At 46.6% G+C, this 144179-nt stretch overlaps 1 protein-coding gene and 1 long non-coding RNA gene across 2 annotated transcripts; both read right to left on the bottom strand.

The window, feature by feature from the left end:
• Positions 1–3764: 3764 nt before the first annotated feature.
• LOC119444409 (glutathione S-transferase 1-like) lies at positions 3765–115811 on the bottom strand. Its single transcript, XM_037708813.2, has 5 exons — positions 115485–115811; positions 96177–96235; positions 89804–89945; positions 82381–82545; positions 3765–4499 (listed from the first exon to the last, which is right to left on the bottom strand). The coding sequence occupies exons 1-5, from the start codon at positions 115617–115619 to the stop codon at positions 4356–4358; spliced, it is 645 nt and encodes a 214-aa protein (XP_037564741.2). The 5' UTR covers positions 115620–115811; the 3' UTR covers positions 3765–4355.
• Positions 75447–80666, bottom strand: LOC125943799 (uncharacterized). The gene is made up of 3 exons (XR_007465900.1): positions 80486–80666; positions 76245–76407; positions 75447–75898 (listed from the first exon to the last, which is right to left on the bottom strand). It is a non-coding gene; the product is annotated as an uncharacterized LOC125943799 (long non-coding RNA).
• Positions 115812–144179: the final 28368 nt, after the last annotated feature.

The raw sequence follows: 144179 nt of genomic DNA on the forward strand, positions 1-144179 counted from the left end.
TCTCTCTATCGTAAAAATGAGTTCTTTGCGTCTGTATATCCCAAGAAACATGTTTTACTCTGCATACGTCGATGATGTACAGTTAGGTTTCGGCTCGTGCAATCTTGCAGTCTGTGAGCGGCAGATTCAGCTTGGTCTGAACAATGTGTCTAAGTGGGCAGACGAGAATGGATTTAGCCTTAACCCACAAAATACCACCTGCGTCCTGTTCTCCAGGAAGAGGGGTCTGCACTCCGATCCTGACATTGAGTTGCAGGGACAACGTGTGGCCGTAAAAACAGAACATAAATTTTTAAGTGTGATTCTAGATACGAAACAAATGTAAGAAGCAAGTGCATGAAAACAATGAATATTCTAAAAGTGTTGTCACGCACCGTTTGGGGTAGTGACACAAAGTGCCTTTTAAATCTGTATAAGAGCCTCATACTCACACGACTAGATTACGGCGCCATAGTGTACCATTCCGCTACGCCAAGCGCCCTAAGGATGCTGGATCCTGTACACCATCTAGGCATCCGCCTAGCCACTGGTGCCTTCAGGACAAGTCCTGTGTCAAGCTTGTATGTAGAAGCGGACGTGTGGTCGCTTGACATGCAACGTTCATACTTAAGCCTTAGCTATTTCCTGAAAGTAAATTCGAAGTCAGAACATCCGTCCTTCTCAATCATAAATGATATGACCAGTGCCACACTCTTTAATAACCGGCCGACAGCAAGAGAACCCTTCTCACTACGTTTAAGAAAAATTAGTGCAGAAATGGATATCGCACTACTTGAAAATAATTTGATCGCCCCAGCAAATCCAGTGCCACCGTGGCAGTGGCAACTCATAGAGTGTGAAACTTCGTTTGTAGATGTCACAAAAGACGCTCCAGAGGCACATATCCAGATGCATTTTCTAGAAATCCAGTTCAAGTACTCGTCCTGCACTCAGTTTTACACTGACGCTTCCAAGTCACATGCAGGGGTTTCTTATGCAGTAGTCGGCCCATCGTTGTCCGAGTCCGATGTACTGCACCCGGAAACAAGCATTTTTACGGCTGAAGCCTATGCACTTTTATCAGCCGTGAATAGTATAACCAAGTCAAAACTGAAACGTTCAATAATATTTACAGACTCCCTAAGCGTTGTAAAAGCTATCATGACTCTACATAGACACAAAAACCCTGTACTCATTGAACTGTATTCTGCTCTGTGCAAAGCATACATGTCTAACCAGCATATTATTTTGTGCTGGGTGCCTGGCCATCGAGGCATCGAGGTCAATGTTCTGGCTGATCAAATGGCCTCATCAACTACATCGCGAGCCCTTAACCCTACCGCTTCTATCCCTGCCGCAGATCTCAAGCCCAGCTTAAGAAATAATCTTCGAAGCCACTGGCAGCGCTTGTGGGAAGCCGAAACGAACAATAAGCTCCACTTAGTTAAGCCACAGATAGGTCCCTGGCATCCCGTTACAAAAATACGAAGAACTAATGTCCTATTCTTTCGTTTGAGAATAGGACATACATACGGCACCCACAATTTTCTCTTAACTGGAAATGACCCACCAACCTGTGGTAGATGTGGAAAGAGGCTTACCGTGCTCCACGCCCTTGTGGAGTGCAGGGAAGCCGAAATAGAGAGAAAAAGGCACTTTCCTCTAGCGTACCGGTACTGTCTCCCTCTCCATCCCGCAATGTTTCTGGGCGACAAACCCCTCTTTAACACCAAAGCTGTCCTGGGTTTTCTTAGCGATGTTATATTGCATGTTATTTGCCCAATAGTTTCATAGCGCATCCTCTCTCCAGAGGATGCCGCTGCGATAGTAGTTTTGTATAGCGCGCGTCTCCAGGCCCTTGCGTTTCAAAGGGCCAGTCAAGGCAGTAATGCTTTTTGAAAAAATTTGTCCCTGATAAATTTTCATTTATCATCATTATCTTGCAATTCGTTCTTTCGTGTTCATAGTGTACCTCATTAGCCATTGCCATAATTTTATTACATATATATTTTACGCATTTTACAGCGATTGTTTTTAGGCCCTTTTACAGCCACGACACATCTACCTTTCGCAATTCATTGCTCCATTGTCAACTTATTAACACTGGCCTGGCGCTCTTTGGCCATACCTGGCCCTTGCGCTATTAAACACCATACATCATCATCACAGCGCCCTCTCGCCTAATGGCACTTACCGATGCAACTAACCATTAAGTTAGTGTCGTCTGTATCATAGCACAGCCAGTCTCCAGGGAATCTATCGCTTGACTTTGGCAATCATCCTCCTGTAGCTTCTGTACAATTTTCGTAAATTGGGCTGCACTATTTTAGGACTATTGGGTATGGGCGAGTGGGCAGGTGCCATCTCTTGGGCAGTCCTGAAGAATGTATATGTGGCGCTGATGTACAAGGGGTATAGAAACATTAAATCTTTTTAGTTATGTGTGGTACTTATCTGTGCATGCAACTCTTAGCACTATTCCTTCCCTCGACAATCATCATACATCGCCTTGTTCCACGTGACATCTCTGCGTCGTCCTCTCACACTGGGCATCCGCCTGCTTTTGGTGTTTCCATTCCAGCATAGCTTCTGAATGGTGTAGTGAATAAACAAAAACGTTGCATGACGTGAAATTTGCAGCAGTGTGGTGGATAAGCACTGCCTGAGATTACACGCTTCATCGGACCAGAACAAATGCACATGTTCAATGATTATTTAAGTACCTGCTTAACTCAAGCTTAGCTTGAAGTACATTTTCACAAGTACATAAATGTTTTTAAGCGACGCGGAAAACATAGCTTCATGGCTACCGGCACGCTCAGCCTCGCGTGACAGATACGCATCACTTACAATACGATCTCTGCGAAATGTCGATATGTCCCTGTAGTTTTCGCTTGCAGCCAAGTGCAATGCTTCGTTCTCACATTAGGAATCCAAACAAGACTATTTGATAGTAAAATATAACTCATGTTCTCGAATGGAGCAAATGGCGGGGGCTGCACTCGAAGTGTTTGACAGCTCATTAAAGGCAGGCGCCGTTTTTAAAAAGCGCGAAGCCATGTTTCGTTCTTCAGAATCGACGTTACGTATGAACTGGCGTTTTTCTTTAACGAAGATTTGCAACTAGAAGCGGAAAGCTGTGGAGAACAAAAATTATCTTGAAATTTGATTTTCCGACCAAAGTGATGCCGAATCGTACTACACACCACCTTCAACGTACTTGGGTTTTGGACGTATTCCAGGGCGAGTCCACATTTAGCAAGCGACAGATATAACCAGCTCTTGTCGCAAAAGTATAGATTTCGCTATAAACGATTTCGACTACATACCTTAAATAAACAATTCGCATCAGCGGAATGCGCTTAGGCTGTTTTTAGCACACGCCGTGAATTGTAATCATTGTATTTTATTTAAGAAAAATAGGGTAATTAATCCCCTCTCAATGCTTCTCTCGATATGTCTCTCGACCTTGCGTCTTGAGCTATCGAGCATTTTGTGCAGACGACTACGCGCGTGGGAGATTTGCTTTTCTACCAGTAATGCCGTATTTTGCTCCGGCGCTGTGTGCTTACGTTGTCGGAAAAAATAGCTAGAAACAGACAGTTTTCTTAGGGTGCCTCGATGCCCTAAGTTTTCTCCGCTTCTGACACCACCTGGCGCCGCACATTTGGCTCGAAGGTACACAGCTCCGTGCATGCAGCTTTATAACCGAAAACTTCTTGAAGCGCATGATTCAAGCTGCCCGAAAGGTATACAACCATTTTGTAACGTATAAGTAGATTAAATGTAACATTGAGCCAGAACACGGAGTCTGTGTTGGTAGCAGCCTCCACGGAATTTGCAATGGTGTTAACTGTGTTAGCTCTGCTAGAACAGAGCAGCTTTTTACACAAGTGGCTGGTTGCGCGCATGTAGGAGACACAAAGCCCATTGCAAGTCACTCTCATTGGCAAGCAGAACACGACTCAAAAACGCCATGGGAAGCATGATATTATTTGTGCTGGCATTGCATTCGAGCCATTTTAATGAGTAAATCTTGTAGATAGAGCAAGGGACGGTAACATATGCTAGAAAATGTCGCTGTCACTGCAGTTAAAAGATTTATCTACAGCGCTTGTATAGGCATTGCGAAGCACGTGACACTCTAATATCCGTCGAGATGAAGCCTCTTTTACGGGCACCGTCGAAAATACCTGAAAACATTGCCTACTGCAGTTGGTAATAAATTTCAATATGTGCTACAGCCGGCATTTTTAGAGAGAAGGACCAAACAATGAGTGTGTGTCCGGAATAAGAGCAAGTCTTGTCCTCGATCTACGAGCGAAACTGCAGAACTGAGAAACGCTTTCAATGAAGCGTCCGCCGTTGTCCTGTCTCTACTTGGAATTGTTTTGGCTGCGGATGCCTCGCATTTGCTGAATCCCAAGGTCGTTGATTTCGTTGTAGTAAGGCAATGAAGATTTCAGTCGCTCGTAGTAGTCCAGGACGACGGGAAAGCGGCTCAGTTCATAATCGGCGCACTGCATAAAATACATATAAATGGCAATTAATTGGCTTGCAATCATTCGTGACACAATACATGTTTGTTACATTTCATATGTTGTGCGTCTAATCGATAGAAATACTTGGTTTAGGACGTTTAGCGCTTATGGTTATGACACGTGAATAAGATATGCACATAATTGTTTTGGTTTTCCATACTGCAGTAATGTGTAATGGTTATAAGATAAGCACGAATTAGTGGAACTATCGGGAAAGTTGAAACGCGGTGACAGCTGTACGTCGAGTTTTTTTTTTTTAGAACATTGGCCGATAAAGTAAACTACCCAAAGCAGAGCTATCACGTCCTTCGAAAATGCGCATGCAGCAATCCTTAAGAAACTTGAAATATGAGTCATAAGATCCAGTTCATTTTTTATATATGGACATATCAAGCCTGATATAGTCTCAGATATCAGGGTGTTAGTATGCATAGAACTCATATGATGATTATTGTGGTTTATTGGCGCAAGGGCCAGATGTGGCCAAAGAGCGCCAAGACGATGGTAATGGCTTGTTAATGGTATATGAATAGTCAATTATATGAACATTAGATGTGACATGGCTGTAAAGGGGCCTAAAACAGTCGCTGTAAAGTGCGTAAAATCTATACGTAATAAGATTATGGCAATGACTAATGATGTGTACTGTAGACATGAACAATGCTTTGCGAGAGAATGATATGACACAAAATATCACAGATGCAAGAATTGGCCAGAAGCACAAGTGCCTAAACAGAGCCCTTGAGACACAAGGGCCTGGAGGCATGTGCTATTAGAAACTATCACAGCAACATCCTCTGGAAAGAGGATGCGCTACGAACTTATTGGGCTAATAACATGTAGCACAACATCGTTCAAGAATGCGAGGACTGCTTTGCTGTTAAAAAGTGGTTCTTTACCAAGAAACATAGCGGGATGTAGGGGGACACAATAGTGATATGCGAAAGGAAAGTGTTTCTTTCTTTCTCTTTCGGCTTCCCGACACTCCAGGAGGACGTGGAGCATAGAACTCATATGAAGAGTTCTTTACTTATGCCGCGTCCTATATAGAACAGATTATTTTACCCTGGCACGCAGGCTTCGGGCGCGCCTATAAACCCTCTAAGAACGACCTACAGGGGCGCTGCGAGCGCCGCTCGCGTGACGTCAGGGCAAGGATTCGCACCTGTCATCTGCTACAGTTCGGGAGTGTCTCGGGGCATCCGAGCGCCTTCTGCATTGTTTTCTTTTGTTCACTCTCGTTCTTTATACTAGTACACTTATGGCGGTCGTCTCAATATATTTGCACGACGTCCTCGTAAAAATTTATTCAGAGGTTATTAACAATATATTATTACTCAAAGGCAACGTTACAGTGCCTGCTGACTGAGCTCAGTCCACCGCGGTGGGGTTCTATACTCTGCAGCTGTAGCTCGCATGGATAATAAAAGCGTAAACGCAAAAACATAGGATAGCACAATCCAGTTAAGCGACCATACTTGCTGGGGTGCAACAATTGTGTAACAAACGCTGGCTATAAATATGACTTCTACAACATTTACCTTGATTTTTAACCCGCGAAAACTTGTTTCCTCACGCCGAGTACTTTATGGCAAAATTTATTTCGCATTTCTTCACAGCAATGTTCGGCAGCATGAACGATGACTGAAATAACGCTGCAGTCTAGAGTCTGCCGGTCATTTTTTAACTGCTTCTCAAGATTAAGCAGTTCTTTGCCGGTTTATTTTAATCGGCGGTAACTTGTACTACATCTAATTGAGGCTTTCAGCTGTCTGCACCGCACGAGAAGGCGTGGACCAATAATTATTCCTTTTACAGGGATACAGGTTTAACTGTATTCAACAATTTACGGGTGCTTGTCGATTGGGGAACACCAGTGATGACTGATCTGTTTGGCGAAACTGACACAGCTGCTCGGCACAATTTTTGGGCGAAATGTGCCTGCTATACCGTATGGATGCAGCTAGCAAGAAGCCGAGGCCTCACTCGTTAGAGTAGTATGGGACACATTGAAGACAGTATCATGGACCGGAGGTGGCCTAAAATGAAGTGAATTCATACGAGGCGTTTGATGTCTTTTTTATAAGGCGGCTGTACGAGGCGGTCTTTTATGAACTGATCAAGCGAAGGTTTCTCAGTTAGTATATTTAAACAACTGAGGTTGTGACATCGTGATCTAGAAGGTACATGGATTTCCCTCTTGAAAGCAGCCTAAGCTGTGCTCTAGTGCCTCGAGTATACTTTAGGCATTGCATTGGCGCTGTGAAGAATTGCTTCGTGAATTTAATTCGGAGTTGTAGTGAACAGCTGGGTTTCGCGAACAATGCGTGACTCGCCCAGACACCATAACAACAGTCGCTTGCCCCCGTTGCGGGAGGGGTGAACCACATTGTCGATAAAGACTGCTGCAGCTGGGGCACTCTGAAATATTTCATCGCTTGTAATGGCTTGACTCTAGATCTTAACTGCGAGGCTTTTCATTCAGGTGATTGTTATGGTGTTCGTTAGGTTTATACTATACGTGACGCGCTGTCATGTTAACAGCCATGAACAATGCTTTCCTGTGCGCCTAAGAACGGTGAAATTGGTAGAAAACATTTTCATATAGAATGCGCACCTACCTCTTCCATTTACGCATTATTACAGTGCCCACATTTGAATAGAACTCGCCAGAGCAATAAGCACCTTGGAAGCTTCGCAGGCAGTATCGTCGGTATCGTTGTAATATCATACCGAGATCGCTGTTCCGTGAAATGCAATGTCTGCCATAGCTAAGTACTAAGAGACGGTTATGCTTTGAGCTAAGCGACATACAAAATTTTTCGTGGTGAATTTCAGGACAATCTCCTTGCGCAAAATTTATGGACACACACGGCACACCTCTGCATTGCAAAAGCTGTAGACCCCTTCAACTCTAAATAACTTGCGATATCCAAGCTGCAAGTTTTCATGATTGACGCATTTTCGAAAAAATGTCACAGTTTCGCCCTAAGGGCGAACCAATGAATGCGATAGCAACACAGCAATGTCATACAAAGTGAGGTGAGCGGCTTTGGTAGCAATATGAATTGTAAACATGAGCCGATTAAGTAAGCAGGTGTGCTGCGGCGTAATTAGACCGTCATGAAGAGAGACTCGATGACCACGAGAAGGCGCGTGTGAAACGGTGGTGTTGCTGAGAAGCGCTTCCCGTGGGCAGCTCGTGCGAAGGGACACACCTGTAGCGCTGCACTGCCGATCCGGGCAGCATTGCATGTGTAGCGTGCGTTGGAAAATGTGGCCCGACTATTACTAACTGAATGAACAAGCGTGGTGTGAGCGCGCACAAACATGAATAGATCACACTGAATGACTGCAAACAACGACTGTCAAAACGCTGGCAGCAAGCGCATACGCCGCAGCGGGCGAAGGTACATGCGGTCTATCGCTTCAACGGAAACTAAGCGGCGAATGCACAGCGCATACAAAGGTCAGAGCCGTGTGGAGATAAGAGACGGTGCGGGCGAGCGACGAGCGCGGTTGTTGGCAGAGTAGAAGTGCGCCCCCCCCCCCCCCCCCCGCTCCCTCCGGCGCTGGCTTCCCGCTTCCTTGCTTGCGCGTGGGAGATTGAGTGCGTTCGCTCTCCGTGATAGCGCGCGTCCCCGCACGCTTCCGCTCGCGCATACGGCGCGCGGCGAAGATTTTATCTATACGGAACCTCACGGCGACGGCAGAAATCCGGTTGAAGTGTCCATATAATTGCTATCGCAGTAAAAGAAATTGCAGTTTAGGCGTGGCAGCAGCAAGCAGCCGAAACATACTAGGAAGTACGGCCAGCACAACGTGCACGAAGCCAACGAGCGCGCGCAGCAGCCGAGCGAGCTCAAGAGCATGCGGGAGCGAGCGGCGTCCTGGCCGTGACGTCATTCGCGAGAGGGCGCCACTCCAACTTCTCGCCGATAATACTCTCGACACCAGGCGCCACCTCTCGGCGTGGACTGCGAGAATGGGCGGACCAGCGTGTTTATTTGTGCGTGGCGCCTGTTTGTGTCGTTGCTACTCACGGTGTGACTGAGTAGCAACGGTGTACAAAAGCTACTCGTCACGACGGCATTGTGCCGTCGTCGGCATTCTTGATAGGAATGTGGCGAGCGCCAATTTTTTTTAAATTTCGCTCGGTGTTACTCTTTGTACGACTTGAAGGCGAATTTCGGTGCAATTTTCGTCATGCATTAGGTTATACATTAGGTTATACACATTAGGTTATACATTACCAAATGACAGGCTTTCGCTACATGTAAAACCCCGTGTGGCACATACCCGCATACCCTGAACTTGGGTATGGGGGTATGCGCCGCACGTGATCGGGTATATGTATTTCCATAGGGCCACGTGACGTTTTTTGCCGTCCGCGGCGACGCCGAATTTTCGACAAGGCCATTGCCAACTCTTTAAAGGACACCTCCACATGAGACACATAGAAGTTTCGTCGTAATAACTGCTGGGGTTTTACGTGCCAAAATCACGATGTGATTATGATGCACGCCGTAGTGGACGGTTCCGGAAATGTCGACCACCTGTGGCTCCTTAACGTGCACTGACATCGCACAGTACACGAACTTCTATCATTTCGCCAGTATGGAACTTCTATCATATCAAAACAGTGCTTCGCGGCAATATTGTTAGTTTAATCGCTTTCTTCACTGAGTAACTTTAGACGAGGTGTAAACGCATTTCGAAAACTGCTACGCTGTTTGGATAAGTCTGTCAAGGTACGAAAAAAATCTAGTTTTATACCTTCTTTTACTTTAGCCAAGAACTAAAGCTTCGCCACAACACACTGTCATGTCACTGCGAAGGCTCTGTGACAACGCACAGCGACGTTTCATGCAGCGGTAGCATGCTTATTGGCAATAATTATCTTGCACCATGGCTGGCACTTGCCAGAACACTTAATCAAACAGAATATCTCGCTTTACGACGCGCATAAACCAATGCATACGTTTTCCGCAAACGAAAATGCGTTGCCTTCATTGCAACCATGATACCACGAAACGTTTGAAAAGTCACGCGTGCCCTCGATCCGGCGCGTGTTCTACTGCGTTCGTCATGCGTACATATTGCAGGAGTGAAATGAGGATGCACTTGGCAATTTTAAGCGTCAACGGTCCGCTTGAAGAACAATTCATTGCCACCGCTACTGCTTCCGCCAGTGCAGCGATTCGCGGTGCCCGCAATCCACAGCCAATGCTCGCACCGCGGCGCGACCGTCGCGAGAAAATGGCGACTGCGGAGAAACCTCTGAGTTCTAGTCTATAGCCCCGATAGCAAGAGAGATAGAGGTAAACGTTTATTCAATGATCAAAATAGATTATTCTCATTGGGGAGCGGTAGAGGGGCACCGGTATCGACGAGAGCTTGCACAGGAACGCCTTCGAGAGTTGCAGACAGCATATTGGCCGGGCGACAAGGAGATATTTCCAATGTTCCACAGGATGCAGTTTTCCCTCCAAAAACTGCAACCCTTAGTTTTCCGAGTGTTGATCAGCAAGGTGGGAGATGGGGCGTAGCGGGGATGCGGAGCGGCTGTAGGTTGAAGGAGAACGCCGTATGGCCGAACGGGAGCCCTGAGTTAGATGTGGAGACTCTGGAGGAGATAGAGAACGACACTGCGTGAAAGCGGACGGACCTGGGTAGTATAGATCGGGTCCTCGGATCATCGTCGCGCTCGAAATCGGCATAGCCTCGGCTTTCATCCAGCTGGCGGCGACTGCAGTAACGTGATATGTGGCCACGTATACCGCAGTAAAGCAGACCGGACGAGGCGGACGCCACTGAGGATACGAAGGTGCATCAGGCGCTCTGGCGCCCATAGAGGCCAAATGGCCGCAGGTAAGGTCATGAGGCCCAGATGGGACAGCAGCAGATGGTATTGTTTTTTGTTACTGCTACGCGGGGGCAGTATTCGGATAAATGCTGATTTTGCGGGTGCACATTGCAGACCGCTGTGCCGCGCAAAGGTAGACACTGCGTCAGCGGCCTGATGTAGTGTCCATTCTTTGTTTCCGAGCGATCCTTTAGAAGTCCATAGCGGAATAGCGTCTGCGGATACAGTGTAGCCTAGGCCTGGTATTTCATCTAGTCGTCTACGGAGATCGAACATTGCTAAGCTGAAACGCAATGGGGATAGGATTGCCCCCTGCGGGGTTCCTCTGTTGGGCATCTCGAAATTTTCTGACTGAATGTTTCTAGGCCAATCGTTGCAGTTTTTCCCGCGAGGAAAAGTGTATGTAGGTGAAGACACCTTCACCGAAATTTATATCCTCAAGTTCTCGCAGAATGGCCTCGTGGGACACATCGTGAAATATGCTTTTCAGATCCAGCGCTAGCATTAGTTTCTCGTTTCTGGATGTACGTTGTTAAGGGGCCCCTAAACCACCCAGAGGGCGAAAATTAGTTGTGGTGTTGCAGTTGTGCACGAGTCTACAGTTGACACGTAGCCGCGAGAATTTTTCGATATGGTGCCGTAACAACGGAGTTATACGCGTTTGATGATCGAAACACGGCCCTCGCACGTTTCCCTCTTTCCTTCGCTACTACACTGTCACGATATCCACTGTCAAACGCGTTTGCCGGCTTTGAATACGGGTATTTTGTCTATTTCCTTCTAGCTCGCTTGGTCCGCGCATACGCGGCTGTTTGAGTAACGCAATCCGCGCGCTTACTTCATTTAGTTATGCGTGGAATGAGCAACGTGAACGTACGTGTGCTGCAGAAGAAAATAAGCTGGAGACCGCGATAATAACCCAGAGAACGTAGCAGATATGGCTAGCTCATGCTAACGCTTTTACACCCTATCGTTTCCTTTCTTTTATTTCATGCATTCGATTTGCTTTACAAGACTGCATCCAGCGCTCTGTCGTTTCTTTATTAAGGCGAAATCCTTAACTGGGCTGTTGGGAAGCGGAATGTGTCTGTTGGCCGATGCCGCGGTACCAAAAATAAACACAAACCGCGTAACTCTCGCGGCTCGTTCACACGGTATAGTGTGGAAATGCACAAATGTGTGACTAAGATGACTGATGGGTCATGGCATTAGTAACTTGACATACTTGCACTCACGTCACGATGAACGATAACAATATGACGTGTGGTCATAAGACGACGGCCAGAAATCCCTCTGATACGGTGGGTGTGACGATAAAAACGTGTTGAATGCCAGTCTCGATCTCAACGTGTCGAACTTACCAATATATCATGAAGAACTGAGAGCACAGGTAAACGGTAATAATAGTAATGATAATTTCTGGGGTTTTACACCCAAAAATGAGAATATGGCTATGAGAGACGCCGCATTGGAGGGATCCGTTAATTTTGACCACCTGGGGTTCTTTAAAAAGGAAAAGTGGATGTAGGTGAAGACGCCTTCACCGAAATTTATATCCTCAAGTTCCCGCAGAATGGCCTCGTGGGACACATCGTGAAATGTGCTTTTCAGATCCAGCGCTAGCATTAGTTTCTCGTTTCTGGATGTACGTTGTTAAAGGGCCCCTAAACCACCCAGAGGGCGAAAATTAGTTGTGGTGTTGCAGTTGTGCAAGAGTCTACAGTTGACACGTAGCCGCGAGAATTTTTCGATATGGTGCCGTTACAACGGAGTTATACGCGTTTGATGATCGAAACACGGCCCTCGCACGTTTCGCTCTTTCCTTCGCTACTGTCCGTTTATCGGTTGGTCTCACCTCGCCGAATACCCCTCCAAATGTCAGCGCGCTTTTCAAAACACTGTCACTTCCGGTTACGACACACCCATTTTTGCGACAAATATACCGACGGCGAACCGGCCTCCAGTGCCGTAAAACGTCTGCCGTGCGAGAGGTATCCAAAGTAGACGGCAGTTCGGCCGGCGCACCGCCCGCCACACGACTGACGGGCCAATCGACGACCGCGAAGCTCCACTGCAAACATCGGCTGCAGCTTCTACTCCAAGCAATTTCCGCTCGATAAAGTGATGCATAAATTGCACATTTTATTAAAAACGATATCCACTGTCAAACGTTAAACATGAACGAGAGCTCCGATACTTGTCGAGCTCAGCTGCAGTGCACGGCTACCGACGGCAGACGACCGGCTTGGCTGGGCTCGCATCGCAGCCGACGGCGCCGCTAATATCAGCGTATTTTCTTTGTGTACAATTATTGCGAAGAGCGACAACAACGGTAAGGAAATATTGCGGCTTGTTAGCGTCGGCGATTCATTCGGTAGCGTCGTCCGCTTTATCTTTGAAGTGAACCGGATAAGGCCTTGCGACGATATCGGCGACGTCGAGCGATCAGCGGCAGTGAGGCTTCCGCACAAATGGGTGCCGGTATCATCCTCTCTAAGCAAGGAAATCTCGCCATTGGTGAATAAAACCACCGTCGAACTACGGCCCGCGAATGAGCAAACGGCGTGCGGCGAGTTACTGTGCCGGTAACGGACGGGTCTTCGCCGCGACTCAGCGCTTCTCGGCTACTCTCTGTGTGCCGCTATGGACCGAGTGTTGCGAGCAACATGACGAGGAAGAGCAGGGAGCGCGCATACCTGCTAGCAGACTAAAGCCCGTTTCACATGGTGCGATTTTGTCTGCGATTTCTTGCGAATTTGCAGCTGCGGGAAATAGGGCGCCACACCCTTCGTGTGTGCGATTTTTCGATGTTCGGCGTGCTGAACTGCTCTCCGAAAACGCAGATGCGGTGAGAACGGAGGACCAATAGGAGGCGGTTTGCTCATACGTGATCGCGCGGCGCCCATTTCAAACATTCGACGCCATGTTTACGAGCGGCCTCCTGGGCACGTTTTTTTTTTTTTTTTCTATCCAATCGAAACTACCTCGGGACGTATACTGCCGCAGCAAGAGGAAGTAACGCGGAGCGACGACTAAGATACACAACTCCAGGCCGTCCAGCAGGTCATCGAGGCGCTGGCTAGGCAGGAGCCCGGCGAGCTAGGGATGGTCGATTAAATTTTTTAATCGATTAACGATTAATCGTTCGTCGGTTTATCGTATAATCGATTAATCGCTTTCGATGCGGGGTTTTTCATCGATTAATCGATTATTCGACTTTTCTTGGGCGCTTTAAAAAGGCTGAAACACGGTTATCTACTCACGTAAGTGCCTATTTTAACGTTTGAAAGGTGGAACCAGAATAATAAATACAAGTGTATGAACTTTGATAAAGAATAGTGTTTAATTTGTTAGAGGTCAACTATAATTGCCACTATAATTGCCACTGCGTCGGCATCTGAAGGAATAAGCAATATGCAGGGTATTCATATTGACACGTGTACTTGTTTATCTTTCATTGGTGACCGCTTTTCACCGGCTAACAAATGTTAAACGTTATCGCTAGGCGCAGGAAGCGCCTGCATGTATTGGAAGTTTCTCGATCGTTATCGATGCTTCTATCCGTCGTCTATTGTCATGGACGCTTATGTAATCTGATTGTATGAGCGACGCGAATTGTCTAGTACTTTCTGGAAGACACGCGGGCACCAGGGATTAATCTGGAACCTTCGATGACTCACGTATAAAAGCCGACGCGTTTCGCCGCTGATCAGATTTCGACGATCGCCGACTGTGTTTGGCCACTATCGTTGTGCTTCGAGTGCAACTTGCTTTCGTGGGCACAGGTTCGCCCAATGAAAAATCCGTTTCGTCATTCGGAGTTTCGCGACTGTTTTCTTCACCGTCACTACTACGTGACAATATTTAAGTTTTACAGAATTTTAAAAATTCGCCTGTGGCAGGTAGCATAATTGTTATCGTTGAGCTGGGTTATTCGAAGAGGCGGACATTAGTAGCACGAGAAATCGAAAGACATATTCAACCAATTAACAAAAATTGACTAATGAACTTCTTAGTTAGTTACTTTACGACACATATTGCAATTTACGAATTGTAGCCGGTGAGTTTGCAAGACGCATCTACTGGAAATAAATTTCCAGGATGACACCAGTTTCGAGATATTACTTCTGAAAGTGTGGGACGAAATACATGGGCGTTCCAGCTACTTTTGTGCTTCAATGCATTTGGTAAAAAAAGTAGGTGGAACAACAGTGCATTTTTACGGCGAGTTTGATGGCGCATATCTCCAAACTGCTTTGATTCTGGAAGTTCATTCCGAGTGGATAGGCCTGAAAAGCTCACCGGCTAAAATTCGTAAATTGCTAGTTGTGTCGTAAAGTAATTAACTAAGAAATTAATTAATGATTTTTTTGTTATTAGTTGAATATGTGTTTCGATTTCTTGTGCTAATGTCCGCCTTATCGAATAACGCAGCTCAATGATAAGAATTATGCTACCTGCCAAGGGCGATTTCTAAAAATTCTGTAAAACTTAAAAATGAACACCCTGTATGTTAAAAATGGCACTTACTGAGGAGGGTGGGCATGGAGGAAGGAGAAATTAGAAGAGAGCGTCGCAGCACGACTGACATCGAGATGTAATGGCTCAACACGTGTTCGCCACATCAGAGCGCGCGGTATGTTTAATGCTGCCGGGTGCAGGGCAGCAGCGCAGCTGAACGGGTGCGCACCGATTTTAAACTACTACGAAGCAAACATTGTCGGTCAATACGTTATTTCCCAGGGTCATGTGCTGACCCTATACTGCGAGGTAAAAAGCAAAGGAAATGGCTTGACGGTGAGTTCGCTTGCCAAGACTTGCTGCCTCACGTAATGCTCTCTCCTAATTTATTTCTTCCTCCACGGGGGAGGCCTCTCCCCGGCCCCAGGCAGCCTGTGTGACGTGTGCGTAAAGCGGGGAAGCACTTGGCCAGCTCGACATGACTCGGGAAAACAGTCGACAGTCGCTCTCGGTCTTCGCAGCCACGCTGTCGTTGCTCGTACTCCGCTTTCTAATGTACGATTTCAAAATTTTCACGCCACTTTAGTCACTGTCTAGAAAACGATTAATCGAACTGCTCTAATCGATTAAACCGATCAAATTAAAGGTAGACATCGATGACGATTAATCATTTTGCGGCGTACATTTAGTCGATTAAACGATTAATCGTTCATCATTATTACCATCCCTACGGCGAGCCGGCAACGGCGAGCGGGGGGATCCTCGCGGAGCACCCGCCAAGATGACGACGGACGCCACGTCCGAAGCGCGCGTGCACGCTTTTATACTGCAGGCTCAATAAATGTTTTCCCAATCCAATCTAATAAACCGCGAAGGACATGACGACGCGATCCACCCCAGGCCAAGCCCAGACGTTCGCCCCCACACAGATGGTTTTCCTTCTCGCATCAGCACTGCAGCCTTTTCTGAGCTGTACTGATTTCTCCAGTCGCTTGCAAATATTTTGTGCCGCGCGCGCGAGAATGGCACGGGCAGCATTTACTGAGATGCTTATTGCCGAAGTCGAAAAGAGGCCACTTCTGTGGAATACGCGGTTAGAGAAATACCGTGACTCCGACCTTCGTGATCGTCTGTGGGTTGAAGTCGCAGAACTCCTGAAACAAGTGAAACCAAATGGTAAGTGTTCTTGTACACCTGTACGGTGTTGATCTTTTTGCCCCAAAAAAGTGAAGCACGTCTATATATGCACGCGCATGCCTTTTACTACCGCATTTTTTCGTCTATCCATTTTCAGTGAGGCCTGACGAAGCGCAGACCCGCTGGCGCAGCCTCCGCGACATGTTTCGATAAAAGAAAAAAAAAAGAAAATGAAGATGCCTCACGGAGCGGGAGCGGTTCGCAAGACGGAACTCAAAAAGAGTGGCCCTCTTCTTTAGACGGCCCTCTTTTAGACGGAAAAGAGAGACGGAACTAAAAAAGAGAGTTATGTGGTTTCTACATGACACCATGGAAGAGGCTGTGTACGTATGCACTCGAGACTTTGGGTAACAGCGCAAACAGACGACCACAAAAAGGGGAGACACGGACACACAGGCGCCGACTAACAACTGGTTTTATTGTGAAGGATAGGACACCTTATATATGCCAGAGTGAAGCAAGGGAAAGGGGAAAACATAACAAGGGTAACATCAAGCCAACAACGCAAGCGCAAAAACGCCAACCAAGCGCAACAAGACGCAAACAATTATTTTTCTTTCTAATCTGAACCCCCGATAGCCGCATCCAGAAGATAAAATTCAGCGTCAAAGAGAGCAAGGGAAGGGGTGCTGAAGCACTTGCTACCGAACTTCCTGATGTGGTAGGCTTCCAAACTGATGCGCGCTGTCTTGTCACTACTCTTTCCTAGAATCGTCGTCTCCTTTAACCGGGCCACACAATCAGTGCACTTGCTAACGTGCGCAACTATATGTGCGTATTTGTCATCTCGTTTTTTCAGTTTTAGAGCGTGTTCCCCTAAACGGTCATTGACACAGCGACCAGTTTCGCCGACGTAAAACATCCCACAAGACATGGGAATGCAATACACCACTCCAGTGGAACATTTGACGAACGGCGGTTGGTGGTTCTTCTGGCATCCACGTTTACTGGTGTTGCAGATACGTGGGCACAACTTTCCCAGCTTGTTAGGGGCAGAAAAACATATTGGCACGCCGTGCCTACTTGCCACCTTCTTCAGATTGTGGGAGAGTTTATGGATGTAGGGGACCACCTCAGGTCTATGTGCCTTCCGGTGATCCTCCGCCGTTGTACTTCCCGTACAACGGCGGAGGATCCCGAGGAATAGCGGTGATGTGTATGGAATCGGCTCTCCAGAAATCGTGCCCACATCAGATGACGCTCAGTTTTAACAATCAGGTAAGCCGTCTTTTGGCTGCAGGGTTTCCCGTCTCGGTCTTGACTGCTGTTTCTGAAACCCTCCTTCAAAAATTCAAGCGTGGAACGGGAAGTACAACGGCGGAGGATCACCGGAAGGCACATAGACCTGAGGTGGTCCCCTACATCCATAAACTCTCCCACAATCTGAAGAAGGTGGCAAGTAGGCACGGCGTGCCAATATGTTTTTCTGCCCCTAACAAGCTGGGAAAGTTGTGCCCACGTATCTGCAACACCAGTAAACGTGGATGCCAGAAGAACCACCAACCGCCGTTCGTCAAATGTTCCACTGGAGTGGTGTATTGCATTCCCATGTCTTGTGGGATGTTTTACGTCGGCGAAACTGGTCGCTGTGTCAATGACCGTTTAGGGGAACACGCTCTAAAACTGAAAAAACGAGATGACAAATACGCACATATAGTTGCGCACGTTAGCAAGTGCACTGATTGTGTGGCCCGGTTAAAGGAGACGACGATTCTAGGAAAGAGTAGTGACAAGACAGCGCGCATCAGTTTGGAAGCCTACCACATCAGGAAGTTCGGTAGCAAGTGCTTCAGCACCCCTTCCCTTGCTCTCTTTGACGCTGAATTTTATCTTCTGGATGCGGCTATCGGGGGTTCAGATTAGAAAGAAAAATAATTGTTTGCGTCTTGTTGCGCTTGGTTGGCGTTTTTGCGCTTGCGTTGTTGGCTTGATGTTACCCTTGTTATGTTTTCCCCTTTCCCTTGCTTCACTCTGGCATATATAAGGTGTCCTATCCTTCACAATAAAACCAGTTGTTAGTCAGCGCCTGTGTGTCCGTGTCTCCCCTTTTTGTGGTCGTCTGTTTGCGCTGTTACCCAAAGTCTCAAGATGTACCAACTCGCCCAAAAAGAAGTATTGATGTATGCACTCAATTCCTGGGACACACCGCTGCAGTAAGCTTCGTAAAATGTGTTCAATGTTGATTACATTGTTCAATGTAAGCTGACAGCTATACTTTGCACCAGCGAAGCGGTGCGCGGGTGGCCCCGCTCTTGACCGTTGTTGCCCCACGGCACGGGACAGAGAGGCTGCAATGGCGGCCGCGTCCGGGTAAAATGAAAAGGGAATGCTACTTTTACTTGTTTGTATTTATGCATCCCGTTCTTGCTGTTTTCTTTCTTTTCTTTTTCTTGTGGCTTTGTATTCTTTGAAGCAAAGCCACAGACTAAGCACTGCCCAAATAAAAGGATAACTGAATGGAGGGCACCCATAGGTGTAGCAGAAAGAAAACTTTTTTGCAGAGTTCTAACTGATCGTTCACTTTTAAAGCAGTACACTTGTAAAGCGCCTTGTGAATGGTAGTCGCTCAGCCCTATGGCGCTGAGTGCGATTTTTTGCGAATCAGATTGCTTAAAATGTGGTATTATTTTTGTGAAAGAGCAGTTAAAGCTTCTGGAGCTCTGTCGCTTTAGAGTGTTTTTGGCATGCATATTCGGAATAAACCTGTACATACAGAGGAGTTGTTGCGAGCCCCTTTGGCAATGTTTCTTTTTGTTTTATTTTCATGCAGAACTGTAAGCAACGTGAGTGACAGCAAAGAAGTAGCCTTGGTTGAGACAGCTCTCCTCACAGAAGAACAAACTGAAGAGCCTACAGAGATTGTGAAGGAACTTTATGAGAATATTTCAGAGATGACGCCAGGTCCAAGCACGGCGAGCAGTGCCAGCTCAAGTCGCAAAAGGAGTGCGGAACGAAGGGCTGTGTCATGTATAAAAGACTTATGTGCGCGTGTCTGGTGCGGCGGACGATCAGTAACCATAAAAGAAGAAAAAGAACGGCGGGATTCGGCGCGTGCTCGCCTGACGCGGCACCTCGGCCAACAGCGAATCACGAAGACACACGATTGCTGGAGGAGGGAGCAGAAGAAGAAGAGAAGGAAGGCAGGGTTCGAAAAAGAAGGCCGGTGTGCGGAATGGTCGAGGCAAGGTTGTCGGGCTCTGGGTCCGAACCTCAAGAGCACCCGTCGGAGAAGTGAGGCTGTCTGACTGTGGGTCCGAGTCTCAAAGACTTCAGGAGGGCCGGGCGGAGAAGCGAAGCTGTCGGGCTGCGGGCCCGAGTTTCATAACTTCAGCGACGATCCGGCCTCTGTTCTACCTCCAAGCCTTTGGTGTCCGTGGGTCCTGCAGTGACATGGTGCTGAAGGCAAGCCCTATCTACTTTCCTCCTGTGACTTCTTGGCCGAGCTGCGGACGATCGTCAAGACACAAGTAGTGTCTTATCGTCCTATACTCACGCGACCGACGCACTGCATCTGACGCCGTCGCAACGCCGCCCCGTACAGCGCTGCACCGACGCTACCAAGTAATGGTGACCGGTCACGAACTTTAATTATGTTATATATAATTCTTTATTGTGAGAGAACATTTAAAAGTGCATGAACTTTAATGTTAGTCTTAGTACCTTGGTTAATTAGTTTGTGTGTTACAGTTTGTGTTAATTATATGTTCATGTCTTGTTAACAATCGGCTTCGTTGTTTCTTTTCCCCACTGCGAATTAGTCTCAGTGGTGGCCACAATAATTCGAACCGTGCAAATACAAATACATTCCCGGGTAAACAACCCCTCGTTGACTTAGGAAGACCAAATCATCACAAATTGGCGTCCACGCGACAGGACGAAGCCGGTTGTTCACAGTTGCTTTAGCGACAGGTGAATATGAGTTTGGCAGAATTTATTACGTTGGGTGAGCGCTTGGGGCTGCAGGGCGCGGAGCTGAGAAATTGGGCGGACGAGCAAGTCACCAAAGCTCGGGAGGAAGATGCGAAGGCGCGTGAGGAACGGGCAGCGGAAAGAGAGGCGACCAAACAGCGCCTTGAGCTAGAAGAAAAGAATTTGCAGTTGCGTCTGAGGCTCGCTGAGGTGGGAGAAAGCAGTGGGAGTGGGAATGGTGCAAGTCACATGAACCAAGCGGAAGTCTTGGCCCCCATCAACCCACATAATCTGATCCCCATGTTCAATGATTCTCGAGATGACCTCGACGCATATTTAAAGCGCTTTGAACATGTAGCCACGGGACAAGGCTGGCCAAAAGAAAAGTGGGCCACCGCTCTCAGCTTGTGCCTCGATGGGGAAGCACTGAAAGTGTTTGGTCGTTTATCGCCCGAAGACTCCCTGGATTACAACAAAGCAAAACTAGCATTGTTAAAACGATTTCGGTTTACTGCTGAGGGATACCGAGAGAGATTCCGGCAAAGTAAACCACAGGATGGAGAAACCGGCAAGCAGTATGCTACTCGGCTTTTCAGCTACTTCGACCGTTGGGTGGAGATGGCAAACCAGGGGAAGACGTTCAATGCGGTTCGAGACTTGATAGTCGCAGAACAATTCTTGAATAACTGCCATAGTCGCTTGGCGCTTTTTCTTCGTGAGAGAAACTGCAAGACCGTGGATGAGGCCTCGGAAGCGGCCGATCACTATTTGGAGGCACAGAGGCAGCATAATTTGCTGGTGTTCAAGGAGAGGTTAGAACAAAATCCTGGCAAAGAAACGAATGAGAAACCAGGTGTGAAGTCTCAAGTCCGTTGCTTCATATGTGATAAGATAGGACACAAGACATCAGATTGCCGTGTGAAGACAAAACAGCCATATTGTGAATATTGCCGCAGATATGGACACGATGTGCAATCATGCAGACGAAATGAACCAGGTGCCAAAGGCTCATCAGCATGCTGCATACTACCTCCCGACCAGCAAAAAGATGCACGGGAATGCTTTGAACGTAGTACCAAGCAGCAAGATGAGACATTTTCTAATGCTTTGGGAGTCTGGTCTAGCAAGTCTTTTGACATGCCGGTGTTGAAAGGAGAGCTTTTTGGACAGACCGTTTGGGTTCTGCGAGATACAGGAAGCAATAGTATAGTCGTACGACGAGATCTTGTACCGGACGCAGCAATGATAGGCACTGAGTCTATCATACTACTGGCTGATGGTAGCTCTATTAACGTTCCGGAAGCGGAAGTCAACATTTCATCACCGTACTTCTCCGGTGTTACGGTCGCAAAGTGCATGGAGAGACCATTGTATGATGTGATCATTGGTAACGTTCCTGGAGCACGCCAACCCATGGAGCCAGATCCCAATTGGAAAGCATCCTCGTTTACTTCTGTAGCAAGTAAATCACGCGAGATGAGCACTACGAAAGAAGACAGTGGTTTTCTGCAGGTTATAGTGGGTGCCAAGATCTCGAAACCATGGTCCCCGGTGAGCGTTGGAGCCTTACAATTGTCAAGAGAAATGTTTCGGACAAAGCAGCAGGAAGACACAACACTTCAAGTTTGTAGAAGCAAAATCGGGAAAAATATTCCGGGAAAAGGTACAACCGCCCATTCGTTCTGCCTGGATGAAGGCGTGTTGTACAGATGCTATCAAATATGCCCAGGAAAAATAATCGATCAAGCAGTGGTACCGAAATGCCTACGCCTCGAAGTCCTTAATATGGCACATGACAACTCCTTGTCTGGCATCAAGGCATACGGAAAACCACGGAACGGGTCCTTGGATCATTTTATTGGCCCGGCGTCCAAGAGGACGTTAAAAGATTTGTGAGATCGTGCGATGTATGTCAAAGAACCTTCCCAAAAGGTAGAGTGGGCAAGGCTCCACTGGGACGAATGCCGCTTATAGATACCCCATTCGAACGGGTAGCGGTAGATATCATCGGTCCCTTGACTCCAACATCGAGTAAGGGCAACCGATATATACTCACTCTTGTGGACTTTGCAACTCGCTTCCCGGACGCCATCCCTTTACCTTCTATTGACTCAGCAACTGTAGTCGAAGGGTTGGTTGAGATGTTCTCAAGGATCGGTTTTCCACACGAGATCCTTTGTGACCAGGCATCTTGTTTTACATCAGAGTTGGTGAAAGAAATCAATGATTTACTCGCCATCAAGCATCTCAGTTCAACGCCTTATCATCCAATGTGTAATGGAATGGTGGAGCGCTTCAACGGAACCCTTAAGATGATGCTGCGGAAACTATGCCAAGAGAAACCAAAAGCTTGGGATCGATATCTTGCTCCTCTTCTTTTTGCGTACCGTGAGGTGCCACAAACCAGCCTCGGTTTTTCGTCATTTGAATTGATATACGGACGACAAGTACGAGGACCCTTGGCCATACTCAAGGATCTCTGGACAAGAGACAGGCTCAAGGAAGATGTTAAGACGACATATCCATATGTCCTCGACCTCAAAAACCGACTAGAAGAGACTTTGAAGTTAGCTCACCAGAACTTGTGCAAAGCTCAGAAGACTCAAAGGGGTACTACGACCGAAACAGTTGTCGACAGCTGAAGATAGGAGATCGTGCACTCATACTCCTCCCAACCAGTGATAACAAACTCATGATGCAATGGAAGGGACCATTTGTAGTCACTGGAAAGAAAAACAACTTTGACTACTGGTTGGACGTAGGCCATACCACTAAATTATTCCACATCAACATGCTGAAGCGGTATGAAGAGCGCCAACCACTAGCTAGGTTCCAAACTTCCTCGTTTATAGTGATTGACGAACCAGAAAATGAAGCCCCTTACCACGCTTTAAAAGCTGAAGCAGGTGGGGGTATCAAAGGCATTCCTCAGAAAAGGTTGGAGCTGATTATTTAAGTAGGTCAGGATCAGCTATTGAATCTTGCACTTTGGGAGTTCATGCTTCTGTATGCTTTCTTGTTTCTTTTATTGTTTTTTGTGGTTGAAGTCTGCATGTCGCTCAATCTGTTAGTACATGCACTGTATAAAGTCTCACGAGACCACGCGCATCGCCACAGTTTTTTTTATTATTTTCGCTTCATCAAAAAAAAAAACTTTTCGAAAAGGGGGACTTTTTGTCATGTATAAAAGACTTATGTGCGCGTGTCTGGTGCGGCGGACGATCAGTAACCATAAAAGAAGAAAAAGAACGGCGGGATTCGGCGCGTGCTCGCCTGACGCGGCACCTCGGCCAACAGCGAATCACGAAGACACACGATTGCTGGAGGAGGGAGCAGAAGAAGAAGAGAAGGAAGGCAGGGTTCGAAAAAGAAGGCCGGTGTGCGGAGTGGTCGAGGCAAGGTTGTCGGGCTCTGGGTCCGAACCTCAAGAGCACCCGTCGGAGAAGTGAGGCTGTCTGACTGTGGGTCCGAGTCTCAAAGACTTCAGGAGGGCCGGGCGGAGAAGCGAAGCTGTCGGGCTGCGGGCCCGAGTTTCATAACTTCAGCGACGATCCGGCCTCTGTTCTACCTCCAAGCCTTTGGTGTCCGTGGGTCCTGCAGTGACATGGTGCTGAAGGCAAGCCCTATCTACTTTCCTCCTGTGACTTCTTGGCCGAGCTGCGGACGATCGTCAAGACACAAGTAGTGCCTTATCGTCCTATACTCACGCGACCGACGCACTGCATCTGACGCCGTCGCAACGCCGCCCCGTACAGCGCTGCACCGACGCTACCAAGTAATGGTGACCGGTCACGAACTTTAATTATGTTATATATAATTCTTTATTGTGAGAGAACATTTAAAAGTGCATGAACTTTAATATTAGTCTTAGTACCTTGGTTAATTAGTTTGTGTGTTACAGTTTGTGTTAATTATATGTTCATGTCTTGTTAACAATCGGCTTCGTTGTTTCTTTTCCCCACTGCGAATTAGTCTCAGTGGTGGCCACAATAATTCGAACCGTGCAAATACAAATACATTCCCGGGTAAACAACCCCTCGTTGACTTAGGAAGACCAAATCATCACAAATTGGCGTCCACGCGACAGGACGAAGCCGGTTGTTCACAGTTGCTTTAGCGACAGGTGAATATGAGTTTGGCAGAATTTATTACGTTGGGTGAGCGCTTGGGGCTGCAGGGCGCGGAGCTGAGAAATTGGGCGGACGAGCAAGTCACCAAAGCTCGGGAGGAAGATGCGAAGGCGCGTGAGGAACGGGCAGCGGAAAGAGAGGCGACCAAACAGCGCCTTGAGCTAGAAGAAAAGAATTTGCAGTTGCGTCTGAGGCTCGCTGAGGTGGGAGAAAGCAGTGGGAGTGGGAATGGTGCAAGTCACATGAACCAAGCGGAAGTCTTGGCCCCCATCAACCCACATAATCTGATCCCCATGTTCAATGATTCTCGAGATGACCTCGACGCATATTTAAAGCGCTTTGAACATGTAGCCACGGGACAAGGCTGGCCAAAAGAAAAGTGGGCCACCGCTCTCAGCTTGTGCCTCGATGGGAAGCACTGAAAGTGTTTGGTCGTTTATCGCCCGAAGACTCCCTGGATTACAACAAAGCAAAACTAGCATTGTTAAAACGATTTCGGTTTACTGCTGAGGGATACCGAGAGAGATTCCGGCAAAGTAAACCACAGGATGGAGAAACCGGCAAGCAGTATGCTACTCGGCTTTTCAGCTACTTCGACCGTTGGGTGGAGATGGCAAACCAGGGGAAGACGTTCAATGCGGTTCGAGACTTGATAGTCGCAGAACAATTCTTGAATAACTGCCATAGTCGCTTGGCGCTTTTTCTTCGTGAGAGAAACTGCAAGACCGTGGATGAGGCCTCGGAAGCGGCCGATCACTATTTGGAGGCACAGAGGCAGCATAATTTGCTGGTGTTCAAGGAGAGGTTAGAACAAAATCCTGGCAAAGAAACGAATGAGAAACCAGGTGTGAAGTCTCAAGTCCGTTGCTTCATATGTGATAAGATAGGACACAAGACATCAGATTGCCGTGTGAAGACAAAACAGCCATATTGTGAATATTGCCGCAGATATGGACACGATGTGCAATCATGCAGACGAAATGAACCAGGTGCCAAAGGCTCATCAGCATGCTGCATACTACCTCCCGACCAGCAAAAAGATGCACGGGAATGCTTTGAACGTAGTACCAAGCAGCAAGATGAGACATTTTCTAATGCTTTGGGAGTCTGGTCTAGCAAGTCTTTTGACATGCCGGTGTTGAAAGGAGAGCTTTTGGACAGACCGTTTGGGTTCTGCGAGATACAGGAAGCAATAGTATAGTCGTACGACGAGATCTTGTACCGGACGCAGCAATGATAGGCACTGAGTCTATCATACTACTGGCTGATGGTAGCTCTATTAACGTTCCGGAAGCGGAAGTCAACATTTCATCACCGTACTTCTCCGGTGTTACGGTCGCAAAGTGCATGGAGAGACCATTGTATGATGTGATCATTGGTAACGTTCCTGGAGCACGCCAACCCATGGAGCCAGATCCCAATTGGAAAGCATCCTCGTTTACTTCTGTAGCAAGTAAATCACGCGAGATGAGCACTACGAAAGAAGACAGTGGTTTTCTGCAGGTTATAGTGGGTGCCAAGATCTCGAAACCATGGTCCCCGGTGAGCGTTGGAGCCTTACAATTGTCAAGAGAAATGTTTCGGACAAAGCAGCAGGAAGACACAACACTTCAAGTTTGTAGAAGCAAAATCGGGAAAAATATTCCGGGAAAAGGTACAACCGCCCATTCGTTCTGCCTGGATGAAGGCGTGTTGTACAGATGCTATCAAATATGCCCAGGAAAAATAATCGATCAAGCAGTGGTACCGAAATGCCTACGCCTCGAAGTCCTTAATATGGCACATGACAACTCCTTGTCTGGGCATCAAGGCATACGGAAAACCACGGAACGGGTCCTTGGATCATTTTATTGGCCCGGCGTCCAAGAGGACGTTAAAAGATTTGTGAGATCGTGCGATGTATGTCAAAGAACCTTCCCAAAGGTAGAGTGGGCAAGGCTCCACTGGGACGAATGCCGCTTATAGATACCCCATTCGAACGGGTAGCGGTAGATATCATCGGTCCCTTGACTCCAACATCGAGTAAGGGCAACCGATATATACTCACTCTTGTGGACTTTGCAACTCGCTTCCCGGACGCCATCCCTTTACCTTCTATTGACTCAGCAACTGTAGTCGAAGGGTTGGTTGAGATGTTCTCAAGGATCGGTTTTCCACACGAGATCCTTTGTGACCAGGCATCTTGTTTTACATCAGAGTTGGTGAAAGAAATCAATGATTTACTCGCCATCAAGCATCTCAGTTCAACGCCTTATCATCCAATGTGTAATGGAATGGTGGAGCGCTTCAACGGAACCCTTAAGATGATGCTGCGGAAACTATGCCAAGAGAAACCAAAAGCTTGGGATCGATATCTTGCTCCTCTTCTTTTTGCGTACCGTGAGGTGCCACAAACCAGCCTCGGTTTTTCGCCATTTGAATTGATATACGGACGACAAGTACGAGGACCCTTGGCCATACTCAAGGATCTCTGGACAAGAGACAGGCTCAAGGAAGATGTTAAGACGACATATCCATATGTCCTCGACCTCAAAAACCGACTAGAAGAGACTTTGAAGTTAGCTCACCAGAACTTGTGCAAAGCTCAGAAGACTCAAAGGGGTACTACGACCGAAACAGTTGTCGACAGCTGAAGATAGGAGATCGTGCACTCATACTCCTCCCAACCAGTGATAACAAACTCATGATGCAATGGAAGGGACCATTTGTAGTCACTGGAAAGAAAAACAACTTTGACTACTGGTTGGACGTAGGCCATACCACTAAATTATTCCACATCAACATGCTGAAGCGGTATGAAGAGCGCCAACCACTAGCTAGGTTCCAAACTTCCTCGTTTATAGTGATTGACGAACCAGAAAATGAAGCCCCTTACCACGCTTTAAAGCTGAAGCAGGTGGGGGTATCAAAGGTATTCCTCAGAAAAGGTTGGAGCTGATTATTTAAGTAGGTCAGGATCAGCTATTGAATCTTGCACTTTGGGAGTTCATGCTTCTGTATGCTTTCTTGTTTCTTTTATTGTTTTTGTGGTTGAAGTCTGCATGTCGCTCAATCTGTTAGTACATGCACTGTATAAAGTCTCACGAAGACCACGCGCATCGCCACAGTTTTTTTTATTATTTTCGCTTCATCAAAAAAAAAACTTTTCGAAAAGGGGGACTTTTGTCATGTATAAAAGACTTATGTGCGCGTGTCTGGTGCGGCGGACGATCAGTAACCATAAAAGAAGAAAAAGAACGGCGGGATTCGGCGCGTGCTCGCCTGACGCGGCACCTCGGCCAACAGCGAATCACGAAGACACACGATTGCTGGAGGAGGGAGCAGAAGAAGAAGAGAAGGAAGGCAGGGTTCGAAAAAGAAGGCCGGTGTGCGGAGTGGTCGAGGCAAGGTTGTCGGGCTCTGGGTCCGAACCTCAAGACCTCAAGAGCACCCGTCGGAGAAGTGAGGCTGTCTGACTGTGGGTCCGAGTCTCAAAGACTTCAGGAGGGCCGGGCGGAGAAGCGAAGCTGTCGGGCTGCGGGCCCGAGTTTCATAACTTCAGCGACGATCCGGCCTCTGTTCTACCTCCAAGCCTTTGGTGTCCGTGGGTCCTGCAGTGACATGGTGCTGAAGGCAAGCCCTATCTACTTTCCTCCTGTGACTTCTTGGCCGAGCTGCGGACGATCGTCAAGACACAAGTAGTGTCTTATCGTCCTATACTCACGCGACCGACGCACTGCATCTGACGCCGTCGCAACGCCGCCCGTACAGCGCTGCACCGACGCTACCAAGTAATGGTGACCGGTCACGAACTTTAATTATGTTATATATAATTCTTTATTGTGAGAGAACATTTAAAAGTGCATGAACTTTAATATTAGTCTTAGTACCTTGGTTAATTAGTTTGTGTGTTACAGTTTGTGTTAATTATATGTTCATGTCTTGTTAACAATCGGCTTTCGTTGTTTCTTTTCCCCACTGCGAATTAGTCTCAGTGGTGGCCACAATAATTCGAACCGTGCAAATACAAATACATTCCCGGGTAAACAACCCCTCGTTGACTTAGGAAGACCAAATCATCACAAATTGGCGTCCACGCGACAGGACGAAGCCGGTTGTTCACAGTTGCTTTAGCGACAGGTGAATATGAGTTTGGCAGAATTTATTACGTTGGGTGAGCGCTTGGGGCTGCAGGGCGCGGAGCTGAGAAATTGGGCGGACGAGCAAGTCACCAAAGCTCGGGAGGAAGATGCGAAGGCGCGTGAGGAACGGGCAGCGGAAAGAGAGGCGACCAAACAGCGCCTTGAGCTAGAAGAAAAGAATTTGCAGTTGCGTCTGAGGCTCGCTGAGGTGGGAGAAAGCAGTGGGAGTGGGAATGGTGCAAGTCACATGAACCAAGCGGAAGTCTTGGCCCCCATCAACCCACATAATCTGATCCCCATGTTCAATGATTCTCGAGATGACCTCGACGCATATTTAAAGCGCTTTGAACATGTAGCCACGGGACAAGGCTGGCCAAAAGAAAGTGGGCCACCGCTCTCAGCTTGTGCCTCGATGGGGAAGCACTGAAAGTGTTTGGTCGTTTATCGCCCGAAGACTCCCTGGATTACAACAAAGCAAAACTAGCATTGTTAAAACGATTTCGGTTTACTGCTGAGGGATACCGAGAGAGATTCCGGCAAAGTAAACCACAGGATGGAGAAACCGGCAAGCAGTATGCTACTCGGCTTTTCAGCTACTTCGACCGTTGGGTGGAGATGGCAAACCAGGGGAAGACGTTCAATGCGGTTCGAGACTTGATAGTCGCAGAACAATTCTTGAATAACTGCCATAGTCGCTTGGCGCTTTTTCTTCGTGAGAGAAACTGCAAGACCGTGGATGAGGCCTCGGAAGCGGCCGATCACTATTTGGAGGCACAGAGGCAGCATAATTTGCTGGTGTTCAAGGAGAGGTTAGAACAAAATCCTGGCAAAGAAACGAATGAGAAACCAGGTGTGAAGTCTCAAGTCCGTTGCTTCATATGTGATAAGATAGGACACAAGACATCAGATTGCCGTGTGAAGACAAAACAGCCATATTGTGAATATTGCCGCAGATATGGACACGATGTGCAATCATGCAGACGAAATGAACCAGGTGCCAAAGGCTCATCAGCATGCTGCATACTACCTCCCGACCAGCAAAAAGATGCACGGGAATGCTTTGAACGTAGTACCAAGCAGCAAGATGAGACATTTTCTAATGCTTTGGGAGTCTGGTCTAGCAAGTCTTTTGACATGCCGGTGTTGAAAGGAGAGCTTTTTGGACAGACCGTTTGGGTTCTGCGAGATACAGGAAGCAATAGTATAGTCGTACGACGAGATCTTGTACCGGACGCAGCAATGATAGGCACTGAGTCTATCATACTACTGGCTGATGGTAGCTCTATTAACGTTCCGGAAGCGGAAGTCAACATTTCATCACCGTACTTCTCCGGTGTTACGGTCGCAAAGTGCATGGAGAGACCATTGTATGATGTGATCATTGGTAACGTTCCTGGAGCACGCCAACCCATGGAGCCAGATCCCAATTGGAAAGCATCCTCGTTTACTTCTGTAGCAAGTAAATCACGCGAGATGAGCACTACGAAAGAAGACAGTGGTTTCTGCAGGTTATAGTGGGTGCCAAGATCTCGAAACCATGGTCCCCGGTGAGCGTTGGAGCCTTACAATTGTCAAGAGAAATGTTTCGGACAAAGCAGCAGGAAGACACAACACTTCAAGTTTGTAGAAGCAAAATCGGGAAAAATATTCCGGGAAAAGGTACAACCGCCCATTCGTTCTACCTGGATGAAGGCGTGTTGTACAGATGCTATCAAATATGCCCAGGAAAAATAATCGATCAAGCAGTGGTACCGAAATGCCTACGCCTCGAAGTCCTTAATATGGCACATGACAACTCCTTGTCTGGGCATCAAGGCATACGGAAAACCACGGAACGGGTCCTTGGATCATTTTATTGGCCCGGCGTCCAAGAGGACGTTAAAAGATTTGTGAGATCGTGCGATGTATGTCAAAGAACCTTCCCAAAAGGTAGAGTGGGCAAGGCTCCACTGGGACGAATGCCGCTTATAGATACCCCATTCGAACGGGTAGCGGTAGATATCATCGGTCCCTTGACTCCAACATCGAGTAAGGGCAACCGATATATACTCACTCTTGTGGACTTTGCAACTCGCTTCCCGGACGCCATCCCTTTACCTTCTATTGACTCAGCAACTGTAGTCGAAGGGTTGGTTGAGATGTTCTCAAGGATCGGTTTCCCACACGAGATCCTTTGTGACCAGGCATCTTGTTTTACATCAGAGTTGGTGAAAGAAATCAATGATTTACTCGCCATCAAGCATCTCAGTTCAACGCCTTATCATCCAATGTGTAATGGAATGGTGGAGCGCTTCAACGGAACCCTTAAGATGATGCTGCGGAAACTATGCCAAGAGAAACCAAAAGCTTGGGATCGATATCTTGCTCCTCTTCTTTTTGCGTACCGTGAGGTGCCACAAACCAGCCTCGGTTTTTCGCCATTTGAATTGATATACGGACGACAAGTACGAGGACCCTTGGCCATACTCAAGGATCTCTGGACAAGAGACAGGCTCAAGGAAGATGTTAAGACGACATATCCATATGTCCTCGACCTCAAAAACCGACTAGAAGAGACTTTGAAGTTAGCTCACCAGAACTTGTGCAAAGCTCAGAAGACTCAAAAGGGGTACTACGACCGAAACAGTTGTCGACAGCTGAAGATAGGAGATCGTGCACTCATACTCCTCCCAACCAGTGATAACAAACTCATGATGCAATGGAAGGGACCATTTGTAGTCACTGGAAAGAAAAACAACTTTGACTACTGGTTGGACGTAGGCCATACCACTAAATTATTCCACATCAACATGCTGAAGCGGTATGAAGAGCGCCAACCACTAGCTAGGTTCCAAACTTCCTCGTTTATAGTGATTGACGAACCAGAAAATGAAGCCCCTTACCACGCTTTAAAGCTGAAGCAGGTGGGGGTATCAAAGGCATTCCTCAGAAAAGGTTGGAGCTGATTATTTAAGTAGGTCAGGATCAGCTATTGAATCTTGCACTTTGGGAGTTCATGCTTCTGTATGCTTTCTTGTTTCTTTTATTGTTTTTTGTGGTTGAAGTCTGCATGTCGCTCAATCTGTTAGTACATGCACTGTATAAAGTCTCACGAGACCACGCGCATCGCCACAGTTTTTTTTATTATTTTCGCTTCATCAAAAAAAAAAACTTTTCGAAAAGGGGGACTTTTTGTCATGTATAAAAGACTTATGTGCGCGTGTCTGGTGCGGCGGACGATCAGTAACCATAAAAGAAGAAAAAGAACGGCGGGATTCGGCGCGTGCTCGCCTGACGCGGCACCTCGGCCAACAGCGAATCACGAAGACACACGATTGCTGGAGGAGGGAGCAGAAGAAGAAGAGAAGGAAGGCAGGGTTCGAAAAAGAAGGCCGGTGTGCGGAGTGGTCGAGGCAAGGTTGTCGGGCTCTGGGTCCGAACCTCAAGACCTCAAGAGCACCCGTCGGAGAAGTGAGGCTGTCTGACTGTGGGTCCGAGTCTCAAAGACTTCAGGAGGGCCGGGCGGAGAAGCGAAGCTGTCGGGCTGCGGGCCCGAGTTTCATAACTTCAGCGACGATCCGGCCTCTGTTCTACCTCCAGCCTTTGGTGTCCGTGGGTCCTGCAGTGACATGGTGCTGAAGGCAAGCCCTATCTACTTTCCTCCTGTGACTTCTTGGCCGAGCTGCGGACGATCGTCAAGACACAAGTAGTGTCTTATCGTCCTATACTCACGCGACCGACGCACTGCATCTGACGCCGTCGCAACGCCGCCCCGTACAGCGCTGCACCGACGCTACCAAGTAATGGTGACCGGTCACGAACTTTAATTATGTTATATATAATTCTTTATTGTGAGAGAACATTTAAAAGTGCATGAACTTTAATATTAGTCTTAGTACCTTGGTTAATTAGTTTGTGTGTTACAGTTTGTGTTAATTATATGTTCATGTCTTGTTAACAATCGGCTTCGTTGTTTCTTTTCCCCACTGCGAATTAGTCTCAGTGGTGGCCACAATAATTCGAACCGTGCAAATACAAATACATTCCCGGGTAAACAACCCCTCGTTGACTTAGGAAGACCAAATCATCACAAATTGGCGTCCACGCGACAGGACGAAGCCGGTTGTTCACAGTTGCTTTAGCGACAGGTGAATATGAGTTTGGCAGAATTTATTACGTTGGGTGAGCGCTTGGGGCTGCAGGGCGCGGAGCTGAGAAATTGGGCGGACGAGCAAGTCACCAAAGCTCGGGAGGAAGATGCGAAGGCGCGTGAGGAACGGGCAGCGGAAAGAGAGGCGACCAAACAGCGCCTTGAGCTAGAAGAAAAGAATTTGCAGTTGCGTCTGAGGCTCGCTGAGGTGGGAGAAAGCAGTGGGAGTGGGAATGGTGCAAGTCACATGAACCAAGCGGAAGTCTTGGCCCCCATCAACCCACATAATCTGATCCCCATGTTCAATGATTCTCGAGATGACCTCGACGCATATTTAAAGCGCTTTGAACATGTAGCCACGGGACAAGGCTGGCCAAAAGAAAAGTGGGCCACCGCTCTCAGCTTGTGCCTCGATGGGGAAGCACTGAAAGTGTTTGGTCGTTTATCGCCCGAAGACTCCCTGGATTACAACAAAGCAAAACTAGCATTGTTAAAACGATTTCGGTTTACTGCTGAGGGATACCGAGAGAGATTCCGGCAAAGTAAACCACAGGATGGAGAAACCGGCAAGCAGTATGCTACTCGGCTTTTCAGCTACTTCGACCGTTGGGTGGAGATGGCAAACCAGGGGAAGACGTTCAATGCGGTTCGAGACTTGATAGTCGCAGAACAATTCTTGAATAACTGCCATAGTCGCTTGGCGCTTTTTCTTCGTGAGAGAAACTGCAAGACCGTGGATGAGGCCTCGGAAGCGGCCGATCACTATTTGGAGGCACAGAGGCAGCATAATTTGCTGGTGTTCAAGGAGAGGTTAGAACAAAATCCTGGCAAAGAAACGAATGAGAAACCAGGTGTGAAGTCTCAAGTCCGTTGCTTCATATGTGATAAGATAGGACACAAGACATCAGATTGCCGTGTGAAGACAAAACAGCCATATTGTGAATATTGCCGCAGATATGGACACGATGTGCAATCATGCAGACGAAATGAACCAGGTGCCAAAGGCTCATCAGCATGCTGCATACTACCTCCCGACCAGCAAAAAGATGCACGGGAATGCTTTGAACGTAGTACCAAGCAGCAAGATGAGACATTTTCTAATGCTTTGGGAGTCTGGTCTAGCAAGTCTTTTGACATGCCGGTGTTGAAAGGAGAGCTTTTTGGACAGACCGTTTGGGTTCTGCGAGATACAGGAAGCAATAGTATAGTCGTACGACGAGATCTTGTACCGGACGCAGCAATGATAGGCACTGAGTCTATCATACTACTGGCTGATGGTAGCTCTATTAACGTTCCGGAAGCGGAAGTCAACATTTCATCACCGTACTTCTCCGGTGTTACGGTCGCAAAGTGCATGGAGAGACCATTGTATGATGTGATCATTGGTAACGTTCCTGGAGCACGCCAACCCATGGAGCCAGATCCCAATTGGAAAGCATCCTCGTTTACTTCTGTAGCAAGTAAATCACGCGAGATGAGCACTACGAAAGAAGACAGTGGTTTTCTGCAGGTTATAGTGGGTGCCAAGATCTCGAAACCATGGTCCCCGGTGAGCGTTGGAGCCTTACAATTGTCAAGAGAAATGTTTCGGACAAAGCAGCAGGAAGACACAACACTTCAAGTTTGTAGAAGCAAAATCGGGAAAAATATTCCGGGAAAAGGTACAACCGCCCATTCGTTCTACCTGGATGAAGGCGTGTTGTACAGATGCTATCAAATATGCCCAGGAAAAATAATCGATCAAGCAGTGGTACCGAAATGCCTACGCCTCGAAGTCCTTAATATGGCACATGACAACTCCTTGTCTGGGCATCAAGGCATACGGAAAACCACGGAACGGGTCCTTGGATCATTTTATTGGCCCGGCGTCCAAGAGGACGTTAAAAGATTTGTGAGATCGTGCGATGTATGTCAAAGAACCTTCCCAAAAGGTAGAGTGGGCAAGGCTCCACTGGGACGAATGCCGCTTATAGATACCCCATTCGAACGGGTAGCGGTAGATATCATCGGTCCCTTGACTCCATCATCGAGTAAGGGCAACCGATATATACTCACTCTTGTGGACTTTGCAACTCGCTTCCCGGACGCCATCCCTTTACCTTCTATTGACTCAGCAACTGTAGTCGAAGGGTTGGTTGAGATGTTCTCAAGGATCGGTTTCCCACACGAGATCCTTTGTGACCAGGCATCTTGTTTTACATCAGAGTTGGTGAAAGAAATCAATGATTTACTCGCCATCAAGCATCTCAGTTCAACGCCTTATCATCCAATGTGTAATGGAATGGTGGAGCGCTTCAACGGAACCCTTAAGATGATGCTGCGGAAACTATGCCAAGAGAAACCAAAAGCTTGGGATCGATATCTTGCTCCTCTTCTTTTTGCGTACCGTGAGGTGCCACAAACCAGCCTCGGTTTTTCGCCATTTGAATTGATATACGGACGACAAGTACGAGGACCCTTGGCCATACTCAAGGATCTCTGGACAAGAGACAGGCTCAAGGAAGATGTTAAGACGACATATCCATATGTCCTCGACCTCAAAACCGACTAGAAGAGACTTTGAAGTTAGCTCACCAGAACTTGTGCAAAGCTCAGAAGACTCAAAAGGGGTACTACGACCGAAACAGTTGTCGACAGCTGAAGATAGGAGATCGTGCACTCATACTCCTCCCAACCAGTGATAACAAACTCATGATGCAATGGAAGGGACCATTTGTAGTCACTGGAAAGAAAAACAACTTTGACTACTGGTTGGACGTAGGCCATACCACTAAATTATTCCACATCAAATGCTGAAGCGGTATGAAGAGCGCCAACCACTAGCTAGGTTCCAAACTTCCTCGTTTATAGTGATTGACGACCAGAAAATGAAGCCCCTTACCACGCTTTAAAGCTGAAGCAGGTGGGGTATCAAAGGCATTCCTCAGAAAAGGTTGGAGCTGATTATTTAAGTAGGTCAGGATCAGCTATTGAATCTTGCACTTTGGGAGTTCATGCTTCTGTATGCTTTCTTGTTTCTTTTATTGTTTTTTGTGGTTGAAGTCTGCATGTCGCTCAATCTGTTAGTACATGCACTGTATAAAGTCTCACGAGACCACGCGCATCGCCACAGTTTTTTTTTATTATTTTCGCTTCATCAAAAAAAAAAAAACTTTTCGAAAAGGGGGACTTTTTGTCATGTATAAAAGACTTATGTGCGCGTGTCTGGTGCGGCGGACGATCAGTAACCATAAAAGAAGAAAAAGAACGGCGGGATTCGGCGCGTGCTCGCCTGACGCGGCACCTCGGCCAACAGCGAATCACGAAGACACACGATTGCTGGAGGAGGGAGCAGAAGAAGAAGAGAAGGAAGGCAGGGTTCGAAAAAGAAGGCCGGTGTGCGGAGTGGTCGAGGCAAGGTTGTCGGGCTCTGGGTCCGAACCTCAAGAGCACCCGTCGGAGAAGTGAGGCTGTCTGACTGTGGGTCCGAGTCTCAAAGACTTCAGGAGGGCCGGGCGGAGAAGCGAAGCTGTCGGGCTGCGGGCCCGAGTTTCATAACTTCAGCGACGATCCGGCCTCTGTTCTACCTCCAAGCCTTTGGTGTCCGTGGGTCCTGCAGTGACATGGTGCTGAAGGCAAGCCCTATCTACTTTCCTCCTGTGACTTCTTGGCCGAGCTGCGGACGATCGTCAAGACACAAGTAGTGTCTTATCGTCCTATACTCACGCGACCGACGCACTGCATCTGACGCCGTCGCAACGCCGCCCCGTACAGCGCTGCACCGACGCTACCAAGTAATGGTGACCGGTCACGAACTTTAATTATGTTATATATAATTCTTTATTGTGAGAGAACATTTAAAAGTGCATGAACTTTAATATTAGTCTTAGTACCTTGGTTAATTAGTTTGTGTGTTACAGTTTGTGTTAATTATATGTTCATGTCTTGTTAACAATCGGCTTCGTTGTTTCTTTTCCCCACTGCGAATTAGTCTCAGTGGTGGCCACAATAATTCGAACCGTGCAAATACAAATACATTCCCGGGTAAACAACCCCTCGTTGACTTAGGAAGACCAAATCATCACAAATTGGCGTCCACGCGACAGGACGAAGCCGGTTGTTCACAGTTGCTTTAGCGACAGGTGAATATGAGTTTGGCAGAATTTATTACGTTGGGTGAGCGCTTGGGGCTGCAGGGCGCGGAGCTGAGAAATTGGGCGGACGAGCAAGTCACCAAAGCTCGGGAGGAAGATGCGAAGGCGCGTGAGGAACGGGCAGCGGAAAGAGAGGCGACCAAACAGCGCCTTGAGCTAGAAGAAAAGAATTTGCAGTTGCGTCTGAGGCTCGCTGAGGTGGGAGAAAGCAGTGGGAGTGGGAATGGTGCAAGTCACATGAACCAAGCGGAAGTCTTGGCCCCCATCAACCCACATAATCTGATCCCCATGTTCAATGATTCTCGAGATGACCTCGACGCATATTTAAAGCGCTTTGAACATGTAGCCACGGGACAAGGCTGGCCAAAAGAAAAGTGGGCCACCGCTCTCAGCTTGTGCCTCGATGGGGAAGCACTGAAAGTGTTTGGTCGTTTATCGCCCGAAGACTCCCTGGATTACAACAAAGCAAAACTAGCATTGTTAAAACGATTTCGGTTTACTGCTGAGGGATACCGAGAGAGATTCCGGCAAAGTAAACCACAGGATGGAGAAACCGGCAAGCAGTATGCTACTCGGCTTTTCAGCTACTTCGACCGTTGGGTGGAGATGGCAAACCAGGGGAAGACGTTCAATGCGGTTCGAGACTTGATAGTCGCAGAACAATTCTTGAATAACTGCCATAGTCGCTTGGCGCTTTTTCTTCGTGAGAGAAACTGCAAGACCGTGGATGAGGCCTCGGAAGCGGCCGATCACTATTTGGAGGCACAGAGGCAGCATAATTTGCTGGTGTTCAAGGAGAGGTTAGAACAAAATCCTGGCAAAGAAACGAATGAGAAACCAGGTGTGAAGTCTCAAGTCCGTTGCTTCATATGTGATAAGATAGGACACAAGACATCAGATTGCCGTGTGAAGACAAAACAGCCATATTGTGAATATTGCCGCAGATATGGACACGATGTGCAATCATGCAGACGAAATGAACCAGGTGCCAAAGGCTCATCAGCATGCTGCATACTACCTCCCGACCAGCAAAAAGATGCACGGGAATGCTTTGAACGTAGTACCAAGCAGCAAGATGAGACATTTTCTAATGCTTTGGGAGTCTGGTCTAGCAAGTCTTTTGACATGCCGGTGTTGAAAGGAGAGCTTTTTGGACAGACCGTTTGGGTTCTGCGAGATACAGGAAGCAATAGTATAGTCGTACGACGAGATCTTGTACCGGACGCAGCAATGATAGGCACTGAGTCTATCATACTACTGGCTGATGGTAGCTCTATTAACGTTCCGGAAGCGGAAGTCAACATTTCATCACCGTACTTCTCCGGTGTTACGGTCGCAAAGTGCATGGAGAGACCATTGTATGATGTGATCATTGGTAACGTTCCTGGAGCACGCCAACCCATGGAGCCAGATCCCAATTGGAAAGCATCCTCGTTTACTTCTGTAGCAAGTAAATCACGCGAGATGAGCACTACGAAAGAAGACAGTGGTTTTCTGCAGGTTATAGTGGGTGCCAAGATCTCGAAACCATGGTCCCCGGTGAGCGTTGGAGCCTTACAATTGTCAAGAGAAATGTTTCGGACAAAGCAGCAGGAAGACACAACACTTCAAGTTTGTAGAAGCAAAATCGGGAAAAATATTCCGGGAAAAGGTACAACCGCCCATTCGTTCTACCTGGATGAAGGCGTGTTGTACAGATGCTATCAAATATGCCCAGGAAAAATAATCGATCAAGCAGTGGTACCGAATGCCTACGCCTCGAAGTCCTTAATATGGCACATGACAACTCCTTGTCTGGGCATCAAGGCATACGGAAAACCACGGAACGGGTCCTTGGATCATTTTATTGGCCCGGCGTCCAAGAGGACGTTAAAAGATTTGTGAGATCGTGCGATGTATGTCAAGAACCTTCCCAAAAGGTAGAGTGGGCAAGGCTCCACTGGGACGAATGCCGCTTATAGATACCCCATTCGAACGGGTAGCGGTAGATATCATCGGTCCCTTGACTCAACATCGAGTAAGGGCAACCGATATATACTCACTCTTGTGGACTTGCAACTCGCTTCCCGGACGCCATCCCTTTACCTTCTAGTGACTCAGCAAACTGTAGTCGAAGGGTTGGTTGAGATGTTCTCAAGGATCGGTTTCCCACACGAGATCCTTTGTGACCAGGCATCTTGTTTTACATCAGAGTTGGTGAAAGAAATCAATGATTTACTCGCCATCAAGCATCTCAGTTCACGCCTTATCATCCAAGGTGTAATGGAATGGTGGAGCGCTTCAACGGAACCCTTAAGATGATGCTGCGGAAACTATGCCAAGAGAAACCAAAAGCTGGGATCGATATCTTGCTCCTCTTCTTTTTGCGTACCGTGAGGTGCCACAAACCAGCCTCGGTTTTTCGCCATTTGAATTGATATACGGACGACAAGTACGAGGACCCTTGGCCATACTCAAGGATCTCTGGACAAGAGACAGGCTCAAGGAAGATGTTAAGACGACATATCCATATGTCCTCGACCCTCAAAAACCGACTAGAAGAGACTTTGAAGTTAGCTCACCAGAACTTGTGCAAAGCTCAGAAGACTCAAAAGGGGTACTACGACCGAAACAGTTGTCGACAGCTGAAGATAGGAGATCGTGCACTCATACTCCTCCCAACCAGTGATAACAAACTCATGATGCAATGGAAGGGACCATTTGTAGTCACTGGAAAGAAAAACAACTTTGACTACTGGTTGGACGTAGGCCATACCACTAAATTATTCCACATCAAGATGCTGAAGCGGTATGAAGAGCGCCAACCACTAGCTAGGTTCCAAACTTCCTCGTTTATAGTGATTGACGAACCAGAAAATGAAGCCCCTTACCACGCTTTAAAGCTGAAGCAGGTGGGGGTATCAAAGGCATTCCTCAGAAAAGGTTGGAGCTGATTATTTAAGTAGGTCAGGATCAGCTATTGAATCTTGCACTTTGGGAGTTCATGCTTCTGTATGCTTTCTTGTTCTTTATTGTTTTTTGTGGTTGAAGTCTGCATGTCGCTCAATCTGTAGTACATGCACTGTATAAAGTCTCACGAGACCACGCGCATCGCCACAGTTTTTTTATTATTTCGCTTCATCAAAAAAAAAAAACTTTTCGAAAAGGGGACTTTTTGTCATGTATAAAAGACTTATGTGCGCGTGTCTGGTGCGGCGGACGATCAGTGACCATAAAAGAAGAAAAAGAACGGCGGGATTCGGCGCGTGCTCGCCTGACGCGGCACCTCGGCCAACAGCGAATCACGAAGACACACGATTGCTGGAGGAGGTAGCAGAAGAAGAAGAGAAGGAAGGCAGGGTTCGAAAAGAAGGCCGGTGTGCGGAGTGGTCGAGGCAAGGTTGTCGGGCTCTGGGTCCGAACCTCAAGACCTCAGAGCACCCGTCGGAGAAGTGAGGCTGTCTGACTGTGGGTCCGAGTCTCAAAGACTTCAGGCGGGCCGGGCGGAGAAGCGAAGCTGTCGGGCTGCGGGCCCGAGTTTCATAACTTCAGCGACGATCCGGCCTCTGTTCTACCTCCAAGCCTTTGGTGTCCGTGGGTCCTGCAGTGACATGGTGCTGAAGGCAAGCCCTATCTACTTTCCTCCTGTGACTTCTTGGCCGAGCTGCGGACGATCGTCAAGACACAAGTAGTGTCTTATCGTCCTATACTCACGCGACCGACGCACTGCATCTGACGCCGTCGCAACGCCGCCCCGTACAGCGCTGCACCGACGCTACCAAGTAATGGTGACCGGTCACGAACTTTAATTATGTTATATATAATTCTTTATTGTGAGAGAACATTTAAAAGTGCATGAACTTTAATATTAGTCTTAGTACCTTGGTTAATTAGTTTGTGTGTTACAGTTTGTGTTAATTATATGTTCATGTCTTGTTAACAATCGGCTTCGTTGTTTCTTTTCCCCACTGCGAATTAGTCTCAGTGGTGGCCACAATAATTCGAACCGTGCAAATACAAATACATTCCGGTAAACAACCCCTCGTTGACTTAGGAAGACCAAATCATCACAAATTGGCGTCCACGCGACAGGACGAAGCCGGTTGTTCACAGTTGCTTTAGCGACAGGTGAATATGAGTTTGGCAGAATTTATTACGTTGGGTGAGCGCTTGGGGCTGCAGGGCGCGGAGCTGAGAAATTGGGCGGACGAGCAAGTCACCAAAGCTCGGGAGGAAGATGCGAAGGCGCGTGAGGAACGGGCAGCGGAAAGAGAGGCGACCAAACAGCGCCTTGAGCTAGAAGAAAAGAATTTGCAGTTGCGTCTGAGGCTCGCTGAGGTGGGAGAAAGCAGTGGGAGTGGGAATGGTGCAAGTCACATGAACCAAGCGGAAGTCTTGGCCCCCATCAACCCACATTAATCTGATCCCCATGTTCAATGATTCTCGAGATGACCTCGACGCATATTTAAAGCGCTTTGAACATGTAGCCACGGGACAAGGCTGGCCAAAAGAAAAGTGGGCCACCGCTCTCAGCTTGTGCCTCGATGGGGAAGCACTGAAAGTGTTTGGTCGTTTATCGCCCGAAGACTCCCTGGATTACAACAAAGCAAAACTAGCATTGTTAAAACGATTTCGGTTTACTGCTGAGGATACCGAGAGAGATTCCGGCAAAGTAAACCACAGGATGGAGAAACCGGCAAGCAGTATGCTACTCGGCTTTTCAGCTACTTCGACCGTTGGGTGGAGATGGCAAACCAGGGGAAGACGTTCAATGCGGTTCGAGACTTGATAGTCGCAGAACAATTCTTGAATAACTGCCATAGTCGCTTGGCGCTTTTTCTTCGTGAGAGAAACTGCAAGACCGTGGATGATGATGATGATTTGGTTTTAATGGCGCAAGGGCCAGTTCTGGCCAAAGAGCGCCATACACATGATGCAATGAGTTAACAATGGTTAATGAAGTCTAAAGTGCACTATGGCTGTAGAGGGGCCTAAAATCATTTAATGTGTGAGTGCGTCAAATATATATGTGCTATAAGTGTAAAAAGTGGGGTATGCTATGACCATAAAATATATACGAGGCGAAGCGAATAAAAGATAAAAATGTAAAAGTATGGAAGTAGCACTGTTGCCTTACCCGGGTCCTTGAGCGCAAGAACCTGAAGGCACGTGCTCCTATGACTATTTCCACAGCAGCAGCCTCTGATAAGAGGCCGTGCTACGGATCACTTGGGTGTATAACATCCAGTACACCTGCATCCTTTAAAAAAAGCTAAGGTTGATTTACCTCAAAGAGCGGTTCATTGCCTAGGAACATTGCTGGTGTGTAATGGAACTTCTTCACGGCGTAGCAAATAAAAGTGTTTTTTCCTCTGCGTCTCTAGTTCACGACATTCTATTAACACGTGAAGGACGTTAACGTAGCGCCACATTTACCACAGACAGGTGGCTCATCACCATCAACAAGTATGAGTGTGTACCGAAAGTGTGGCCGATTCTGAGACGACAAAAAAATAACCTCAGTTTGTCGTATTTTTGTTATAGGCTGCCAATTTCCTAGTTTGGGCTTAATTATGTGGAGTTTATTGAGTGTTTCGCTGTCCCACATGCTTTGCCAATATCTCCTCAGTTCCTCCGGAGGTAAGGTTTGAGATCTGTGGCGGGAATAGCTAAGGAAGAGGTGCCGCCTTTCGTTGTTATAGACGTGGCAATATTGTCGCAAGAACATTACCCTCGATGCCTCTATGCCCAGGCACCCAGCATATTATGAGTTGTTGTTCGGATGCATAAACAGAGCAGATCAGTGAATAGAGGTTGGCAATTATAGTGTTATTGCGTTTCTGCGGCAAACATCAAAGCTTTAACGACGCTTAAAGAGTCGGTAAATATTATTGCCTTTTGTAGTTCATTCTCTCGATGTGTTTCACCGCGGATAGTACTGCATAAGCTTCTGCAGTAAAGATGCTTGTTTGGGAGTGGAGTACATCGGATTCCGAGAAGGACGGACCGACTGCTGCATAAGACACGCCAGCATGCGACTTTGACGCGTCCGTATAAAATTCAGGGCAGGAATACTTCGACTTTAATTCTAAAAGTGCATTTGAATGTGTGCATGTGGCGCGTGTTTTGTGACTTCGATAACGATGTGTCACATTCTACCATCTGCCACTGCCACGGCGGTGGCAGTTTCCCTGGAGTCATTAGGTTATGTTCGAGTAATGAAACACCCATTCTTCACCGATGTTTCTCACACGTAGTGAGAAGGGCGGCTTCGCTCTAGGTCGATTATGAAATAGTGTGCACATGTGTATCGTTTATGGTAGAATAGGTAGGATGTGAACGGTTTGAGTTTGTTTTCAGAAATATGTAAAACTGGCATAGGACCTCTGAAGGTGTAGCGACCACATGTTTGCTTCTACATATAGGCTTTCTACGGGGCTTGTCCTGAGGCCCCGGTCGCGAGTCGGATTCCCAAATTGGTGAACGGGATCTAACAACTTTAAAGCACTGGGTGCAGCAGACTGCTACACTATCGCACCATAGTCAAGTCGTGAGGCGACAAGCATCTATACAAGTTCAAAATACATTTCCTGTCACTGCCCCATGTTGTACGCGATAGAAGCTTCAACAAGTTCATAGTTTTCAGGCATTTCGCCCTCAAGTATTTGATATGCGGCCATGAATGTCAGTTTTGAGTCCAACACAATTCCCAGGAACGTGTGCTCAGTGGTTACAGGTAATATACTACCAAAGAGCTGAATAGCCGGATATGTACTATTCCTCTCTTATTTGTGAAAAGGACCATCTACTTTCTGTGGGCTCAACTTAAAGCCGTTTTCGTTAAGCCATGCTGGACATGTCGTTCGCAGATAGCAAGGTTGCACGATTTAAAACCAAGCTGGACATCATCTACATATACAGAGTAGAACATCGTTCGTGGGATAGCCGTCCGTAGAGAGTTCATTTTAACAATAAACAATGTGCAGCTAAGCACACCGCCTTGCGGGACACCAGTTTCTTGGGTGAAGACCTCGACAAGTCCCGGCCCACCCTTACCGAAAGGTCCGGTTAGAAAGGTAGCTTTCGATAGCACTCAACATATTGCCGCGGACACCCATAGTGGATAGGTCTCGGATAATACCGAAGCGCCATGTGGTGTCATACGCTTTCTCTAAGTCAAGAAATACAGAGAGAAAAACTGTTTGTGTATGAAGGCATCCCTTATAATCCCCTCAATACGGACAAGGTGGTCTGTAGTGGACCTACCTTCTCGGAAGCCACACTGGTACGGATCTAGTATTCCGTTGCTTTCTAGGAGATAGACAAGGCGCCGGTTAATCATCTTTTCAAAGAGTTTACACAGACAGCTTGTCAAAGCAATGGGTCTGTAACTACTTGGTAAGGATGGGTCCTTGCCTTGTTTAAGTATGGGTATTATTATGGCTTCTTTCCAAGAAGATGGAATGTACCCAGCAGCCCACATGACATTAAAAAGAGAGAGGAGTGTATTTGTGTTTCAGGGTGTAGGTGCTTGATCATTTCATACATGATACGGTCAGCACCTGGTGCTGAGCTGTTGCAACAAGCGAGAGCAGTTTTAAATTCAGCTAGACTAAACGGGCGGTTGTAATCTTCATTTCGAGCACATTTCCGATTAAGGGGCTGTCGCTCTGCGCGTTCTTTGACCTCATGAATGTTTGTGTGTAATGAGAGGCACTGGAGACATATTGAAAGTGTTCACCCAGGCAATCTGCCTGATCTTCCAGGCTATCTCCTTGGGTACTTACTAAGGGTAGAGGGTTCGACTCCCGGCCTTTCAATTTATTCACCCTATGCCATACTTTCGCCTCATCTGTGTAAGAATTTATGCCGGAGAGGTACCTCTCCCAACTCTCTCTTTTGCACGTCGACGGGTTCTTCTGCCTTGTGACTTAACCTGCTTGAAATTAATGAGGTTTTCGGTGGTTGGAGAATCGCGAAGCAATCTCCAAGCTTTGTTTGATTTTTGCGTGCTTTCCTACATTCATCGTTCCACCATGGGATGCGACGCTTCTTAGTAAGTCCGTTAGTTGCGTAATAGATCTCGTAGCAGCGTCAATAATAAAAATGTTAGATAGGCCACAGCGTCGTCTACATTAAAATCAGCAATGTCATCGCCACCTAAACATGTAAGCTCTCGGAACAGTTGCCAGTTGGCCGAGTCCACGTTCCATCGAGGAAAACTTGGCAAGCATCCATCTTGTTTCGTTAAGTTTAACATAATAGGGAAATGGTCGCTCCCTAAGGGGTTCTTGAGAACAGACCTCCAGGTATGGAATTAGTGTACTCGATACTATACTTAAGTCAATGGATGAGTATGTGTATGTGTAACGCTGAAATACGTTGGCTTCTTTTTGGTTAAGTATAATTGCGCCTGAAGAGAACAGAAAGTTTTCAATTAGCCGCCCTCTCGCATCGCAAACGAGAGTCTCCCACAAAGTGTTATGTGCATTTAAATCTCCGACAACTATGTATGGCGGCAGAAGTTCATTTATGTAATTTTGAAACTGTGTCTTGGAAAGTTGATACCAAGGGGGGATATAAATTGAACTAATCGTGACTAGTTACCGAACAGTACTGCTCGGACAGCAACTGCTTCAAGGGAAGTTGGAGGTTTAATTGCTGACAGGCAACACCTTTATCGACAATTATAGCGACACCGCCCGACGAGGCGGTAGCGTCGTCACGGTCCTTGCGAAAAACGGCGTATTGCCTTAGAAAGTTTGTGTTGTTGATTTAGATGCGTCTCCTGGACACACAGCACCCTTGGACTATATTTATGAAGGAGCTCTTTAACGTCATCGAGGTTATGGAGAAGTCCCCCTAACGTTCCATTGCAATATTTGCGTGTCCATATTGAAAAGAGGTTTGTGCTGTGTGTGAAGGGACTGCAAAATTAGCTTACAGAACCCTTGTCGGGCCCTGTGATGCGGGCTTTTTCTTTTTTGGAGCGATCGCGCGATTCTCGCCGCTCCTGAGGCGCTTGCGGCGCCGTCTGGCTGGTTGTGGTGTCCATCGCCTCTTGCGAGGCGCTGGGCACGCGCTCTTGCGAGCGGTTGGTGTGACGGGAAGGCCTCGTATCGAGGGACGAGGCCCTGGAGGCCACCAGCCCGGAGGTCGATGGCCCCTTCTTGTGAGTTGGCGGAGCAGCGCTAGCTGCAGCCGCTGAGGGGGCAGATGGCGTCACTGCCGGCTCACTGTGTGTGGGCCGGACAGCCGCCGGAAGCCGTTGCGACGCTGCCCCCTGACGCGCCACTTCGGCAAAGCTGCGCTTCGGCAGGTATGACACCCGCCTGCGTGCCTCCTTGACGAGATATTTTCTTTAACTTTGATAGTCACAATTTCTTTTTCTTTTTTCCAGGATGGGCACGACCGCGAGTATGCGGCGTGCTCCCCATCACAGTTAACACAATGTAGAGAGCTTTCACAAGACTCGGATGAGTGTTCATGAGCACTGCATTTCGCACAAGTTTGGCGGCCTCGGCAGTTCTGTGAACTGTGGCCGAACCGCTGGCATTGAAGCATCGGAGAGGATTTGGCACGTATGGCCTAACGCGAAGCTTGATGTATCCAGCCTCGATGGATTCGGGCAGAACACTTGAGTTAAATGTAAGTATCAGGTGCTTGGTCTGGATTTCCTTGCCGTCGCGCCTCATCTTGATCCGTTTAACTTGATTACATTCTGCTCACTGAAGCCCTTAGGAGTCAGCTTCAGTCAGCTCCAAAAATCGTCGTCTGATACAACGCCTCGGGTGGTGTTCATGGTGCGGTGCGGGGTTACAGTTACTTGGATGTCCCCAAAGGACTAGATTAGGCAGCTTTTCATATTGTTTCTGACATGGAGTTCCAAGAGGAGATCACCAGGCCATCCTCGATGCCTTATAACCTGCCCAAGAGCCTCAGTTAGGGATTTAGAGACTAGAAAAGGAGAGATTGTCCGTACTTGTTTTCCTGCTTTTTCGGAGTGAATACATGGAATCGTGGGAAGTTTTGTTTTGTTGTCCAAAGAACTGGAACACGTCTTCGGTGCGCCCTCGTTTCAGACGGCGATCGGGGAGTGATGGGAAGGAACTAGCCATAAGGATATATAGATTTTCGGCAGCAACGCCAGCCACCCACCATGGAGCCCAACAAGGGGACGCTACAGGGCCTGTAAACACAGGTCCTGCAGACGCCAGCCGTACGTCACCACTATAACCGAATATGAAATAACCTAGGTTGGCTACTCACACAGGGTTAACCCTCGCTGCCAAGAAAATAGGAAGTAATATAGAGAGAGTAGAAGACAGGAAAGATGAAAAGTCGAAAGAGAAAGACGAAGATTGTAGAGAGAGACAGGAAGAGGCAACTACCGATTTCCCCCGGGTGGGTCAGTCCGGGGGTGCCGTCTACGTGAAGCCGAGGCCAAAGGGGTGTGTTGCCTCCGCCGAGGGGCCGTAAAGGTCCAAAACACCGGCATTGGCTCAACCCCCAGGATCCCCTTTTCCCCGGACACGGCTAAGCCGCGCACGGCTACACGCGGGAGGGTCCAAGCCTCATGTGCTCGGGTACGTGGTGGCGCAGCTCACCAAACGCCTGCTGACGCAGACGCCCCTGCGGGGAAGACCGTGGATGAGGCCTCGGAAGCGGCCGATCACTATTTGGAGGCACAGAGGCAGCATAATTTGCTGGTGTTCAAGGAGAGGTTAGAACAAAATCCTGACAAAGAAACGAATGAGAAACCAGGTGTGAAGTCTCAAGTCCGTTGCTTCATATGTGATAAGATAGGACACAAGACATCAGATTGCCGTGTGAAGACAAAACAGCCATATTGTGAATATTGCCGCAGATATGGACACGATGTGCAATCATGCAGACGAAATGAACCAGGTGCCAAAGGCTCATCAGCATGCTGCATATACCTCCCGACCAAAAAGATGCACGGGAATGCTTTGAACGTAGTACCAAGCAGCAAGATGAGACATTTTCATGCTTGGGAGTCTGGTCTAGCAAGTCTTTTGACATGCCGGTGTTGAAAGGAGAGCTTTTTGGACAGACCGTTTGGGTTCTGCGAGATACAGGAAGCAATAGTATAGTCGTACGACGAGATCTTGTACCGGACGCAGCAATGATAGGCACTGAGTCTATCATACTACTGGCTGATGGTAGCTCTATTAACGTTCCGGAAGCGGAAGTCAACATTTCATCACCGTACTTCTCCGGTGTTACGGTCGCAAAGTGCATGGAGAGACATTGTATGATGTGATCATTGGTAACGTTCCTGGAGCACGCCAACCCATGGAGCCAGATCCCAATTGGAAAGCATCCTCGTTTATTCTGTAGCAAGTAAATCACGCGAGATGAGCACTACGAAAGAAGACAGTGGTTTTCTGCACGGTTATAGTGGGTGCCAAGATCTCGAAACCATGGTCCCCGGTGAGCGTTGGAGCCTTACAATTGTCAAGAGAATGTTTCGGACAAAAGCAGCAGGAAGACACAACACTTCAAGTTTGTAGAAGCAAAATCGGGAAAAATATTCCGGGAAAAGGTACAACCGCCCATTCGTTCTACCTGGATGAAGGCGTGTTGTACAGATGCTATCAAATATGCCCAGGAAAAATAATCGATCAAGCAGTGGTACCGAAATGCCTACGCCTCGAAGTCCTTATATGGCACATGACAACTCCTTGTCTGGGCATCAGGCATACGGAAAACCACGGAACGGGTCCTTGATCATTTTATTGGCCCGGCGTCCAAGAGCGTTAAAAGATTTGTGAGATCGTGCGATGTATGTCAAAGAACCTTCCCAAAGGTAGAGTGGGCAAGGCTCCACTGGACGAATGCCGCTTATAGATACCCCATTCGAACGGGTAGCGGTAGATATCATCGGTCCCTTGACTCCAACATCGAGTAAGGGCAACCGATAATACTCACTCTTGTGGACTTTGCAACTCGCTTCCGGGACGCCATCCCTTTACCTTCTATTGACTCAGCAACTGTAGTCGAAGGGTTGGTTGAGATGTTCTCAAGGATCGGTTTCCCACACGAGATCCTTTTGACCAGGCATCTTGTTTTACATCAGAGTTGGTGAAAGAAATCAATGATTTACTCGCCATCAAGCATCTCAGTTCAACGCCTTATCATCCAATGTGTATGGAATGGTGGAGCGCTTCAACGGAACCCTTAAGATGATGCTGCGGAAACTATGCCAAGAAAACCAAAAGCTTGGGATCGATATCTTGCCTCCTCTTCTTTTTGCGTACCGTGAGGTGCCACAAACCAGCCTCGGTTTTTCGCCATTTGAATGATATACGGACGACAAGTACGAGGACCCTTGGCATACTCAAGGATCTCTGGACAAGACAGGCTCAAGGAAGATGTTAAGACGACATATCCATATGTCCTCGACCTCAAAAACCGACTAGAAGAGACTTTGAAGTTAGCTCACCAGAACTTGTGCAAAGCTCAGAAGACTCAAAGGGGTACTACGACCGAAACAGTTGTCGACAGCTGAAGATAGGAGATCGTGCACTCATACTCCTCCCAACCAGTGATAACAAACTCATGATGCAATGGAAGGGACCATTTGTAGTCACTGGAAAGAAAAACAACTTTGACTACTGGTTGGACGTAGGCCATACCACTAAATTATTCCACATCAACATGCTGAAGCGGTATGAAGAGCGCCAACCACTAGCTAGGTTCCAAACTTCCTCGTTTATAGTGATTGACGAACCAGAAAATGAAGCCCCTTACCACGCTTTAAAGCTGAAGCAGGTGGGGTATCAAAGGCATTCCTCAGAAAGGTTGGAGCTGATTATTTAAGTAGGTCAGGATCAGCTATTGAATCTTGCACTTTGGGAGTTCATGCTTCTGTATGCTTTCTTGTTTTCTTTATTGTTTTTGTGGTTGAAGTCTGCATGTCGCTCAATCTGTTAGTACAGCACTGTATAAAGTCTCACGAACCGCGCGCCTCGCCACAGTTTTTTTATTATTTTCGCTCATCAAAAAAAAAAAAAACTTTTCGAAAAGGGGGACTTTTGTCATGTATAAAGACTTATGTGCGCGTGTCTGGTGCGGCGGACGATCAGTAACCATAAAAGAAAAAAGAACGGCGGGATTCGGCGCGTGCTCGCCTGACGCGGCACCTCGGCCAACAGCGAATCACGAAGACACACGATTGCTGGAGGAGGGAGCAGAAGAAGAAGAGAAGGAAGGGAGGGTTCGAAAAAGAAGGCCGGTGTGCGGAGTGGTCGAGGCAAGGTTGTCGGGCTCTGGGTCCGAACCTCAAGAGCACCCGTCGGAGAAGTGAGGCTGTCTGACTGTGGGTCCGAGTCTCAAAGACTTCAGGACGGGCCGGGCGGAGAAGCGAAGCTGTCGGGCTGCGGGCCCGAGTTTCATAACTTCAGCGACGATCCGGCCTCTGTTCTACCTCCAGCCTTTGGTGTCCGTGGGTCCTGCAGTGACATGGTGCTGAAGGCAAGCCCTATCTACTTTCCTCCTGTGACTTCTTGGCCGAGCTGCGGACGATCGTCAAGACACAAGTGTCTTATCGTCATACTCACGCGACCGACGCACTGCATCTGACGCCGTCGCAACGCCGCCCGTACAACGCTGCACCGACGCTACCAAGTAATGGTGACCGGTCACGAACTTTAATTATGTTATATATAATTCTTTATTGTGAGAGAACATTTAAAAGTGCATGAACTTTAATATTAGTCTTAGTACCTTGGTTAATTAGTTGTGTGTTACAGTTTGTGTTAATTATATGTTCATGTCTTGTTAACAATCGGCTTCGTTGTTTCTTTTCCCCACTGCGAATTAGTCTCAGTGGTGGCCACAATAATTCGAACCGTGCAAATACAATACATTCCGGGTAAACAACCCCTCGTGACTTAGGAAGACCAAATCATCACAAATTGCGCCCGCGACAGGACGAAGCCGGTTGTTCACAGTTGCTTTAGCGACAGGTGAATATGAGTTTGGCAGAATTTATTACGTTGGGTGAGCGCTTGGGGCTGCAGGGCGCGGAGCTGAGAAATTGGGCGGACGAGCAAGTCACCAAAGCTCGGGAGGAAGATGCGAAGGCGCGTGAGGAACGGGCAGCGGAAAGAGAGGCGACCAAACAGCGCCTTGAGCTAGAAGAAAAGAATTTGCAGTTGCGTCTGAGGCTCGCTGAGGTGGGAGAAAGCAGTGGGAGTGGGAATGGGTGCAAGTCACACTGAAACCAAGTGGAAGTCTTGGCCCCCATCACCCACATAATCTGATTCCCATGTTCAATGATTCTCGAGATGACCTCGACGCATATTTAAAGCGCTTTGAACATGTAGCCACGGGACAAGGGCTGGCCAAAAGAAAAGTGGGCCACCGCTCTCAGCTTGTGCCTCGATGGGGAAGCACTGAAAGTGTTTGGTCGTTTATCGCCCGAAGACTCCCTGGATTACAACAAAGCAAAACTAGCATTGTTAAAACGATTTCGGTTTACTGCTGAGGGATACCGAGAGAGATTCCGGCAAAGTAAACCCCAGGATGGAGAAACCGGCAAGCAGTATGCTACTCGGCTTTTCAGCTACTTCGACCGTTGGGTGGAGATGGCAAACCAGGGGAAGACGTTCAATGCGGTTCTAGACTTGATAGTCGCAGAACAATTCTTGAATAACTGCCATAGTCGCTTGGCGCTTTTCTTCGTGAGAGAAACTGCAAGACCGTGGATGAGGCCTCGGAAGCGGCCGATCACTATTGGAGGCACAGAGGCAGCATAATTTGCTGGTGTTCAAGGAGAGGCTAGAAACAAAATCCTGGCAAAGAAACGAATGAGAAACCAGGTGTGAAGTCTCAAGTCCGTTGCTTCATATGTGATAAGATAGGACACAAGACATCAGATTGCCGTGTGAAGACAAAACAGCCATATTGTGAATATTGCCGCAGATATGGACACGATGTGCAATCATGCAGACGAAATGAACCAGGTGCCAAAGGCTCATCAGCATGCTGCATACTACCTCCCGACCAGCAAAAAGATGCACGGGAATGCTTTGAACGTAGTACCAAGCAGCAAGATGAGACATTTTCTAATGCTTTGGGAGTCTGGTCTAGCAAGTCTTTTGACATGCCGGTGTTGAAAGGAGAGCTTTTTGGACAGGACCGTTTGGGTTCTGCGAGATACAGGAAGCAATAGTATAGTCTACGACGAGATCTTGTACCGGACGCAGCAATGATAGGCACTGAGTCTATCATACTACTGGCTGATGGTAGCTCTATTAACGTTCCGGAAGCGAAGTCAACATTTCATCACCGTACTTCTCCGTGTTACGTCGCAAAGTGCATGGAGAGACCATTGTATGATGTGATCATTGGTAACGTTCCTGGAGCACGCCAACCCATGGAGCCAGATCCCAATTGGAAAGCATCCCGTTTACTTCTGTAGCAAGTAAATCACGCGAGATGAGCACTACGAAAGAAGACAGTGGTTTCTCGCAGGTTATAGTGGGTGCCAAGATCTCGAAACCATGGTCCCCGGTGAGCGTTGGAGCCTTACAATTGTCAAGAGAAATGTTTCGGACAAAGCAGCAGGAAGACACAACACTTCAAGTTTGTAGAAGCAAAATCGGGAAAAATATTCCGGGAAAAGGTACAACCGCCCATTCGTTCTACCTGGATGAAGGCGTGTTGTAACAGATGCTATCAAATATGCCCAGGAAAAATAATCGATCAAGCAGTGGTACCGAAATGCCTACGCCTCGAAGTCCTTAATATGGCACATGACAACTCCTTGTCTGGGCATCAAGGCATACGGAAAACCACGGAAACGGGTCCCTTGGATCATTTTATTGGCCCGGCGTCCAAGAGGACGTTAAAAGATTTGTGAGATCGTGCGATGTATGTCAAAGAACCTTCCCAAAGGTAGAGTGGGCAAGGCTCCACTGGGACGAATGCCGCTTATAGATACCCCATTCGAACGGGTAGCGGTAGATATCATCGGTCCCTTGACTCCATCATCGAGTAAGGGCAACCGATATATACTCACTCTTGTGGACTTTGCAACTCGCTTCCCGGACGCCATCCCTTTACCTTCTATTGACTCAGCAACTGTAGTCGAAGGGTTGGTTGAGATGTTCTCAAGGATCGGTTTCCCACACGAGATCCTTTGTGACCAGGCATCTTGTTTTACATCAGAGTTGGTGAAAGAAATCAATGATTTACTCGCCATCAAGCATCTCAGTTCAACGCCTTATCATCCAATGTGTAATGGAATGGTGGAGCGCTTCAACGGAACCCTTAAGATGATGCTGCGGAAACTATGCCAAGAGAAACCAAAAGCTTGGGATCGATATCTTGCTCCTCTTCTTTTTGCGTACCGTGAGGTGCCACAAACCAGCCTCGGTTTTCGCCATTTGAATTGATATACGGACGACAAGTACGAGGACCCTGGCCATACTCAAGGATCTCTGGACAAGAGACAGGCTCAAGGAAGATGTTAAGACGACATATCCATATGTCCTCGACCTCAAAAACCGACTAGAAGAGACTTTGAAGTTAGCTCACCAGAACTTGTGCAAAGCTCAGAAGACTCAAAAGGGGTACTACGACCGAAACAGTTGTCGACAGCTGACGATAGGAGATCGTGCACTCATACTCCTCCCAACCAGTGATAACAAACTCATGATGCAATGGAAGGGACCATTTGTAGTCACTGGAAAGAAAAACAACTTTGCTACTGGTTGGACGTAGGCCATACCACTAAATTATTCCACATCAAGATGCTGAAGCGGTATGAAGAGCGCCAACCACTAGCTAGGTTCCAAACTTCCTCGTTTATAGTGATTGACGAACCAGAAAATGAAGCCCCTTACCACGCTTTAAAGCTGAAGCAGGTGGGGGTATCAAAGGCATTCCTCAGAAAAGGTTGGAGCTGATTATTTAAGTAGGTCAGGATCAGCTATTGAATCTTGGCACTTTGGGAGTTCATGCTTCTGTATGCTTTCTTGTTTCTTTTATTGTTTTTTGTGGTTGAAGTCTGCATGTCGCTCAATCTGTTAGTACATGCACTGTATAAAGTCTCACGAGACCACGCGCATCGCCACAGTTTTTTTTTTATTATTTTCGCTTCATCAAAAAAAAAAACTTTTCGAAAAGGGGGACTTTTTGTCATGTATAAAAGACTTATGTGCGCGTGTCTGGTGCGGCGGACGATCAGTAACCATAAAAGAAGAAAAAGAACGGCGGGATTCGGCGCGTGCTCGCCTGACGCGGCACCTCGGCCAACAGCGAATCACGAAGACACACGATTGCTGGAGGAGGGAGCAGAAGAGAAGAGAAGGAAGGCAGGGTTCGAAAAAGAAGGCCGGTGTGCGGAGTGGTCGAGGCAAGGTTGTCGGGCTCTGGGTCCGAACCTCAAGAGCACCCGTCGGAGAAGTGAGGCTGTCTGACTGTGGGTCCGAGTCTCAAAGACTTCAGGAGGGCGGGCGGAGAAGCGAAGCTGTCGGGCTGCGGGCCCGAGTTTCATAACTTCAGCGACGATCCGGCCTCTGTTCTACCTCCAAGCCTTTGGTGTCCGTGGGTCCTGCAGTGACATGGTGCTGAAGGCAAGCCCTATCTACTTTCCTCCTGTGACTTCTTGGCCGAGCTGCGGACGATCGTCAAGACACAAGTAGTGTCTTATCGTCCTATACTCACGCGACCGACGCACTGCATCTGACGCCGTCGCAACGCGCCCCGTACAGCGCTGCACCGACGCTACCAAGTAATGGTGGACCGGTCACGAACTTTAATTATGTTATAATTCTTTATTGTGAGAGAACATTTAAAAGTGCATGAACTTTAATATTAGTCTTAGTACCTGGTTAATTAGTTTGTGTGTTACAGTTTGTGTTAATTATATGTTCATGTCTTGTTAACAATCGGCTTCGTTGTTTCTTTTCCCCACTGCGAATTAGTCTCAGTGGTGGCCACAATAATTCGAACCGTGCAAATACAAATACATTCCCGGGGTAAACAACCCCTCGTTGACTTAGGAAGACCAAATCATCACAAATTGGCGTCCACGCGACAGGACGAAGCCGGTTGTTCACAGTTGCTTTAGCGACAGGTGAATATGAGTTTGGCAGAATTATTACGTTGGGTGAGCGCTTGGGGCTGCAGGGCGCGAGCTGAGAAATTGGGCGGACGAGCAAGTCACCAAAGCTCGGGAGGAAGATGCGAAGGCGCGTGAGGAACGGGCAGCGGAAAGAGAGGCGACCAAACAGCGCCTTGAGCTAGAAGAAAAGAATTTGCAGTTGCGTCTGAGGCTCGCTGAGGTGGGAGAAAGCAGTGGGAGTGGGAATGGTGCAAGTCACATGAACCAAGCGGAAGTCTTGGCCCCCATCAACCCACATAATCTGATCCCCATGTTCAATGATTCTCGAGATGACCTCGACGCATATTTAAAGCGCTTTGAACATGTAGCCACGGGACAAGGCTGGCCAAAAGAAAAGTGGGCCACCGCTCTCAGCTTGTGCCTCGATGGGGAAGCACTGAAAGTGTTTGGTCGTTTATCGCCCGAAGACTCCCTGGATTACAACAAAGCAAAACTAGCATTGTTAAAACGATTTCGGTTTACTGCTGAGGGATACCGAGAGAGATTCGGCAAAGTAAACCACAGGATGGAGAAACCGGCAAGCAGTATGCTACTCGGCTTTTCAGCTACTTCGACCGTTGGGTGGAGATGGCAAACCAGGGGAAGACGTTCAATGCGGTTCGAGACTTGATAGTCGCAGAACAATTCTTGAATAACTGCCATAGTCGCTTGGCGCTTTTTCTTCGTGAGAGAAACTGCAAGACCGTGGATGAGGCCTCGGAAGCGGCCGATCACTATTTGGAGGCACAGAGGCAGCATAATTTGCTGGTGTTCAAGGAGAGGTTAGAACAAAATCCTGGCAAAGAAACGAATGAGAAACCAGGTGTGAAGTCTCAAGTCCGTTGCTTCATATGTGATAAGATAGGACACAAGACATCAGATTGCCGTGTGAAGACAAAACAGCCATATTGTGAATATTGCCGCAGATATGGACACGATGTGCAATCATGCAGACGAAATGAACCAGGTGCCAAAGGCTCATCAGCATGCTGCATACTACCTCCCGACCAGCAAAAAGATGCACGGGAATGCTTTGAACGTAGTACCAAGCAGCAAGATGAGACATTTTCTAATGCTTTGGGAGTCTGGTCTAGCAAGTCTTTTGACATGCCGGTGTTGAAAGGAGAGCTTTTTGGACAGACCGTTTGGGTTCTGCGAGATACAGGAAGCAATAGTATAGTCGTACGACGAGATCTTGTACCGGACGCAGCAATGATAGGCACTGAGTCTATCATACTACTGGCTGATGGTAGCTCTATTAACGTTCCGGAAGCGGAAGTCAACATTTCATCACCGTACTTCTCCGGTGTTACGGTCGCAAAGTGCATGGAGAGACCATTGTATGATGTGATCATTGGTAACGTTCCTGGAGCACGCCAACCCATGGAGCCAGATCCCAATTGGAAAGCATCCTCGTTTACTTCTGTAGCAAGTAAATCACGCGAGATGAGCACTACGAAAGAAGACAGTGGTTTTCTGCAGGTTATAGTGGGTGCCAAGATCTCGAAACCATGGTCCCCGGTGAGCGTTGGAGCCTTACAATTGTCAAGAGAAATGTTTCGGACAAAGCAGCAGGAAGACACAACACTTCAAGTTTGTAGAAGCAAAATCGGGAAAAATATTCCGGGAAAAGGTACAACCGCCCATTCGTTCTACCTGGATGAAGGCGTGTTGTACAGATGCTATCAAATATGCCCAGGAAAAATAATCGATCAAGCAGTGGTACCGAAATGCCTACGCCTCGAAGTCCTTAATATGGCACATGACAACTCCTTGTCTGGGCATCAAGGCATACGGAAAACCACGGAACGGGTCCTTGGATCATTTTATTGGCCCGGCGTCCAAGAGGACGTTAAAAGATTTGTGAGATCGTGCGATGTATGTCAAAGAACCTTCCCAAAAGGTAGAGTGGGCAAGGCTCCACTGGGACGAATGCCGCTTATAGATACCCCATTCGAACGGGTAGCGGTAGATATCATCGGTCCCTTGACTCCATCATCGAGTAAGGGCAACCGATATATACTCACTCTTGTGGACTTTGCAACTCGCTTCCCGGACGCCATCCCTTTACCTTCTATTGACTCAGCAACTGTAGTCGAAGGGTTGGTTGAGATGTTCTCAAGGATCGGTTCCCACACGAGATCCTTTGTGACCAGGCATCTTGTTTTACATCAGAGTTGGTGAAAGAAATCAATGATTTACTCGCCATCAAGCATCTCAGTTCAACGCCTTATCATCCAATGTGTAATGGAATGGTGGAGCGCTTCAACGGAACCTTAAGATGATGCTGCGGAAACTATGCCAAGAGAAACCAAAAGCTTGGGATCGATATCTTGCTCCTCTTCTTTTTGCGTACCGTGAGGTGCCACAAACCAGCCTCGGTTTTTCGCCATTTGAATTGATATACGGACGACAAGTACGAGGACCCTTGGCCATACTCAAGGATCTCTGGACAAGAGACAGGCTCAAGGAAGATGTTAAGACGACATATCCATATGTCCTCGACCTCAAAAACCGACTAGAAGAGACTTTGAAGTTAGCTCACCAGAACTTGTGCAAAGCTCAGAAGACTCAAAAGGGGTACTACGACCGAAACAGTGTCGACAGCTGAAGATAGGAGATCGTGCACTCATACTCCTCCCAACCAGTGATAACAAACTCATGATGCAATGGAAGGGACCATTTGTAGTCACTGGAAAGAAAAACAACTTTGACTACTGGTTGGACGTAGGCCATACCACTAAATTATTCCACATCAAGATGCTGAAGCGGTATGAAGAGCGCCAACCACTAGCTAGGTTCCAAACTTCCTCGTTTATAGTGATTGACGAACCAGAAAATGAAGCCCCTTACCACGCTTTAAAGCTGAAGCAGGTGGGGGTATCAAAGGCATTCCTCAGAAAAGGTTGGAGCTGATTATTTAAGTAGGTCAGGATCAGCTATTGAATCTTGCACTTTGGGAGTTCATGCTTCTGTATGCTTTCTTGTTTCTTTTATTGTTTTTTGTGGTTGAAGTCTGCATGTCGCTCAATCTGTTAGTACATGCACTGTATAAAGTCTCACGAGACCACGCGCATCGCCACAGTTTTTTTTATTATTTTCGCTTCATCAAAAAAAAAAAAACTTTTCGAAAAGGGGACTTTTTGTCATGTATAAAGACTTATGTGCGCGTGTCTGGTGCGGCGGACGATCAGTAACCATAAAAGAAGAAAAAGAACGGCGGGATTCGGCGCGTGCTCGCCTGACGCGGCACTCGGCCAACAGCGAATCACGAAGACACACGATTGCTGGAGGAGGGAGCAGAAGAAGAAGAGAAGGAAGGCAGGGTTCGAAAAAGAAGGCCGGTGTGCGGAGTGGTCGAGGCAAGGTTGTCGGGCTCTGGGTCCGAACCTCAAGACCTCAAGAGCACCCGTCGGAGAAGTGAGGCTGTCTGACTGTGGGTCCGAGTCTCAAAGACTTCAGGAGGGCCGGGCGGAGAAGCGAAGCTGTCGGGCTGCGGGCCCGAGTTTCATAACTTCAGCGACGATCCGGCCTCTGTTCTACCTCCAAGCCTTTGGTGTCCGTGGGTCCTGCAAGTGACATGGTGCTGAAGGCAAGCCCTATCTACTTTCTCCCTGTGACTTCTTGGCCGAGCTGCGGACGATCGTCAAGACACAAGTAGTGTCTTATCGTCCTATACTCACGCGACCGACGCCACTGCATCTGACGCCGTCGCAACGCCCGCCCCGTACAGCGCTGCACCGACGCTACCAAGTAATGGTGACCGGTCACGAACTTTAATTATGTTATATATATTCTTTATTGTGAGAGAACATTAAAAGTGCATGAACTTTAATATTAGTCTTAGTACCTTGGTTAATTAGTTTGTGTGTTACAGTTTGTGTTAATTATATGTTCATGTCTTGTTAACAATCGGCTTCGTTGTTTCTTTTCCCCACTGCGAATTAGTCTCAGTGGTGGCCACAATAATTCGAACCGTGCAAATACAAATACATTCCGGGTAAACAACCCCTCGTTGACTTAGGAAGACCAAATCATCACAAATTGGCGTCCACGCGACAGGACGAAGCCGGTTGTTCACAGTTGCTTTAGCGACAGGTGAATATGAGTTTGGCAGAATTTATTACGTTGGGTGAGCGCTGGGGCTGCAGGGCGCGGAGCTGAGAAATGGGCGGACGAGCAAGTCACCAAAGCTCGGGAGGAAGATGCGAAGGCGCGTGAGGAACGGGCAGCGGAAAGAGAGGCGACCCAAACAGCGCCTTGAGCTAGAAGAAAGAATTTGCAGTTGCGTCTGAGGCTCGCTGAGGTGGGAGAAAGCAGTGGGAGTGGGAATGGTGCAAGTCACATGAACCAAGCGGAAGTCTTGGCCCCCATCAACCCACATAATCTGATCCCCATGTTCAATGATTCTCGAGATGACCTCGACGCATATTTAAAGCGCTTTGAACATGTAGCCACGGGACAAGGCTGGCCAAAAGAAAAGTGGGCCACCGCTCTCAGCTTGTGCCTCGATGGGGAAGCACTGAAAGTGTTTGGTCGTTTATCGCCCGAAGACTCCCTGGATTACAACAAAGCAAAACTAGCATTGTTAAACGATTTCGGTTTACTGCTGAGGGATACCGAGAGAGATTCCGGCAAAGTAAACCACAGGATGGAGAAACCGGCAAGCAGTATGCTACTCGGCTTTTCAGCTACTTCGACCGTTGGGTGGAGATGGCAACCAGGGGAAGACGTTCAATGCGGTTCGAGACTTGATAGTCGCAGAACAATTCTTGAATAACTGCCATAGTCGCTTGGCGCTTTTTCTTCGTGAGAGAAACTGCAAGACCGTGGATGATGATGATGATTTGGTTTTAATGGCGCAAGGGCCAGTTCTGGCCAAAGAGCGCCATACACATGATGCAATGAGTTAACAATGGTTAATGAAGTCTAAAGTGCACTATGGCTGTAGAGGGGCCTAAAATCATTTAATGTGTGAGTGCGTCAAATATATATGTGCTATAAGTGTAAAAGTGGGGTATGCTATGACCATAAAATATATACGAGGCGAAGCGAATAAAAGATAAAAATGTAAAAGTATGGAAGTAGCACTGTTGCCTTACCCGGGTCCTTGAGCGCAAGAACCTGAAGGCACGTGCTCCTATGACTATTTCCACAGCAGCAGCCTCTGATAAGAGGCCGTGCTACGGATCACTTGGGTGTATAACATCCAGTACACCTGCATCCTTTAAAAAAGCTAAGGTTGATTTAACCTCAAAGAGCGGTTCATTGCCTAGGAACATTGCTGGGTGTAATGGAACTTCTTCACGGCGTAGCAAATAAAAGTGTTTTTTCCTCTGCGTCTCTAGTTCACGACATTCTATTAACACGTGAAGGACCGTTAACGTAGCGCCACATTTACCACAGACAGGTGGCTCATCACCAATCAACAAGTATGAGTGTGTACCGAAAGTGTGGCCGATTCTGAGACGACAAAAATAACCTCAGTTTGTCGTATTTTTGTTATAGGCTGCCAATTTCCTAGTTTGGGCTTAATTATGTGGAGTTTATTGAGTGTTTCGCTGTCCCACATGCTTTGCCAATATCTCTCAGTTCCTTCCGGAGGTAAGGTTTGAGATCTGTGGCGGGAATAGCTAAGGAAGAGGTGCCGCCTTTCGTTGTTATAGACGTGGCAATATTGTCGGCAAGAACATTACCCTCGATGCCTCTATGCCCAGGCACCCAGCATATTATGAGTTGTTGTTCGGATGCATAAACAGAGCAGATCAGTGAATAGAGGTTGGCAATTATAGTGTTATTGCGTTTCTGCGGCAACATCAAAGCTTTAACGACGCTTAAAGAGTCGGTAAATATTATTGCCTTTTGTAGTTTCATTCTCTCGATGTGTTTCACCGCGGATAGTACTGCATAAGCTTCTGCAGTAAAGATGCTTGTTTGGGAGTGGAGTACATCGGATTCCGAGAAGGACGGACCGACTGCTGCATAAGACACGCCAGCATGCGACTTTGACGCGTCCGTATAAAATTCAGGGCAGGAATACTTCGACTTTAATTCTAAAAAGTGCATTTGAATGTGTGCATGTGGCGCGTGTTTTGTGACTTCGATAAACGATGTGTCACATTCTACCATCTGCCACTGCCACGGCGGTGGCAGTTTCCCTGGAGTCATTAGGTTATGTTCGAGTAATGAAACACCCATTTCTTCACCGATGTTTCTCACACGTAGTGAGAAGGGCGGCTTCGCTCTAGGTCGATTATGAAATAGTGTGGCACATGTGGTATCGTTTATGGTAGAATAGGTAGGATGTGAACGGTTTGAGTTTGTTTTCAGGAAATATGTAAAACTGGCATAGGACCTCTGAAGGTGTAGCGACCACATGTTTGCTTCTACATATAGGCTTTCTACGGGGCTTGTCCTGAAGGCCCCGGTCGCGAGTCGGATTCCCAAATGGTGAACGGGATCTAACAACTTTAAAGCACTGGGTGCAGCAGACTGATACACTATCGCACCATAGTCAAGTCGTGAGGCGACAAGGCATCTATACAAGTTCAAAATACATTTCCTGTCACTGCCCCATGTTGTACGCGATAGAAGCTTCAACAAGTTCATAGTTTTCAGGCATTTCGCCCTCAAGTATTTGATATGCGGCATGAATGTCAGTTTTGAGTCCAACACAATTCCCAGGAACTTGTGCTCAGTGGTTACAGGTAATATACTACCAAAGAGCTGAATAGCCGGATATGGTACTATTCCTCTCTTATTTGTGAAAAGGACACATCTACTTTTCTGTGGGCTCAACTTAAAGCCGTTTTCGTTAAGCCATGCTGGACATGTCGTTCGCAGATAGCAAGGTTGCACGATTTAAAACCAAGCTGGACATCATCTACATATACAGAGTAGAACATCGTTCGTGGGATAGCCGTCCGTAGAGAGTTCATTTTAACAATAAACAATGTGCAGCTAAGCACACCGCCTTGCGGGACACCAGTTTCTTGGGTGAAAGACCTCGACAAGGCCCGGCCCACCCTTACACGAAAGGTCCGGTTAGAAAGGTAGCTTTCGATAGCACTCAACATATTGCCGCGGACACCCATAGTGGATAGGTCTCGGATAATACCGAAGCGCCATGTGGTGTCATACGCTTTCTCTAAGTCAAGAAATACAGAGAGAAAAAACTGTTGTGTATGAAGGCATCCCTTATAATCCCCTCAATACGGACAAGGTGGTCTGTAGTGGACCTACCTTCTCGGAAGCCACACTGGTACGGATCTAGTATTCCGTTGCTTTCTAGGAGATAGACAAGGCGCCGGTTAATCATCTTTTCAAAGAGTTTACACAGACAGCTTGTCAAAGCAATGGGTCTGTAACTACTTGGTAAGGATGGGTCCTTGCCTTGTTTAAGTATGGGTATTATTATGGCTTCTTTCCAAGAAGATGGAATGTACCCAGCAGCCCACATGACATTAAAAGAGAGAGGAGTGTATTTTGTGTTTCAGGGTGTAGGTGCTTGATCATTTCATACATGATACGGTCAGCACCTGGTGCTGAGCTGTTGCAACAAGCGAGAGCAGTTTTAAATTCAGCTAGACTAAACGGGCGGTTGTAATCTTCATTTCGAGCACATTTCCGATTAAGGGGCTGTCGCTCTGCGCGTTCTTTGAACCTCATGAATGTTTGTGTGTAATGAGAGGCACTGGAGACATATTGAAAGTGTTCACCCAGGCAATCTGCCTGATCTTCCAGGCTATCTCCTTGGGTACTTACTAAGGGTAGAGGGTTCGACTCCCGGCCTTTCAATTTATTCACCCTATGCCATACTTTCGCCTCATCTGTGTAAGAATTTATGCCAGAGAGGTACCTCTCCCAACTCTCTCTTTTTGCACGTCGACGGGTTCTTCTGCCTTGTGACTTAACCTGCTTGAAATTAATGAGGTTTTCGGTGGTTGGAGAATCGCGAAGCAATCTCCAAGCTTTGTTTGATTTTTGCGTGCTTTCCTACATTCATCGTTCCACCATGGGATGCGACGCTTCTTAGTAAGTCCGTTAGTTTGCGTAATAGATCTCGTAGCAGCGTCAATAATAAAACATGTTAGATAGGCCACAGCGTCGTCTACATTAAAATCAGCAATGTCATCGCCACCTAAACATGTAAGCTCTCGGAACAGTTGCCAGTTGGCCGAGTCCACGTTCCATCGAGGAAAACTTGGCAAGCATCCATCTTGTTTCGTTAAGTTTAACATAATAGGGAAATGGTCGCTCCCTAAGGGGTTCTTGAGAACAGACCACTCCAGGTATGGAATTAGTGTACTCGATACTATACTTAAGTCAATGGATGAGTATGTGTTATGTGTAACGCTGAAATACGTTGGCTCTTTTTGGTTAAGTATAATTGCGCCTGAAGAGAACAGAAAGTTTTCAATTAGCCGCCCTCTCGCATCGCAACGAGAGTCTCCCCACAAAGTGTTATGTGCATTTAAATCTCCGACAACTATGTATGGCGGCAGAAGTTCATTTATGTAATTTTGAAACTGTGTCTTGGAAAGTTGATACCAAGGGGGGATATAAATTGAACTAATCGTGACTAGTTTACCGAACAGTACTGCTCGGACAGCAACTGCTTCAAGGGAAGTTTGGAGGTTTAATTGCTGACAGGCAACACCTTTATCGACAATTATAGCGACACCGCCCGACGAGGCGGTAGCGTCGTCACGGTCCTTGCGAAAAACGGCGTATTGCCTTAGAAAGTTTGTGTTTGTTGATTTTAGATGCGTCTCCTGGACACACAGCACCCTTGGACTATATTTATGAAGGAGCTCTTTAACGTCATCGAGGTTATGGAGAAGTCCCCTAACGTTCCATTGCAATATTTGCGTGTCCATATTGAAAAAGAGGTTTGTGCTGTGTGTGAAGGGACTGCAAAATTAGCTTACAGAACCCTTGTCGGGCCCTGTGATGCGGGCTTTTTCTTTTTTGGAGCGATCGCGCGATTCTCGCCGCTCCTGAGGCGCTTGCGGCGCCGTCTGGCTGGTTGTGGTGTCCATCGCCTCTTGCGAGGCGCTGGGCACGCGCTCTTGCGAGCGGTTGGTGTGACGGGAAGGCCTCGTATCGAGGGACGAGGCCCTGGAGGCCACCAGCCCGGAGGTCGATGGCCCCTTCTTGTGAGTTGGCGGAGCAGCGCTAGCTGCAGCCGCTGAGGGGGCAGATGGCGTCACTGCCGGCTCACTGTGTGTGGGCCGGACAGCCGCCGGAAGCCGTTGCGACGCTGCCCCCTGACGCGCCACTTCGGCAAAGCTGCGCTTCGGCAGGTATGACACCCGCCTGCGTGCCTCCTTGAACGAGATATTTTCTTTAACTTTGATAGTCACAATTTCTTTTTCTTTTTTCCAGGATGGGCACGACCGCGAGTATGCGGCGTGCTCCCCATCACAGTTAACACAATGTAGAGAGCTTTCACAAGACTCGGATGAGTGTTCATGAGCACTGCATTTCGCACAAGTTTGGCGGCCTCGGCAGTTCTGTGAACTGTGGCCGAACCGCTGGCATTTGAAGCATCGGAGAGGATTTGGCACGTATGGCCTAACGCGAAGCTTGATGTATCCAGCCTCGATGGATTCGGGCAGAACACTTGAGTTAAATGTAAGTATCAGGTGCTTGGTCTGGATTTCCTTGCCGTCGCGCCTCATCTTGATCCGTTTAACATTGATTACATTCTGCTCACTGAAGCCCTCTAGGAGTTCAGCTTCAGTCAGCTCCAACAAATCGTCGTCTGATACAACGCCTCGGGTGGTGTTCATGGTGCGGTGCGGGGTTACAGTTACTTGGATGTCCCCAAAGGACACTAGATTAGGCAGCTTTTCATATTGTTTCTGATCATGGAGTTCCAAGAGGAGATCACCACTGGCCATCCTCGATGCCTTATAACCTGGCCCAAGAGCCTCAGTTAGGGATTTAGAGACTAGAAAAGGAGAGATTGTCCGTACTTGTTTTCCTGCTTTTTCGGAGTGAATTACATGGAATCGTGGGAAGTTTTGTTTTTGTTGTCCAAAGAACTGGAACACGTCTTCGGTGCGCCCTCGTTTCAGACGGCGATCGGGGAGTGATGGGAAGGAACTAGCCATAAGGATATATAGATTTTCGGCAGCAACGCCAGCCACCCACCATGGAGCCCAACAAGGGGACGCTACAGGGCCTGTAAACACAGGTCCTGCAGACGCCAGCCGTACGTCACCACTATAACCGAATATGAAATAACCTAGGTTGGCTACTCACACAGGGTTAACCCTCGCTGCCAAGAAAATAGGAAGTAATATAGAAGAGAGTAGAAGACAGGAAAGATGAAAAGTCGAAAGAGAAAGACGAAGATTGTAGAGAGAGACAGGAAGAGGCAACTACCGATTTCCCCCGGGTGGGTCAGTCCGGGGGTGCCGTCTACGTGAAGCCGAGGCCAAAGGGGTGTGTTGCCTCCGCCGAGGGGCCGTAAAGGTCCAAACACCCGGCATTGGCTCAACCCCCAGGATCCCCTTTTCCCCGGACACGGCTAAGCCGCGCACGGCTACACGCGGGAGGGTCCAAGCCTCATGTGCTCGGGTACGTGGTGGCGCAGCTCACCAAACGCCTGCTGACGCAGACGCCCCTGCGGGGAAGACCGTGGATGAGGCCTCGGAAGCGGCCGATCACTATTTGGAGGCACAGAGGCAGCATAATTTGCTGGTGTTCAAGGAGAGGTTAGAACAAAATCCTGACAAAGAAACGAATGAGAAACCAGGTGTGAAGTCTCAAGTCCGTTGCTTCATATGTGATAAGATAGGACACAAGACATCAGATTGCCGTGTGAAGACAAAACAGCCATATTGTGAATATTGCCGCAGATATGGACACGATGTGCAATCATGCAGACGAAATGAACCAGGTGCCAAAGGCTCATCAGCATGCTGCATACTACCTCCCGACCAGCAAAAAGATGCACGGGAATGCTTTGAACGTAGTACCAAGCAGCAAGATGAGACATTTTCTAATGCTTTGGGAGTCTGGTCTAGCAAGTCTTTTGACATGCCGGTGTTGAAAGGAGAGCTTTTTGGACAGACCGTTTGGGTTCTGCGAGATACAGGAAGCAATAGTATAGTCGTACGACGAGATCTTGTACCGGACGCAGCAATGATAGGCACTGAGTCTATCATACTACTGGCTGATGGTAGCTCTATTAACGTTCCGGAAGCGGAAGTCAACATTTCATCACCGTACTTCTCCGGTGTTACGGTCGCAAAGTGCATGGAGAGACCATTGTATGATGTGATCATTGGTAACGTTCCTGGAGCACGCCAACCCATGGAGCCAGATCCCAATTGGAAAGCATCCTCGTTTACTTCTGTAGCAAGTAAATCACGCGAGATGAGCACTACGAAAGAAGACAGTGGTTTTCTGCAGGTTATAGTGGGTGCCAAGATCTCGAAACCATGGTCCCCGGTGAGCGTTGGAGCCTTACAATTGTCAAGAGAAATGTTTCGGACAAAGCAGCAGGAAGACACAACACTTCAAGTTTGTAGAAGCAAAATCGGGAAAAATATTCCGGGAAAAGGTACAACCGCCCATTCGTTCTACCTGGATGAAGGCGTGTTGTACAGATGCTATCAAATATGCCCAGGAAAAATAATCGATCAAGCAGTGGTACCGAAATGCCTACGCCTCGAAGTCCTTAATATGGCACATGACAACTCCTTGTCTGGGCATCAAGGCATACGGAAAACCACGGAACGGGTCCTTGGATCATTTTATTGGCCCGGCGTCCAAGAGGACGTTAAAGATTTGTGAGATCGTGCGATGTATGTCAAAGAACCTTCCCAAAAGGTAGAGTGGGCAAGGCTCCACTGGGACGAATGCCGCTTATAGATACCCCATTCGAACGGGTAGCGGTAGATATCATCGGTCCCTTGACTCCAACATCGAGTAAGGGCAACCGATATATACTCACTCTTGTGGACTTTGCAACTCGCTTCCCGGACGCCATCCCTTTACCTTCTATTGACTCAGCAACTGTAGTCGAAGGGTTGGTTGAGATGTTCTCAAGGATCGGTTTCCCACACGAGATCCTTTGTGACCAGGCATCTTGTTTTACATCAGAGTTGGTGAAAGAAATCAATGATTTACTCGCCATCAAGCATCTCAGTTCAACGCCTTATCATCCAATGTGTAATGGAATGGTGGAGCGCTTCAACGGAACCCTTAAGATGATGCTGCGGAAACTATGCCAAGAGAAACCAAAAGCTTGGGATCGATATCTTGCTCCTCTGCTTTTTGCGTACCGTGAGGTGCCACAAACCAGCCTCGGTTTTTCGCCATTTGAATTGATATACGGACGACAAGTACGAGGACCCTTGGCCATACTCAAGGATCTCTGGACAAGAGACAGGCTCAAGGAAGATGTTAAGACGACATATCCATATGTCCTCGACCTCAAAAACCGACTAGAAGAGACTTTGAAGTTAGCTCACCAGAACTTGTGCAAAGCTCAGAAGACTCAAAAGGGGTACTACGACCGAAACAGTTGTCGACAGCTGAAGATAGGAGATCGTGCACTCATACTCCTCCCAACCAGTGATAACAAACTCATGATGCAATGGAAGGGACCATTTGTAGTCACTGGAAAGAAAAACAACTTTGACTACTGGTTGGACGTAGGCCATACCACTAAATTATTCCACATCAACATGCTGAAGCGGTATGAAGAGCGCCAACCACTAGCTAGGTTCCAAACTTCCTCGTTTATAGTGATTGACGAACCAGAAAATGAAGCCCCTTACCACGCTTTAAAGCTGAAGCAGGTGGGGGTATCAAAGGCATTCCTCAGAAAAGGTTGGAGCTGATTATTTAAGTAGGTCAGGATCAGCTATTGAATCTTGCACTTTGGGAGTTCATGCTTCTGTATGCTTTCTTGTTTCTTTTATTGTTTTTTGTGGTTGAAGTCTGCATGTCGCTCAATCTGTTAGTACATGCACTGTATAAAGTCTCACGAGACCACGCGCATCGCCACAGTTTTTTTTATTATTTTCGCTTCATCAAAAAAAAACTTTTCGAAAAGGGGGACTTTTTGTCATGTATAAAAGACTTATGTGCGCGTGTCTGGTGCGGCGGACGATCAGTAACCATAAAGAAGAAAAAGAACGGCGGGATTCGGCGCGTGCTCGCCTGACGCGGCACCTCGGCCAACAGCGAATCACGAAGACACACGATTGCTGGAGGAGGGAGCAGAAGAAGAAGAGAAGGAAGACAGGGTTCGAAAAAGAAGGCCGGTGTGCGGAGTGGTCGAAGCAAGGTTGTCGGGCTCTGGGTCCGAACCTCAAGACCTCAAGAGCACCCGTCGGAGAAGTGAGGCTGTCTGACTGTGGGTCCGAGTCTCAAAGACTTCAGGAGGGCCGGGCGGAGAAGCGAAGCTGTCGGGCTGCGGGCCCGAGTTTCATAACTTCAGCGACGATCCGGCCTCTGTTCTACCTCCAAGCCTTTGGTGTCCGTGGGTCCTGCAGTGACATGGTGCTGAAGGCAAGCCCTATCTACTTTCCTCCTGTGACTTCTTGGCCGAGCTGCGGACGATCGTCAAGACACAAGTAGTGTCTTATCGTCCTATACTCACGCGACCGACGCACTGCATCTGACGCCGTCGCAACGCCGCCCCGTACAGCGCTGCACCGACGCTACCAAGTAATGGTGACCGGTCACGAACTTTAATTATGTTATATATAATTCTTTATTGTGAGAGAACATTTAAAAGTGCATGAACTTTAATATTAGTCTTAGTACCTTGGTTAATTAGTTTGTGTGTTACAGTTTGTGTTAATTATATGTTCATGTCTTGTTAACAATCGGCTTCGTTGTTTCTTTTCCCCACTGCGAATTAGTCTCAGTGGTGGCCACAATAATTCGAACCGTGCAAATACAAATACATTCCCGGGTAAACAACCCCTCGTTGACTTAGGAAGACCAAATCATCACAAATTGGCGTCCACGCGACAGGACGAAGCCGGTTGTTCACAGTTGCTTTAGCGACAGGTGAATATGAGTTTGGCAGAATTTATTACGTTGGGTGAGCGCTTGGGGCTGCAGGGCGCGGAGCTGAGAAATTGGGCGGACGAGCAAGTCACCAAAGCTCGGGAGGAAGATGCGAAGGCGCGTGAGGAACGGGCAGCGGAAAGAGAGGCGACCAAACAGCGCCTTGAGCTAGAAGAAAAGAATTTGCAGTTGCGTCTGAGGCTCGCTGAGGTGGGAGAAAGCAGTGGGAGTGGGAATGGTGCAAGTCACATGAACCAAGCGGAAGTCTTGGCCCCCATCAACCCACATAATCTGATCCCCATGTTCAATGATTCTCGAGATGACCTCGACGCATATTTAAAGCGCTTTGAACATGTAGCCACGGGACAAGGCTGGCCAAAAGAAAAGTGGGCCACCGCTCTCAGCTTGTGCCTCGATGGGGAAGCACTGAAAGTGTTTGGTCGTTTATCGCCCGAAGACTCCCTGGATTACAACAAAGCAAAACTAGCATTGTTAAAACGATTTCGGTTTACTGCTGAGGGATACCGAGAGAGATTCCGGCAAAGTAAACCACAGGATGGAGAAACCGGCAAGCAGTATGCTACTCGGCTTTTCAGCTACTTCGACCGTTGGGTGGAGATGGCAAACCAGGGGAAGACGTTCAATGCGGTTCGAGACTTGATAGTCGCAGAACAATTCTTGAATAACTGCCATAGTCGCTTGGCGCTTTTTCTTCGTGAGAGAAACTGCAAGACCGTGGATGAGGCCTCGGAAGCGGCCGATCACTATTTGGAGGCACAGAGGCAGCATAATTTGCTGGTGTTCAAGGAGAGGTTAGAACAAAATCCTGGCAAAGAAACGAATGAGAAACCAGGTGTGAAGTCTCAAGTCCGTTGCTTCATATGTGATAAGATAGGACACAAGACATCAGATTGCCGTGTGAAGACAAAACAGCCATATTGTGAATATTGCCGCAGATATGGACACGATGTGCAATCATGCAGACGAAATGAACCAGGTGCCAAAGGCTCATCAGCATGCTGCATACTACCTCCCGACCAGCAAAAAGATGCACGGGAATGCTTTGAACGTAGTACCAAGCAGCAAGATGAGACATTTTCTAATGCTTTGGGAGTCTGGTCTAGCAAGTCTTTTGACATGCCGGTGTTGAAAGGAGAGCTTTTTGGACAGACCGTTTGGGTTCTGCGAGATACAGGAAGCAATAGTATAGTCGTACGACGAGATCTTGTACCGGACGCAGCAATGATAGGCACTGAGTCTATCATACTACTGGCTGATGGTAGCTCTATTAACGTTCCGGAAGCGGAAGTCAACATTTCATCACCGTACTTCTCCGGTGTTACGGTCGCAAAGTGCATGGAGAGACCATTGTATGATGTGATCATTGGTAACGTTCCTGGAGCACGCCAACCCATGGAGCCAGATCCCAATTGGAAAGCATCCTCGTTTACTTCTGTAGCAAGTAAATCACGCGAGATGAGCACTACGAAAGAAGACAGTGGTTTTCTGCAGGTTATAGTGGGTGCCAAGATCTCGAAACCATGGTCCCCGGTGAGCGTTGGAGCCTTACAATTGTCAAGAGAAATGTTTCGGACAAAGCAGCAGGAAGACACAACACTTCAAGTTTGTAGAAGCAAAATCGGGAAAAATATTCCGGGAAAAGGTACAACCGCCCATTCGTTCTACCTGGATGAAGGCGTGTTGTACAGATGCTATCAAATATGCCCAGGAAAAATAATCGATCAAGCAGTGGTACCGAAATGCCTACGCCTCGAAGTCCTTAATATGGCACATGACAACTCCTTGTCTGGGCATCAAGGCATACGGAAAACCACGGAACGGGTCCTTGGATCATTTTATTGGCCCGGCGTCCAAGAGGGCGTTAAAAGATTTGTGAGATCGTGCGATGTATGTCAAAGAACCTTCCCAAAAGGTAGAGTGGGCAAGGCTCCACTGGGACGAATGCCGCTTATAGATACCCCATTCGAACGGTTAGCGGTAGATATCATCGGTCCCTTGACTCCAACATCGAGTAAGGGCAACCGATATATACTCACTCTTGTGGACTTTGCAACTCGCTTCCCGGACGCCATCCCTTTACCTTCTATTGACTCAGCAACTGTAGTCGAAGGGTTGGTTGAGATGTTCTCAAGGATCGGTTTCCCACACGAGATCCTTTGTGACCAGGCATCTTGTTTTACATCAGAGTTGGTGAAAGAAATCAATGATTTACTCGCCATCAAGCATCTCAGTTCAACGCCTTATCATCCAATGTGTAATGGAATGGTGGAGCGCTTCAACGGAACCCTTAAGATGATGCTGCGGAAACTATGCCAAGAGAAACCAAAAGCTTGGGATCGATATCTTGCTCCTCTTCTTTTTGCGTACCGTGAGGTGCCACAAACCAGCCTCGGTTTTTCGCCATTTGAATTGATATACGGACGACAAGTACGAGGACCCTTGGCCATACTCAAGGATCTCTGGACAAGAGACAGGCTCAAGGAAGATGTTAAGACGACATATCCATATGTCCTCGACCTCAAAAACCGACTAGAAGAGACTTTGAAGTTAGCTCACCAGAACTTGTGCAAAGCTCAGAAGACTCAAAAGGGGTACTACGACCGAAACAGTTGTCGACAGCTGAAGATAGGAGATCGTGCACTCATACTCCTCCCAACCAGTGATAACAAACTCATGATGCAATGGAAGGGACCATTTGTAGTCACTGGAAAGAAAAACAACTTTGACTACTGGTTGGACGTAGGCCATACCACTAAATTATTCCACATCAACATGCTGAAGCGGTATGAAGAGCGCCAACCACTAGCTAGGTTCCAAACTTCCTCGTTTATAGTGATTGACGAACCAGAAAATGAAGCCCCTTACCACGCTTTAAAGCTGAAGCAGGTGGGGGTATCAAAGGCATTCCTCAGAAAAGGTTGGAGCTGATTATTTAAGTAGGTCAGGATCAGCTATTGAATCTTGCACTTTGGGAGTTCATGCTTCTGTATGCTTTCTTGTTTCTTTTATTGTTTTTTGTGGTTGAAGTCTGCATGTCGCTCAATCTGTTAGTACATGCACTGTATAAAGTCTCACGAGACCACGCGCATCGCCAGTTTTTTTTATTATTTTCGCTTCATCAAAAAAAAAACTTTTCGAAAAGGGGGACTTTTTGTCATGTATAAAAGACTTATGTGCGCGTGTCTGGTGCGGCGGACGATCAGTAACCATAAAAGAAGAAAAAGAACGGCGGGATTCGGCGCGTGCTCGCCTGACGCGGCACCTCGGCCAACAGCGAATCACGAAGACACACGATTGCTGGAGGAGGGAGCAGAAGAAGAAGAGAAGGAAGGCAGGGTTCGAAAAAGAAGGCCGGTGTGCGGAGTGGTCGAGGCAAGGTTGTCGGGCTCTGGGTCCGAACCTCAAGACCTCAAGAGCACCCGTCGGAGAAGTGAGGCTGTCTGACTGTGGGTCCGAGTCTCAAAGACTTCAGGAGGGCCGGGCGGAGAAGCGAAGCTGTCGGGCTGCGGGCCCGAGTTTCATAACTTCAGCGACGATCCGGCCTCTGTTCTACCTCCAAGCCTTTGGTGTCCGTGGGTCCTGCAGTGACATGGTGCTGAAGGCAAGCCCTATCTACTTTCCTCCTGTGACTTCTTGGCCGAGCTGCGGACGATCGTCAAGACACAAGTAGTGTCTTATCTTATCGTCCTATACTCACGCGACCGACGCACTGCATCTGACGCCGTCGCAACGCCGCCCCGTACAGCGCTGCACCGACGCTACCAAGTAATGGTGACCGGTCACGAACTTTAATTATGTTATATATAATTCTTTATTGTGAGAGAACATTTAAAAGTGCATGAACTTTAATATTAGTCTTCGTACCTTGGTTAATTAGTTTGTGTGTTACAGTTTGTGTTAATTATATGTTCATGTCTTGTTAACAATCGGCTTCGTTGTTTCTTTTCCCCACTGCGAATTAGTCTCAGTGGTGGCCACAATAATTCGAACCGTGCAAATACAAATACATTCCCGGGTAAACAACCCCTCGTTGACTTAGGAAGACCAAATCATCACAGGCTGGTGGCCGAAAAAGATCACTGCAAGAAATTGATAAACAGCTCGACACAGTGAGCAAACACGCAGCGTACAGCGAATTGAGCCCTAGTGCACACGTTGGGTTGGCGATAGAGCCATTTGTTGCTGCGACACCTCAGCACATGAAAGGGCACTTATACATGGAGCTTGTACATGTTGCCTTTCATAACGCCCAAGGCATTTACGTATCAGCACTTCTATATCAAGGCATTGCAGAAGGTGAATAAATCTCCATCCGAAAGAGCTATCATCTAACTCAAGAACAACAGAAATATGGTATGTTCCGTATTGTCGCACTGGTATGGTCGGCAAATGCTTCACAACAAACTTCGTGTTTACTAAATCACTGTAATGAATCACAAATCGATATTCGCGAAGTACAATTATCTGACTTGTACGCGTTCTTTCTAGCCTAAAATTGACCTCTAGAGCTGTCTTTGATTTGTAGTTCATTATATTCTTAAATGCCACTATTGCAATGCGAACGTTGTAATTCAGTGTTGTACTGGTGTATGATGCTGTTGTGAAGTGATGTATGCTAATGCATACATCACTAGTGGTATGTTTAGTTTGATGGTTTCATCAAAGTGTATCACAATGGTTTGTTTGTTATGATGGTTTGTCAAAGTGTATGACAACATAAACAAAACGCTCGTGCCTCTGCTCATTTCTTAGCCAGTACGGGAGCGAAGGACTCCCTAAAGCCATTCTTGAATGGCTTTTCTCTTCACTTCCTATCAAATGTATTGTGATAAAGCAATAAAAAATAAATCAATCAAATTCATTCAGATTGTACATACAAGTACTCGGTATTCATTTCTACACTTATTTACAGGTACATGAACATTGCATAACAAAGAATTGTGACATACATATGGCAACAATGGGGTAACTTGAAATGGCTACACAAATTTACTAATACAGCTGAACTTATTTCTTATTAGTGTCCCTTGAACAAAAGCATGACACCAAGGCCCTAAAATTTTTTTGAAGAGTAACAATGCACATTATTAGCTCTTGTAAACTATTTAGGCAAACCAAGGTGTTCTATAACATGTAAAAATGTTATAATTAATCATAAGAATTTTTAACAAATCTGGGTGGCTGTCACGGCAGCACTTGCAACTTCAATTTTGCTTGCCATAACAAAACACTTTTTGGCAGTCACATAGACATTGATCTGTGGAATGAACTGAAACGACATCTGTTCTTCTTCTTTCTGGGATTTTACGTGCCAAAACCAGTTCTGATTATGAGGCACGCCGTAGTGGAGGGCTCCGGAATAATTTCGACCACCTGGGGTTCTTTAACGTGCACTACAACGCAAGCACACGGGCGTTTTTGCATTTCGCCTCCATCGAAATGCGGCCGCCGCGGCCGGGATTCGATCCCGCGATCTCGAGCTCAGCAGCGCAACGCCTTAGCTGACTGAGCTACCCCGGCGGGTAAAAACGACATCTGAGGAATCATGAAAATATAATATCTTTTTAAGAAGGCATGCGGAAACAATGTTTGCTGGAAAATGGCCTCCAATGTGTCAGACATTTAAATAAACAAAATATAGAGTTCTGTGAAAAAAAATAGTTTTCAACTAGCTGTCATACCATACAGGGTCCGTCACCAGTTTTGGGAAGTTCAAACACACCGCGTTGATAATGCACCGGCGATTGCGTCTGCAAAGTATCAAATGGCTGCTTGGCGCGAAAATGGTTCAAATGTCAAGCAGAGGGCCACTCACCTTGACTCCTCGAGAAGGGTGACCCTTCTTGAGTGAGTCAAGGTCCGATGTGAAAAACTGATGTAAACAATTAAACGCCTTTATGACGGCACCATAAAACTTCTAGTGTATAACAAAAATTTTCAATGGGTCTTAGTGAGGAGCCCTTCAAGACGTTAAACTTAATTGAAAACCTATGGTGGAAGGCCACAGCGCTCGCGTTGCCACGGCACCGCTCCTTCATTCACAAAACATCTGCGAAATACATCCCGCGTTTCTGCTGCAGAGTTTGTGTAGTGGGCGCCATGATGCTGAAGGTCAAGGAAAGCATTCTTTTGGCGCCACTGCCCTTCCACAAGGTTGCCGAAGTTGTCCATCTCGTCCACATACCTCTCTGGGATGTAGGACACGTCATCTGGAAGAAAATTGTACAGAGCAAATGCAGCGACTGTCACTGCTCTTGCATTTTCTGGAAGAAGGCTCATTGTTCTGCGGAAAATTCTGAACCTTGATGCCAGCGCCAAAAATGCATTCTCGACACATGTTCTGCAATTATGAAGACAAACATTTATGCAGAAGTTCTTACGCATCAATTTAGGTTACGCATTACCTTTCTCTGCTAGGGCGGTAGTTAATCAGCAGCAGGTCCTCTTCGAAGTACTTGCCAGGATACGGCTGCAGGAAATCTGGCCTCAGCTGGAACGCCTCGTCGCCGACAAAGAGAGTGGGAGGAGCTCAGGAGGCGGTAAGTTTAAGGCACCTTGATTGAGAAATTTCCCAATCTTTGATGCCTTGAACACACCATCACTCTGCGATCCGTACGCACTCACATCAACGCAGAGAAATTGTTGCTCGCTGTCCACTGCAGCCATTAAAACAATGGAGTAGGTGCTCTGTGATGACAGAGAATTGCATCTCATGCAGTAGTGATGCCCACAATCTTTGTAGTTGTGAGAATAATGCATAACTAGCGTTTTCTCACCTTATAATTAAAATATAGAGATCCCGAATGTGGATGACCTTCTATTTGGACCTGTTTCCCATGAACACCTAGGCAGTATGGGAAATCCCACTTGCGCTCAAAGCCCTTGGCAATATCCTGCCACTGCTCAACATTTGCTAGGAACTGAAAATGCAGTAAGTAATCACAGACTTTACTGTCTTGCCTCGTAGAAAATGATGCAATGATTACACATGGCAAATAGCTGTTCTGGTTAAAGCTGCAATAACTTAAGTTTCACAAGTCGCATGACATCTTATGCATGTAGGTCACCATGGATGTCCGATGACTTGCTTAAAAAAGCTTACATATTAAGAAATTTGTAGCATAACTTACCGTCATACACTTGGGTCGAAGAACTTCCCACAGAAGTGCACAAACTTCCTGCACAATGTTGCTTGCAGTGGATATGCCTACCTACCTTAAAGGCCATGGCAGCATCTTGAATGTACATCCCCGATGCTAGGTATCTAAAGAAAACGTACAAAACGCATTGGCTTCGGCAAACTTCTGGAGCTAAGTTCCCAAACATTGTGGAACATATGCTTCCTGCAGCGAATTATAAATAAATGTATTTCTCTGCTAATTAGCAGCAAAATTGACATGTAGCTAGTAGTTCCCTGGCAGTGGCAGAGATACTCTGTTTATTTTTGCCCGAGCTGCGAAAATCCCCAGTTGTAAAAATGAGTTCACAGACTGGACATGCTGCAAGATGCAGAGTCTTTAAGTATTTGCACATCTGAAGCACACGTCACGGAGTGTTTTGGCTGCAATACCATGGACGCACATTTCATAGCTGTTAACTTACCTCAATGTGATGGCAGGCGGCATCGTGAAGGCACGGGCTCCCGTAAAACCCACTGTTTTGAAAGCATTGTTTTCAACAAGGAATGGAGCTTTTCAACTGTTTCTGGTGTCATCCGGTAATATTTTCGGAAAAACTCGGGATCGTGGGTCATCAGAAAGAGGGTCTGCGCAGAAAAATAACATTTCAGAAGTACTGCACCAGCGCAGTTGTACGAAAAATACTAAAGGCCAATATATAGTCCAGCGTTTTCAGCGCGCCAGGCCGCGGCAGGCGAAGTCGGATACGCTACGCCAGCCACGCGAGCCTGTGGAAGAAATTTTCCTCCGCCGCGCGAGGCTAGCGCCGTCTCTGTGTGTGGGAGCGCAACTTCACGGCCGCGCGAACAGATATTTCCACGGCGCATGCGCATTCTCGCTTTCTGACAGCATGTGCCCGCGCCGTCCGAGTTGTGCGCGCTGTTGTTTGTTTGACAAGACAAGACACTTTATTTCAGACAACCAACATACATAGATTGCCGAGGGGATCGGCGAAAGGCACATACAGCCTGACAGAGCGCCGATCACCTGCTTACAGACATATAACCAGTCATGCATAAAATATGAACATAAGTTCGAAAAGAAGGCACATCGTCTTTTTTTAACATACGCAAACACACACACAAAAAATACCTTATACACAACTCTCGTTCAGAGAGAAAAAGGTAAAGGAAAGACAGGGAGGTTAACCAGAGGTTATCTCCGGTTGGCTACCCTGTACCGGGGGAGGGGTAAAGGGATGCGAAAAGAGCACCCTGAACTCTCGTTCAGGGTGCTGTTTGAGATCGCACACCTAGTGCGTCGGCTACGCCAAAGGCGAAGCGGACCATGTACATACATCCTCACTTGCGCTGTCATCGTCCACGGGCGTTGAGAAAGCCACAGCCGCGCTTTCACTAAAACATGGGAGAGAGTCCAAAGCGCCGCGCCAATGCATGGGAGGAGCGAGGACCTTTTTGTGTGAACTCCCGCGCCACGGCGCTGCTGTACCGGACCCGTGGGCTTTCTCCGCAGCGGAAGCCGCGCCAAGGCGGCGGGCGTCTGCTACGCCAACATCGCGATAATTTGGGATATATTAAGTACCACGTCACCGCAAGGTAATAAATACCGCAGTGACTCACCGCACAGAGAACGCGTTTGTCGGCTTTGAGTACGGCTATTTTGTCTATTTCCTTCTAGCTCGCTTGGTCCGCGCATACGCGGCTGTTTGAGTAACGCAATCCGCGCGCTTACTTCATTTAGTTATGCGTGGAATGAGCAACGTGAACGTACGTGTGCTGCAGAAGAAAATAAGCTGGAGACCGCGATAATAACCCAGAGAACGTAGCAGATATGGCTAGCTCATCCTAACGCTTTTACACCCTATCGTTTCCTTTCTTTTATTTCATGCATTCGATTTGCTTTACAAGACTGCATCCCGCGCTCTGTCGTTTCTTTATTAAGGCGAAATCCTTAACTGGGCTGTTGGGAAGCGGAATGTGTCTGTTGGCCGATGCCGCGGTACCAAAAATAAACACAAACCGCGTAACTCTCGCGGCTCGTTCACACGGTATAGTGTGGAAATGCACAAATGTGTGACTAAGATGACTGATGGGTCATGACATTAGTAACTTGACATACTTGCACTCACGTCACGATGAACGATAACAATATGACGTGTGGTCATAAGACGACGGCCGGAAATCCCTCTGATACGGTGGGTGTGACGATAAAAACGTGTTGAATGCCAATCTCGATCTCAACGTGTCGAACTTACCAATATATCATGAAGAACTGAGAGCACAGGTAAATGGTAATAATAGTAATGATAATTTCTGGGGTTTTACACCCAAAAATCAGAATATGGCTATGAGAGACGCCGCATTGGAGGGCTCCGTTAATTTCGACCACCTGGGATTCTTTAACCTTCACCTAAATCTATGTACACGGGTGTTTTATCCATTTCGCCTCCATCTAAATGTAAGCCGCCGTGGCCGGGAATCGAACCCGCGTCCTCGAGCTTAGCAGTACAACCTACCAAAGCCACCAAGCTACCACGGCGTGTAGGTAAAGGGTACGCGAGAAACATACGCGGCAAAAAACAAGACAAGCCAAAATAAATTGAACGCTAACTGTGCAACATTGTATACGTATGCCTCATTTCATAATTACGAGCAAACGTCAGAAAACGAACATGATGGATTGCGTATGTGAAACTCGTCTTTCGCCTTCTTGTGTTGCAAGAGCGCAAACACTAAGCGAACTTTAACATGAAAGTAACTTTATCAATATTTATTGCGTATGCTCGCTGGTTCGTACACAGCAAATATACTTACTGATCAATAACTACGTACTTGTAGTTACGTAATCAAAGAGGCAACAAATCACCAGAACGTAAACTTTTTCATTTTTTGCTGTTATTAAAGGTAACTATTTTAGGGATATGTAGAATCAATAGCGATATTTGTAGTGCATCAAAGACAGTAATTTTCCAGCCGATTTTCCACTCAATATAATGCAAGCACAAACATCGTCACGCGCCATGAACGCTTGTTAGTTTACGTAAAAAATTACACGTTATGCAATAACTATGATATAATGAGAAGTTACTTGTTAATTGGTCAGAGAGGATTGACGGATTTTTAAAACAAGGCTATTGCAGTAACAACTTTTACATAACAAATTAGTAAATGGCTAGACCAGTAGTAGCTATCTATTCATTGCAATGTAGAAAAAAATATATTTGTTTAGCTATTGGCTGGATCGAATGGCTTTTCTTTCGAATGTCTGAATTTTAGAAACGTTTCGCTCACGGTGAACCTTAAGGTACATCATGCGCGAAGTTTGTATTGAACAGATAGCCTACAGCAAGAATTGTTCGTGTAGAAATTTCTGAAGCGAAATAAGCCAACAATATTGCGGCGTTAGGGCCGTCTTTTCTCTTTTTCTTGCTTCCATTACACCTCACTCTGCTCTGTTCATAATAAAATATTGTCGTGGCTAAAAATATTCGAATAAATACATATGCATATAGCTGTAAAGCACTACTGAGCGTGAGCGAAAAGCGCGTGAATTTGAAAAAAAAAATGTCTGAATTGAAATGTCTGAATTGGAAAAAAGCTTCGCTCACGGTGAACCTTAAGGTACATCATGCGCGAAGTTTGTATTGAACAGATAGCCTACAGCAAGAATTGTTCGTGTACGCAATCTCTGACGCGAAATAAGCCAACAATATTGCGGCGTTAGGGCCGTCTTCGCTCTTTTTCTTGCTTCCCTTACGCCTCACACTGCTCTGTTCATAACAAAATATTGTCGTGGCTAAAAATATTCGAATAAATACATATGCATATAGCTGTAAAGCACTACTGACCGTGAGCGAAAAGCGTGTAATGGTGAGCAAAGCGGTCACTGCACGCACGTGAGTATTTCACTTCACTACGTGAGTAATTTACTTTTTTCGTTACTGTTATTCTTGCAGGCATGGTGCTATTGCCCGCGGACCCATGCGAATAACGCTTCTTTTTTACGTTCTTTCCTTGCGCGGGCTCGTTTAGCGTGTTTCTACGCACGCACAGTTACCGTAATACCGTTCCCGATCTCTAGCACCGGAGCTAGGCCGCGCTGATGAGTTTGATACGTTGGTTTTTGCATTATCTTGCTGCCCAAGCACAAAGAAACGCTCAAAGATGGGTAAGCTCCATGCAGCACCACAATGTTAAGTTACATAGAGTTTAAGTGCTTTGCGTGGAAAATGAAGGCAAATACCTACAGCGCGTAGCAGACGACCCTCGCTTCCCGCGCGCTTCGCGAGCGCGAAAAGCCCACGGGTCCGGAGCAGCAGCGGCGCGGCGCGGCAGTTCACAGAAAAAGACCCTCGCCGGAGCCGGCGCTTTGGACACTGTCCCATATTCTATGTCACTCTACTTCACTCTCATATTCTATGTCACTCTACTTTCACTAGAGTGTACTAGCAACACTCTACTTTCACTACGAGCGCCGCAAGCCGCTATTTTGCCTTCTGCGCGCTGACCCTGTTGAAATAGAACATGTTCTATCTCCGCGCCGGCGGCGCTGAGCGCGCCCGACGCAGCTGGGCACGCCGGCTACGCCGTGACGCCAGACTGTAGATTGCGCACTTTCACCGGCGTTGCTTAACCGCGCCGCGCGTGGCCGCGCGCACGCGTTACGCCGGACTATATATTGCCCGTTAATACGAATGCGGCTCACCGTTGTGTAGAACTCGGACTCTCTTTCTGTTCTGCCAGCTCGGTCTTACCCACCATCGACGGGGGTTTGGTTGTAGCAGGAGCGCCTTTTTCTTCAGTAAGTAAAGTTCCTTTTTATGAAAAAGCAGGAGCTTTTTATCGACGATCGCCATTTCGACACGATCTTGCAGGCGCGAAGAGCAGAGCAGACGACCGTCGAGATGACAAGCTCGCGCAAAATGCGCACTAGCCAGTGTTGCCCGTACCTTCGTGCCTTAGTCAGAATGCACCTAAAAGCAGCTCGATCGCTTTATTTTTTGTTTCATTAACTACGGTAATGAAACCTTCAGGAGTTAAAAAAATTAAATTATGGGGTTTTACGTGCCAAAACCAGTTCTGATTATGAGGCACGCCGTAGTGGGGGACTCCGGAAATTTGGACCACCTGGGGTTCTTTAACGTGCACCTAAATCTAAGTACACGGGTGTTTTCGCATTTCGCCCCCATCGAAATGCGGCCGCCGTGGCCGGGATTCGATCCCGCGACCTCGTGCTCAGCAGCCCAACACCATAGCCACTGAGCAACCACGGCGGGTAAACCTTCAGGAGTTTAAATATAGTTTAGAAACATTGCAGGGTCGTGAATTTAGCCATAAAAGTTGGTAAAACATGCACCGAACAATATACGAGTTTGCAAACCCTGTGCTACGAGTGTGACGAAAAACGCAGCTGCCGTGGATCCATGTGAAACGGGATTACGAATTTCGCATTTGCGGAAATCGTAGCTGCAAAAAACGCACTGCAGTATCGCACCATGTAAAACGGGCTTAACCGGCAAACGTAGGTTGCCTAGAGAGGAAGTCAACGCCATAGGGCGTAGCCTATTCAACGATGCGGTTTTACCGGGTTTGTGGATTAGGATGATGCGTGCATCTTTCCATTCTTTAGGCATTTCTCCAGATTCTCAGTAGTGAGGCTTGAAAATTTGGTTCTGACGATCAAGAGTCGGACCATCTAGGTTTGTAAGTTAAACTATTGGTTATCTTGTCTGGGCTTGGGGTCGTGTTTCTGCGCGCGGATTGTGCTGCCTCGAAAATTTCTGACTCTGTGATTGGGGCGTCTAGTTCCTGGTTTGGTTGGCCCCGATAATCCCTTGGAGTAGTTACGTGATGGCGGAGATCAGGCGTCGCGTTGGCGTATTTGTCTTTGTGTGCCTGAATGAGCTCTTGATCCGACCATTGAAATGAGTCCATTATCTTCTTGAAGTAGTGCTCATTTTCTGTTTTAGCTTGCTGTGTATTTAGAATACTTCGTAGCACCGCCCAGGTTTTGGAGGCACTTAAGGCGTTTTGCAAGGAGCTGCAAAACTGAACCCAGTTATCATGTTCTAGCTTATTTGCGTATTCGTTGAACTCCTGCGCTACGGCAGGAGTCCTGTCTTTGCCATACTGTTGTAAGCTATTCGATGCTTCAATGAGAAGCATGTTTCTTTTTCCTAGAAATAATACTTTTGTTGTTTTTCTTGTTTATTTACAGTGTTCCGCCATTCACAAATGTGCAAACATGAGCTAACAATGGGAAGCAACGATAGAGTAACTCAAACAAAGCGCTCACTTACTCCTGATGCTTATTAAAAGGAAGAAGAAAAGAGCTTTTAAATTGATAACAAGAAAACGTTCAATAACCTTCTCAGGGAATCGTCATATGGAAGCTAGTTCTCTGTCTGTGTGTTTATACTACTGTCGCGTCAATAGCGCCTTTTGAGAATTTTTAAGTTACGAAGTCGACAATATTCACGGCAAACTCCGGCTTCTTACACATTAGCACGTCTTTCTGCAGAGCATCGGTGCCCTATTTTCATAGCGCTCCTTTCAACCTGCTACGAATAATGGCACGCACAAGTATATTCACGAACTCGCCTCAGTGACGGTGAGTGTAGCGAGGATAGAAATGTCCGCCAGGGTGATCTCGTCGCCCGACAGAAACTTGTTCTCGCCGAGAAACCCGCCGAGAAGATCCAATGCTTGCACCAGCGGCTGCTCCTGCTCGGAGTCTGGCAGTGGCCCACCGAATATCACCGGGTACTGTTAAACAAGCGAGGAAATGAAGACATTACCAGCGATGACGCAGCCTAAATTGCGACATGTCTCAAGTGCAGAATCTGAAGCGGGGAAGCTACACTTGGCTTAGTGAGGTTTTAGGTGACTATAGCTACAGGGATTTCGTGCCACCTTACATTACATTCTATTGTTACTGTCAACTCATACTTTGTCATGTTTATGTAGTAGAAATACGTATTGCTATCAGTACACATTGGCAAGATTGGTGCCACAATTTACAGAACTACGCCTAATTTCATCTTAAGTGCAGACCTCTGAATATATTGAAACGTCGATACATACTACCGCGTTACACAATATCATATAATTGACTATAAAGACTCTGCGCAACAACATAAAAGAAATGAAAACAGGCCCGACGATACAACTCATGTGAACGTCGCATCAGCATGCTTAACGAGTTCTTAGCAGAATAAAAGCGTCGCAGCAACATTGCCGGTAAGCGAAATGTGTAGTTTTACTGTAATAATATTCCTTTGTTTCGCGTGTCACCTTGTTTGCATTAAAGAAAAAAAAAACGTTTGGACAGAAAAAGCTACAATAGTAACTTGACGAGGTTTCTGCCCATGTCCTGGCATGGAGGATAATGAGCAAAATATACAACTATAATTCATATAATGAACATGCGTTGGACAATAGTGAAATACCCGCCCGGTTTTGTGGCTTAGCGACTATGGTGTTCTGTTGCTGCGCATGAGGTCGGTCGCGGATTACATTGCTTGGCACGACAGTAGGATATATTTCCTTGTAAATGTATGTACTAATCTGAAGCGATACTGTTGCTCTCGGCTATTCACGCTGCGTCGGTAGGGAATGGGAAGTGGGATGTGAGGGTGGGGCACCTAGGTTGCAGATGACGGTCATGTAGGTGTCCAGTTTACTTCCACGGTGGGCGGAACCCAGAAACATGCATCTGTCGTTTGACAACATCTCAGTACCATGTTCTTGTAGGAAATTGTACATAGTAGTTTTAATACTTGGTCATATATCACACGAGCGAATTACAGGACAAAGCACACGTATGTCTATGGCGAACGGGCATAGATACCCGCCTTCCTTTATACATATTACACTACAGTGTTTCTCAGTGCGGCGTGCATAGTATTGTCACGCGGTTGGACGACAAGGTGAACAAGGTGACAAGGCGGTTTAGTCCTGGCTCAAAACCGTTCAGACGGATCCTCTACTTTCTTGTCTTCTCCGTGTGCTTTCTGTCCGAAACGCTGGGTGGTATTAGTCCCCCCCTTCTGAAAGCACTGAGTCGATGCTTAAGCCGTACGACATGCACAATTTCGGGCCGAAGCTGTCGACGCGAAGACAAGGCGCCGTCCGGAAATACCTCGTAAGTAACGTCACTGACACGTTTCAGAAACTTGTCCGGTCCGAAATAGCGGCTTAAAAGTTTTTCAGACAAGCCGGGACGTCGAATAGAGGTCCACACCCAGACTCGGTCGCCGGGGCAGTAGGCAACGTCTCGACGGCGGAGGTTGTAACGTCGTGCATCGGCACCTTGTTGGTAACTGATGTTTACGCGTACCAGTTGGCGGTCTTCGGCGTACTGAGTGTTGTGCTCGGCGTCTGGAGCAATTTCATCGGTTGTGTCGCACGGAAGCATAGCATCGAGCATGGTTTGCACTTTCGTCCGTAAACAGAACGGAAAGGTGAAAATCGCGTTGTTTCCTGTATTGCCGTATTGTAGGCAAACGTGATGTACGGAAGAATCTCGTCCCAAGTTTTATGCTGCACGTCCACAAACATTGACAGCATGTCTGCAATGGTTTTGTTTAACCTCTCCGTCAGTCCATTCGTTTGTGGATGGTATGCTGTTGTTCCTCGATGACTCGTGCAGCTCCGTCTGAAAATGTCCTCCATCATGTGTGCCGTAAAGGATGTGCCCCTGTCCCTAATCACACATGACGGCGCGCCATGCCGCAGGACGATGTGGTGTACGAAAAACTTTGCAACATTCGGAAGCCGCGCCGCTGGACAGTGCTTTTTTCTCGGCGTAACGAGTGAAGTAATCCGTTGCAACGATAATCCATTTGTTTCCAACGGAGGACAAAGGAAAAGGTCCTAGAATGTCCATTCCCACGAGGTCGAACGGGGTCCTAGGTGGTGAAATTGGTTGGAGTAGGCCCGCAGGTTTCATAGGTGGTGTCTTGCGGCGCTGACACTCGCGGCAGCCTTTCACACAGCAGTGTACGCTAGACGACAGCCGTGGCCAGTAGTACTGCTGGCGCACGCGCGCGAGAGTCCGCAAATAGCCCAAGTGTCCTGACGTGGGTTCGTCGTGGCATGCAAAGAGGATGTCGTCACGCATGTCAGCAGGCACAACAAGGAGAAAGGCTTTGTCACTGCCACGGACATTTTTCTTGTACAGGATGTCCCTTCTGAGAGAAAAGGTGGATAACTCGCGAGCAATATGCCCCGGAAGTTGAGATCCTCCGCCTTTCAGGTAGTCGATAACAGGCTGTAATTCTTTGTCTGCTCACTGCCTGGACATGAAGTCAGAATCAGAAATGGTCCCCAGGAAACCATCGTCATCCTCAGAGCTCAGAGCAGGGTGCCCCACAGGTGCGCGGGAAAGCGCATCGGCGTCTTCTTGTTTGCGCCCGGACCTGTACACAATAGTGGTGTCAAACTCCTGCAAGCGCAAACTCCACCGAGCAAGACGGCCAGACGGATCTCTGAGATTTGCCAGCCAGCACAGCGAGTGATGATCAGTCACCACTTTGAAGGGACGGCCGTAGAGGTAAGGCCGGAATTTTGTCGTCGCCCACACGACTGCCAGGTATTCTTTCTCTGAAGTAGAGTAGTTGGCCTCGGCTCGAGAGAGAGTACGACTGGCGTAAGCTATGACGTGCTCAACACGGTCATGTTGTTGTACAAGGACAGCCCCTAGTCCGACGTTGCTAGCATCTGTGTGGACCTCTGTATCCGCCTCCTCATCAAAATGGGCAAGTGCAGGTGCTGTCTGCATGCGCTGTCGTAGCTCTGCGAAAGCTGTCTCTTGCTCTGTGGTCCGGGAAAAAGGTACATCGTCTCGGGTGAGTCGCGTGAGTGGTTCGGCTACCCTGGCGAAGTTGGCAATAAATCGACGATAGTAAGCGCACAAACCAAGGAAACGTCGCACTGCTCTTTTGTCTGATGGAACAGGAAAACCAGCGACGGCTGCAGTTTTGTCCGGGTCGGGGCGACCTCCATCTGCACTCACGACATGTCCAAGGAATTTCAGCTCTTCATAGCCGAAATGACATTTTTGAGGTATCAGCGTGAGTGCAGCTGAGCGAGTCGCTTCCAGTACCATTCTTAGGCGCTTCAGGTGTTCTTCGAAGGTGTCAGCGAATATGACATCATCGAGGTAAACAAGGCAGCTTTGCCACTTAAAGCCCGCGAGAACGGTATCCATCAACCTCTGGAAAGTGGCCGGGGCGGAACAGAGGCCGAAAGAAGAACTCGGAATTCATAAAGGCTGTCTGGGGTGATATAATCTCGACCGGGTGAGGTGGAGGTGGGTCGTCACCGCAGGAATCAGGAGACGACGATGAAGGCGGGCATCGTGATGATGAAAAATAGAAAAGATTGTATTCACTTCATTGGTACATGGTTTTGAGTCTATCCGAGTCTCGAGCGGTTCTGCTTAACACGGGGGCCAGGACGGCCTTAAATCCCCTCGTGGTGGCCGATGTTTCTTTCCTTCGGGGAAGTCCTCTCTCCGGTGGTCAAGTTGACGACCTCCTCTCACTCGGGTCCTCCTTCTTGGTAGCTCGCCGTTTTCGTCTGCTCCGTAGAGGTGAGAAGCTTTCTCGGGGATGAAGGGGATTATCTCGTCACGGGAAAAGAGCGCTGGGGCTTGCTTCCCACATTGGAGAGATAGATTCCAGGAAGATCATAACCTGCCGATGACTCCTTCGGGGAACTTGTGGAAGTGTCAGACCTCTGTCGGGCGGTCAAGTTGACGACCTCCTCTCCCTCGGGTCCTCCTTCTTGGTAGCTCGCCGTTTTCCTCTGCTCCGTAGAGGTGAGACGCTTCCTCGAGGATGTAAGAGGTTTATCTCGTCACGGGAAATGCGCTCGGGCTTCTTTCCCACATTTGACAGGTGCAGTCCCAAGCCGATCATAATAGGGGTTACAAACGCCGTCTTTTCTCGGTCTCGCTCATCAACCTCAATTTTACAATAGCCACTTTTTAAATCAATGGATGAAAAGTACTTCGCGTGCCGCAACCTGTCGAGAGAGTCATCGACCCGAGGGAGCGGGTATGAATGAATGAATGAACTTTTATTTCCCTTTTTAAGAAAGGGGAGGGGCCGGGGGGGAGAGAGGGAGGCCTGTGTGCTCCAGTCTTAGCACCTTGTGCTGCCACACGTCCGCCTACCAGTCGTGGTAGGCCTCCGCTACCTCCTCAGCCCACCTCAGGACTCGGTCCTGCAGGGTGGGGTCGGAGCTGCGCAGGGCAGCGGGTAAACATCTTTTTTTGTGATGCTCTTTAGCTTCCTGAAATCAACGCAGAAGCGAAGTGTTCCATCTTTCTTCTTCACTAGAACCACTGGCGATGACCACGGGCTGCTGGATGGTTGAATGACTCCGTCGTCGAGCATCTCCTTTACTTGCGTCTGAATCGCCTCGCGTTCTTTAGCAGAGACACGGTAGGGATGTTGTCGGATAGGGCGAGCATCATCCTCAGTAATTATTCGGTGCTTGATGAGGGGTGTTTGGCGGACTTTAGACAAAGAGTGCAGCTTTCCTCTCGTCCGAGAGCTTCGAATTGACGTCGATGCGGTCCAGAAAATTGTCATCATCACTTCCTCGGATGCGAAGCACTCGGCGACGTCGGTGACAGGATCTGCATAGGCGACGGTAGTGCCGCGGAAAAGATGTCGATGTTCGTACTTGAAATTTGTGAGGAGTATTTGCGACCCCGTCACGAACACGAACCAGGCTTCGGGCAGCGCATACATCTTGAAGCAGCAAAAGAGAGACGTTGCTTTCGGCGACCGCGTCCCCGTCTCGGAGGCTCTCGCACGTGACTTCTACTGGAACAGTCGCTCGTGGGGGCAATGTCACGCTGTCCTCAGCAACACGCAGCGTAAGTTTACGGCAGCTATCGGCGTCTTGCTCTGTGGCACGTAGTGTCGAGAAGGTCACGCTGTGCTCACGAAGATTTATAATTGCGCCGTACTCGCGAAGAAAGTCCTTACCGAGGATGAGTTGACGCGAACACTCTTGGAGGATGAGGCAGGTGACTACAAACATCGACGCACGAATATTAACTCTTGCAGTACAGCGGCCCAGCGGAATAACAACGTGACCTCCAGCTGTGCGAATGCTCGTTCCATTCCAAGGGATCATAACTTTCTTAAGAATCATGGCCGATTTCCTGCTAATAACTGAATAATCTGCACCTGTGTCCACCGATGCGCTGACCTGTAGACCGTCTATCAGCACAGGTATGTCAAGCGAGACACGGTCACCAAGTTCAGATGGGGTAACCGGCGATTCTTTGCCACTGCACTCATACGGGGATGTGATCGATGTGTTGTCTTCCTCAAGCGTCGATGAGAGGTCTTCCGCACTTTGAGTTCCAGCGACCTCGCCCCCGAAGGCCGCTGACTTCAGTTTTCCCGACGGGGGCTTGGCGAGCGTCCCTGTGCCGTCGCCCCGAAACGTGGACGAATGGCTGAGGGTCGCCTCGGAGATAGTGACCGCGATTGACGTCGTGTGAAAGTTACCCGTTGCTGGGCCAGATACTCATCAATTTCCCTTGGCCTCTGGCCAACCTGAGGACGAGGCGAGTTGATGGAGAAACCGCGCAGCCCAAGTTGTCGATACGGACACTCGCGGTAGACGTGACCGGCCTCACCGCAATAGTAGCAGAGGGGTCGTCTGTCCTACGTACGCCAGAGATCAGACTTCCGCGGGGGTGCACGGTGACCGTCGACGTCCAAGCCAGCGTGCGCAGCTTGAATTGCGCCTGGCGGCGGCGTCTGAATTGAGACTGCGGGGCGAGAAACAGGCATGGAGTTTCGCAAGTAGTCTGCATACGTACGGGGCTGAATATCTGCGAACATGGGAGCCGGTCCCGCATCAGAGGAAAGCACGTTGGGCATCTGTGGGTATCGGTGGCTGTGCAGTGATTGCTGAACCTCATCGCGGATAACACTGACGATGGGGCTAACCATTGGCAGCTTCTCCATTTCTTCACGGACGACAGAGCGAAAATTTCGCGAACCCATTCGGTGCTACTGCTCCCGAAGGTGGCCAACAATTCGGTAGCTGACGTGGCATTCACCTGCCGGTCGAAGAGGGCAGACCGCTGATGAAGAACTTTCTCCATCGTCACCGCTTCAGTGAGGAACTCGGCCAGACTTTTTGGAGGGCTTCGCACCAGACCAGCTTCACACCACGCATCAGGTGGCGTAACTTTTTGTATTCTGGCATAGCAGGATCTGCTCGTTTGAAAAGTCGAGTCATATCCTCGACGTACATGTTGACGGACTCATTCGGCATCTGAACGCGAGATTGTAATTCATGCTCTGCGCGTTCGCGGCGGTCGGTGTTCCTGTAGCACTCCAAAAGGTGATGTCGGAATTCACGCCAGGATGTTAACACGTCTTGACTCTTTTGGAACCACGTGCGGGCGGCGTCCTTTAAGCTGAAGTACACGCGCCAGAGTTTTGTGGCATCATCCCAGCAGTTGGTCGCAGCGACGCGTTCAAACTCACTCAGCCAGTCATCCACGTCCTCATATAAATCTCCGTGAAAGGCAGGGGGCGGCAGCGGGTTCTGAAGGGTACACTATGTTGGAGAAAGAGGCGTCGGAACTTCCGTGGTGATTTGAGACGAAGTCATAGCAGGCTGTCCTGGTGTCTCTGGTGGTAAGCCTCGTTGTCGACGATTTGCTCTGTGAACTGGGGTGTTCACGGGCGTAGGACTCGGGTTTCTGCTGCCGGACGGGGTCTTGTGCATGGAATGCGTCGTCGTCGTCGTACCCAGCACCTCCACCAGTTTTGTCATGCGGCTGGACGACAAGGTGAACAAGATGACAAGGTGGATTAGTCCTGGCTCAAAACCGTTCAGACGGATCCTCTACTTTCTCGTGTTCTCCGTGTGCTTTCTCTCCAAAACGCTGTGTGGCAGTATAAACATTAGTCCCGGTCAAGAAACACGTTATTGATGAATGTGTTTAAATGAAAATATCCATGCTGAGTCAATTCCTCACCAGTATTTTATGGCATGCGTCGAAGAGGGTACCCATGTCGAAGTAAAGAAGACGCTCCACTGAAGCTCTAGAGCGCGGATCGGTTGGGTACAAGGGGCTGTGAGGTACGTACCGGTTCACCAGGTACGTCAGTACTGCACGGCTGCAAAACAAAACCACATCGTAAGCAAAAAAAAAAGAGAAGGCAAAGGGAAACGATTGCAACGACACGAAACAGACATAAGTACGACTGAGTTATATTGGCTCCACAAACGATGCTCCCTAATTTATGCGGGTCTGTGCGAACTACCACTGGTAATGTAATATTGAAGAGTGAGTGTTAGGGCTGAAAGACCTTTGTATTTGAACTTTAGTTTGATAGTGAGCAGATTTTGCCCGGCGAATCAGAAGCTTTGCATTTAGTAGGCGTGTTAATCAATTGAAAACCAGTACGATTGCGAGAGAGAATTTGCCTTTGACTGGGGCCCACGATAATTATTTGCAGATTATGTTGTTTCTGAAATAAATCAATATCAATAAAAACTCAGCTGAACGAAATTGCGCTAAGTGATCATTAACGAAATCTTTCATTTCATTAGTCATGAGATGTGCGCATGCTCTATTGTCGCCAATTATGTAACTTTCGTAATTCATATGCATCTCGTAATAGGAATAGCAAAATCATCGCTTATACACGGAATAAAAATGGTTACTGAAGGATGGTCAGATACAGCAGTAAGAAATATCCAGGGCTAATAAGGATGCATTTTTCAGTTTCAATTATGAATGAGTTCTGCTTTATTGAGCTCAGAACGCAAGTGTATAAATTGAGTTCGCTCGAATAACGCTGGCTGGGATGTGTAGAATGACGCAACTAGGCGACTAACAGAATAGTGAATATTATTGAAAAATTCAGTTGAACCACAAGACAATCATACTGCAGAAACAAACTAATAAGAAATTTTTCACGTTATCATTTGTCTAAAAAGCAGCAAGTAGCCTGCAAGATTATGAATCCGGTATTTTAACTGTCGATCTGAACGAGTCCCAAGTTAGCGTTTATACCCCGCTACTACCTGTTTTAGTTTTGCTTGATATTCACACGTATACATGTTTATCTTTCACCGGTGGCCGCTTTCCACCGGCTAACAAATGTTAAACGTTATCGCTCGGCGCAGGACGCGCCTGTATCGGAAGTTTTTAGAACGTTATCGATGCTTCTTTCCATTGCCTGTTTTCACCGACGCTTCTGTTATCTGATTGCATGACTGACGCGAATTGTCTAGAACTTTCTGGAAGACACGCGGGCATCAGGGATTAATCTAGAACCTTCGATGACTCAGGTATAAAAGCCGACGCGTTTCGCCGCTGATCTGATTTTCGACGATCGCCGACTGTGTTCGCCGCTATCGTTGTGCTTTGAGTGTACCTTGCTTTTGTGGGCACAGGTTCGCCCAATAAACAACCCGTTTCGTCGTACACTGTTTTACGACTGTTTTCTTCAGCGTCACTACTACGTGACAATACAATACGCAGGAACGGCCGCCTAAGAGCTGCGCTCTCAAATTAGTTTGATCGTGTCATCTGCAAGTAAAATGACTACGACTTTCTCCACAGCATAAGCTTTGCGAATAAAACAAAAAAAAAACATTGCGCCTGGTATTTCTAAATCAATAAACAACTTTCAGGAGGTGATCACGCTTATTCTGTTCGAGAAACTTATTTTTGTAACGTTTATGTGGCATTGTGCCGAAAGTGCATTTATTTTATCATGTACAGCACAATATGTGGTAATCGTTGAGAACGCAATTTACTACTTCCTGGATTTTCACGGCTGCTCTCGAAGAATAAAAACCTCGAGCGAGTTGTTACGCCACTCACGAGGAGCTGTCACACTGTACAGAAAGTAGCGAGAATTGGATCGCGACAAGCCTCTCAAGATCGATGCTGCGGGCCAGCTCCGCCTGTGATGACACAAAAACGGGAAGGGTGTGCTAATTACCAGAACGCAATGGTCCTCTGTTCCATTCCCTCTTACCAGAGAAGTGTTTTGTTTAGCGGGTACAAACATGAAGAAAGGTGCTGTTGTTTTCTAACGCTCTAAATATAATCGCACTAGGGAGATTGTACCGAGCGGATGTCCTCAAACCTGATGAAGTCTGTGACTCAGGCCCATTGGCAGGGGGGGGGGGGGGGATCACCCTCCCCCCTGAAATTTTTATCTTTTCGTGCGTTACCGAAAATAATTAGCGAAAGATAGGTGCTTTTCTCAAATAGTCAAGGCCTTCGGCAAATGGGCACCCCCCGAAAAAAATTACTGGCTACGGGCCTGCTGTGAGCTATGCGATATCTTCGTAGAGGCTGCAATTTGAACTTTCCGGTTCGTGGTGAGAGTGATTTTTCATGGAATGGAAAAATCCGCTCCCCTATATGGCCATTGTGTTTGACTGCTTAAGTTTCCGAATGCAAAAACAGCGTGGATGTACAAAGTTTTCCACAGAGTCTAAATTATTTCTTTCCATTCGGCTTGACCATACAGAGAAGCAGCAGAGCATTCAAACAGTAGAGCGTCTACCGTCACATTGGCGCATAAGCATTGTGAAAATGGCGCTAGCACCTAGCGACATTATGATTCTCAAGGAGCCTACCGGACGTCGGTGTGCTCGCTCGCGATCGTCGTCTTCTTTCACAGCTGGCTCCGTTGCCGCTCATTATTCCAGCGTTGAATTTCACTTCTTTTCTGTCGTTGTAATGGGGAGGCCGCGTTTACGCGGTTTGAGCCATTGCTTAAGGGGGTGAGTCATTCATTGTTCGTATCCTAAAGCGCGTTACGCCGGCGCGGTAGGACACGTCGTCAGTTGTTCCTCTGAGTGTGGTAGGAGAAGGACGTACGTTAACCTAAGGTCTAGGGGCTGGCGCCATTAGAGACACTTTAAGGGAACAGTCAGGTCGCCTACAGTTTCTTTATTTTTCGGGGGGGGGGGGGGGGGTACGTTAAGCTCTTTGGTTAGAACTAACGTGTTCTGAGCTATTTTGTTCCCGTTTCCCGCAACATCTATTTTATTTTCTCAATACTCAGTTGCGGCTTGACTAAATGACCACATTCATTCATCCCTTTTAGTCTATGATATTTCTTTAAAAGTCAGCGTAGCGCTTTTAGTGACGGTATACATTTATGGACACCATCACTTAAGGTGGCGGTCCCACTCCGGCGGCACGAGCCCCCCGTTTTCAGTACTTTTGGAGCAACCGTGGCGGCTCTTCTACTTAGGATATGAAGTTGTCGTATAAACCATAAAAAGCTTAATTCTTGTAGATTCCAACTATATATAATATAAAGAAATTCATTGGTGTGATTTATAAATAAGTGTTCAAGAACAAGCATGAGATACATGGTTTTTGCGAACTGTGTCTCAGTTGTGACCATATTTAGAAGAAACTACCGCACTTACTGCATTGCGGCTTGCTCTGTAGCTTTAGGACATATTTATCTAGTTCCTAGACGTAGCAAATTAATTTTAATTTTTAATTTTTGGATAATTTGCTTTTGAAAATTGCCAAATATCGCAATCTTCTGTTGTAAACAGTCCAGCAACTACATGCTCAAGGAAGCTACATTTTGGATAAAGTAGAGTTCAAAGAATTTACATTTAGGACGCCAAATTTCATTTATGTAACTTTATTAGTTTTCCTAATAATGCGGCCGAAATTAAGCAATATTTAGAATTCTGGTTTTATTTTTGCCCATTTTTGTGGGAAGGTAATAAAGCTACGAAGCTGCGCTTTAAAACTAATAAAGGTACATCAATGAAATTTGCGTCCTAAATGGAAATTCCTTGAACTCTACTTTATCCAAAATTTGGCTTCATTGAGCATGTAGTTTCTGGGCTGTTTACAACAGAAGATTCCGATATTTGGCAATTTTCAAAAGCAAATTACCCAAAAAGTAAACATTCAAAATTAATTTGCTAAGTCTAGGAACTAGATAAATATGTCCTAAAGCTACAGAGCAAGCCGCAATGCAGTAAGTGCGGTAGTTTCTTCTAAATATGGTCACAACTGAGACACAGTTCGCGAAAACCATGTATCTCATGCTTCTTCTTGAACATTTATTTATAAATCACACCAATCAATTTCTTTATATTATATATAGTTGGAATCTACAAGAATTAAGCTTTTTATGGTTTATAAGACAACTTCATATCCTAAGTAGAAGAGCCGCCACGGTTGCTCCAAAAGTACTGAAAACGGGGGGCTCGTGCCGCCGTAGTGGGACCACTACCTTAAGTGGCTACTCAGACACATACAAGCTGCTATATGCACTACATCCTAAATGGGCTATTTGCTAAATACAAAAAAAACCTATATGTGTTAATTTTTATCTAGTACACAGCAACACCGTACCTCACTTTAAGTGCAGAAAAGCATAGCCGCGCATGAGCTCTAATATGAGACGGTCATTTGTTTAAGAAAACGTTATAATCTCATAACTGGCACACCTAACTATAAAGAATATTGGTTTCGTAAAAGAGTGAACCACCTCTAACCGAGTTTGTTGTTCACAGTTATGGCCAGTAACTCGATGGGCCTTAGATATTCGTGCTACGGCCTAACGTTTCTTATTTCTCGTCTGCACTGTGTTTAGGAAAAATAAAATAGATGTACATGAAGAATATAACGATATTCAGGCATAATTCATGAGTGGACAGGGTGGACGATGGCGAAATTATGCCCCGTCTGCTGAACCAGCGGACGGTAATTGCACGAGACATATTAGTGTGCAGTTTCGTAATGTTTCAGCATTAAACTAATTATCAGTTAATTCTTATCAGTTGATGCCTGCAGTTCTAGCAGCATGCTCAACCTAAAATCCCGACAAGGTGTTTTCCTTTTTTCCCTAACAAGAAGATACATAGGAAAACTATCGTCTAAAGCATTGAAACATACAACCCTGTTCTACTGTCAAAGGGACTAATAAAACTAACGTTACGTTAGTGGAGGTCCCGTCACAAGGGCGCGCGCAAATATAAGTATTACATTCCAGTGGTACTTATAGGTGCCTGATAATGGCTTTCTGTCGAGTTCATATGGTTAAAAAAACGTCCGCTCGCCGTGTCCATCGCAGTAAATGGCGCTGAAACGAGATACATATAGTATGTAGGCAATTGAGTTGTATAGAATGGAAGCATATGTCTACGATAACACTGGCGCGTTTCTTCACGAGCAAAGGCGTCTCTCGAGCTAAGGTAGAGATGAATATATTGATAGGCAAGCTGACCCTGCAGGCATTTCCTCCTCCGCTAACAGCCGCCTCAGTTTCATAAATAACCAAACAGGGTATAAGTGAGATACTACTTGCCAATATAGGGTCCACGGTTGCGTTCATGACATTAACAACTGTACACGTGCATGAGCACCACCCCGGCACGAGATAAACATGAGATGTTATGACCTTGATGCTGGACCAGGTAAACTAGAAATTATCGTTCAGTGTCTCAGAAAGCCCACTACCCCGAAAGCTAATTTCACGTACACGAAGATCACGTTATTACCATTATATGAAATGTCCAATCCATTATCTGCCGGCTAGAAGTGGAGCTTGAAGTTTGCGCTAACACAATGAATTGTTCTCGTCGAGTTATTATTAACTTTTCTCCGGCCCATAGCAGGAAATAATGTACGTTGGATGTGCGTAGTCTAGAGTAGATGCCATGGACGGCAATTGTCTTTTCGTCGGCGGTAAGCAGCACCCGAAGCTCCACGTGCTCTCATAGTGGCGATTCCTTGAAGACAGGCTAGGAGTGGGGAGGTAACTGCCGACTGCAACGTGCAGTTCACCAGGCAAGCAGCCTATGAACTGCGTATAGCATCGGAGACCTTCCAAGCGATCCCGTAAATTGCAGCTATCGGACCTAATTCTTGAGGCAATACAACCCGCGCAGTCAGCTACGAGCGAGCATACCAAAACTGCGTGGTTTGATTATAGTAAGTCAAACGAAATACAGCCTTGCACGGCTTGTTTGTTGGTAAAGACAGGAAGGGTTCTTTCACCTCACAGTAAAGCGGATTTTTGTACGTGCTCACGGAATTCTTGTGAAATTAGGCTGGTACACATCACCAAATGTGATTGTCATGATCAACAATTTCATTTAGGGACGCACCAACACGAAAGAAGGGCTCTTATGAGCAGTGAAATTTCATGGAAGTGTTAATGGTTGCAGTGCGTTTTGGCACCACTGCCGATGTCGCTTTACATCGATCAAAATTGCCTGTTGAGCAGCAAAATGAACGAACAGTTGACCGCAGCATGGTAGCTTTCGACAAACCAATAATAAAGAACAATGATGCATTGTTAAGCGAAATGGCGTTCTACATAAAATCAGGAGTCACTTGCCTTTCCCAAAGGACAAAGCCATCGTCGACCAGCGTCGGCAAGACGGCCTGAGGATTGATCTGGACAATGAGAGAAAAACTACTAGCTTATCAATTCATTTAAACGCATTAAACATATGTGCAGAACGTACCCACCGTGGTGACTCGGTGCTTATAGCGCCGGCAATCTCAGCATGCAGCTTGAACCCAAAGGAATTTGAACCAGTAAGCGCCCGTGCCTTTTGATTTGGGTACACTTCAAAACAACTGCACGTATTCAAAATAAATGTGGAGCTTCATGGCTTCAGTATGGTACCTTACTAGTAACAAATTAAATGAGGAGTCATTTCATCCATCAACAACACATAGTGAAGATCAATGTTACCAGTTTTGTCTTATTCATGTCGACTAACGTTTTGAAGCAATTGTTAAAAACAAATAAGTAAGTTTTCCATAAACTAACTGGTACGTATTCTCAAACTTAAAATGTCATGTGATCTGCAGCTGGTGCTTTCATTTAGCAAGCGCTGTAGTGTAGGGGTCATTTTAGAGCAAGAAATATGTGAAACGCAATCTCATGCAGCATGATTACAAGAAGTTATTAGCATATAGAAGTCGCAGCTCCAGTGCGTCTTACACTATACGCACTCTTTATTGTGGCATAATACAAAATTTCATGGCACAGAGACTCTTTTCCTCTTTCTTTCTTTCTTTTTTATTTGTTGAGAGGTTGGGAGGGGGGCCTTATGTCGTGTTCGTGCGGAGCGTGTGCATCTTTTCATTTGCGTTCTCATTTTCGGCGTGCCATTTTGCAAAATTTCAAACACGAATTCATAACTAAAGTGCGTATTTGTAATTCCGAGCCTTGGAGTCTCACTGCCAGGGCACAAGGAATGTTGAAATCGTATACAGGGCCGGAGCTTCTGTAGCCTGTGTCGCTCCTCTGTTTATATGTTGTGTGCGTTGAAGTTTTCGCACGTGATTCGGACGTCATACACAAATTGCTCTCTGCCTTATTCGAAATGTGCCGGTACCTGCAAGGCGGTTGAAGAAATTACCATCAAATTATTTTTTAATGTCGTCATACGTAGGAAAAATAAACAGAATTCATTCAGACTCGCTCTCAAGTTATATTTTTTGCTTAAAGTTCATTCGGAGCCACATTTACAAAAAATCTACGCAGCCGGGCTCACTCTGACTCACTCACCAGAATCAGACTCATGTAGGTTTACTTGCACTGCGGACGCTTACAAACTAAGGCTTTGTCGTGAACTGAGCACATCAATGATTAAAAGTTCCATACGAGACTAATATATATTGCACATGTAGAGGAACTACGGACACTAAACATTTTTAAAAAGTATGCACACAATGGTGCTGGTGATGTAGCAACAGGCGGGGTTAGCCTGGCATGAATATCCGGCAATTGCTTTGCCTGAGCATCTCATACGTTTAAACTTACAAGCAAGTTACCTATTTCGTATGCATCACAATGTACTGTAACTTTTTTTACATGCCAAACCACGATCTGATTGAGGCAAGCTGTAGTGGGGTACTCCGGATTACTTTCGACCACCCGTGGTTCTTAAACGTGCAACTGAATGCGTGGTACACGGGCGCTTCTGCATTTCGCCCCCGTCGAAACTAGGCCGTCGCTGCCGGGATTTGAGCCTGCGACCACGTGCTTAGCAAAGCAAAATGACGTGTAGGAACAAATATGTGTGACACACGATGTTGGCAGTGCTAGAAGTATTTCTCCTAAGGATAAAATGTGCTAAAGGGATGTTTAAAAATTTGATAATTCGTATATCCTTTGGTGATTGTAAAACGGTGTTTCAAAGAAGTATGCTTAATCCCTCTTTCATAGGAATCGGTAGAACACGAAAGTGAAACGTGTCTTCACAGAAGCTGTTGTATTTTTGTTTCGTGAGCTCACGATCCGCTGAAGCCAAAGGCGCACAATTTCCGGGTCGGCGACCATGTTGCAGGTTTGCTTAGCGCGCGGCGTCTTCTTGGCGAGCGCCGTCCTACTGACGAGTGGCTTCGGCGAAGGTGCGAGCATTCTGCAACGGCTCCGTAGTGGCTACGACAGCCAGTCGAGCTGCGACGCGCACAGCTGCAGGAATGCCAGTGGCAGACTTCGCACCGTGCGCCGCGAACGCGCGAAGGCATTCTGCTTCACGCTAGCGTGTCTCTCGCCGGAGCAAAGCGAGATTCGCCCGGTGATGTCGTTGCCTTTCTGCGCCTTTTAGCGCAGCAGATTGGGCTATTAATCGCCAAATTGTCTACATTTTATGCGGGTTGGCGTCGAAAATTCTGAGTTGGCTACATGGCAATGTTTGGGCTATTTTTATCTTAAGGACTTCTGAGTACCGAGGACCCCGTCAACGCTGACACAATTCGGGAATGCCGGTTTGTGAAAACCCAAAGCTCATTGGTGCTACAAATATATGTAGGTAATCTCGAACGCTGTGTTTTTAGGCAATCTCGTCTTGTCGGTGTGATCAGATGGCTGAGCATCGCATCAGCTCTGAGGTGCATTCTGAACCAGTGGACCGCTTTGAGCGCCCACTTTGAAACCGCGAAAGGGCGTGAACGTTGTTCCGCAGCGAAAGTTCTGAGCGAAATGTACGCGGACGAGCAAAACATGCTGTTGATTACTTTCCTAAGCCCGATCATTGACGAATTCGAAAGAGCAAGCAAATTATTTCAATTAGAATCTCCGAGTCCACTTAAACTGCACGAAAACTTGACCACATTAATCAAGTCTCTGAAGGGAAGGGTTGTCATGCCCGGTTACGCAAAAATAAGCTGTGAGGATTACATCCTCCATGTTAGGGTATGCGGCTTCGAAGCGGCGTTTCTCGACTCTCTCGAAAACTCTGCTCTGAGGGAGTTGGACAAGATAGCGCGGTTGGAAAGATGCCGTAACTTTATTCCTGCATGCATCAAAGCGTGATGAAGCTGCTCCCATCAAATTTGAAGCTTCTCGAGCCTAATAATATCAAGCCGCATTCTTTTGATCCCTTCCGTCGCTCCTTCTCAATCTTTATGGAAGGGGGCCTTTTTCTTCATTAGAGTCCGAGTAAAGGCCGTTTCACATGGTGCGATTTTGCACTGCGATTATCGCACCGGAAGTGCGATTTCCGTCGCATGCGACGAAAATCGCAGTCGCAGGGCCGATTCTGCGATTTTCGGCTGCGACCAACCGGTTGGTCGCAGCGTCGCAACGTCGCAGCAATCGCTGCGATTTTTCCGTCGAAATTGCGCCGAGAGGTATTTCGCGGTCTGTTTTGGAAAATGGCGGCGGTCGCTCAACGCAACGTTTACAGATACTTTTTTCTCTATAAATAAATAATGGATCAACAAGCCTCGAACAGTGCAACTAATTGAGTGGAGCCTTGGATTGCGCAATCGGTACGTAACATCAGCACCGACACGCGAACAGTGCAGATAAAAACTTGTAGGTCAGATTCGGTTCTGTGATTTCTAGGAGTTTGTTGATATGCTACGTTGCTAATCTGGCGACGCTGTTTTTAGGTTGGCTTCGGGTGCTGATAGTACGTACTTTTGCGTGATTTTCCGTTATTCACACGCGCTGCGAGTTAGTAAACACTACAGGTGTCCCTCACGGGAAGGCATGGCCTTCGGATGTCGTCCCAATTTTCTGGTTCTGGAGACAACTCGCGATATACGAAAACGCCACAGTTTTATCGCGGTATGCTTTTACGGACGGAACAATTTAAAGAATATGCAACTACGGACACATACTGTGGTCAATAGGTCACGCATACGCGCGACCATTTAGTTGCAGTCGGTTGGTTAGGGCTTTCATGCGCATTTTCCCCAATGAATTATCTCATTTCAAGGTTCTGTTACTTCCGCTGCGAGACGCAAAGCGACGTGCAAACTGGATATCGTAATGAATGTTCTACAATAGCATATTTCACGCTTTGACTGGGAATAAGCAGTATTGCCAATTTATTTTTGAAGCAATATTTAAACAGTTTTTTTTCTAATTTTTCTGATGCATCATTTTTCTCCTGAATAAAAAAAAAACAATAAACCTTCAGTGTGTTGCAGACTTTGTATCCTTACTGCATCTGTATTAACCCTCACATTAAAAGGTAATTGCACATTTCGCTTACTTCAGTGCATCAAATTACTTTTGCTTATGCTGGTTGTAACATATCGCAGTACTCTAAGAAACTACTTAGCCATAAACATCATTGCCTTTTCTTGCTTCTCTGTCTCTGCTTCCTGTAAAACACATGCAATAATGCGAAAAGCAGGCAGACATCTGGTTTTTATAAGTAGTAGATAACACATTAAAAAAAGCAGATCAAAATTGTGCAGTGAAGTTAGCCGGTTGCATTCCTTCGTGTGAATGATAGTATCTTTTCAAGTGTGGGTGGGTCTTGCATGTCCACAGCTCATAAAGTGTGCAGACTCATCACGAGGCGTAGGTATTGCCCATCAAGATGGAGGCAATGTTGCTAATGAGTCTGCATTTACTTGTATTACTGCATAAACTCGTATAACCATATCCCATCATTACTCAATCGAGCTTGCTCAGTCATATTCACCAAAATTCTACTTATCCAAGCTTGCTCTGACTCATATTCACCAAAATTGTACTTGGCCGAGCTTGATCTAATATTCACAAAGATTCTACTCAGGCAAGCTTGCACCGAGTCATATTCACCAAAAATCTACTTGCCGAGCTTGCTTTGACTCATATTCACTAAAATTATACTTGGATCAGCTTTCCCTGACTACCACATGACAATATTCACTAAAAGTTTACTCAACTGAGCTTGCTCTTACTCGTATTCACCAAAATTCTACTCAGTCAGGCTCAAACGAACTCAGACTCACGGTTAGTTCGAAGTCTTAGTGAGCCGACGTTTGAGTGAGTTCACCGTGCTATGTATACATTACATTATGTGACCTGTGCGGTGAATAAGCAAACATTGTCCGAGTATGTGTTGCATCGGGTGAAATAAGGACAACTGTAAACACTGCAGTTAGTTTTCTAGAGTTCAACTGACCGCTGCGTGAAAGCTTCGCCTCATGTCGATTCAAGCAAGTGCATTGGATCTGCATCATATTTTTTGCCAATCCTGCTGGCTGTCCTAGCCATTACTGGGTGGCCACATTTTGTACATTTCAACACAAAGTTGAATAAATGAATGTAGTGCAATATATTAAAAAAAAAGATGCTGGCATCACTACACGTACAACAATCAGAACATGACACAAACACATGCACATAAGATGCACACAAATGATAAATACATAAACAGATGGAATCTGCTAGCCACCACCTATTGAAAAAAAAAAAGAAAAAGCACAGGACTACGTATAACCATTCCCCTTGCCAGGTACATGGGCTATAGGAGAAACACACGTGCAACCTAGCAGTTACCTCGAGGTAGCAGCTATGGACGCTTTTGCATTCGCAGCTGGCCACTCAACCACTCAAGTGTGTTCAGTGTGCACTTGTACTTAGGCACACTTTTTATTGTCTGTATCTCAAAAATTTAATGTGGCTCCTCAAAATTTTGAGAATATTTGGATTCTGAGGCTTGCAAAGGTAAATATTTTTATTCCATTTTCGTTCAAGGTGAAGGCTCACACAAAAGATTAGAGATATTGTGAGTGCCCCTCACTTTCTCTCAGAACATAAGTAGTCTGTTATTGAGATTCTAGCAGCTTTTCAACAGCAAGAAAGGGAATCAGCTTCCCCTGTTTTCAGCATTGGGTTAATGCAGGCAATTCAGGGAGGCATAAAGTTTTGCTAATACAATCGGTTCGGGAATACCAGATTAGACTGTACCTTGACACTTTCCTTGCACTTTCTTATTTTGGTCAAATAACCCAGTTTGAAATGGCTCCAGTTAGCATGCTCTAACATTGGTCTAATATAGGTTAAGTACATGACTAGCTTAACCAGACTGGGATGCTGGCTTTCATTTCCAGGAAAGGAATCATAGCACCTGCTCCAGTTGCATATGTTTTTGGTAATCAGGGGTATTCAGCCTCACTTTAAGGATAACGTGCTGAAGCAGGTAGAAGCACACGCATGCCATTAGCGGATAGTTTCGATAGCTTCTTACCTTACACTTGCCACCATGAATACAAACTTTTAGCGTTCGATTTTGTTATTAAACAAACAAACGTACTCCTAACAAAGTATTTTAATGCTAGCCATGTGGCTACGCGGCTGCGCTACGTACTGCAGCATATTAACTTAAGCTTCTTGATACAGATTCACAGCACACTAACAGCGCAAGAAACAGGACGAGAAAATAGACGACGCCCATGTCTGCCAGAATGATACCATACTACGTACACAAGTGACTGCAGCTCCTAAAAAAATGTGGTGTCGGCTTTTGCGCCTTTCGAAATATTCAGAGAGCACTTGTATGAATAATTACAGCACAGGCGCCGAGACGGACGAGCCAGGCTGGCGCTAAGATAAACGTTCACAACACAAATTCCATTGCACGTTCAGTAATTACACACAGATCATTTGCGGCTTTGTTCAGGGGCAGACGTGAGCTTTTGGGTTGGTGCTTGCTGCTAAGTTTGGTGCAAGAATATTGCTAGGAGCAGGAACCGCTAATGCGCAATCACGAGCAATGCACACACATCCGTTTTTCAGAAGCTGACGTTAATCACGGGTAGCGCGAGGGTCTCTGCGTTGACATGACGACTCCGCTGCAGCTAATTCCGAATACTGCATATGCGATGACAACAGCTATAGGGGCTTGTTGATAGGTCCTCTTGTAATTTGTTTAACCGCAGGTAGAACGACACAGGCATAAAACACACACGAGACAGCACACAACGCTGAACGACCACCTGCGAACAGCTGTTTACGTCCGCCATTTCTCCTCGTATTGAACTTCACAAACCGCTGTTGCGCACTCCAAAACAAACTAAACTTTGAAGCGTTTATAAATTACAAAACGCACGTATTATTTGGTCCTAATAAAGAGAGGTCAATTATATTATAACGCGCACGTCTTTTTCATTACATTAAACGAATTTACGCGGCGTGTGCGACAAAAACTGGCAGCAAGGAACCCTGGGCGTCGCATAATCGCATTGTTGACATCGCACCATGTGAAATGGCCGTTGCGAATTTCGCATCTGCGAAAATCGCAGCTGCGAAAATTGCAGTGCAAAATCGCACCATGTGAAACAGCCTTAACGCGTGCTGCAGACGACTATTCACCATATAGCAGAAGGCGTCGAATGCATCACCAAGTTGTGGGCTAGCATCAGGAATGCAAAAAACAGTGCTGGAAATCCAATGTTCCACCTACTGTATGAGCTTGCTTTGCCCTACTTGCGCTGCCTCATTCGAACGCAGCCGTCGAACGTGTGTTCAGGCAGGTTTCGTTGACAAAGAATGATTTGAGAAACCGCATTTCGAATGAGACACTGCACCAACCCTGAAAAAGAATTGCTTCATTGGAAGATGCTACAGAGTTCATCGTGTCAAGATCAGCTACGGGCTGTCCAGAGGGCCCACGATGTCGCTGAAGAGCTGGGCCTAACGGTGCCATCGTGGGTGCAGCCCGCCACGGTTTGAAAGAGTCGAGCCTCAGGACTTCTATAAATAACGTTTTCACAGACACACACACTGCAAGCTCTTCTTCACGTTAAGTTTCGTCTGGCAGAGAGTGGAGACTGCTGCAATGATTTCCAGCCAGATGAACAGTTTCTGTTGCGTTTCAACTCTGCAGTTCTACATGGTCGAAGTGGCAGTGGAAGTTAATTCAAATGGGGCTAGATTGTATATATAACCCATTTGCGTAAATCGTTAGAAGAATCAACTGTACTCGACGCAATGTTTTCTTTTCGTTCTTTGTTTTAGTCAAACAGCTTTGCACTACGTGAAAGTTACGATTGGTTCATAGTACTTCTTGAACGTTGCACATTATTACAATGATCAGGTCTGTAAATATATGAAAAACGACTTTCTTCCACAGTGAAGATGGCAAAGGAATTGCGCACCAAAGGTCGGTGAGTAATTGCCTTGCCAACGTTAGGATGATAACTCGTCGGTTTTCCTACCGTACTCCTGCGACAATTTTTTTTTCCTTTAAACTATATATGTGCATGCAAGTAATCATGGCTTACTTTTTATATGCACATACTTCATAATCATTGTAATTCATCTTTGTTCGTCTTACTAGTCATTACATTCTACTTTGCTCACGCGTATTTTCCAGCCGTGATGTGAAAAAAAACTGCATTCCATATACACAAGTGCTTGTGGTACTGTTACATCCTTATTTTATTATTTTTGCTCACATCGCAGTGGTGGTTGGGCAAAGAGTTCTTGCCACTTTGTAAGGGTAGTGTTCTACTGACCTCCTATTTATTAGAATTCGTTAAACAAAGCGGTTTACATTGTACTTCAGTTCATGACAGCCGTGCGCCACCCATAATATCTATTTTGTGTGTTCCCTAGTGGAATTACATTCCTTTTTTTATTCATGTCGCACTAAAAGTAAGGTGCCCTCCTTGGAAATTTGTCAACACACGCATTCGCTCCTGTGTTCACAGAAACTTAGGTACACGTTTTCATTAAAATTATGGAGCTTTACGTGCCAAAACCACGATCTGATTATAAGCCACGCCGTAGTGTGGGACTCCGGAAATTTGGAGCGCCTGGGGTTCATTAACGTGCACCTAAATCTAAATCCACGGGTGTTTTTCGCAGTGGCCGGGATTCGATCGCGCGACCTCGTGCTCAGCAGCCTAACACCATAGCCACTGAGCAACCACGACGGGTGCAGGTACACGTTTTCATATTGCACGAATCTTGTCATCGAAACCCTGTTTAAATATTGCGCAGTTCAACTCTTTTTCATACTAATGCCACCTGGATTATTGCCAGCGCCGTAAATGCAGGTGGTAATTAAGCCAGCAGATCGTTCTGTTGTGCTGCTTGTATGCGGCGGAAGTAATTTTGGAGGCGGAAATACGGGGTGAGATTTGCACACCATCTATCATACACCTGCAGAACATAAACATACGTTTTGGCTGTGTTTTGGCTACTTCTCGCTCATGGAAAATTTGGGTCTGGCTATTTTTGGGCTACACTTTGAGATCATTTGGCTATTTTTTCTTGTTGTTGTTGGAGCTATCTGGCAACCCTGTGTCGGCGGCGTCGGTGACGGCGGCGAGACCTGTTGTGTCTTGAGCAAGGCTATTCGCCTTGGCGCCTCTTTCAGCGTCGACGCTGAGCGACGCAGGGTGGCGAAACGCTGGGAAAACGCTGAATGTGGGGCGGCCTTAAGAGCGCCGCGCTCGCGTAGTGAGTGCGAGCTTGGCCATGGATGAGAACGAGGCCGGGCCGTCTTCTTGAGCATTGCGCGGGAGTGGGAGGCTTTGAGCCGTCGTCGGCAAGCGGTGTCTGACAACCCTGCGCATATCGCCCGGCGAACTGCTTCACTGGAGAGGGTCCAGAATGCCAAGCACGCGAAGCTAGCGTCGGAGAATGAGGAGTAGCGAGCCGTTCGGCTCGAAAAACGCCGGGAGCGGGACCACAACGTTGTTGGTTAAGCTAATCAAAGGTTAACCAAGTGAAGCCAAGACTTAACCACGCTAAACCAAGCTTTCGCTTTGCATATCCAAAGTTAGCTGAGCTAAGCCGCAGCCATTTTTTATTGTACAATTATTGTGTGAAACTATGCACGATGCTATGCTTGGTTCTTTATTCTATGGCTACACGGCGTTGGACCCTCCGCTGTGCTGTCACTACCGAAGCGCTCCCTGTCGGCGCTCGTTAGTGTCACAATGCAGTGCTTCGCTTCAACGCTACTAAATGGCGACTATCACATCCGTTGCCTAAGGTCCCTGTATTTTTCAAAGGTAGCGCAAACTCCTCCTTTCCGTGCCGTTTACTCCTCGCCCAGTGAGCGAAGCGCGCGGCCGCTACCGCCCGCTTCATATCGTATCGCATGCGGCGCGTTGAAGCGCTTGCTTGAAAGGTGACTGTTAAAAATTATGGGGTTTTACGTGCCAAAACCAGTTCTGATTATGAGGCACGCCGTCGTGGGGGACTCCGGAAATTTCGACCACCTGGGGTTCTTTAACGTGCACCTAAATCTAAGTACACGGGTGTTTTCGCATTTCGCCCCCATCGAAATGCGGCCGCCGTGGCCGGGATTTGATCCCGCGACCTCGTGCTCAGCAGCCCAACACCATAGCCACTGAGCAACCACGGCGGGTTGAAAGGTGACTGTTCTGGGCGCATTTTCACAAGGATGTTCGTACGTAAGGTATCTACGTAAGATATGTAGTACCTTCAATTATTAGTAGAATCTGCATCGCTCAGACGAGAAAAACGAAAGATAGAATAAGTTAAGCGCAATCCTAAGCAGTCTTTACTACTGCTTATTGTTCCTCGGAATCGAATGGTGTTCTGTGTACCTCACGCATTTACGAAAACAAAGAGGAGACATCAAACTATGCACACACAACACGGCGGAGATATTTATGTGCTAAATGCCCGCAACGTGTTTTTTTTTTTTTTTTCCAAAATGCATCCGCGCGCTTTTCTTTCCCCGTAAGTTATTTGCCTTGATTACCGTGTGTGCGAGCGCTTTCTGTGTTTTGCTCTTTAATTATGGACTCTTGAGAAGTCATGCTGGTATTCATATTGCCAAAATGCGCCCTTTTGTTCGCCGCAGAGCATAAACTGGGACTTTTTTTTTTTACTCAGTTGTTGGCTGATGGTGAACTCGCGAACGCACCCACCTTACCGCGTTCATCACTAACTGGGTGAGAACAGCGATCAGAAACCCCCTCAGTAATGACCTTCCTCGGTGGCAGTCAAATTTCTTTCTTCCGATACGGTGGAGCCATATCGCTCGCCGTTTGAGGTTTCGTTTGCTACGAGGAACCGCAAAAAGCTTGCCCCGCTTGGCAATGCTATTCGAACATCCAACAGCACAGCAAGTCGGCATCGTGCTGCAGCCGAGCGCGTCTTCAAAAATGTAAAAAGCCAACGCTCACGCACAGCGCACATGTGTCCCGGTGTTTCTACGCTCACTAATGGCGCCGTTTTCCCGCGATAACGAAAGCCGCGCGGGTTGTTCGTCACGTGTCAAGCCTTGTCCAATAGGAGAGCGGAAAACGGCGAAGAAGTCAGGAGATGGGTAGAGGGCGGGGAGGAAATTCTCCTTGCTTATTGGAACAATGGTTTGCGCTACGTTTGGAACATACAGGGACCTTACCGTTGCCGAAAGTCAGTCGTGAAACCCGGCATAAAACACTTTCGTGTTAAAACTACGAAGTCTTAGAGGCGTAGGAAACGGAAAGAGGCGGCACAGGCGGGCAGCACGGCCTTCGATGTGGGTCTTCTGTTCAAGGGGTTGTCTACCAGATGCCGATCAATTGTGAAAAATTATCCATATCCCAGGCTGGGGGGGGGGGGGGGGGCACGTGTTTTAACATCCGGCTTCGAGGGGATCTTAGCTGTTAAACAATTGCTCCATGCTCTAACGTGGCATTACACCGCAAGCAATGTGGATGGAGGCCCATCTTGGAAGGCACGATAGTTCTTTTTGGCCATAGCAGTCAATTAACTAGGGAGCTGACTAAGCTCTTTTAGATCCAGAAGCAAGGCGCCACGTGTATGGGCCAAATTTCCGGGTACCTTTTAGATAATGAAATGGCGTGCCTTAATGGTAAATAAAAGTGTCGTTGCAGCGTGGTTGATGCGTCATGTGTGAGATAGCTGGGATAATAGTGTGGGTTACATGTGTACTTCTCAATAAACGTTGGTTTGAAGTCAGCACATGTGACGTCTGCCTTTTCTTTGTGCTCGCCTTATTTGATCGCTGTTTTACAATCACCATAGAACTTAACAGACCCGCCCAACTTGTCGCTCTTCTTTGCGTGTTTCTGCATACATGCCTGCGCGCGTGTGCTGTTTTGCTAGCTCAGGATAGAACTCAATCCTTTTTTTTTGGCTCTGTGCGGCACGAAGGCCTGCCTCTTCAACTAAAGTGGACGCTGCTAGAGTTGTCCACAAATAAAACTTGACTTGAAGTCTTGCAATTTTTCGGCTACAATTCGCGATAGCACCGCAGAAGGTCCCGATCGCTGTTTTTCTTTTTGAGCTGTCGGACATGGCGCTAGGCGCTGACTATTTCGTAAGTCCTCATTGGTCTACTGTATCAACTGTAGCTTTGTCTACGGCATACTTGCCACAAGTTCAGATACGCATTTCGGACAGTGACACTGCTGACATCGTATTAACTCTCAATCGCACTGAACGCGAGCGCCAAACACGGAAGGAAGAGGACTACCAGGATGCGTCACGTAACCATCTTGAAGCGTGGTCATAAATATACACAAGAAAGGCTCATGGGAAATAAGCCCCACCACCTTATTCAAAAGCGGTAATTCCTAGCCGCTGAGCACGCGGAGTGTGCGCGAGCGAATAGACCGGAGTGCGCGCGACAAGGGTAGATTGTGCTGCCGAGTACCGAACAATATCTTTAAATGACCCGGCAACCGTGAAGGGCCTACTTCCCAAGAGTCATCGCGCAGATAGGCCCCGGATATAAAGTGGCGGGGCGGCGTCAGAGCAGGCTGGCATGCCTGGGCCAGCTGCTTGGCGTATAAAATATAAAATTTATATTTAATTTTTATTTGAAATACTGTGACCCAAATGTGGACCAGAGTGTGATAATGCAAAAGGCACAAAAGAGGTGTCATTATATTTCGCGTCCCCCAAGGCACCAAATTCTGCGCACGAAAGCTACACTGGCGAAGTTTAATCGAACTATGATTCACGAGAGCACTGCTGAAAATCCAGCTCACTTCGCGGTTCTCGAGTTGCACTGGACGCTGATAATTTGGAAAGTATGGTCGCCCCGCAGAAGCAACAGCAGTACCACTCATTCTAGAAATTGCCACAAGCGTAGACGCCGGAACGACTAGCAAACGAGCAGTGCCATGATGTCAGGCGTCAGGCAGACAGAAGGCCAGCCATAACCAGTTCTGCACAAACGAAAGAGCGCAGTAGAGTCCAAACGGGGCAGCGGTCGTGCAAAGGCTTAACGGAGACGGTAACTGAGCCGACTAAACCGGCCAAACTCAAGAAACATGGACGGCGTCGATATCGTTTGCTTTTCGCAACACCGCAGGCTACCGTGCACTAGCTTCCCGATTTTTCTTACATTGACCGCAAGGGTTTGAAAGAGAAAGCTGTCCCAGCATTAACTACTCGAATGTATCGAGATGTATCGCACTTCGCAGCGAGCCTTCCCCCACATCCCTTCCAAACCTGCCTTCAGCATTCCAAGTAGGCGCGAATAGTAGGCAGACACAAATGACGGAGATACATGGCGGGCGTCGATGCGTGGCGCCATTAGTCTACTTGGTGGCGCTAACTTGCGTCGCCGGTGTTGCAATAACACGGGCGTAGAAAAGGTGGCTCGCGGTGGGTGTACAGCAGGGTGGGTGCGAGGGGGATAGGGGGGGGGGGGGGTAGGGAGGGTTGTAGGTGCAGCGCGAAGCCGCACGCAAACGCGAACGGCTGCGTGTTCCCGTGCTTGATCGTTAATATTTGTATTGACACGTATAGGATGCGCACCTTGCTAAAGAACATTGCTATTATCGCCGCCTTCGCGGCTACTTTCGCAGTGTTCGTTTTAGCGCGCTAGCGTTAATGGCCCCGTGTCGCGGAAAATTCGGCGTCGACGCCAGCATCCGCGGCTTAGAAAATCATCCCGAACCACCCCGACAACGCAGTCAGTCCCTCCGCGAGGCGCAGAGGCGTTAGTGAACTAATTAAATTTCTCAAAGTAAAATCCGCCAGAAAAACCAACAGTGGCACGCCCGGGTAGGTTGCTTGCACAACCACCATCCAGATGGCGCTCACCTGCCTAATACGTTTTGGACACGCGCGCGCCCCGGGGTAACAGTAAACAATAAAGTCATAAAAAAGGTCCTAGCGCCTTCACATTTTTAAGAAGATGGCTTATATTGCCCCTTGAAAAATGTCTTCGCAGCAATGCATTTGTGTTTAAAAGTGCAGGCGACTTCAAGGGAAAAAGTGTAATCTTGGTCTTTGTAAGCTCGCTTTTCCACCGTTGTGTACTGCGGTGAAGCCTACTCATAAAGAAAAATGCGATGCGAACGGGGCCCGATAAAGCTATCGCGTTCCACTCTTAAAGGCGAAGCTTAAGCGTCCTCCAATTTTTTAGGCACACAGAAAAACCAGAACTCCCTCAGACTCATTAACAAATACATTTTTAACGGCTAAGCTGTTTAGGCCACCCGTAATTTGCGCTTCATGGTTCGCATCAAGAAACTGAAGAAAAACTTTCTTGCCGAGGCGAGATTCGAACCCGCGTACCCCCGGTCCCAAGGCGAGCGCCGTAACCGCTATGCTTTACAGCCACGCTTGCGGAGCGTGCATTTATGCGAACCATATGATTGTGTTCGAGCGTCGTCGTCTTCGTCCGCAGCTAGCGCGTTCGCACGCTCGTGCTCTGCGAGGTGAAGAGGTTTTGCGCGCTATGAGAGTGAGAGAGAGAGGGAGACGCATTCACGGAGCGGGTCTGCTGGAACGCGTTGTCGGCATTGTAACGCGGTGTCGGTGTTGCAAGCTTCGCTATGCAACGCGCAGTGACGGCCGTAAGTCCGAGACGCGCGAAAAGTAATTACACCATCATGAGTAATTAGATGAAAAGTTCGCGCGCACTTCCGGAAAATGCTGGGCTACGATCACCCAGCTTCCCTGTTTCAAGTGTTGCGCGGCCGAGTGCAAGGTTTTTGCTGTCGAGCTCACTGGAACTCAGTCCAGTCTCAGCAAAATTCTGCTAAACCACGTTCATTCAGACTAGACTGATCAACATTCTACTACGGCGGCCCCAATCGGTCTCACGCTCAACAAAACTGTGCTTAACCGGGCTCCCTCGGACTCAGACTGACCAAAAAAATTGGCTGTGGTTTAGCTCTGGTTAACCAGAGCTAAACCACAGCCAATACGAGTAGCCTAGTCGAGTAGCGATAGCTACAGACCCCCTGCTGCGCTTAAGCTTTGCTTGTAGTTAGACATGTTGTTAGTAAACTTAGTGGTTTCCCACTCGACTAAGAAAGGAGAGACTGTTTTGGGCAACCAACGTGTAAAACTATTTTTCACCCCAATGAATACGCTTCCATGATCCGTAAGCGGTGTCCGCGCGGCGACCGCGACGGGGCGAGTTGCCGGAGACTCGAGGCCCGTGGTGTGACGTCACACATAGGGCGAGGCGAGTGCGCTAGGTAACGGCAGATGCGCGCCTGTAGGAGCGGTGGCCGCGCGGCGACCGCGACGAGCCGAGTCGCCAGAAAATCGAGGCCATGGTGTGACGTCACACAGAGGGCGCGGCGAGCGCCCAACGGCTAAAGCCCCTATATTTATAAAAGTAGCGCCATTCTTAGATCTTGCCGCCACCGCGCTCACCCCGGCGCTTCCTCCTCGCCCTCTCTTAGCCGCCTCCTGTCGCCCCAGCCTCCTCCGCTTCCCCATTGGCCAATACGTGTCACGTGGAAGTTCGCGTCGCGCTTTTGTATATTTTTTTCTTTCCAGCCCGCTCCGACTGCCATTCTCGGGCCTGTGCGACGAAAGTGCTGTACGCACAAACGGATCAAACGTGTTATGGACAAGAACTTCGTTGTGATGGCATGCTGCTGCGCCTTAAGTTGCCGCAACCGACAAGGCGAGGGCAAAAGGCTTTTTTTGTTTACCATCCAGCGTGCGAAACGCTTGCTGACACTTGATATTGCGCCGTCTCGCATCGTCGCGTTGCTACTTCCAAAACGGCATTATTAAGACCAGTTACTGACTGACGAAGCAAAATCGCGCCTCAAAACGTCTCCGCAGGGCGCGATCGAAGTTTTCCTCGGATTTCCTCTGGTAGCGCGTTAGCTGTCGTCTGCCACGGCAGGCCCGACGCAGGCGGCGCCACTGTCGATATCGCGCCTCGATCGCGCTGGTCGCGCCGAGCGCGATAGTGGAACGGAGGAGGAGGGAAGTGGATGGCGCTACTTTTATAAATATAGGGGCTTTACCAACGGCAGGAGCGGTGGCCGCGCGGCGACCGTGACGAGCCGAGTTGCTGGAGAATCGAGGGCCGTGGTGTGACGTCACAGTGCGGCCACGGTTCAAATTGCGGTGACGGCGAAGAGGCGAAAACCTGGCGTAATGTAGCTATCGCTAAAAAAGAAAATCGTCGGCCCTTCTGAGTTTGCACCTTTCTTATTGCCAATTCAACATCTTCATAAAACTGTTCTATTCATCATCGTGACTGCAGGTTGGGGCGCAGGCTTGTACTACCTTCATTCTATACCTCCTATTCAGCTTTATTATGAAGACCGCTGCCCTCTCATTAATGCTGTAGAATTCATCAATGTTGCCCGCTATGTCCTTATGCATTAGAAATCCTACTCAGAATTCTCTCTGATCTGAAAGACCTCTGTAGCAGAGGACGTGGCCGCCTGAAACTATATCAGCACTGAAACTATATTGATCATCTTATCACAGCGCGTAAAACGAGAGACCAACATAGAAGAGGCATACACAGCGCCAGGCCCGTAGCCAGGAATGTTTTTCAAAGGGGGGGGGGGGGGGGGGGACTTGCTGAAGGAAAGTATTGACTATTTGAGGAAAGCACCTATTTTTCAGTAATTATTTTCGGTAAAATTCGCAGTATGTAAATTAAGTGACTTTTGAAATACTATGTTAATAATAGTGTTATAATTTTAGTTTTGATATGAATCTGCCCAATAGTACGATATTTTTATACGAACGATTCGTCTCAATAGATTGCATTACTCAGAGCCAAAAGTAAAAACACGTTCGACCGACGTACTTAGCGCAGTAGGACATGGGCACGGAAAGATCTGCTCAGCCTTGCACATGGTGAGCAGGTGTTGACAAGTTTCTTTGCGCAGCGGGGTGGCGGGAGCCCTGCTGAAAAACAACCCCCCCCCCCCTCATCAAAATTGATGAGGGGGGGGCCCTAGCCCCCCCTACACCCTGGATACGGGCCTGCACCGAGCTTATATACATATGAATAATACAACATTGCACAAAGCACATTGAAAATACGCGTATTGAGCGCTGAGTAGGTTTCTTCTGGCTTCATTCCTGACTTTACGCGCCGTGATTAGATTATTACATAAGCAACTCGCCCAAATTTTCGCTCTATTGAAGCAATCGAATCGGTGAGTGTTGTGTCTTACACACCGATGTCGCCGATTGCAAACACACACGACAGCGCCGCGATCCAGGCGCGAGAACGTTTAGTGACATCGTTTCTCGTGCTTTATGTGTCGGGATTTCTTAACAGCAAAAGAAAGCAGGTACATTACTTCATGTAAAGAATTAAATCGTAAGTTTCCTAAAACTGTTACTTGAGGAGGTTTAACGCGGCATAGCAACGTGAAAGCTTTAAAAGTACTCACACTGTCTTTATGCTCTCCTCTCTCTGTGGTTGTTTTTTTTTCATTCGTTATTCAATAAATTCATTATTGTTTGACATGCAACAACTAGCCCAAAGCAAGAAGGTCTAATAGAAGCTTTTGTGGAGGACTGCACCTTAATTTTGAGCTCCTGTGGTTCTCTTATGGACAATCATAACGCAATAAATGAGCGTTTCATTTTCTTTGTTTCTTTTTGCTAGTTTTTTTTTTCGCTCGAAAATTGCGGCCAGCGCGAATGAGACTCAAATGCGCGACCTCGCGCTGAGCACCTTAACGCCATAACCACTGAGCCGCCGTGGAGGGTGTTTTGAGCACCACAGATTGTAGGATACGACTCATGGTAGAATATGAATATTGTATAATGGAATTTATGTATAATCGAATTTTGTACAATCGATGATACAAAATTTCAATGTCTGAAGATGAGTGCGAGTATTACAGACGTGGGTCACATACATGTACTATGTACTACCGTGGTTTGATTATACTTTTGGGAAACTGTTCATGGATGAACCACACAGTAAGTGCACAACATTGTGACTCAGAATCAAGCTCACTAGATTTGTGGACCGCCTAAACAATGCAGTTTTCTGACTCGCACCTGCCAACTCTACCGAATTTTTCGTGAACTTCGCGAACGTGATCTGGTTTTGCGATAATATCACGAGTGCTTCAATTTCTACGGAAGATAAATTTCCTTCGCAAAAAAGATTCGCTCGTTGGACTCGGAACATTCCTTCAGCATCCTTGTCATCGTGAAAGGATGCAAGAGCGTTACTTGCTTCTAGTAAGTTTATACATATGTTCCTGAAGCAGGCAAAATTGGCAAAATGAATCTGACTGAAAAAAGTCAGTGTGATCTAAAACAATGTAATCCTTGTCAATATTTGCATTACAACGTTTATTGTTCCTTCGTTATGCGTCTGCAGGAAAATTATATTTAATAAATTGTTTTTTTATGACAGCATCACACAGGGGACGGCGACACGAAGAAAACGAAGCACACCGTACCTCAGCGCTTGTCATGCGTGCTACATTTTCTCTGTGTCGCCGCACCTTTTGCGCTGCCATCATAATAAATTTGAGCCCATTCGCACATATTTGCACCTTAATTTGAAGAAATAGTGAGTATCTATACTTGGAGAGTCATGTGCTCGGGGTAAGCTTTTAGGATTGTGTGCGATTGCCCCCGTCCCTTCGGTGCCGTGTCTGCAGAGCTTTGCAAATTCCAAAGCTTACAGGTTGGCATCTATGCTCCCACAAACGAGAGTTGGAGCCCTATTCTCGAATGTTCCTCCTCGCGAAACATCGCCCCGGCGCCAGAATGTAGACGGTACAGGCCCTAGAATAAACCAGTTAAGCCAGTCATTGTGTTTTGCTAATACTCAGCTACTCCCGAGACAATTTTTCTTAACCGGGCTGACCTTGCGTCTGCTCAAATGCGGTGGACTGGCGAAGTGTTTCCAAGCAACTCCTCGTCGTATGAACTGCTGAGACAAGCTTTGAAATGATTTCTTCAGCAGCCGCGAGGCACAACCTTGGTCGAGTTGACCTCATCGGGGACGCGCTTCGAGTGCGAACACATTTCTGCATGTGAGTGTTGTGCTAGCATTACTTTAGCATATCAGTTTATTTTATAATTTGCTCTTGATTATAGTTAAAGAACTAATGTTTCAAATACTAGGCACTGCTCTGCATTATATAATGTATTGAGTAATCGAACAAACAGTGGTTCACCTTGTCTGAAGCCTTGCTTTGCGTGCGTGTTCAGAGAAATAAACACTTGGATTTGCGCAGCCCTTGTGTGTGAGCGCTGACCCACCTTTCTAAACTGGGGCGTCATGTGCTCGCCAGCCATGAAGTTGACGGGGATGAGGTTCAGGCTGAGGTTGAGGTGCCTGGCCACCATGCGCACGGCGCGGCAGGGTGGGCTGGCGTCCATGTGGTAGAGCTCCATGGGCACTGGGTTGTTCGCGAAGCCTACGGGGGCCCCTAGTTTGTCTTGATTCAGCGGGTGTACTTTACTTTGGGCCTTCTGAAACGCGAAGGCACAGTAAAACGGAAGAAGGAAGGGGCGAGGTGACGCACTAAAATACGAGAAAGAACAGAGAATCTGGTCATTGTAAGTGTCGATCAAGACGTCAGCTGCACACCGTAGACAATAGCAGCATCACCGAATCGGAAATTGCTAGACCGAATGTTCGACGACCGAGCTTGATAGAAAGATTGTATGGACGCAAACTCTAACGAACATGGAAAGCGTACCGCAAAAAACGCGGTCGTAAACACGAAATACACGGCACCGTCGCTTTAAGAACGCAGAAAGTCAGAATTTGTGTTGCGTTTTACCTGTCTACGTTCTGGCTTTCTTCTTTTTTTTTTTCGCTGTTCGCTTGCCTTACAACGTGGGCCAACTAGCCAAACGTTGTATTTTTTTGCAGTTCATTTTTATAAAACATGCACAGCTAACTTAAGCTGGGACAGCTAACGCCATACTTATTGTACCAGGAGAAAAACAATACCTCTTGAATGGCGTGACCCATGTGTCGGGAAGCAGACTATGCTACAGAATACATTGAGGTGTGTGACCTTCAGCCGCATCGTAATCTCTGTTATGTGATCCAGAATAACAATGCTAAGTAGACTGGAGAAACACGCTCCAACTTATAAAGCCGATCCAAGACCCGCCGCCCCCACCCCCCTCTGCCAAGTGAAGATACTTTCGAACCTCTGCAGTGCCTGTCACGAGGTACAGAAACACTGAATCACGTTGGAATGACATCGTGCACGCTGCTAGGATGATGCAGACGCGAATTTCAGCTAAAGTGAGACTAGGCACCATGAAGAAATTAATCTGGACACTGGCGGGACATCTATTTGACATTTCTTGACCAGCATTCGCCTTGTAATCTGCCTTTTGTAAACAGCTTCTGCCCTATATCGCGCTGCCAGTGCAACTCCAAGCACGCATCTATACGGCTTGCGGAAGTTTTTTTCCACAGTGACTCGTCGTTAGTAACGTACGTGCCAAGATATTTTTTTCCTTGGTGCCGCAGTTGGACGGTAAAGACTGACGTGAACTCACGTGCGCTGTCGAGCTGGAACAGCAGCAGCACCACATCTGACGGCGCACTTGGGCTCGACTGTCCGAAAGGTTCCTGAGTATTTGTATACTGCTGTAGTTAGTACAATAAGTGCATAAATTATTTAGGCATGCTTCTATAGTTTATGTTGTTGAAATGTAGAAAGCATGTGCGAGACTTAGTAATTATTAATGAAGGCAGCTCGAAACAATGTCCCGAAAAGGATAAATAAATTTTACAAAGCACTCAAACTACTCTGCAAGACGTCTAATTGCGCACTGCCCCTGCACGCGGAGATTACATCGCGAAGTGCCGCTCTTGAATAGAGCTGTATTACAGGGAATCGCTATCAGCTTTCGAAACATCATTGGAGCTTGCTCCTTCCAGTAGAGGAGCGCATCACCTTCCTTTCTTTTCTTTCTTTTCTTGTTTTCTTTTTTTTTTCTTTAGGGGAAGCCAAGAACAGCTTAACACCGGAAGCTATACGAACATTAAAAGGGTGTCGGGAGGAGCATTTAGCGGAATTTTGTACTTACACGGGTTGAGCAGGGCGGAGTAGGCTATTTCCCGCGCTTAAACAATCGATTTAAACATTGGGTAGAACAACCCGTAAGCCTTTGCTATGCGCGCATCTTGTAAAACTATTAGCGGCAGAATATGCCAGATCTGTGAAATAAATTTAGGCAGTTATGGTATTTCCAAGGCAAACACAATTCCAGTGCCATCTTTCATCGCTTCTGTCGAAACGCCGCAAGCGTCAATGACAAATTGGAGAGTGCGATTTGTTGCTTCCTACTTGGCTTCGGTTGTAACCGCAGGCTGCTTTCGTTTGATTATCCTCCGATAGGACGGTGTTCTGAAGTTTATACTCGACAAGACCGTGTGTTTGGAACGCCAACCTGCTGAAGAGCGCGCTTTGACCAAAGCTGCCAATCGAGCTATACTGCGGAATTTGCTGCACGCTCTCCCAAATGTTAAATGGCTTCGGAGCAATGACACAGTTATCCGAAAAGTTACGTTATATCTTATCAGTGGCCCTTTCTTTGTGAGCTTCATATTGACATGCATTTAGTACCTTATATAGTGTCTTCTACTGTCCTACCGTAGGCAGGCAACGTTTCGCCATCTCGCAGGTTTGTGTAATGACGATTGCGCGAAATGCATACACCGGACTGATTTTCTGTGGGGTCGGGCATAAAGCACTATTGTGTTAAGAGGCATTTGAAATAGAGCCCCGCTTTACGTGCATACTTTCTTGACTCGCACATAAAAGATAACCTCGCACTGGACATTATTGAGCGAGAGAATGCAGAACTTATAGTATTAAATGCCAAAAAATGTTCTGAGGATGCGCAAAACTTACTCACGGTGTTGATTCACGCAGCAACGGAGTCTTCAGCGACTATGATGGTAAAAATGGGGCCCTCAGCTTTTGTGTCGCAAAACCAAAGATAGCGCAATGTACCGGGCACTCAATACTGCGCGACTTACACTGTGTGCCTGTGTCAACCGCTTTGGGTCACGAGAACCTTTTTGCCGAAGGAGCGCGCCCCTAACGTTTCTTGAGAGAGGCGCGTCCCCGCCCTATAATTCTGCAGAGCTCCCAACGTAGCCGATAACGGTCGCTTTTGATCGATATAGGCCACGTTCTTGTTGTAAACATCCTGAACAGCAACGCTGTCGATTTACACTGCAATCACGTCGCTAATTGTTTCTATCGGCCTTCTAGGCGCACTCGAATGTAACGATCTGCGCTGCCAGTTCGTTTTAGTTGACCTTTTCGGTGTACCTAATGTTCGGAGATATCACTAAAAGTGTGTGTGTGTGTGGGGGGGGGGGGGGGGGGGGGGGATAAATGTTCTTGTACAAATGGTCGGAAGGATAACGAACGCTCAGGCAACGTTGCTCGAAATGATTACCAAGACGCTGTAAAATAAGTACGGGCAGTTGCTAGCATTAACGCTTGCAGGATGGCTGTTCCAGTCTGTCGCTGCTCTGAAACAGCATGGTAACCAAAATTACAACGCTCGAGGACGTGATCGCGAAACTTAACGCTTACGGCCAGCCGAGAAGATTTGCGCGTTGCGGTTATGGCGCATGTTGCTTGGTAAAGGGCAGTACTGAAAACGAAATGTGGTAAATGCATCGGCTAGCTATGCGTCGACGATAATATAGTGACGGGATGCCTGAAATCACGCGAAAAGGCGGTCTCAATTCATATTCTCCTTTTACTGGTGTTAACCAATACCACAATTGTTGATATTCCCATTCCTTCTTTAGGCACAATCTTCTTGTACTCCCAAATTCTTTACTGGCCCCTTGCAACGTCGGAAAAATTGTATGCGCGGAAAAAATTTACCAAAAAATCGACACACGTATAGAGCGAGTGTAAACGTCATACATGTGTGTCCTTATGCGGTTGGATTTTCTTTTTCCACATAGACATCTCTGACAACAAACATGTACCGACTATCCCACCAGGGAATAACATCGATCGTTAATGACATCCTGTGGAATAACAGGCAATCAGGCATGTGACGTTATTTGGTTATTCAAGTATGACAACGTCTCGGTTTTAAATTAACTGCCGTGGTGTATTATCAAATAGATCCACTTCTGAAAATCTGCCTGCGAAGAATTGCGTGTCCCTTATCGTGTCGTGAAAAATACTAATGCAATGCCATTGTATTTCTTGCTTACTTATGTCTGAAAAATGTATAACGGCTACCACACAGACAAGTGCACTTATATCGCACTGTACTATCCCCATATTGACTTGTAATAACGGCGCGGTATAATGTGCCGCTATAGCAGTTGTTTCACGCAAATTAAAGAAAAGGGAACTTGGCGAGTTCGCTTTTCTGAATATAAGGTTAAGTTATTCCAGGAGAAACACATCTTTTTCGTGTATTTACCGCAGTTGTGTTGATAACTGACGTTATTTTTGCATGCTTCCTTGATGTGGGCCGACCAAAAATTTGCAGAAGCAGCTTGACGTTCCCATCGGCTCCAGCAGTGCGTGCCAGCAGCCGGCGAAAGCACACGATGAAAAACCAACAAATGATGAATAACTTTGGAAAGTAGTGTGATAATTAAGATGTCATAAAAAACCAAGAATAAAGGTAAGCATGCCGGCGCAGGCGAAATTTATGGTTGTACGGAAATAGGCCCTCAAATGGCGCGAAATATTCATGAACATTTGGGCTTGATGTCACAATCTCAGGTCACAGAGCACCCGTCATAATGCCAATGATTTCAAGAATTGGTGTTGTTGAGGCACGTCGTGTGTTTGCTGTAATGGCATTGTGAGATTTGCCTCATTTTCAAATTACCGCCACTCTCTACAGAGACATCAGGCAGAAGTGGGGCAGATATCGTATTCGAAATGCACGCACATACAAAGAAAATTCGCACTGTATTGCAACGACGCATTGCAAATAAACACATGGCACAAACCCGTGCGAGACAGCGTTGGCCACCAAGAAGAAAATATGATAAATGAAGTAACATGTGCACATATAACAGACAGCATAGTAGATAATTGACATGCCTGGGATGTGGCGGCAGTCTTGTGCTCCGACAGGCATGTGTCTATCAGGACACCAAAATGACAAAAAGCTTCCAGGGACAAGAAATAAGAAGGCTTTGACAGCGTTGACTCAATGTACTGAACGGTTGTGCATTCGACTGGTGTTTGGGGATCGTGCATTCGATTGAATAGCGGTAAGAGGAAAGAAAAAGTGTTGATTTTTTTTCTGCAATAGTATTCTTTCAGCTTTTCATGCGGCTGGATCAGTCAGAACGCCGAATAAGCATTCTAAGTACTTGCTTTTTTGTATGCCATGTTGATCTTCACAGAGCAGGTACATGTATTTTAACCTTTCATGTTTCCGTCGTACTTGAAAACGGTCAAGGTGACCATTTTTTACAAGTCTACAAAGAAGGGTATCTACGGTAAGAATTACACGACACTTCACTGTCTCTCTTTGGAAGTTCAACCATGCTTATAGTTCGTTTATTATAGGCATCTCAAACAACTCACGCGTACCTAAAAAATGGTCGAACAATTTCTTTGTACGCTAGTAGTTCTATATCACGCGTCGAGTTGCACAAACCCTTTCGCAGGTATCCGAACTTGTGCATTGGTTTTTATTTTCAATTCCAATCTTAATGAAGCACAAGATAGACAATTCGCTCATATGCACAAGAAAGGGACTTCGGAAAATCACTGTGCCAGCTAATAAACCGAAATTGAAATCCCCGTCGAGCGCTACATCAGGAAATGTTCCTTACAATTGCATAAAAATTTGTGAAGCTTAAAATTTATTTGTGTTCGGAGGGGGGAGGTGATAAGCATTCTCGAAGAATAATTTTCGCTCATTTGTATGAACATTAATGATTACCCTGTCTACTGACCCGTATTTAGCTAACCCGATCACGCATTAGGCTTTCCTAAGCACAATCGCCAGCCCGCCCCTTCGAGAATTTCGATCTTTTCGGTAGATCTTGTAAACCGACAGCATAAATCTTCTGTCGCGTAATGTGCCTAAGTCTCTGTGTTTATCTTTAATTTATGGCTTATACGATAGTATTAGGCTTTCTGGCACCTCGCGTTTGTTTACAATGCGGCGCGCATTTAGGTTTACGCAAATGCGAAGGTTGCGTATTTTGCGAATAATTAATTTCTTAAACTTTTGCTTATCGTTCGCCTGACTTGCTGGTACAATCTGATTCTTGACAGGATTTCACATATTTTGTAAATTTTAACAACATCGTGCTATATTTGAACATTTCTGCCTCACTTGCATCAGTCAGAGGCGTTGTTCCAAATATGCCTTCTGGTGTTTCTGTTACTCGCAGAGGGATCTTCTATGGCAGAAACACGTTTATATTTTACATTTGTACAATTTTGTTGTATATCTGACTTTTATCGGTGGTTTAAAAGTCTTATAGTTACCGGTAGCAATTTTCCATGTTGCTCTCGTCCAATTCTGTGCATTATTTCGACCGAAAAATCTTTCACTCCCAATGTATCCTTGCACGGGTCATTAACAATGCTCTTGATTAGGTCGTCTGCAGTTCCGTTCTCCGGAATACTAAATACGATAAGGTTAATGCGTCTACTACGGTCTTCGAAGTTCTTCAGCTTCTTTTCGAAAGCTTGTAGGCTTTTCTCGAATACAAAATTTGCGAGTTGCATCCTCTGACAACCAAACTACATGCATGTACAAACTTAAGTCTTGATTCGATGTCGCCGTGTTTGAATACTATTCTGACCTTCAAGTTACTGCTACAGTAGTTATGCGGTGCAGCGCCACTATTGGGCTTCGTATCACTGCATAGCATAAGGAGAGAGAACAAGATGTTGCAGTTTCGCCGAAAACTCGATAGCAGCGTATTAGACAACTAAAAGAAGTAACGTTCGTAGATTTATCGGCCGTATGGATTACACCAAGCATTCACTTGCTAATTAAATTACAAATGATGGTGTCGCGCATGCACAGGCAAGAATGATCACATCTCGCTCGACCATTGCGAGCACTCGCTGTCGCAACGCTGGCGTGACGAGAAATTCAGCAGCATGTAATAAAGCTGATTATCTAAGTAAACGAATGATATCTTTTTGCCCCTGTGAATTATTTGTGCAAGGCTATGGATCACTAAAATGCGTCGCGCCAACCAGCAAGCAAGCCTCTGAAGATGACATTCCCGATATTTTACTGCCGTTTTGATGTATAAAGCGCGGTGCAGTGGTGTCTTATGCTTTGAACGAGTAAAAACAATAATTTCCTAGTCGGTACATCAAAAATTTCATTTTTCATCTCGAAGTTGTTCTTTAATTCTGGTTTAGATGTCACCAAAACGCACAAACGTCCACTCCACTGCTTGTGTTTTTTTCGCTACTGCAGAATCTACACAGTGCCTCTCTGCATACCTAATGTCAGGCGAACACTAAGTGCTTTGCAGACCGGACGTGAGAGGGGACGCTATCATCCTCATTTTCCAGATACGACAAAACGCACCCGGTTCCCAGGCACAGCAGTTTACCTTAAAATTCAGGTGGTCGCGTCATGGCTATGCACTGCGGCAACGAAAACGGCTTTCTTTTACGTGCAGGTAAACTGTTGTGTTGCACCAAACCATTACCATAACTATTACTGTAATGAGATGCAAGGGAACCTGTACCGGCACTCGTTTAAGGGGAATCTGCTGTCTCGTCTGTCTCCCGCTATACCCCCCCCTACCCCACCCCCGGAAGCGTGATAAGTCAGACCGAAACTATCTTCACGTTGACACTTGTGATTGGCTGACCCGAACCGTTGCTTTCGCTCCAGTAGAAGTGGTACAAGTTGGTAGTAGAAGTGGTTCAAATATAGGAGCTCCAGAGCTGAAGCTCAGCAAAACGTTTAGGTGCTGGGTTCGGTATTCAAATGTAGCTGTTAGTGCTACAATGTACACGAAGGTGTCCCAACTTTTCAGCGCATGCAATACAGAGGGAAAGAAAGGAGACCACCCGACACGAGCGCTGACTATCATCTGAAAGTTTATTCGGAGAAATCAGTAAGGCATAAAACATAAAAATGAACCGGACGACACGTGGCAGCCATCCTTTATTATCACTGCCTGAGAAACATGTATCCTTGCTTGATGACAAAAAAAAATAGGAATCAGTCCACGCTTATTTTTACCTCACATACTGATCATTGTGCTTTTTATGCATTTGTAACGAGGCTTATGCCCTCGCTCTGGAAGCCCTTTTGTGCAATACAAGGGCGCGCATCCAGTGCTAAGAGTTTTGCCCACACGGCCTTTGCGTCGCGCGATAGGAACGAGTTTTAAAATAGGGTTTAGTGCTTGCTCTTTGCGTCGTGGGCATGCAGCGCTACGTCGATCGAAAAGGGAGGCTTCAGTAAATATAATCTGAAGCACAATACAATAATTGCTCTATCAAAAGGTGTTTAATAACTATTGCCATGTTAATCTCTGACTTCAATCTCGGCCGTCATTAGCCAAAGCAATCCAGAACGCGTATTTGTTGATGGCTCTATGTCTTGAGCAATGTGAGACGAGTCTAAACATGTTTTGCAGCTCTGAATTCGCCATGCCAAGAATGACGCGTTGCGACAGCAAACTCTGCGACCAGCTCCTCTACTTATACATGAGCTGGATCGATCTGGATGATATGTGCCTACAATAGCGCGAGTACATTGCCCGAAAGTACAAATCAGTCAACGGTTTGTTGAAGATCGAGGCACAGGAGGAAGGAACCTTCCCTAGAATGTTCAGGTTCGAAAAGGAGCATCTTGAAAGCTTGAAGGCGACGCTTCTGGTCCCGATCGCCGTAAAAAGCGCACAGTGCACCTTCATTCCCGCCGAGAAAGTTCTTTCGACCGCTTTATTGCAACTAGAGTGCCCAAATCATTGCTGGGATTTATAGTCACTACTACTCGACGTTGCCAAACATTGCGTCAAAAGTATTCAGCCACAGTGAAGAGAAGCATTCGACAAAGCAGCACGTTCGGCCATACTCAGTCAGGTCAGCCACCTAAACCTCGGAGAAAGGGCGTACAATTACATCCCAGACTTCCTAACGAATAGGAAGGCTACCCTCACGATGGGGCAACTCAAGTCAGAGGTGAGGCACATGGGCAGTTCGGGTACGCCTCAGGGCTCCGTGATATCGCCCATGCTCTTTAACCTCATTATGATAGGATTGCCGGAAAAGCTCGAAGACATCAAAGGAATCAATCATTCCTTGTACGCGGATGACATTACCATATGGATCTCGCAAGGCAGTGATGGAGAGATAGAACAGAAATTACAGGAAGCGGTATGTAAAGTAGAGGAGTACCTTACAGGCACGGGGCTTGAATGCTCCCCAGAGAAATGAGAACTTCTCCTTTACAGACCCACCCTCAAGGGCAGGCCGCCCAAGGGGTACATCAAAGAGAGAGAGTACGAAGAGATACACATTCGTACAAGGAATGGCGGGGCCATCCCCGTCGTTGAACAAATTAGGGTCCTGGGACTCAATATTGAGTCTAAAGGAAATAATGGCGAAACCCTTAGAAAGCTCGGGACCAAGGTCACTAACGCTATTAGGCTGATTAGGAGAATCACGAACAAGTATCAGGGAATGAAAGAGGCTAGCATTGTTAGGCTCATTCAATCTTTTGCGATAAGCCACATCATTTACGTAGCTGCGTACCTTAACTGGTACAAGGCAGAAAAGGACAAAATCAATACGCTCATAAGGAAAGTTTTTAAGCAGGCCCTAGGCTTGCCCGACAGCACCAGTACAGAGAGATTAATGCAGCTGGGCATGCATAACACCTTAGAAGAATTGATCGAAGCTCAGCAGATAGCTCAGCTGGAAAGACTCGCCAGCAGCCGGACTGGCAGAAGTATACTCGACAAATTACGATTAAATTACCATAACCAGCAAGGACCGAAGGTTACGTTGACCAGAGAGATCAGGAGCAGGATTAAAATCCCCAATTTACCCAAAAATATGCACCCGGAATTCAATCAGGGCAGGAGAACGAGCAGAGCTAAAACTCTACTCAAAGCTTATGGCAATGATGAGGAAGCGCTGTTCGTGGACGCCGCGGAATATTGAAATCACCCAGCATTTACAGCAGTAGCAATTAATACAAAGCAAGAAAGCGTACGCACGTGTTCAATCAAAACCACTGTCTCTGAGGTTGCGGAGGAGGTTGCCATCGCTCTGGCTATCGCTTCTCCCAAATATAGATACATTATTAGCGACTCTCAATCAGCTATACGAAATTATGCCAGAGGACGGATATCAGTTGAAGCTGCAAAAATTCTAAACAGTGAAACCAAACTTATATCATCTGAGGAATATTACGACAAGGAAATCATCGGGTTTCCAGCCCATACTAGACTGCGAATCCACCGCCAACCCAAACCTTAACGAGTCTGCCCATCGTGTTGCGCGAGGACTCACTAACCGCGCCCGACTAGGGGGGGCTCTGGCCGAGGAGGAGACGGAACGGATGGATAGGGCTAGACTTTTCTCATTCAGTGACATTACCCAATTCTACAGAAAGTCGAGGTGTATATATCCACCTCCGAACCCAAAATTAAACAGGTCTCAGGCGGTTGACTGGAGGCGACTTCAAACTAGAACCTACACGAACCCGGTACATCTTAACCGCATGTTTCCAGATTTATACCCTGATCCCAAATGTAAGTTATGTAATGATAGAGTAGCCACCCTAGAACACATACTCTGGGATTGTGAAATAGTTCAGAGGAGAATTGCAGTCCCCCCGGATGAACTAAGGGCGCGGTGGAGAACCGCACTGACTAGCTCTGATCTCCAGGACCAACTTTGGGCCATCCAGCAAGCCCGGGAAGCTACCGAGAGACAGGGTCTCTCTGCTGCCCCCGGCGCGGCCTAGACCCAGGCCATCAATTTGCCGGATACTTATTAAAGTTGACTCACTCACTCACAGTGAAGAGAAGTTCGTACATTTCCTATACCTGACAAACAAAAGTGGCTCAACCGTACAGAAGTGGCACGTTTATCACACATACCTAGTAGTTTCGGACATCAGGGTTACTTCTCATGTTCAACAACGTAACTCAACAAAAATGCCCTGGCTTTGTAGTAGTCATTGCATCTCTTTAATATCTGCAATGTGGAAAGTGCTGTTTTATTCATTTTGTTATTTCCCCAGAAACTTGTTTCATCTTGTTCGTTTTCAGTCTATCGTATCCGCTGCTTTCACTGCAATGCGCAAGTGTTTTGCGGTTCGATGGATGCGAAATTTTGAAGAAAGCGAACGTGATTTGAAAGATATTTTTTACCCCGTAGTCTTTACCAGATAAGTTTTCACTTTTCACAAATGCTACTTTACATACGATCACTGCAGATTTCATGTCTTTTGAAGTGTCTGATGTTTCCATAAAAGACACAAGCTCCCGTAACCCGGCTTCGCTCTAGTTCAACTTTACAAAAGTGCCTTTTTTACCTCAGAAACTTCGCGCAAATAATGAAAATCTGAAACGTATGAAGAGTGAGTCATAGCGATTACGTCTTTTCAGTGGTTTGGACTGATGAAGGTGCATTTCTCTGGTATGAAATTATAAACATCGCTATCGAGTTTTCAATAGTACAAAAGACCACTGAACCTAGAAAAGTTACATAAAAGCGAAACTTTGCACATAGTCGGAGGAAGGCCTACAGATTTTTTTAAGCGAAATACCTCGACATACTAAAAAGCATTGCTCTGTAGTGAATTTTTGATATTCGTTTCCCTTTGAGTGCCGCAGCCGCACAGCACACGCCACCGCCAGATCATGTTAGTGGTCCCAAATTACAAATTACGAGTGCAAATTATATGGGAAAGCCGAAAATGCTTGAAGTGGTGAAAATTCACCGAGGACTGAAGCAAGGGTGTCCTCTCCGGTGTTGTTTATGCTTTATGATAAGGGCATAGAAAGATTACTGGAAAACACTGAATTAGGGTTTAATTTCTCTTAGATTCGTAATGGGCAAAGGGTGCAGCAGAAAGCCCCTAAGCTGATGAATGCGGACATACTGCTACTAGCGGACAATGCAAGAGATTGACATAGACTTCAGAATATGTGTGGCAAAGCAGCAAACAAATTAAAGGCTTATTTGCCTATTGAGACATTTTATTTAAATTCAAACAGGGTTATACAGGTTTAAAGTAGGTTTAACAGTGACCTGTTTGGCAACAAACAGATATAAACAGAATCCCTTCACACAAACAGGTCTGAACGGGGTTCACTTTGGCATGCAAACAGGTGTACACAGGACCCTTCGGCACAGAAATAGGTCTAAAGAGGGGCCTGTTTGGCACGCGAACAGGTTTAACAGGGACCTCTGACAAAGAAAGAAGTCTCATTAGGGGCCCTGTTTAGCAACTAAACTGGCTCATACTGGACGCACTGGCATCAAACAGGGGCCGCTGTGTGCCACAAAAACTGGTTCAGTCTCGAATGTGACCGCCATACTGGGCGGAATGATGCATACCAGTTTACTGCTTAAACAGGTTTGGGGTGGAACTTAATTTTCTTTTTTTTTCGGGTATCCAGACAATGTAACACCTACTAAGGTATGCACAGGGTTATTTTTAAGCTGTAGAGAAATTGCGTGACCAATAGCTAGCATTATGGCTTTAATGAAGCTGGATGCTAGCATGCATACACACACACAAAATACTTTCGCAAGCCGTGTCCTTCATTAACATGTACACCTTTGAAAAGCGTAGACACACTGACCACGCATATCACACGCGCTCGCGCACCCACACGAACACGTACTTCTGCAAGCAGTGCCCGAAAACGATGGCGACACACAGTGCGGTCGTTCTTACATTGAGTACCAACACGTTCACAACAAAGCAAGAAATCAAGCCACCGTGGCCAGTGTTCGATGCATGGAGGGCACTACTCATGAACAGTACACATCCGCAGATCGACACACAACAACAAGCCGAAACAGTGTATCGATAACACCAGTCTACTTCATATGTGTCATTTATTGCGCCCCAGAAAAGCAGGGACACCTTGGAACATTCACAAGCCAAACAACGATATGCCGCGAATTTCAAACCGATCTCCCATTTCTGACAGGTCGATACGGACGCTCCACGTTGCTGAAACACGCCTTATAACTTGCATACCATCGAAATACAACGCCGTAACCCTCTATACGATCACCGAAAGCATGCAAAGAATTTATTGAAAGTTGTGCTATCAAGTGCACAGTATCACTATCAAGTGCACAGTATCAAGTTCATCGACAATGCGTGAGTTCCACGAAGGGGGTTTGCTGAGTATGCCCAGAGAGGTAAGTCCGGCGCTTGCGCGCATTCTTGTAGTTTATGGTTCGTGAAGTGTCCATTGTTATACGAATCACCGGATAATCGATTACTTATTAAAGAGGCAAAAATAATAAATGTGCTTTTCGATGGTTCTTTTATTCATGCCGCAGTGCACATTTAGCGAACAGTTTCATGAAAAATGCCTTGAAACGTATTGATGTTACTTAAAGCCCCTCCATACGCGTTTTCGCCGGCCAGGTTAAGTACCGCCAACCTACCCTCCTCCTCCACGCTCCTCCCTCGCTTACCCCTTCAGTTTCCGGCGTCAAGCGGAACTTACGTAGTCCCAGCTTCCGTTTTTAACGGAAGCGACGTCACTGCTGCGTAGGGGTGCGAGCGTGAAACAAACGAAAATTCAGGAACCGGAAATCCCGGAAGCAGAAAAACCGGAAACGGAAACCCCGGAAGCGGAAACTGCGGAAGCGGAACTGGTTTGAGCGACGAATCAGGGTACAGCGGCACACATGAAAGGTTGGCGCTACTTAGCAGAAGCGGCGGTGGCGCGTGGATGGAGGGGCTTTAATGTTACTAAGAGCTTTATCTATCGTTTAGTTGCTTTCTGCTTAAAGTATGCTAGCGTCGGCGATTGTTTGATATGAATGGGTGCACAAATTCAAGCAGGGAAAGCTGCTGTTTCTGTACATAATTTCTCAGCGAGAACTCGTATAGTCACTTCTAGAAGTACGTCGATGCGGAGTCTTCACAGCTAACGGCTGCGCGAGATGGCACCCGATTGTTGTGTCTGAACGTGGCCAGATTTTTGCGTGTATCCAAATTCTATCTATAGAGTGTAGTCACACCGTCAGTAGTTATTGTGTTGGGTGTTCTGTGTGTTTTAGTGTATTTCTAAAGGTTTCTGGTCTTGCAATGAAGCCGACATTACAACAGCAACGTTTCGTTTTAATCGAAATTTTTTTTCCTTTATATGCTAAAATATAGGTGTGTTCTGGTAATTTTCAGCGCATCGTCCTTTGGTTCAGTGCTTTGTTGCACCGCATAAATAAATTAGGTTTCGGAGAGCTTTTCATGTGCTAAGTATTTTTCTTCATGGTACAATTCACATTTCGCTTACTACAGATGTGCGTTTCAGTGAAGCTTTTGATATTACCAGTTCTGAATAAAAACATTTTCCCATATCAACTCAAATCCCTAGCAGCTACATGTAGTGCACACTGAAGTAAAATTTATGTGGTAACATAACAGCAAGAAATTATGCACCCGATGACTTGTGCAAGATGCAGGCTTTGTAATCACACACTTATTCTTATAATCCATGCCAAGAGTTTAGCTCGGCATGGATGCAAGTTTCCTGTTACACTTGCCGTTCTAGGTACTGTCAGTGCTATCGGTTCATCTGTTAAATCATTTCAGGATAGAAAACGTGAACGCAATATGCACACCCTTTAAAAATTAATTAGGTTCAGGGGTTTCACGTGCCACAACCACAATTTGATTACACGGCACGCCATAGGGGAGGGACCAGATTTTGACCACCCGGGGTTTTTAACGTGCACCCCGTGCACAGTACACAAACGTTATTGCATTCTGCCTCCATTAGAATGTGGCCGGGATTGAGCTCCAACCTCGACCTCATTATTGCAACAGTATAGCCACTGGGCTACCACGGCAGGCCCCTTGAAAGCATTCTGTATAGAAGGAACAAAAGTAGCCAATTGACTGCTCACAGCATGCTACCACGAGACAAATGTACCGCAATATAGGATAAAAGTTCAATGCACACATTTTTTAGAACAGCAATACAGGAATGGGCTAGTACACATAGCTCTGAGTAGGTAGGCTATACCATATTTTTACCTGTCACGAACTCAATTATGGCGAAGCATCTTTGCTTACATATATGCATATATGCCTATTGAAATGTATAAAACATAGATAGGTCGGCAGAGGAAGCAGACACTCATGCTCACTCACCGCGGTATTTTCGCAGGCTATGTACTCACACTCGTCAAACCTCATTCACATTCTAACACCCACTCGTGTCATACTTCCTTGACACATATCGGCACGCACGCCACGCTCATACTGCCGCCTACTTCCATTCACGAGCACTCACTCATATACATGCATCCACTCGCACTCGCCAAGTTACGTCTGCTAAACTCACCGTCACTGACTTTCGTTTGTACTCACATTTACTGTCACTAACGCGTCCATATTCATGTCCACTGAACCTTTTGTCACTCATTAAAGCTCTATTCACACCTGTTAAATGACTGGAGTATGCGTCGGTATACTCGTGATTGAGTTGCTAACATACCAGAACATAATAGAATGGTATCCTTGAACCAGACTTTCAAGGCATTTAACAATTTACGGTACTTTTCATGCAGATTTGGACAAAAAAGTAAGTTTACTGAAGAATGCACTTCACAGACAACACTGGAAAAAGGCCACTTTGTAAATGGTATTACACATGGTACTTGAATTAAATGCAGGCTACTTCAATGACATTGCTACACAAAACGGTATAAATGCTACTGAACAACTGGAACACACTTCTTTTTCAACCATCATGGCTGGATACAACTTCAGGAAGCCTTGTAAATTCATAGAATCCAGTTCTAGGCACTTTCTCATAGCCTGAATTGTTCGATCCATGGCATCTTTGACTTTCTTCATGAAATTTATGGTCTCTGTCAGAAACACTGGATCCACCTCAAAAGAAGTTCAAACAGCAGGCTCAAAATAGAATTAAAACATATTCACAGTTGCAACTTAGGAACTCTTGATAACCTTTATTTTTATCATTATCTTTAATCCGTTAGCCCCTGCAACAAACTTATGTCAGTGCTGGCCTGTGCTCCCTAAGTACAGGCACAGACTGAAGCATTTAGCAACCATTTCAGTTTTTCTAAATATCTTTTTGCTCTACCACAATCATTAATGATGTACTGTTGCAGTAACTAAAGTGCAAGCTACCTACATTTTTTACTTTGTTTAGGGCAAGCGCTTCTATGTACACCACACTCATGTCTTACAGAACGCAGTGGTCCATTGTTCAGATAATAACGAAATGTTATGCTACTAGCCTTGTGTAACACAAGATAGAAATTACAGATTTATGAGCTAGAGGCCTCTGATGTGACACTAAAACGTCACTCCACAACTGCTTGGCTGCAGACAAGTAACAGAGTCAGAAACAGATGAGTACAGAATGCATAATGTTATATTAATTGTGACATACTGTATAAGTTTTCTGACATGATGTGAATTTTAGAGGCTCTTACCACACGAGAACATTTTTTAAACATTTGCCAAGATATGAATAAGGAACTGAATTCTACAAACTGGCTAAACTGCTAAATCACAGTGAAGTGAATTGAATTCTACAACTGAATTCTACAACTGAACTACAACTGAATAAGGAACCGAATTCTACAAACTGGCTAAACTGCTAAATCACAGTGAAGTAGGAGTGTGTGCTTTACTTCCAAAAAGTACCAAAAAAGAATTTATAGAATTGGGCAATTAAACGTACAACGACTTAATGGCACACTAAACAATTAAAAAGAATTGTGCGACCGCTGGCTGCTTGTGGATAAGCGCTTGCTAACCTAGTGCATGAAAATACATATGTATTACTTCACGGTGAAGTGGTACTTGTTTTGTTGATCAAAGCCGTCACCTAGCTTCCGCACGTTTACTCTCTCTTTTTATGCATCAACTTCAGTACACCCAGGTCGCATCCGTTTTAGAACGTTCTAAAAATTTTTTTCAAGGATAGCAGCCATGAAAACTGCAACAGAAATTGGTAAATGCTCGCGTAACACGAGCTCTACAATGTATTTTAGATGTCATCAGTATAACAACGACCAGTTCTTCCAGTCTTTGATACTTGAAAAGAATTGGTGCAGTGGGTGTTGTGGACATTTATGCCATCTTTCCCAAAATGTCTACAAAATAATGGATGTCACAATGGCATGACACATTTACATCTGCTCTATCACATTTTCAACGAACACAGCACGTCACATGCATCTGGTGATGTGTTGTTCCCTCGTTTCATTGCCAGACAACTGAAAGCAGTCGTTTTTTTTTCAAGCTCCTAAGTTAATTGTACTTCCATTGCAAACAACATGCATGTATGGAATATTGTAAATAAGCCTCACTATTTTTATCAGACGAACTCCACAACTTTATATTTCACTTAAAACTAGGGAGAAAAACTATATTTGTTAAGATGGTTGACTGGGCTAGTTGGTTATTCATACTTATAATACACAGCACGAGAAGAAACACGGAGATGAGTAGCAGGCATGGACAAGCGCTTGTCCGTGTCTGCTATTCGTCCCCGAGTTTCTTTTCGTGCTGTGTATTATCTGTATAATTGATTTTTGATATTCGAAGGACATTCTTCTCGAATATTAGTATTCTATATGTTGATTTCCTTATTCGAACAACTCCACCGAATTTAAATTAATGAACGAATTGAAAATTTTGAATATTGGCATGCTTTGAGCCGCAGTAACTTAAGCTGTTGAGCAATCAAATCACTGGTGTTCGCAACGCACACGTACTCAGGAAACAAGGCAGGAGCACTCACACTGTCTGCAAGTCCCTTTTTTAGCATGTGTGTGCGCTGTAAAAGCCATTGAAATGAACAGTTAGCACCCCGCTCAAGCGTCAACACTTGCGAGCAATCACTGTCTATCTATGTGTCAAGTTTGTCGGCTTTACGTTAGCTACATTATTACTGAATATTACAAATAACACGAACGCCTTTCACTGATGATAATGACATGCATTCGCCAGTTGCTTACTACAATTGTTGCAGATGTCATGGCAGACAGCATTGAAGTACAAGGCAAAAACACATGCGAGAAAATTGCCTGCGGGCATTAAGGAAGTGGACGGGTTGCGAGAAAAAGCGAAAAAGCGCAAAGCTTCAAGCAGGTGTGATGAAGACAGCAGTGCTAAAGCAGCCAAGTTCCACACTCGAAAGGTAACAATATTTAAGTTCGTTGCTGTATTTTAATTTTTTAGCATGGTTGGGTATAATTTTTGTTCCTTGACTTAGTGCACACACTCGGTGTCATTTGGTGTTTGACAGAGCATGTCTACCATGCAAGTGGCATGAGTACTCCAGCTTGCAATGAAAAAGAGACAACGCTCAGGATCGGGATAAAACAAGATGTGCTAAACCTTTACTGTGGACTGCGACTCATGATTCATTCCACCAGTTCATGTCGCAATAGAGCAGTTTTGTGCTGTCCTTAAGAGAAATCGCAATGCTTAATGTACAGCTTCCATCAGAACATTTCAGAGCACGGAAAATGAGAATAAGTTCTATTTTCTTGCGACTTCACCACAGAGTGTGAGATGTATGTCAGAAATGTGATGATTGTATGCAGAACTATCAACTCCACCTTTCAGTTGAGAGACCCGAGTCTAGGCTGCAATGAAATTTAGATTTTACTCGGATCCCGTCTTCCGAAAACATTTGAGGGAGGAGGTACCATAACATGTATGCAGGATGTCACTATTATCATGTACTGACCTTTAAAAACAGAGGGCTCATTTTGTGCGATTAAAACCAAGTATATAGTGTTCACAGTTCAGTTGAGCAGGCACCAGTAATTACACAGCAAAGCTTTTTTTTTTGCAATCCCTCCTGGCCTTTGCTGACCATGGCTGCTGCTGCTGTCTTGCTGAATAGCTGCGTGCATCATGTTGCATAGTATGTGCGATTACCAGTTTTCATACACGCACGAATGAAATAGGTAATAGTCAACATTGCCTCTGTCGTTCACATCCTACTTCTCTGCAGACTCCTTTCCTCACCAATCTTCCCTCAACAAGCACTGCATTCACCTCTGTGGAATTTCTATGTTGACGTCTCACAGCGTTCACTTCCATGAACTGCTGTTTGGATTTTCACATAGCTTGTACGCGTGCGTGGTGCACGGTCCCATTCACTGCTGTATGGAGTGCACGCTCAGCTAGCTTCAGTTACATGGTCAACAACTGGCAGTGGCTACAGGGCTCTACATAGCCCACGTCTACCCTGACTAGACTCATGTGTCTTACACATACATGTGTAAGACGGCAAATGTTGCTTTTCATAAGCAGCGACGGTTGATCAGCTTATGCTAGAACAGGTCACTTGTGCACTCGCACAACATTCAACAGGACTCTACAACATAAACATTGTGACACTGAAGTTGTCACTTGTGGGGTGCAAAAACAAATGTTGCATGAGATGCATGTCGCATAATATGACAATAACGGAAGTTCTGTGGACCACATTTAGTTTTATCGCACTTAAATGCTTTCCGAAAGCTTTGCTTCACATATTTATAACATGTACATTGTGTCTGCGTGGTTTAAAAATTATAATGAAGTAGGTAACCATATAAATTATTAATTCAGAATTACTCTCAATTATCAATGTGTCAATTGAAAAGTTGCTGGCAATTAGAAGTACCATCGAACTGGGACAGTTTCAGCAAGATTGTATTTGCTGGCTTATTTTTCTGCCTAAAAGAGCACCTGCAACACTTGAAAAATGCCATGTGACTGCACAGCTATCGTCGTCCTCAAGCAGGCTCACATAGAAGGGCTCACAAAAACAAAGAAATTTCTATGAGAGCTGCGATTTTGTCGCACACTTCATGAAACTGCGCGGCCTTTTTATAGGCATGTCATGAAAAGTATGTGCACAGTCATCTTTTGTGTCAAGATGCCAGTTGTCTAATACCTTCCCCTTTCATGAACCTTCTTCCACCTTGTGGGCTTCCCCAGAAATGATTTTGCTACTCTGTATTTCAGTTGTGGAGGCACCGCAGTTTCTCTACAACCCATACTGCCAGTCTTTTTCATAAGTGGAGGCATTGTTTATTGGAGTGATTTGAAATTTAATGTGACAGAGAAAACATTCATATATGCTGCTATACAATACACGTCTAAATTTGTAGAGCTCATATTTTTAACATGAGAAATTAGGCTGCCATTTACAACAGTTTCTGCATCAGATATTTGCTAATGACTCATGATATGAAAACAATATTGCTACTAAAATGCAGTATATCACTTCACTTAATTTGACATGAATGATTTTTCAAGTGCTGTTGCCTACGTACGGCTTTGCAGTCTTCCTTTTGAAATGGTGCTTTCGATGAAGGCGAATATGAGAAGAGCGTTGAAGCACATATTGGGATAATGAAGAAGGAGATGCGCTTGGCTGGTGTAAACGCAGACAAGATCCGGTAGTCTATGCATAAGATTTTTATGAGGCATAGGGCTTACTTAGAAATGGAAAAGCCGGCCCTCACCGATCTTCTGAACATATACCCATCATTGAGCCTAGAACGAGAGGTAATCAAGCACTTATGTAATCAAGGAATCAAGCTTACTATGTAAAGCTGTCATTGCGGAATGGCCCTTGTGTTTCATTGTTATGGGTCTCCCATGGTTGTGCAGCTGCTGTGGTTATTAGGAAAGTACAATACCAACGCTAGACAGGAAGACACGGTATATTTACTGTTCATTGGATTCTCTGTAGGACATTTTTTTTATTTGTGATCATTTATATGTATAAATATTATTCTATTGTATTGATGCATCATCATAGTTGTTTTATATGTACAAAGCCATTGCTTTTCTGTTAGATTATATCAAGTAATGTAAATGATCTGCACATGTATTTTGTTGCTGTATATGTACTGGATGTGTGTGCTGCTTGCTGTACCGGGAGCCAAGGCCCTGTCCGGCCTACCGCGTTTTGCCTTGGCTTCTCCATTCGTTTGAAAGAAACACTAAAATCATAATCATTGTATGTAGCAAGGCCTAATGTGCAGACTGTATGAATTGATGTATAATGGTAATGGATAAAACATAACCAATTTATAGTTCAGGGGTCTTATTAGCTGTGCCCCGCAGGGGCGCCTACGTGAGCAGGCATTTGGTGTGTTGCGACGCCACGGACCCGAGCGCACGAGGGTTGGACCCTCCCGCGTCTAACCGTGCGCAGCTTCGCCGTGTCCGGGGAAAAGGGAATCCTGGGGGTTGAGCCAATGCTGAGTGTTTGGACCTTCATGGCCCCTCGGCTGAGGCAACCCACCTCTGGCCTTCGCTTCACGTAGACGGCATCCCCGGACTGACCCACCCGGGGGAAATCGGTAGTTGCCTTTTCCTATCCTTCTCTCAAATCTTCGTCTTTCTCTCTCACTTTTAAGCTTTCCTGTCTCCTCCTCTCTTCCATTTACTTCCAACTTTCCAGGCGGCAAGGGTTAACCGTGTGTAACATATCCAGTCTTGGGTATATACATTGGGTTATAGTGGTTGTGTACTGCTGGCGCTGGCAGGCTTTGTGTACGGAGATTGCCGCGTCCCCTTGTTGGGACCCGTGGTGGGCGGCTGGCACAGCTGCCGAAAATTAAATACATTTATGGCTTTAAGCTCATTCCGGAAGCTGCCTGCTCGCCCTGTTTTGGAAAGAGGGCACACCGATGAACCTTTAATCTATTTCGCAAAGAGTGCAAGCACACCTTCCCACGTTTCGACGTCATCCATGCTGAAACCCCCCAGACTCCAAGAACCCTATCTCCTTTTGTTGTCGCAAAGTGCCTCACCGACATTCTGGGCCCAGGATACAAAATTACGGAAATGGCCAGTGGAGACGTTCTCTTTGAAGTTCGTGACACAGTTCAACATGACAAACTGACAAATCTCCTTTCTTTGGTAACACTCAAATTTCAGTAACCCCTCACCGTTCCCTCAACCAGTGGCGTAGCCAGAAATTTTGTTCGGGAGGGGGGGGGGCGGGGCTCAGGTTGCAGCGCGGCCTCCTCCTTATAGAATTTGTCGAGGAATCAAATGCATGAATAATAACTGCATTGCCAATACCATTGTCTGCAATGCTGCAAGCGAATTATTGAATGTTATGCACTGTCAAGTAAAATATGTATTTTTTCATAAAAGAATATATTCGTATGCCCCAAAAGTTGTGGCAGAAATAACTGATGTCAATGCTTCTGCGTTTTTTTGTCTATTTCATAAGTAAAGAAAATTATACCAGTTGGAAACCAGCAAAGCAGTGCATGCAGCTGATATGAAAAACGTAAAGACCATGAAATGAATAAGTTAAGGACAAAGATTTTGATGAATCTTTGTCATTCAGGAACCTTGTTTACATTTTTATACATACGCAACGGCCAGGAAAAAAAACCTCAATGACGCTGTCCCTCGTTGCATTAGATAGCGCAGGAGCAGCGGTAACCTGTCGTGTATTGTAATTACACCGAGATTATACTCGCAACAGTGAGTACAAATAAAAAGTAGGAGTTCTGCAATATATACATTAGAAATGCGAAGATACAACTCGCTAAAGGGCAAAAAAGAGTCGCTGGAAACAAAGTTCAGGGCTTGTATACACAAAACCTCGCAACAAGATATTTAAAAATACGTATATGTCTCCAATAAATCTACTTATTTAAGCAAACGTCACTGTATATAATGCGTCAAACAAGACAAATAAACATGTTGCGCAGTCACCGATAGTAAACCTTGCGCACAGAAAGACAGATGATCCAGGCAAGAACAAAACTATGATCACAGAAATCGTGATATGTACTCGGGCCATGCGGCGGTCGCGATAGTGCCATAAGGGTAGAATAATAGAGGAATAATGCATAAATCAGTACGAAAATGTGTAATTTAACTGCCTGCGCAACGCCAACAATTATTCTGCACCCACAATCAAAGCAGGGTAGTTGCTTCGTTTCAGAAAAGAAATAAAAGCAGGTAGCTAAAAAGGAAAGAAAAGGACAAACGAAAGCCACAGATAATGCGGCAAGTTGAACTACCCAATATCCGAGTGTGTTCTTGGCAAACGCCGCGTGGGCCGGGCTTTCAATGAGCAAGGTCTGTCAAAATTTGTTATTGATGTCCTCGTAATTTTCGTATTCGCATGATAATTTCGATCATGATGCTAACTGCTAGAATAAACGGCGAAATTTTCTGCGGTTTTAAATGCTAATGAACAGTCATACGTTTTCATAATTAAGCGCTTATAGATCTGAAGGAACAGAGCTTTTTACTTGCATTGATTTTTGCTGCTTCGCTATCTAAAGGACAAACTTCTCTCGCAGGGGGTTTTGAGCGAAGCGTTCAATGACTTCGGACACGTTGATGCCGACGTTTCTGTGGGTGTATAGAAGCGTCAGCCTAACCATGCATTCCACAGACATTGTAGAGCGCAAGTAGCTTTTTTGGAAACTCTTGTTCAAAATATTCTCTCTGCGCTGGCAGTGGTCACTGGAAGGGTGACTATAATCTGTAGCAGTATTTACACATTTACATAGAACCTGCAGTCGCAATGAGAGATGGGCATCTATTCCGGTGCTAAAACCTAAAACACTCCCTCGATGTCGCTGGCATACTTGTTTAGGTACCTTGCACAAACAGTAGGCTGTTCGATTCCAGCGATGTCCGTCGTTTCGTCAGGAAGTATGGAGAAGCAGCCTGCTTTTGCATCTAGGCTTTCTTTGATAGTTTCACCACAAATTTCTATAGTTTGGTTTTATGCATCTGGGCTCAAATACGAGGCATTACTGGGGCAACTTTCCAAATCGTTCTTCAGATGATGATGTGTGGTGTTTTATGGCGCAAGGGCCAGTTATGGCCAAAGAGCGCCATGCCAGTGTTTCTGAGTGTGCAGTGGAGCGATGAATTCTGAGAAGTAGATGAAGCGTGGCTGTAAAGGGGCCTAAAAATAATCGCTGTAAAGTGCGTAAAATATACATGTACTAAAATCATGGCAATGACTCATGAGGTGTACTATGAAATGAAGAATGCGTTGAGAAAGAATGACACGATATTTAAAATATTTAAGATGCAGTAATTGGCAAGAAGCACAACTGCCTAAACAGAACCCTTGAACCACAAGGGCCTGTAGGCATGTGCTACAAAGAGCTACTATCACAGCGGCATCCTCTGCAGAGAGGATGCGCTACGACCTTAATGGACTAATAACATACAGGACCACATATTTCAAAAATTCGACGACTACTTTGGCGTTAAAGAGTGGTTCTTCACCAAGAAACATGATGGGATGAAGAGGCAGATGATACCGGTACGCTTGAGGAAAATATTTCCTTCTCTCTGTTTCAGCTTCCCGACACTCCACGAGGACATGGAGGACGGTCAGCCTCTCACCACATCTTACCACAGGTTGGTGGTTCATCACCAGTAAGCAAAGAATTGTGGGTGCCATATGTATGTCCTATTCTTAGGCGACAGAACAGGACATCAGTTCGTCGTGTTTTTGTTACGGGGGGCCAGAAACCTAACTGTGGTTTTATCAAATGAAGCTTATTATTTCTTTCCGCATCCCACAAGCGTTGCCAGTAGCTGCGCAGTTTATTTCGCAGGAAAGGTTTCAAATCTGTTGCAGGAACAGCAGCTGTAGGGAGATGTAATGCCTGAGATGTAACTGATGTGGCCATTTGGTCTGCTCGAACATTACCCTCAATGCCTCTATGGCCCGGCACCCAGCATATAATGACATGCTGGTTAGATATATACGCTTTACACAGAATGGAATAGAGCTCATTAAGTACAGGGTTTTTGTGTTTACAGAGTGATTGCAATGCTTTCGCAACACTTTGAGAGTCTGTAAATATGATAGTCTTTTTTAGTTTAGATTTCATTATAAACTTTACAGCCGATAAGGCCTCAGCCGTAAAGATACTTGTCTCCGGGTGCAGTACACCGGATTCCGAAAAGGATGGACCGATGGCTGCATAAGATACCCCGGCATGTGACTTGGAAGCATCTGTATAAAACTCTGTACACGAGTATTTAGATTGGAGTTCTAAGAAATGCATTCTAATGTGTGCCTCTGGTGCGTGTTTAGTGACCTCTACGAACGATGTGTCACACTCTATGAGTTGCCAGTGCCACGGCGGCAACAGTTTCGCTGGAGCCATAGGACATTGTTCAAGCAGCGGAAAACCCATTTCCTCACTAAGATTCCTCACACGCAAAGAGAACGGCTTTCTCGCTGCAGGTCGATTATGGAAGAGTGTGGCAGCGGTCACGTCATTTATAGTTGAATAACAAGGATGTTCAATGTTTGCTTGTACTTTCAGAAAATACGTGAAACTGTTGTATGACCCCTGCAGATGAAGCGACCACTGATTCGACTCTACGTACAGGCTCTGGATTGGACTTGTCCTGAAAGCACCGGTCGCGAGACGGATACCCAGGTGGTGGACGGGGTCTAGGATTTTTAATGCACTTGGCGTTGCTGAATTATAAATTATAGACCCGTAATCAAGGCGTGAGAGGATAAGACATTTATACAAGTTAAGCAAACACTTTCGATCACTACCCCAAGTCGTACGCGAGAGAAGCTTTAAAACTTGAATGTTCATTGTTCTTCAGGCATTTTGCCCTCAGATACTTAAGGTGAGGAATAAACGTAAGTTTAAATTCTAAAATCAATCCTAAAAACTTCTGCTCGCTGCTCACGGAGAGCGCATCTCCTTTGATTGCAATGCTTGGAACTGGCCTTACGCCTCTCTTGTTAGTAAAGAGTACGCAAGTGCTCTTCTGGGCATTTACTTTAAAACCATTTTCATCTGCCCATTTGGACAATTTGTTTATTACAAGCTGCACTTGTCTTTCGCAGATGGCAATATTGCATGACTTGAAGGCTATTTGCACATCGTCGACATAAACGTAATAAAACATTGTTCGTGGAATGACTATATGCAGGCAGTTCATTTTTACAATAAATAGTGTGCAGCTAAGCACGCCCCCTTGCGGTACACCGGTCTCTTGGGTGAAGGCCCTAGACAGGGCGTTACCCACTCTTACACGGAATGTACGATTAGACAGATAACTTTCGATAGTGTTCAACATGTTGCCACGGACACCCATCGCCGAAAGATGTCGGAGGATTCCGTAGCGCCATGTCGTATCGTAAGCCTTTTCTAGGTCCAGAAATACTGAGAGACAAAACTGCTTGTGTATAAAGGCATCTCTAATATAAGACTCAATACGAACAAGGTGGTCTGTTGTGGACATACCTTCCCTGAAACCACATTGGAAGGGGTCTAAGATTTTGCCACTTTCAAGCACACAAATCAAGCGCCGGTTTATCATTTTTTCAAATAACTTGCAAATACGGCTTGTCAATGCTATTGGTCTATAACTAATGGCTAAGGATGGGTCCTTGCCTTGTTTATGTATAGGGATGATGACACTTTCCTTCCACGAAGATGGAATGTAACCCGTTGCGTACATGGCATTGAAAAGACTTAATAGTGTTTTTAGGGTTTCAGGGTGCAGGTGCTTAAGCATTTCGTACATGATACGATCGCCACCTGGTGCGGAGTTATTGCAACAGTTTAGAGATGCCTTAAGTTCAGCGAGCGAAAATGGTCGATTGTATGTATCATTTTGCGTACATTTACGTTCGAGGGGCTGTCGCTCTGCGCATTCTTTGAACTTCAAGAAGTGTTCTGTGTAGTGTGATGCACTGGAGATGCGTTCAAAATGCTCACCCAGGAAGTCAGCCTGATCTTCCAGGCTATCACCTTCTGTGTTTACCAAGGGGAGTGATTTTGTGTGACGTCCTTTTAATGTGTTTACTCTGTTCCACACTTTTCTCTCGTCTGTATAGGAATTTATACTGCAAAGATAGTGCTCCCAACTATCTCTCTTAGCACGTCGACGTGTTCTTCTGCCTTGGGATTTTGTCTGTTTGAAATTTAGGAGGTTTTCGGCAGTTGGAGAGTCGCGAAGCAATCTCCAAGCCGTGTTTTGTTGTTTCCGCGCCTTTCTACAATCAGTCGTTCCACCATGGGATACGACGCTTTTTGGCTAGCCCGTTAGTTTGTTGGATGGATTTTGTGGCAGCCTCTATTATGAAGCCTCTAAAGTAGGCCACAGCATCGTCTATGTTAAAACCTGCAATGTCCCCTTGAGCTAAATATGTTATTTCTCTGAAGAGAACCCAGTTTGCTGATTCAATTTTCCATCGGGGAACATGTGGAGAGCATTCAGTCTGTTTTGTTACATTTATGACTATTGGAAAGTGGTCACTTCCGTAAGGGTTCTTAATAATGTTCCAATCAAGGTAAGGTATTAGTGTACTGGATACTATGCTCAAGTCTATTGAGGAGTAGGTTTTGTGCGCAACGCTATAATACGTCGGCTCCTTCTTATTGAGTAAACATGCATCCGAGGAAAAAAGAAAATTTTCTATTAAACCCCTCTTCCGTCACAACGGCTGTCTCCCCACAAAGTGTTATGCGCGTTTAAATCCCCGACAACTATGTATGGCTCCGGAAGTTCATCAATGTAGTTTTGAAATTCGGTTTTCCGGAGTTTATAATTCGGCGGGATGTATATAGAGCTAATAGTAATTAGTTTATTAAACAACACCGCGCGAACAGCAACTGCCTCTAGGGGCGTACGGAGTTTTAGTTCTCGGCAGGCAACAACTCTGTCCACTGCGATAGCCACACCACCGGATGACACGGCCGTGTCATCGCGGTCTTTACGATAAATAGCATATTTTCGGAGGAAGTTTGTTTGCGTGTGTTGCAGGTGTGTTTCTTGAACACACAGCACCTTTGGATTATATTTATGTAGGAGTTCTTTGATGTCATCGATGTTGTGGAGGAGTCCTCGGACATTCCACTGTAAAATTTGTGTGTCCATTTTGAATGTGTTTTTGTGCTGTGCGTTCAAGAATGCAAAGTTAGCTCACGGGCCCTTTCCTGGCGCCGTGACACGAGATTTTTCTTTTTTGGAGCGGTCGATGGAATCGCGCCGCTCCTTAGGCGCTGGCTGCGCCCTCACGCTTGGTGTTGTGTCCATGTCCTCTTGCGAGGCGCTGGACACGCGCTCTTGCGAGCGGTTAGTTTGACGTGAAGGCCTCGTCTCGAGGGACGAGGCCCTGGAGGCCACCAGCCCGGAGGTCGATGGCCCCTTGTTCCGAGATGGCGGAGCAGCGCTAGCTGCAGCCGCCAAGGGGGCGGATGGCGTCACCGCCGGCTCACGTTGTGTGGGCCAAACAGTCGCCGCAGGCCGTTGTGGCGCTGCCCCCTGACGCGCCACGTCGGCAAAGGTGTTCTTTGGCAGGTACACTACCCGCCTGCGTGCCTCCTTGAACGATATGTTTTCCTTTACTTTGATTGTCACGATTTCTTTTTCTTTTCTCCAGGATGGGCATGATCGCGAGTATGCGGGGTGCTCCCCATCACAGTTCACGCAGTGTGGAGTATTCTCACAATTTTCAGATGGGTGTTCTTTGGCACTACATTTAGCGCAAGTCTTGCGGCCTCGGCAGTTCTGTGAACTGTGGCCAAATCTTTGGCAATTAAAGCATCGGAGAGGATCGGGGATGTACGGTCTGACCCGCATCTTTAGGTACCCAGTCTCAATGGTCTCGGGAAGCGTGCTTGTTCCGAAAGTTAGAATTAGGTGCTTTGTGTCGATCTCTTTCCCTTCGCGCCTCATCTTAATTCTCTTGACATTGATCACATTTTGGTCACTCCAGCCCTCTAGTAGTTTAGCTTC

Source organism: Dermacentor silvarum, chromosome 3 (genome assembly GCF_013339745.2).
Source record: "Dermacentor silvarum isolate Dsil-2018 chromosome 3, BIME_Dsil_1.4, whole genome shotgun sequence".
Taxonomy (NCBI): domain Eukaryota; kingdom Metazoa; phylum Arthropoda; class Arachnida; order Ixodida; family Ixodidae; genus Dermacentor; species Dermacentor silvarum.

Coding starts and splice junctions, on each gene's coding strand:
- LOC119444409 (XM_037708813.2), bottom strand. CDS start 115,619: ATGGAGCTCTACCACATGGACGCCAGCCCACCCTGCCGCGCCGTGCGC. Junction 96,236..115,484: donor TGACGCCCCAGTTTAGAAAG/GTGGGTCAGCGC, acceptor CTCATTGTCCAG/ATCAATCCTCAGGCCGTCTT. Junction 82,546..89,803: donor ACGCATGCCATAAAATACTG/GTGAGGAATTGA, acceptor CTTGTTTAACAG/TACCCGGTGATATTCGGTGG.